General features: G+C 33.9%; 7 protein-coding genes and 7 long non-coding RNA genes across 54 annotated transcripts; 5 read left to right on the top strand and 9 right to left on the bottom strand.

Moving 5' to 3' along the window:
* Positions 1–10,648: 10,648 nt before the first annotated feature.
* LOC147520803 (uncharacterized) lies at positions 10,649–50,856 on the top strand. 16 transcript variants are annotated; one of them, XR_015212855.1, is made up of 11 exons: positions 10,649–11,953; positions 12,360–12,438; positions 15,844–15,984; positions 16,133–16,304; positions 16,827–16,920; positions 17,921–18,087; positions 18,892–18,960; positions 19,749–19,973; positions 20,386–20,481; positions 20,866–20,961; positions 22,424–22,695. It is a non-coding gene; the product is annotated as an uncharacterized LOC147520803 (long non-coding RNA). The 16 variants fall into 16 exon arrangements; XR_015212850.1 differs by lacking the exon at positions 16,133–16,304 and adding an exon at positions 14,436–14,623 and having other exon boundaries at positions 15,844–15,922; positions 22,424–22,694; XR_015212861.1 differs by lacking the exon at positions 16,133–16,304 and having other exon boundaries at positions 10,763–11,710; positions 11,818–11,953; positions 12,343–12,438; positions 15,844–15,922; positions 22,424–22,692.
* Positions 23,027–25,331, bottom strand: LOC147520807 (uncharacterized). Of its 3 annotated transcripts, none has more exons than XR_015214466.1 (5): positions 25,245–25,329; positions 25,042–25,122; positions 23,685–23,756; positions 23,359–23,466; positions 23,027–23,217 (listed from the first exon to the last, which is right to left on the bottom strand). It is a non-coding gene; the product is annotated as an uncharacterized LOC147520807 (long non-coding RNA). The 3 variants fall into 3 exon arrangements; XR_015214467.1 differs by having other exon boundaries at positions 25,281–25,315; XR_015214465.1 differs by having other exon boundaries at positions 23,031–23,217; positions 25,042–25,331.
* On the bottom strand, positions 27,603–28,499 carry LOC147520806 (uncharacterized). The gene is made up of 3 exons (XR_015214464.1): positions 28,210–28,499; positions 27,769–28,138; positions 27,603–27,688 (listed from the first exon to the last, which is right to left on the bottom strand). It is a non-coding gene; the product is annotated as an uncharacterized LOC147520806 (long non-coding RNA).
* LOC147520805 (uncharacterized) lies at positions 29,950–33,391 on the bottom strand. Its single transcript, XR_015214463.1, has 2 exons — positions 32,817–33,391; positions 29,950–32,636 (listed from the first exon to the last, which is right to left on the bottom strand). It is a non-coding gene; the product is annotated as an uncharacterized LOC147520805 (long non-coding RNA).
* On the bottom strand, positions 34,886–45,568 carry LOC147520804 (uncharacterized). Of its 14 annotated transcripts, none has more exons than XR_015212836.1 (11): positions 45,017–45,568; positions 43,761–44,667; positions 41,810–41,878; positions 41,685–41,709; positions 40,262–40,369; positions 40,028–40,145; positions 39,843–39,883; positions 39,048–39,214; positions 37,898–38,145; positions 35,782–35,976; positions 34,886–35,689 (listed from the first exon to the last, which is right to left on the bottom strand). It is a non-coding gene; the product is annotated as an uncharacterized LOC147520804 (long non-coding RNA). The 14 variants fall into 14 exon arrangements; XR_015212839.1 differs by having other exon boundaries at positions 40,262–40,344; XR_015212833.1 differs by having other exon boundaries at positions 34,886–35,126; positions 35,296–35,689; positions 40,262–41,878.
* Positions 50,857–54,557: 3,701 nt separating the features above from the next.
* On the top strand, positions 54,558–56,242 carry LOC147520802 (uncharacterized). The gene is made up of 3 exons (XR_015214462.1): positions 54,558–55,224; positions 55,343–55,731; positions 55,821–56,242. It is a non-coding gene; the product is annotated as an uncharacterized LOC147520802 (long non-coding RNA).
* A 9,782-nt stretch (positions 56,243–66,024) lies between these two features.
* LOC147520801 (uncharacterized) lies at positions 66,025–71,024 on the top strand. The gene is made up of 9 exons (XM_086594335.1): positions 66,025–66,178; positions 66,262–66,366; positions 66,441–66,502; positions 66,595–66,678; positions 66,763–66,794; positions 66,897–66,978; positions 69,411–69,441; positions 70,045–70,150; positions 70,870–71,024. The coding sequence occupies exons 1-9, from the start codon at positions 66,155–66,157 to the stop codon at positions 71,022–71,024; spliced, it is 681 nt and encodes a 226-aa protein (XP_086450461.1). The 5' UTR covers positions 66,025–66,154.
* A 1,911-nt stretch (positions 71,025–72,935) lies between these two features.
* LOC147520800 (small ribosomal subunit protein eS8-like) lies at positions 72,936–73,727 on the bottom strand. Its single transcript, XM_086594984.1, has 2 exons — positions 73,284–73,727; positions 72,936–73,182 (listed from the first exon to the last, which is right to left on the bottom strand). Exons 1-2 carry the CDS (start codon positions 73,487–73,489, stop codon positions 73,098–73,100), a joined length of 291 nt encoding a protein of 96 aa, XP_086451110.1. The 5' UTR covers positions 73,490–73,727; the 3' UTR covers positions 72,936–73,097.
* A 3,054-nt stretch (positions 73,728–76,781) lies between these two features.
* Positions 76,782–83,828, top strand: LOC147520798 (cuscuta receptor 1-like). 7 transcript variants are annotated; one of them, XR_015212830.1, is made up of 7 exons: positions 76,782–77,457; positions 77,743–77,766; positions 77,867–77,932; positions 78,037–78,177; positions 78,264–80,440; positions 80,907–82,427; positions 83,387–83,828. XR_015212830.1 is itself a non-coding variant. In XM_086592304.1 (5 exons), the coding sequence occupies exons 1-5, from the start codon at positions 77,049–77,051 to the stop codon at positions 80,384–80,386; spliced, it is 2,961 nt and encodes a 986-aa protein (XP_086448430.1). In that variant the 5' UTR covers positions 76,782–77,048; the 3' UTR covers positions 80,387–80,534. The 7 variants fall into 7 exon arrangements, 1 of the variants encoding a protein (XP_086448430.1); XR_015212828.1 differs by having other exon boundaries at positions 77,545–77,766; positions 80,907–81,023; XR_015212827.1 differs by having other exon boundaries at positions 77,545–77,766; positions 80,907–82,418.
* On the top strand, positions 80,873–81,220 carry LOC147520799 (protein arginine N-methyltransferase 2-like). Its single transcript, XM_086594334.1, has one exon. The coding sequence runs from the start codon at positions 80,873–80,875 to the stop codon at positions 81,218–81,220; it is 348 nt and encodes a 115-aa protein (XP_086450460.1).
* A 2,539-nt stretch (positions 83,829–86,367) lies between the features above and the next one.
* LOC147520797 (uncharacterized) lies at positions 86,368–88,431 on the bottom strand. The gene is made up of 4 exons (XR_015214461.1): positions 88,235–88,431; positions 87,723–87,820; positions 87,243–87,338; positions 86,368–86,569 (listed from the first exon to the last, which is right to left on the bottom strand). It is a non-coding gene; the product is annotated as an uncharacterized LOC147520797 (long non-coding RNA).
* Positions 88,432–109,676: 21,245 nt separating this feature from the next.
* On the bottom strand, positions 109,677–111,327 carry LOC147520796 (uncharacterized). Of its 3 annotated transcripts, XM_086592300.1 has the most exons (5): positions 111,266–111,327; positions 110,931–111,069; positions 110,665–110,823; positions 110,199–110,404; positions 109,677–110,106 (listed from the first exon to the last, which is right to left on the bottom strand). In XM_086592300.1, exons 2-4 carry the CDS (start codon positions 111,027–111,029, stop codon positions 110,300–110,302), a joined length of 363 nt encoding a protein of 120 aa, XP_086448426.1. In that variant the 5' UTR covers positions 111,030–111,069; positions 111,266–111,327; the 3' UTR covers positions 109,677–110,106; positions 110,199–110,299. The 3 variants fall into 3 exon arrangements, with proteins under 3 accessions (XP_086448426.1, XP_086448429.1, XP_086448428.1); XM_086592303.1 differs by having other exon boundaries at positions 110,199–110,401; positions 110,931–111,278; XM_086592302.1 differs by lacking the exon at positions 111,266–111,327 and having other exon boundaries at positions 110,188–110,404; positions 110,931–111,238.
* A 1,815-nt stretch (positions 111,328–113,142) lies between these two features.
* LOC147520795 (protein arginine N-methyltransferase 2-like) lies at positions 113,143–118,438 on the bottom strand. Of its 3 annotated transcripts, none has more exons than XM_086592297.1 (4): positions 117,277–118,437; positions 116,804–117,199; positions 115,948–116,064; positions 113,143–113,585 (listed from the first exon to the last, which is right to left on the bottom strand). In XM_086592297.1, the coding sequence occupies exons 1-4, from the start codon at positions 117,551–117,553 to the stop codon at positions 113,305–113,307; spliced, it is 1,071 nt and encodes a 356-aa protein (XP_086448423.1). In that variant the 5' UTR covers positions 117,554–118,437; the 3' UTR covers positions 113,143–113,304. The 3 variants fall into 3 exon arrangements, with proteins under 3 accessions (XP_086448423.1, XP_086448425.1, XP_086448424.1); XM_086592299.1 differs by lacking the exon at positions 113,143–113,585 and adding an exon at positions 113,868–114,187 and having other exon boundaries at positions 117,277–118,438; XM_086592298.1 differs by lacking the exon at positions 113,143–113,585 and having other exon boundaries at positions 115,643–116,064.
* A 243-nt stretch (positions 118,439–118,681) lies between these two features.
* On the bottom strand, positions 118,682–120,222 carry LOC147520794 (coniferyl alcohol acyltransferase-like). The gene has a single exon (XM_086592296.1). It carries the CDS (start codon positions 120,165–120,167, stop codon positions 119,043–119,045), a length of 1,125 nt encoding a protein of 374 aa, XP_086448422.1. The 5' UTR covers positions 120,168–120,222; the 3' UTR covers positions 118,682–119,042.
* Between the last annotated feature and the right edge of the window lie 2,381 nt (positions 120,223–122,603).

Genomic DNA, 122,603 nt, shown 5'->3' with positions numbered 1-122,603 from the left:
CAAATTTTGGGCTGTCTTTTAATTATCATTTTTTTAATGGGTTTTATGATAAATGTTGGCTTAATTCTTAGCCCATTAATTAGTATACTTAACACGTGGTCTCACTTTCACCACTTGTATCTCTAATTTCCACACGTGTATTCTCACTCACACTTTTTTAAGAAAGTAAATGGGTTAACCTATTTATCGAGTATCTATCTTCAGTTGACTTTAGCGAATAAGTAAATTCAGTCACTCTTAAAGGTACTTTTATTTTTCTCAATATCCCTTGAACTTGCTCTTGTTTTTTATAGTTTCCTAATTTTCTATCGTTTGTTCATTGCCAAGTTCATGATAAGCGTACTGATGTACATGTAATGTATAAAGTAAGGTTTTTTTTTCATCATCACGGAAAAGAAATCCAATGCTGAAATTTATAGGTTGTTGGTGGGTAAATTTATAGGTTTTTCACCTCTTGATTGATTTCTAAAGCATTTCTTGGGAATGGCTCTGTGAAGAGTTAAATCTGTCAAAGTATTGGCGTATTCGAGTGGTTTATGGTCGGTTTATCTGGTGATGTCCTTGAGTGGTTGTTTATTTTTACTATTCATTAATGATGTGTTCTCATACTTGGGCCGGGTGCCGTTAAATGAATATATATTTTTGTTAAAAGACTTGCAACTATTTGTAATTAAATGAATAACATTAGTTCTTTGTAGATGTCACGAAAATTGTTGTGTCAATTTTTTATCGTGTTCCAAGTGATGTGTTCTTGTGTCAAATTGTAGCAGCTCTAAGAACGATCTTTTTTCTTCTATTTATGGCTTGGATAGCTCTCTAAGAGTCTGAATATATATTCATTGCTAAGACAAATCTTCACCCCTTCTAGATTCCAAGTATTTCTACCATATCCCTGAGCAGTACAACTGATGTTGCATTATGTAACAAATTTCACGATACAAAAGAAGCCTCAGCTCCTATCCAAAAAACTGTCGATTCACAATTCAAAATAAGTGCACGTCTTAAGCTTTTTATTTATGGGGTCCTTTCTCATCCAATTCCTATTCTATTCCCATAATTAAAGATTTGGAACTCCTGAAATACATATTATTCAACCAAGAGGAAGCATGACTTCAACATAACGCCATATATATATATATAAAAGTTTCAATGAAATACGCATGTGATAAAAGACTACTTGATATCTTGGTTGGCCCACTTAGCATAAAGAAGGAAAAAAAAATTAGATCAAGATAAAATTATACAAACTTATAGTTCACGACTTCAAGTATCCACATTTAACCTCTTTTAACAAAATCAATATCATTACAGTTGCCTTTGATATAATATAATGGACTACAATATATACTATATATGCTACTATAATATTTAATTTTACTGATTCTGAAACTTGAAGCTAGGATTTTCTGATTGATTTTAAGCTCCGGCTACTTAATATTACGCCGAATACAACAATTCCGACCGGGATCAAATACTTCAAATAGAGTTACATGGCACGGTTACCATATCATAGATGCCATCGTCGGTCAAGTTCACTGTCTCATAACTTATAGTTGGGGACACATGGTTACCTCAATTTGACCGGTGTGCCTTATACTAATGGCTTTGTAATTTGAACTTCTAGAGGCCGATTAGGCGTTTACTCGATTGTTTTAGGTGCATTCTCACTTATTGCTTACGATATATATAAATCTTTGTCTTTACGCTTAAAACAAATAATAACAAACGCTTTCACATTAACAGAAGCCTTTATCTCTAGAGAATTTGATATCTAATTCATTACCTTTATATTATTGCCCATCAATGTCACCTATGTCGAAGTTTCTCTTGTGCTCATTATGTAATTCAATGTCCTTTCATCTCAAGTTTTGTTCTGCCCTTTTTAATGATTATTGTCGCTAAGTTCACTTAAATTGTTTTATACTCTTCTCTTCTTCTCATGCTTTCTTTTGCTTTCCAAATTCTATGCGTATTCTTAATTTTCTTAATGCAGCAAAAATTCTTAAAACTGCTATGTTTTGTGCAACCATTTCCTTCTTGTTCTTCTTTCCCTTAAAATGCATCAAAATTTGCTTGTGACTTCTTCACGCCTTTGACACAACCATATCAATAATTGCATGCCATGTAAACAATTCCAATTTTGTTTTTGAGATCATATATATACATGTAGCATTTAGAGCATTCCATGATTATCAGGAAAAAAAAATAGTGCACTCCGCATCTGGAAAACGCACTAAGATCTGTCAAGATACTATTGGCAAGTATATAGAATTCACAAAAATAAGTTCGGATAGTTATCACTTAAGAGGTCTCTAATCTGATAGAAGCCTTGTTGATAATTTACAATACAAGATAAGTACCCACCACTATTACCAACACTAAACAGATTAAAGTGTATCATAATACTATTAAGAATAGATTCACAACTCAAACTGCCTTCAAAAGTCTTGCTATTGGTCGCATTTATAAGCAATTTATAGTATCCTCTCACATCGTGGGTTGACATCACACACAACTATCACTAACTTTGCATCTTCATGGGCATAAAATCAGCTAGTTGCCAATCAGATTGCAAAGCCAGTTCCTTTGCTCCTACATCAAGTAATTGATAATAATAGAGTTAGCTTCCAGCTACACCTCAACTATTACAATGCATCGTGGAAGTGTATGTTGAGTCTTTCAATCTCCTTTTATGCAAAATTCCTTAGAATAATATCCTAAAAGACTATTGCAAGCTAAAAAAAACAGAGGACTCAAAGGAGTCTAAAGGAATTCAAACCCTCAGTCAATGGAGTATACATACAAATAAACACATTCATATCCATATGTAGAGATATAACATGCCCAACTTACCAACTTTTGTGTCTGACGCTAAAGATTGAAACACCGTAGCATCATGTACTTGAGAAGCAAAGCTGACCAACTCGTAAGACTTCCCTGCCATTATTCTCAAGTTAAAACCCACAAATTCAAGCAAAAAAAAAAAAAAAAAAAAACAACAACAAACGATATAATCTTACCTGATAAAGTCTCAAAGCTAGCAAAATTTCCATTCCTTTGCAACTTAAGTGTTATCTCTTGCCCATCAAGATCAGTATTCTGAAAAAACTGTACCAAAGCTCCTTATTCACATTAGTTTAAAAAAAAAAAGGAGAATTAATAAATGGGAAGACATAATTACTTGATTAACTGGCCATTGAATAAGCCAAAGCTCCTTATTATTAGTCATTGAAGATATATCTAAAAGTGGGTCCTTATCATCCTCTTCAAATTGTGGTGCATTCGGTTTTTTTGCCATTTGATCTACTTTGGACTGATAATTTACAATACAATATAAGTACCAGCCACTATTACCAACACTAAACAGATTGAAGTGTAGCACAATACTATTAAGAATAGATTCACAGCTAGTTGTCAATCGTATCTGCAATAGCAGTTCCTTTGCTCCCGTATCAAGTAATTAATAATAATAGAGTCAGCTTCAAGCTACACCTCAACTATTACAATGCATCGTGGAAGTCTATTTCAAGATGAGCACCAAGGTCATACAAAGTCTCAAGATGGGTCATTACAGCATATAGTTTATTGGCATACTTATCACATTGTGGAAGACCTTGAAAGAATGAAACACTCTAGACATTTCTATTTCATGACTCATGTACATTTTTTATTTATGCTTAGAAAACTGAATCAATGAACCAACAGCCTAAAAGTCATACATGAAAATCAATACTGACTACAATAAAGTTACAAATGCATTCTTGTGCACCTATAATGTTGAACATGAGCTAGTTTATGAAGGGTGAAAATGCATGATGTATACTTACCAATGCATACTTGTATAAGTGCTACTACGCTTGGTGCGTGTAAACCCACTCATAATGCAATGAAACACCCAAATATAAATAATTAATGCCATGAAACTACAATATTTTTTACCTCAAAATACAACTGTATGGAGACGTTCAAACTCATCTAATAGATTAAGACGTGTCTATTGAACAATCATCATGACCATAAAGTATTCAATATCGAATTTACAAAACTGTCAAACCCATTTCACATGAAAACTCTAAACCCATTTCATTGCATCATGATGAGTTGCACAAACATGATTCTATGGAATATGGACCCAATTTTTTGAGAATCAACTAATTATATACATTTACAATAATAGAAATGAAATAAAAACCTTGTAATCTTCTAGGCTATAGCATTAGCAACTTGAAATAAAAAATATAACGTAGAAAAACTATATAGATAATCACTAAAGAAATACAATCTGTGAGCATAATTACCATACCAACAGGATGATTGGTCACTCCAACTATTCTTCAATTTTGAATCCCTTGTGTGTTATGGTTCGCCTTCTTGGCTTTTGCCACCACAACCTTCATAACTTTCATATGGGGTTACTCAGTTCAACTTTCCCATTGCAAGGTGCATTGTTGTATTTCCTTAGGTTATCTCTAAAGAGTTTTAAGAAATATATCTAATAAAAAAATAAAAAAATAATTGACATAAGAAACCACTAATGCCTAGCACGCATAGAATGACTAAGACTAAGACTAAGACTAAGCAAAGTCAAATACATATAAAAGCGAGGACAAAAATGCTTTGGTACAGTACGATGCACAACTGCAAGCAAGTATTAAGTTTTAATATCCAAGTGTCTACTTAAAATTCAAAAATCTAAATACCCAATATAATATGGCCGGGCTTGTTAAATTTATTTGGAAACTTTATTTTCATAGCCTGGACATCATTATGTTACCGACAACAGGATCTCTTTTTTGCATGTTTCCAAATGTGTTGACTTAAGGAAAAAAAAATATAAAAGTAAAAGACTATGCATTCTACGCATATAACTATGTTAGAAATTTACAAATGACCACGAAACTATTATTGTGTAGCTTTGTTAAGCACAAACAATATCTTGCACAACACGCACTATCAACATAAATAGCGGACCAATGAATTGTGCATGATAATAATTAATAAGTTTGTCAAATCTCCTTTGTGTCATTCAATGTACACCCTAAATCTGACATGTTTACACCTTAGTATGTCTTAGATTATATATCTAAGAGACCTATTCATATATACGTCAGCCACATAACAATTATGTGAAAGACACCAATAACAACAAAACATAACTATATGATTTTATAACCTACAATATAGATGTGCTCTAACATCTTGCATAACCATTCATATCTATCCCGTTGATTATTTTAACTGGATCTAGATCCATTTAAAGTTCAATGATCTTGAAGTAATAAATACAATTTTCCACTCATCAAACAAATTCAAACGAAGATGGATGTACAGGTTTTAATGCACTTACAATGAAAAGATGAGCTGTGATATAGATTTTTGTCGGGGAAATATTTAAAACAAAGAACCAAGGGCAATATGGATTGCATATGCATTACTCCCAACTTATTCCCATTCTTTAAGTGTGAAACTCCGTTTGCTTCAGTTTTGGGATGTGGTTAAAAATATGTTTACGTGAAACATAATATAAAAAGCAAATCGCCAGACTCATTTACAGATCTTGTATTATAAAAAGCATCACGTGATAAAAACCAAATAAAATTTGATCTATATGAAAACTAAAGAAAGTATATATTAAGCGTGTACTACATATCAACGAGGCGTAATCAAATCAAAACCGAAGTCTACAAATCGACTTTTTAAGCTGCACAAAAGTAAAACTCATAGATGGCATGATTAATGAATTTAAGTGAGTGTGCACCTTTTATCTCGAGTATTTTGCCATGAAATCTGTTACAACTTGCATTGCAAGAATAGTATAGGTTCATATATGTATGTTTGGTTGAGTAATCTTGCCTTGGATAAAGATCTTATAGTGTTCAATTTAGTGAAAATCCTCTCTTGGCAAAATAACCTCTCAATACTTTCGAAGCTCTAGCACCGGTTTGTGGCACAAACAATTTAACTTTGAGCTTTCACTACCATGTTCCACTCCATCATTATTGAAATTGCTCCTCTTCTATCTAGACTTGACCATTCATTATTGAGATCAATCATATATTGGGCTTTAGGTGAAAATTAAGAATTAAATTCATGTGGTCTTAATAAAGAGAAAAGAAAAGTCTCCTAGACACAAAATATAAAATTTAAGTAGGATATATCATTCCACGTTGACACAAAAAGGAAAAATATAATAAGAAGAAGAATATTATTACAAAACAAATAAGGCATGGCATGAGAGTTTAGACTTTCAAAATGAGATCCACACAATCTATATGATGTGAAGCTCAACAATGAAACATTCTATCTTCAAAGCTATGATGAGTACAAAATTAGCTAGTTACCTAAAATTATTTGAATAGATTCATATGGAGATTATATAGGGCAAACTCGTTTAAATAAATACCTCTTATCCCTTACATAGTCAAAATAAATATGCATGTCAATAACAACATAGAACACCGTGAAACACAAAAGGTAGAACCTAACCTCATTTAGCTTATCTATTTACAACTTTAAGAAACAACCAATTAACGTGATGAAGTGTGTGGATGGCATAATCTCATAACAGTATGTCTAATTGGTTGAAAGGGACAATAGAAGTTGATAAGCCACGGTGAACTAATGAAGCTTATAAGTGGAGTATCATATATTTATTTGATTCCATGGTCTTTTTTTAAGACCCTCCTCAACTTCATTATCCGAACATTTTTATTGATTATTAGTGCTATTTTCAAGTCAATAAAAGTCTAAAACAACCACCAAAACAAAAGTCAATACCAATCTAAACAATACATGCTAGTTCAACATTGAAATTGTAAAAGTAACTGAATCAACTCAAAAATAAGAGACTTACATAACCGATTCAAATGGTGCTATAATCCACCAATGACAATTGGTACTCTGCCAGGTATACTGACAAATTAACCCGGTATAGAGAAGAAGGATGAGAAATAGAGCCACTGCAATAACACAGTAAAAAATTCATCAAAAAGGGTGGTCATGAACTTAAGTATATCCATAAGAAAGTGAAATACATAAGCGTATAATTGTATCCTTTAACATAATGTCCAATGGCCTACTGGTAAAGTAATCAAAGTCGGGTCAAATATCTTGCATTCGAAAGTCAAAGAGCAAGAATTCTCATAAAAATGATTTCAGGGGGGGGTAAAACACCTATATGCCAACTAAAATTTGATATAATCAAGAACCTCGACATATCCTATAACATATTAGTTCTTGAAGAATGACAAAAACACCTTAACCAAAATGGCAAAGTCCAATTACAGTAACAAAAATTGAAATAACTAAGGGATTCAGAGACCTCACTTTCTCAGCTCATGTACAACTTCAGTTCAATAACCTAGCTCAACAGAAAACTCAAAGGGAACTCATAATGAGAAGGATATACATCATTATGAGTATATATCCTAGGCGAGATCCTAAAATGGGGCCTATGTGGTAAAACAAATGAAAAAAATAATGGCTTTTACTATATCAAAGAATCAGCTTAATGACATTCATGACGGTTATACGTACTTCTAATGTCAAATGCATTGAGTACACAAAACAATCTATAAGCAAAAGAGATGCAGCCAATTCCAAGCCTCTCAAGACCTCTGACAATATGAAAATCCTCTTCCCATTCCAATTATTACAATCAAACTTCCCAAAACTTTTTTCCAACTCATTTCAAAGCGTGGGGTGGAAAATCGAGCCCCTTTAATCAAATCAAATATTGCCAATTTCTCTCTCTTTTTTTTTTTTTTTTTTTCTTTTTTTTTATAATACCCATTTTCCAACTTCAAAACAACCCGTCTCAATGGTTGTATACAAATAGTAGAGATAAGATAAACTGAAGTTCAAGTTTCATTATGATTATAAATTAGTATTTATTTCATACAAAAGAAGAAGGGGATACAATTAAGAATATGGTTACGAATGAAGTTACGAAAATATAATTATTTATAGAATACCCATTAATTATAATGATATAACAATATCTCACCCTCTTGGTTGAAATTCTCGGTCTGTGGAGGAGGTTGTACATTATCCCTCCGGTTGTTCGAAAGTTAGGTGTTGGAAGTGGCTGCGTCTCTACCCGAGAAATTATGGTTCGATTTGGGATCTTTGCATTGGTGCACTCCGGTGATTCCAAGTCTGATTTGGAGGTGGAACATTTCCATTATGATATCCTTGCCTCTCAATTGGTTCTTCGCATGTCCCGATTTTGAAATTCTCGAAGTCCGAGAATGTGATTGCGGATAACTATTTTGGAAAGTCCGATTGAATTGGAGGTGGATATATCTACGCCTCGATAACTTTGATTCGTAATGATGATTGTGGCATACCGGTGTTCGAAAGTTCGATTCGAATCGGGAGTCTTTGGCATGTCTCTATTTGGAGTTGGCGATGGTTTTGATTGGTTTTGGACACGTAGTAGTTGAAACCTACATAGTAGTTTTGATTTGATTTGATCGGCGTGTTTACTCCTTCTCCGCTCTCCAACTTTTTGTTTACTAAAAGGTAAATATATATTAAGTATCCATCACTCAACGAAGGTTTGAATCGGTTTTTGCTAGAAATTGTAACCGCAAGTTCTTTTTGTCTTGACTTCGGTTTGGTTCTAAATAATATCGTATGATTAGTTTTTCTCGAATGTCATTTGTTTTATGTTGTACCTTTTTTGTTTGTAGTAGTTTGGTTATTTGATGCTCCTGTTTTCTGAGAAGTCAATTGTTTTCTTTGGTCATTTTCTATTTGATTCAAATAGAAAATGTGTTGTCATGCTTGAAATCCATATTGAGCCTCTAAATATGAACAAAGTACCGAGATATGTGGTTATTGAAGTCCCTCCACTCAACACATCGGTTCTCTATTTGGAGTTGGCGATGGTTTTGATTGGTTTTGGACACGTAGTAGTTGAAACCTACATAGTAGTTTTGATTTGATTTGATCGACGTGTTTACTCCTTCTCCGCTCTCCAACTTTTTGTTTACTAAAAGGTAAATATATATTCGTATCCATCACTCCGACGAAGGTTTGAATCTGGTTTTTGCTAGAAATTGTAACTGCAAGTTCTTTTTGTGCTGACTCGGTTTGGTTCTAAATAATATCGTATGATTAGTTTTTCTCGAATGTCATTTGTTTTATGTTGTACCTTTTTTTGTTGTGTAGTTGCAGTTGGTATTTGATGCTCCTGTTTTCTGAGAAGTCAATTGTTTGCTGGTCATTTTCTGTTTGATTCAAATAGAAAATGTGTTGTCATGCTTGAAATCCATATTGAGCCTCTAAATATGAACAAAGTACCGAGATATGTGGTTATTGAAGTCCCTCCACTCAACACATCGGTCGTCCTCAATCAAGTGTAATACTTTGTGGGACATGAAGAAGATATTGTTTTCAGAAATAGATCTTGGGAAAGAGCAATGTCTTTTTAGAATCTTAAAACTTTGTTACCTGAATTCACATTGGCTACAAATGTCCTAAACCTTTAGCCAACTTTAATCTGTGACTATGGCATTTGAACAAAAGCGAAAAAAACATGGCAACCTGGCTTTTAAAGGATACCTATCTTCTTGCATGCTTTAGCAGTTTAGCTTATCATCAACAGCTAGAGTTGTTCTAGACATAAAGTTGTGTGCATGTTCTGAGAACTGGTTTCTGGTATCAAAGCTACTTGTAGAGTATTCTAACTTGTACTCTACGTATGAATACATTGCTTTATTCCTCATGTCTGGCTGTTGTGGTGTTCCATCATTACCAGTTATATGCTCATTCAATCTAAACCGTTGAATTGATAACTCTGGCCGGTTACGATGAATACAATTATTATACAGGCTTACTATGGTATTGATGTAGGCGTATAGCCTATGAAAGAGTTCTCTTACCAAGATGTGGGGGTAAATGGTGAATATAAATGAAGATGAGGATGTTCCATTCAGCTAGTTGTACGTTTAGTTTTACACTGGAATACACAAAACATTCCCCATTATTATCATGGTGATTTCCACAACAGAATTAACAGAGCTAAGATGCTTTATTTGTAATTAACTATTCGTTGTAGAGTCGAAATACAAAATGAGACTAAGATTTCATTTGTATAGGACTAATCAAAATAAAATTTCTGTTTGAAGATATGGAAGCAGAAGCATGCATAGCGACCTTATTATCAATGTTAATTAGCTTAGTTATTCAATTACCCACCCTTGTTTTATTTTTGTTATTATTATTATTATTATTGTTTGGCTACCTATAAGCAGCCTTCACCTGAATAATGTATCATACTATCGTGTATGTTTTAATGTCTGCATGTTTTTCTTCGTTTCAGTTCCTTAAAATATAATATGGGCATAGAAAACACCGACGATTGTACACATTTGAATCAAATAGATTAAATGTTCACCTTCATTTAATTTGTTATTTTTTTTTAATTTGAGGAGGTCATAATAATATAAAAATAGATTAGGGAGATTTAAACAAATATAGGGAGGTGTCACTAATTATTATTACATCCGATTTTGTAGGAGCCAATCATATTAGAGAGTCAAAATGGGCGATATGGTGAGGAGGGAGAGAGAATGTCTTGTGCTTTTATATATATATATAGATGTGTGTTCTCCTGTTTTTTTACTGTGCTATCTATATATATATATAAAAAAAGACATTATCTCTCCTCCTCACCATATCGCTCCATTTTGCACACCAAGCAATATTAGTGGTCCCTAAAAAAAAAGAGGCTCTAATAATTAGAAATACCTCCCTAAATTTGTTTAAATCTCCCTAATTTATTATTATATTATTATGACCTCCTCAAATTCTAATCTATACCCGTCTCTAGATTTGTTACTTTAACAAATCAAACAGAAAACCAATCGAAATATTTCTTCAACCCTAAACTCTTCTCACCTTCAAACCACAACAGACTTTCTTCGTATAAGAAAAAGAGAAGAGAGAAAAACAAGAGAACCAATGCAATTTAGAGAGAGGGAGAGAGAGCTTCTCCATCAATCTCTTCGGATAACCATGCCTTCTCGGCCAGATTTGTCCCCTTTAATGCTGATCCCTCTTGCAATCAGTCTTACTCACTCGATGACATCAAGTATAATATAGAAGCTTTGAAGAAGTTCGATGCCCAGTATTGGAAAACATTGTTTAACTCGCGTGGGAAGACTACTTGGCCTTACGGATCAAGTGTTTGGAAATACAAAGAATGGGTCTTGCCTGAAATTGATGCCGATGACATTGTTGGTTTGTATGAAGGCAATACTAATGCATTTTGGGCTGCCAGGTTTGGTAAAGAGAATTTAGGTATGAATGAAGTGTGGGTCAAGAATTGTGGGATTAGTCATACTTGCAGTTTTAAGGACTTGGGCATGACTGTATCACAAATGACATTGTCCATATATATTGGGTTTTGCTTTGCTTGGCATTGGCTGATTGACATTCTGAATGATTGATGCCCCGAATTCATTTGGTTTCAATGTTGTAGTGTCGGCATCAAAATAATTCCACTACTCTTTTCTGGTGATCTTCTTTATCTTGAATTCTTGATGTGTATTTTGTCACTGCAAAGTGCGTACACTCTTCAGTTCTTGGCTTGCCAATACATAGTATTTGGTCAAGTGCCATTCAATGACGCTGCTTGCTGAATGGGTTATCTCACAACTTTACTCGTATGGTGATATGGAGTTATGTACTGATTCATGGTCTGGTAAGACAGTAATTAACAGGCCTGTAAAAATTTAATCCAAAATTCCTTTAAGAAAGTAATTAGGGGCATACCATAATCTGTGTTCTTTTTGTGGGATTGACATCTAGATTGGCTAGGACAGTATGACTGCAGGTATTCCAGTTGGTTAAGGATAACTCAGCTCAGGTAGGGCAAAAATGCAAAATGTTATGCATTTAAGGAGCTAAAAATCTGACCAAAGTGGCACAGCAGAACAAAATATCGGTAAATATTGCAAACTATCACTTTATTTTGTGAAATTTTAGAAATTGGCTTCTGCACTATGAACTAGAATTGGAATAGAGTGATCCAGAAAACTCTTTCTGATTAGACTATACATGATGAATCTGAATAAATTAGATAATCAACTGAGGAGCCAACCTTGGACGAAGAAAAAATCTTACCAAGCCAGTTGCATATGTGCTAATACTCTTCAGCATATAGGAACATTTTGATTCCATTCTCAAGGAGCGAGGGGGATCCCGACTTCTAGATTCCTCTTCCTGTACATCATCATGGCTTCATAGTTTAAGTTTATACACAGTAGGGGTACAAGATATGAAATCCACTCCATTAGCATATATTGATGGATTTTTATTTGTTTGTTAATTAAGGTTTCTCGATTGTTCAGATTTGAAGAGGTTGATTTTCCTATACTTGAATCTGAGGCGCTTTTTATTCGCAAAGTCGGGGAAGAGATTAGAGACCAGGTATGCATTCTTCTTTTGTAGTAATATAATTTGTACTTATATATGTATATGAGTTATGGGGTTGAATTAAAGATATTGTAAATTCTTGATTGAATTAAAAAGATTGTGAACTCGCGAAGTGAGAAAGACCACTTTGTTATTTGGAAACATAATTATCTTAATAAGCTTTACCGATTATTGAGTTCTTCTCAACTGGTGGGGATCTCAGTATACTCTTAATTCATTTTGTTCTTCCAACTCTTTCATTTTAAAAAGTGTATTTAGCATCTGAAACTTTCAGACCTCCCAAGATCACGACTCATGGTTTCTTGGGCTGGGTTGAAAACTATCATGCATCATACCTCTTTTTTTAAGAAATAAGCAATGGTTAGACAGACCCCTACCTGTATTCATTAAGATAATTTTACATATTGAGTCCCAATTGCATCCTCCTCTATCAGTACATCGAGCTCACTATCTAGAAGAGGACCAAAAACCAACAAAGAAGGAACATAAGAAACAAAAATTCCTGCCAAAAAATCTACATGCTTATTACACTCTAAACAAAAGTAAACTCAGTCTTCAACTCAGAAATGTGATCCGTCATATATAGGTAATTAACTACGGTTTCTAGAGTTTTCTTTTCGCACCAAGTGATAGAATTCATTTCCTCATTTCCTCATTTCCTCCATTCTATTTTTTTTTTCTGTCTCCCTAGATTCTATCTGCATAGAAGTCGTCCTCCTGCCTTTGAGAGTATTTAGTCATGAAGGCATTGTTTGCGATGATTGTCAGATTGTGCACTTGCTTAGAGCTTTTAGCCTTACTTCTTTCAGTTTAATACTGTTTAGTATGACACATATTGGATCTGTTCCTTGAATCAAATGCAAACTTTGGTAATAATGATTGCAAGATTCATAAATGCCATCGCTTTACAGTATGGTACCACTGCTAAATGAAGCAAATCTGTTCAGATGGAAAGAATAATATCAATGAATGCTACTCAATACCTAGCTAGAGAAATTGACATGGTTAGGAATATGCTAGGCTTTGGTGGTGACGTACTTTCATAAGAAACCCCAATTCTATATAATATTTGTCAATTATTTAAACTCTTAGACTATTAACTGTATTTTGAATAGTTTTTTATTTTGTTTTTTTCCCTTCTAGACTTCTATAAGTTCAATTGATGTATTTGAAAAGGTTCAATTACTCTATAGACTGAAAAAGCATAGTCCTTGGACAATGAATTATTGAGATTTCTTTAAAAGCACTTAAATGGTGACTCATTGATGAAATATTTGACCATGCATCATATGCATTGTACACATAATTCCAAACTTAATTTCCCATTTATTTTTGAGAAATGGCACCAACATCCTCTTTTAATAAGTGGAATTAGGTATGAACTAAAGATATGTTCTCCTTTAATTTCCGTAGCATCATTTTTGTTTTTGTCAAGTAATGACTTAAAGTTCCATTTTTAGATTAATTACTGAAAAAAAAAGAAAGAAATGTAATTAGAATTTTTACATAGAATCAAACAAAAAAACACATCAAATTCATCATACCTCTTTCCTAAACCCTAATAAAACTCTTCCTCTCCATGGAGATTAATCTGTTAGATAACGATATGAAATAATCCAAGATTTTCATTTGCTTTTTTTGCTTGAGCATGTACTGTGATTCTTTTTGTTTTTTTGTTTGTTTGTTTGTTCAATATAAGATTTTAGTTTGTTTTTTTGTTAGTTATAATATTATAATATTGATGAAAAGACATATAATTATAATTATATGTCTTTTCATCCAAATTTGAATCATTACAATATTCTATAGCTAAATTTTTTTGGTATAGAATAATTCAAAAGGAATTAAAAATTACAATATCACGCCCAAAGTCCAAGTCTTTTTAAAGGTTATCATCTTCTTCCCAAAACCCAAATAAAATCTCGCCCCTTCTTTTTTCAGTTTTTTTTCCAATAATAATCTCTCCCCTTCTTCAAACCAAACTTCAACAGGTTTTTTTTTTAAGAAAATATTATGTTTGATTCCGCCTCCTCAAAGTAATTTGGGGCAATCCGATGTTTTCAAATCTAAATCCTTTATGGATCTGAAGAAACGCTTCTATCATAGTTCTCAACCTCAACCAGTTGCCGGATCTCGACAATTTTATTAATCCGGCCAAGCAGAATTCAATTTTCTTAAGGTATGTTCTAAATTTCTTTGAAAAAAATCAGCTTTCAGTGGTTTGGTTATGATTGTGGAATTCGAGTTGTTGAAGATGCTGAGAAGTTGAAACTGAAAATTGCTGTTGGTGAACAACTTAGGAATTTCTCACGTTTGTTTTCTTCGTATTATGATACTAAATCTGGTAATGTGATGGTACATAAATCTGTTTTAGGTGTCTTTTGGTTCAAAGGTATATTTGAGTCACTAAATTACTTTTAGGTTACTTTTGCTTCAACAGTAAATATGACATGATAATAGTACTAGCAACTTTTTATGCATTGCATAGGTAGGTTCGGATTCAAGACAAAGAAATGCTCAAGTCTTGAAAAGTGTATGCCAAAGTTTCATGCAGATTTGCTCTTGAAATTTGAAGTAATCAACAGCTTAACAGTGCATCAAATAGAATCTTAGAGCCATTATATACTATATAGTTTCAACTTTTTTTACTTTTGAAAATGCAAAACCATAAGTTTTAACACCAAGGTAGATTGAGTTGCTTGCTTTCATTAAATTATGAGAATGGGTTGGAGAAGCTTGAATTTAGTATGACACATAAATTATTTATATTACTTTAGAAGAAAAAAAAATGAATTTTTGAATGATAAGAGTTGATATGTGAGCATAGGTATTACATTTGTTGGAAGTTAGGCCATAATAGTTGGTCACTGAGATCATGCTTGGTAAGATACATTTCTTGATAATCTTTTCATAATAATATATGTTTTCTCGACTATACTCCTAATTAAATGCTATTAGTTTTATTTTACTTTTAATCAAGTAACAATAGATATGGATTCCACCACAACTTGAGCCTCAAAAGTGTAAGGAGATAGAAGTGAATGTGAAGATGGATTCAAAGATTGAGGGTACATGTGCTAAAGGCACTTTGCATCCTTATGTCCAAGTACTCTCACACTTTCTAAGCTCACTATAAACTTTCTCAAATCTTTTCAATGTCGGTAGGTTTTTCTCCCTCTTCAAAACCCACTAATTTTCACATCTATATGTCTTAGATAAACAAAAGTTTTGATTTTTATTATGATTATTATTTCTTTTTGTGACTGAACTTTGAGTACAATGGAAGTGCAATTGGAATATATTAACTTTTATACTTTATTCTCCTCCGATTATACTTTATTTTATTAATTTTCCTTTAACTAAATGTGTTATTAGTTAAGCAAGGGTATTTTGTGATAGGGGCAACACCAAAATCAGTTTTGGAGCTAATAATGAATGTGAAGGATCTAACAATAGCTCATTGAAGAGTCACTTATAGGTTAGGTTCTTCGAAGAAACCTTCTTTGATTTCAAATGGATATCTCATTCTTCTTTTGGGTGGTAAGTCTTTTATAAGTGGTTTTATAGAAAAACATATAATAAGTGAGGGAACGCATTACTACTTAGCGAATGAACTTATTGTATTTTTTATATATAAATATATGCTCATGGTAATTATCTAAGTAGTGCTTCTATATTTTATGTGAAGTGAGCGATCTTAAATATGAGATGATCGTAACACAATATATAAGATTCGCGATTCTGGCAATCCAATCTTCCGTGTGTAAGGTGGAAGCAAGTTATTTACTAGAGCAAATATGGTCTGGAGGTCAATCAGGGAAAGTGTTAGGATCAATTTTTCATGTTAAGCTATATGAATTGTGAGTGCTTTGTACGAAGTCCATAAATTATAGGGTCAAATTTTGTTACTATTGGTGTTTTTTATATCATTCTTATGTAGCTAATGTATATAAGAATAGCTAGCTCTCTTAGATATATTTTTTAAGACATACCAATAAGTTGTAAACCTGTCAGATTTAGGGAGGACATCCAATGATATATAATGGAGATGCAAGATATTGTTATTGCTTAACAATTAAATACAATAATAGCTTTGTGGCGTACTCTTACCTAGACCAATCTATCATGAGGCTTTTGGAGTCATGTTCTTATGGAAACGTGATGGCCTTTCTTCTTTGCTCTTTATTATAATTAGGCCACTCTTTACTTTGCCTCGGTCCACTAAGGAAATTAAGTTAACTAGATAAATGGCCGAGAACAAGGATTCAAACTAAAAGTAGTGCAACACACTCTTTGTAATATTCTTGATCGAATTTATGTAGTTTCACTGTACGATATTTTGATAGGAAGCTAACTGAGGTATTTATATTTTTCAATTGTAGTGATGTGCTCATTAAGAACTGGAAGGGTTCTCACTTTCAATGCTGCCAACACAAAGAGCTTTATTGCTACTGGCCTTAGGATATGGGTTTTCAGGTAACATGCCTCTAATAATGCATGTTCTATTTACTGATCAGTGCGTGTAGATGTGTAGTTTCTCATGGAGTACAATTTAATCTCACTAATGCCTAGAATATGTTCAATGTAGTATTGTAGTAAGATACTTAGGAATTATTCATTTGAATTTATTTTGCATTTTGAAAATTCATTGCTATTGCTTTTTATATGTAGTCAAAAATGCATTCCAAGTATTACACCTTTCAAAAAAACAATATCATGTAACAAAGTTATATAACATTCAGATTGCCTTGAGTGTAACTGATTGGTAACTTTTCAAGAGTGAACTACATTTTTTTGGAGTCTGTTTGTGAAGTTTTGGGGTCTTGAAGGTGTCTGGTGGCTCACTGGGCAAAGCGTTAGGGGATGGGCCAATTCCCATTTCTATCTAGGAAAGAGGGATTAAGGGGTTTGGGTTAAAAGGTAAGTTTTTAGGGTTGTAGGTCATAGCTTGAGTAGATTATATTTGACAGAAACTTTGCGCAATAACTCTAATATTAGTTACCAAAGAAAGTCAAGACATGGTGAAACTTCACGAATATTTTTATTCTTGGTCAATATAGATATGTTTTTCATTTGTAAATTTCTAATATAGTTATACGCGCAAAATGTATAGTCTTTTACTTTTACATTTTTTTTCCTTGAGTCAACACATTTGGAAACATACAAAGAAGAGACCCTATTGTCGCTAACATAATGACGTCCAATATGAAGATAAAGTTTCCAACTAAATTTAACAAGCCCGACCATATTATAATTGGTATTTAGATTTTTGAATTTTAAGCAGACCCTTGGATATTAAGACTTAATACTTGCTTGCAGTTGTGCATCGTACTGTACCAAAGCATTTTTGTCCTCGCTTTTACATGTATTTGACATTGCTAAGTCTTAGTCATTCTATGTGTGCTAGGTATTAGTGGTTTCTTATGTCAATTATTTATTTATTTTTTTATTACATATATTTCATAAAACTCTTTAGAGGATAACCTAAGGAAATACAACAATGCACCTGGCAATGGGAAAGTTGAACTGTGTAACCCCAAATGAAAGTTATGAAGGCTCTGGTGGCAAAGGTCAAGAAGACAAACCATAACACAGTAGGGATTCAAATTTGAAGAATAGTTGGAGTGACCAAGCTTCCCGCTGGTATGGTCATTATGCTCACTATTTGTATTTCTTTAGTGATTATTTATATAGTATTTCTACGTTATATTTTTTATTTCAAGTTGCTAATGCTATAGCCTAGAAAATTACAAGGTATTTCTTTAGTGATTCAAGTTGCTAATACTTTTCTTGGAGTGTAAACTTCAATGCTACAATGGTATTTTCCCCATTTGAAAAATAATTTGGACACAATGGTATGCTTGATGCCTCACCACATTAGTATACCCTTGCGGTTTTTATGATGTCAATTACTATGAAATTTTATTTGGCAACCATTGTATAGATTTGCTGACATAGTCATGGACCTCAAACAGATTGTTGTCACACCTGCACGGTGTTTTCATTTCTATTATTATAAATGTATATAATTAGTTGATTCTCGAAAAATTGGGTACATACTCCATAGAATCATGTTTGTGCAACTCTAACATTGAATCATGTTCACCAGCTTGAGGAAACATACATGCATTGAAAAATCTTATTGGATTTAGAGTACACATGGAATAGAGTGCAACATTAAATCTATATGCCAACATTAAATCTTTTGGTTAGGTTGCCAAATATTCCTAGAACTAGATAGATATTAGCATACAAACTGGCAGCGAGGAGCTAGGAGGTACTTATATTCCTTGACATAATCACTTTTGAGCTGGTAGATTGAATATTCATATATGTTTTGATTAAATATTTAAGCAATGGACTGCCATAGGCACAATTATTAAACTCTGAGTGTGCAGTTAGTTAGTTAGGTACTAATACATTACGTACATTCTATTCATTCTTTAGGATAAATGATTCCATATCTGAAGAAAGAGGAAGTGTTAAGCTTGCATACATGGAAGTTACAACACGAAGGTGAACATATTGTTGGTTTTAGGATAAATGAACTACTAGGTTTGGTACACTCTATTAATTCATTAGGATATATGATGCATGACTGAAAAAGAGGAAGTAATTGGTTTGCCTACATAGAAGTTACAGCACCAATATGAAGTTAAGTACCATGAGACGACTAGATTTTAGTAGAGAAGTATGAAGTTTGTTCAACATAATGAATTAATTACACTACATTTTGTTGAGTGGTGAATGTTTTAATCAACCTAAACCTTTTGAAGCCTTAATTGTCGAGTGGTGAAAATGTTAACTTTTGATGGTGATGAAGATACATATATGATGCATTTTGTATTATTTTTTTCTTACGGTGTTTGACAACTTCAGTGCTAATGATGTAGTCGTCGATGGGGGAAAGGTTAGGCTTGGATATGGGATAATGCATATGCATATATGCATCTTAAGTTACCTTAATGTGATGATTGTTTACATTACCATGTTCTTAACCTCGAATAGTGTCAAATTTTGGTGGTTTTAAGTAAGCTAATGTAGATTAATGTGATGGTTTCCCTATTATGTGGTTCAGTAATAGAACCAATGATGTTAAGTTTAGTTGGTACAAAGAAATAGATGATTAAGATTGTGGTAAAAAAACATGCATTGATTTAAACAAATAGCATATTAGTAAAACAAAATCCGTGCTCACTGGATGTGGTTGCATTGACATACTCTCCCCCATTAGGTTTGTAAGATATAAAAATAAATAAATAAATAAATAAAAAATTGATGTATTGTGTACGTGCTCTGTGCAGTCTGCCTGACATTTTTTGTACGAGCAACATACTTGGTTGTGGGTTGAAGAGATGCACATCATCACAAGGATTCTCTATTTCAGCATTTTTGTTAAGCCTTTAATAGTACAACAACACATCAACAATAAGTAAAGTGATTCTCATGACAATGGAATACGCTGTTTGAAAATATTGATGCATGCTACAAGGAGTGCTAATTGGAATGTTTTGGATCATGGGTTGAAGGTATGTCTATGAGGAGCTTTTTTTTTTATTTAATTTTCTATTTTAAATAAGACAAATGAAGTTGACAGGAAATTTCACCTCAAAAGTGTGGCATATTTACCCTATTTTCTTTATATTTGTGAGAAGTGCATACTACGTCAGTTCAACGATCAGGTAAGCTTACTCCTATAGCAATGCTTTAATTGCTGATTGGTTTACACAGTCAGGTAAGCTTACTCCTATAGCAATGCTTTAATTGTTGATTGGTTTACACACTAACGCCCACGCCCTCCCTTACCAGTTGGGCTAACCTGTTGGGTGTTTTTTTTTGGTATATCAATGGGGGTTGTAGATAAAAGACCCAAATAAATATAGTTTTGACTTTTTACTATAATTTCAGATACTTATTTTACATTTCTCCTAATTAATGTAGCAAGCCCAGCCAAGTTATAGTTACCGGATGATCAACAAAGATGGTGACAGGAAAAGAAAATTTCACCTAGCAAATTACAGGTGGTTATGAAATAAGGTATGCTTCAATATATAACTATTCTGTTAGAAGTATGTACTCATCTAAAGAGTTTCAGTTATGAATATATGTGGTGTTATTTGTCATGGCAATGGAGCATGGTACTTAACTTTGAAAGCGTGGATTAATTCTAATGACTATACGGAAAAGAGCATGCCAAAGCATTATAGATAGAATAAACACGGAGAGTGGGAGAAACTATAGAGCTGATTTTTTGGAGAGGGGTAAATTTTAGAGCTTATTCTACTGTATTTCATGTAATTTTTTAGTGTTAATAAGCCACTCATATTTCTAAAGATTATAGGGTTGAGGTCTTCCTTTTATTGTGTATTAATGTGGAAAACTACTGTCTATTGAATGTTGCTAATGGCTATAGTGATGTAGGTATGGTCATAAAGTATGGAAAGTATCTTGATGAGTAGGAAACATATCCAAGGGTCAACTGTGTTCTTGGCAGTACATGAGCAACACATTCAGCAGGTAAATACAATTAAGAAAGCTAATTTTCCTTTTTCAATTTTTTAATTTTAATTTTTTTTTTTTATCACTTCGATTCTCCTATTTAGCTCCTATAATTTTCCCTGAATTTTGTATATTGGACGTTGTATAAAATTTTATTAGCGTGACCAAACTTAGCTCCTATAATTTTCCCTGAATTTTGTATATTGGACGTTGTATAAAATTTTATTAGCGTGACCAAACTTGATATTAGAAAATTAATCCAAGCAGTATCCCAATTATTTATGAAGGGTTAAGTACATCCTTGCACCTCTAATATATATCACCTGTAAGCACACTTATATGCAAGGAAATTCATGTTACTATACAATTAATAGTATGGAATTGATACTAAAACCCTTCGCACTTATTTTCCTTTTTTCTGTCATTTTTTTTCTCCTTTACAAAAGGAATTAGAAAGAGATAAAATTGTAGAATTTAGTCTTCCTCCTCCTCTCACTCATCAGCCATTAATGTATTTTTTTCCTTATTGCAGCTCCTTGCTATCTTTCTCATTTTCCGCTTGAGAAATTTTCAATTTGATATATTTCTATTAAACTCCTTTAACCCTTCCACAATGATGAAGAAGAAATAATTGCAATAAGAAAAAAAAAATCAAATTTGAAGCAACTTCTAGAAGAGGAAAAAAACAATTTGTTTTTTGGGCATTCTTTTACCTTTATTAGAAGTTCTCTTATTATGTAGTGTGTTGTAGTAATACAAAGATTCTTCAAGGTCCAGAGTATTATTTTCAATTTTTTTTATTTGTTGTTTCCTTTTGGAATGAGTCTCTCTGTCTTTTTGTTTTTTCTCTTTCTTTACCCCTATTGGAAATGTCTCAAATTAATTTGGAAGATATTGTTGGATTGAAGCGGTTATTGGGGTATGGCAAAAACTGAGTTAGTTATGGGGTACGGGAGTATTTTTATGGGTATGTCCAAGATCACCCTTTCTAAAATCGCAAACTGTCAAAGATTTTTTTTTTTATAGTAAAACTGTCAAAGAATTAGAATTACGTACGATGCTTGAATTTGGAGAGGTGATATTAATTTGAGAATAGATAAAGGAGAATTAAACAAATATAGGGAGGTGTCACTAATTATTATTCCATCCGATCTTTTAGGAACCAATCATATTGCTGGAGGTGTAAAATGGAGCGATATGGTGAGGAGAGAGAATGTGCGTGTAATTCTTTTGGACCCGTTCAACGAACGGGAACCGTTTTTATATAATTTTTTTCATTTTATTATTATGTATAAAAAATCTTACTTCAAATTATATTGAAACTCATACAGTAAATTAAACCAATTATCGAAAATAAAAATGTGAATAAGATTATCCTTCTTCCGCAAAGTCATTATTTGGAAGGGAATGAATCTTTCCTTAATAATCAGCATTATTGTCTATTTTCCTTTGCTTGAACATACTCATGTCGTAACTGCAGTTAAACGCACGACATGGATTCTTAAGCAAGATCCGCAGCAAAGGCTTGCAACCAACATTGCACTCTTGCAAACTCATGGTGTACCCGATTCCAATATTATAAAACTATTACTTCAGAGATCTGGAGCACTTTTGAGGTCTGATCGGCTGAGAGAGATTGTCGAGAAAACTAAAAACATTAGAGCAGCTTTTCAAATCATGAGCTGTCTAAGTTATGAAGTTTGTTTATAATGGAGTTTCCTATTTCTATCTGAGTATCTAATTAATATATTGAATGTGGTGTTCCTTGCATACCTATATATATATATATATATATATACATAAATGGAAACAACCAAGCTTTAAATTGGAAAAGTGGTAATTAGATCCTTGGGACTCAACTTTTCATGATAGTTTAGGCAAAAATGACAGAATCGCTAAAAGTAACAATATCCTTATTATACGCTCATAAAGAATTTTTATTTTTATTTTGTTAATGTAGTTATCACTGCACCCAAGTAACTTCTGGGCTGCCTACGTAACTGGAGGGGGACATCAACCTTCACCTTGCTTAGGGATCAAGCGACATGTAGTTCTTTTTATTATTATTCAATTACAAATAATATGATTACAAAGTACATGTAATGTAATGGCTCCAATTCGTTAGTTCCATGTAGAAACTCTTATCTGAATCTGAGACAGCTCCCTATTCAACTTCTTCTAGTAATGCAGTTTGTGCATTTACACTTTGAAAGTGTCTTCACAAATGGGTCTATTGAACTTTTGTCGAGAAGAAATAGAATCTTTTATCACCATCTGTAAAATAACTTGAAAATCTGCACTTCAGAATAAGCTATATATGTAGAAGAGTATCATAATGTCATTTATAGGAAGCATGGAACATATACATATTGGGTTATGGGGTTGGTAAGATGACTAAAATCCAAAAAATATTACCTAATACTGTTTTTTGTTTCCGTCACATAAGCTTTGAGACAATTGTAGCAATAAGCGATAGTGTCAAAGTATTTCCAGAGTCATTGTTTGTTTGACATTCCTTAAGACCTGAATTCATATCCAAATGAGAGAATTAAATGAAATGGAAGACAAAATAATAAAAGATGAGTATATAACATGCATACGTGAAATGAGACCACTTATGCTCGATGACCAAATATATCAAAGCTAATTTGTTATTGTATTCACGAATTGAATGAGCAAGATCAATAAAGTCTAGCAAAATAGTTAAGGTATCTAATCCGGCAGAAAGTGCATTCAGTCACCATATTTATTGCAGACCGCTTGTCTTGAATGACAAATTTGAATTCTTTGGAGTTCCATGCATTAATCGCTAGCTGCATTAAATCAAAAATCAAGAAGTGACAATGAAATTCAGCATCATTGATTGATGGAATCAAGAATTATTCCACGCAGCAAGTCTCTCAAAGTTCTATCAACTGCCTCAAAAGAATTTTTATGGTTTAAAGGAGCTTCATCCCATATTATGAGGCTAGCTTTCTGTATTAGGCGAGATAATTGTGATTTAATTGGAATGTTGCAACATGAATCGTCATCAGCTATGACTGGAATTTTAAACCTTGAATGTGCAATTCTCCCCCCATGTAATAGAAGATAAGCTATCCCCGAGGACGCCACCACCAGAACTATTTTTCCTTCAAAACGTAACCTTGATATTATTGTCTTCCACAAATAAGTTTTTCCCGTTCCTCCACTCCCATAGACAAAAAAAATGTCTCCCTTTTTTTAATGAACAACTTCAACGACAGCATCGAAAACAATATTTTGTTGAATATTTAGCCTATTGTGCAATTGAGAAAATTCAGAAGCAAGAAGATCTTTGTCAAAACTTAGTTCCTCTCTCAACAATCTATTACGTGGTTGTTGATAGGATGAAGAATCCGGTGATGGCATGCAGAAGTCCTTGACTTTCTTCCATGGCATTTCGAATTCTCTCAATATCTATCAATGCTAAATTCTTAATTCAGCCTCACTAAGTTGCAAAGTAAGATCCCCCGATTCCCTCCATTCTCTATGCAAAATATCATCTAACAACAGCTCCCAATGCCTACTCCAAAGTTCAAGTGGATGCGTGACAAACAATTCACGCAAAGAACTTCCTGTAGACCAACCCGCTTTGACCAAAGTTTCATCCCATTCTTGAGCATCTTCTAACAATCCCAAAGCTAAGCAAGCCGGTTTAAAATCAGGATATGTGACACCACTTACTTTCCGAATATCTTCATAGCACCATGGACCTCTAACACAACAACATTTAATAACAAACTAAGATAATCTTTCTCCGAATGTTGGATGGGCATAATATAATCTTCCATTTTTCTCCCACATTCCCTTCTTGTCCATATTTTCTCATCCTTGTGCCAAACGCTACTATGATTTATTCTCATAAACTCAAGTGGGGTTAACGAATTTCTTATGAACCTCAATTTCACAATTACCATGTCATATGTTATTTCAATACTACAAACTCATAGTTTCAAATTCAATCACTTAATTTAGAAAACATCTTTTTAAAACCAAATATCTATGGAATGAGGGAAAGAGCCATAACAATTGTGCATGACGGAAGCCAAATAATTGGAAAAAATTATGGAAGCTTACCATAGTTCACTTGTCGTATCCTTAATCTCTTTGGCATATATGGATTGTCGCTCTGCTACATTTAATCACATGAAGCACAGCCTAAATCAATTCATTCCCCTTGTCAGGCCAAGTATTAAAAAACATTGATATCAAATAAAAAACGTTGTTCACATCAAACGAAAACGAAGATTAAGGAAAACAAAATGCAATTGACTACTCACCTGGAATATTTTCGTTCAAAATCTTTAAGAACTTACCTTTAGAATATTCACTGCTATCATTTATTTGACCTGCACAGATCAGAAAAATGGATCAAAAAGCAAACTTGGATACTGGAATTGATTAAGGGTATATTTAGATGATAAAATTATGGCACGCATTTTAAAATTTTAGAATCTGTTTTCTGATAACCAAAATAGATATAATTTTAAATTTGAATATGTGGAATCCATGATCATTATTAGAGCTTATTGGGAGTAGAAACTCTGCAAGTACACTATCAAGGGGTTACACAGGTAGGCACATGAACACTATATATCGAAATACAACTATACAATTAAGTATGAAAATATGGAACTCACAGAAACAACACAGCCCAATTTAACAAAATGCAAAATTTCTAAAGCCCAATATAGTGAAAGATGTAATTACGAAATATGCAATTGGAATTAAAGGGACACCCTTCATCGAATTGAATAAATGCATATGGGAATTGGTACACCACCTTCATTGCCTATTTGATTTCGGTTTGCCTGAGAATTACTTTTTTCTCAGAATGAAATCTCTTATGTTGAGGAAGCTCCTTAATTACCTATTTGATTTTGGTTTGCCTGATAATTACTTTTTTCAGAATGACAAATAGCATAAACTATTATTAACCACATTACACCAACAAACAAACACCCATCAAAATAATTCCTCAACACAAACCATAACAAACGGACAATAAGGAAAAGCTTTGATACATAACATACCCTTGCAATATAAAATCAAGTATCAACAACAGATAACTAATTTCAATGGGCAACAATATTTGTTAAAAACATGAAAAGTAGAAATAGTAAAAAATTACCGGAATGTGACAATCAAATTCTCAGAAGTTCAAATGCAATGACAAAAAGCGCAAAAGGAATTTAAAAGTAAAACTACTAAAATCCATTTAGTGGGTTTGCTGGCGTGCGTGTGTTAAGGACCAATCTATTGTACTCGGTATTTTCCAACAGTTGCAACTTAGCAACTCAACTGTTTTCAAATATAATTTGAAGTTTTATCTACTTAGAATGACCTAGAAACAATTTGTCATTCGCTCGTATACACCATCTACTTCTGCTAGAGTAATAATTCCTTTTATATTATTAGTGCCTTGAGAGTAAGTCATGTCTTTGACAACTCTGTAACAACTCTCCTACTCCATACCCTGCCCATATGAGGAAGACCCACTGCGCAATTAAAGAACCACCATTATATATTAAGGTAAAAATTACATAATTACGGGAGCATGAGGGTTTTATGTGTTGGTATTGATGAACAACCAAAAGAACGTCCCTTAAGTTTCTATGTCAGAGGTACTGATCAGAGGAGAATGAAGTCTTGATGTTGGAATATCATCTGAACACTGTTATTTGGAATCCTTAACAGGGGAAGCAGGTGTCATTGCACTACTACTACATGACCATACCTATATGAAACACATGTAGCAAATCAAAGAAAATAGTCATGGTACACAAACTGCTTGGTCTAAAGTTTTACCAAATAGTTAGTCTAAAGTTTGCATAGCCAGGAGGAAGTATTGATCTTGATGTCTGAAAGCTTTATATTCTTAACTGAGAATCAACTGTTGTAGCTTCTATTTGTTCATCGACTGCTGGATCCCCCCACCTTTAGTACTTTTGTTAATAGTTTCGGAAGAAAAAAACTTGCAATATCATTCACATAATGAAGAAAAACCAAATTAACTTGTAAAAGACATGTAAAAACATAATTTATAAGCAAATAAAAATGTCAAATTATTTTCTTCATTGTTCATTGAAGAAAATTATACATACGAAAACACTAAAATCCTATTACCCATCTGTTCATTGTGATTCTCGAGCTTTCCGGTTCTTTTTTGTTGGTGAGACCTCATCTGTAGGATTTTTGTTCTTATTTTTCTTTCTATTTGATCCATTTTCCTGTATTTTTGACATGTAAGTTTTTCTTATATATGAAAATAAAATTGAACAACGATTAAAGAAGAAAGTTAGTTTAAAAGATTATTACCCTTTCGATGATTGGGTCGGTCTGTTGGGTCAATATATTTTGTTTTTTTTTTTATCAGTTTCTTCTTCCAAGACATTGTTTACACTAAATGTTGATACATTTCATGCATCTTTGTACTTTCGTTTATCACAACTTTGAAGATGTATGTCTTTCCAAAGATTTTTCTCTAGTTCTCCTTTAATTTCATCCCAATCATTGCCCCTGCATTATAGAAATTGAAATGCATTAATATATATTTTCCAAAAATTATACTTGGTATCATTAAATAATTGTATATTTACTCACCTTTAAATTCATCTTTTTAATTTTGTCAAATGGTTGTTGCACTATGTATTCTGCTCTATTTCCAAAAACAACAAATGCTGTTTGATTTGTTTCATCTTGCACACAAAGTTTAAGATAGTACCTGTGCATAAAAAGAAAACATAATTAAGAAGATTAGTAATATATAAATTTTATGTGTTTTTGAAAATTTAATTTGTTTACCTCTCAGATGGTTCATTGTAAGTAGTTTTACATTCCTTGCAGTATGGTTCATCTCCGGTTTCCACATGTTTGACAGTACAGAATTTGCAAGATTTGTAGTTCCAACGATTTCCAAAAAGCTTTACGAATCTTGCTTTGCAAGTGAATGACTTTTTCTACAAATCAATATTTAAATAATGAAATAAATAACTTTTTTGCATGCGTCTTTGCGTAATTCTAACATTACAAACTAACCTGGTTGCATCTTTCCTTGCCTAATTTAATTAGGTCAATGATGGTGACTCTGTCCTTACTAAGTACTTCCAGAAGTGAAGTAGGTTCACCTTCTTTATGTTCCTCAAATTCTATTTGAATGTTTTCGGTCTCAAAGCTGCATTAGATTAGATTTATGTGTCAATATATATTAATTATTAAATAATAAACATATTAGATTATTTTTACCTCTTTCTCATTTCATTAGACTGAGGGATATCCAAATTGAAGTATACTTGTGTTGCTGATGTGACGGATGCTTTAAAGACAGCTATGGAGTCAAATTAGATAATAATAAAAATTAAGTTTTTTAAAATAATAAAATTAGACATATAAACATCAAGTATTATTGAATAATTTGCATACGTCCAATTTTTTTCATATAGAGTGACGTTAATATGACTATGACAATTCCATTAGAATTGTTTAGTCCAGCAATTTTTTCTGAATCTTCACCCCATAGAGCAATATTCAGTTCATAGTTCCTGCAAAAAGAGAAAAGAGATCAGAAATAAGAATTTATTTTGTAAATAAAATTGTCGAATTATTTATTTTCTTCGTATGTTACCTCTCATTCATTAGTGTAACATCTCTCAAAACCATATGGGCTTTGAGTGATACTTTTTAGAAGGCCTACAAAATCTGTTTAGTAGAAAATGTTATTACAAAAAAATACATGTACAAAACAAAACTTTAAGTAATTAATAACATACCAACTGTGTTGATCGCTTTGACATAATAATCTTTTTTCTCCATGAATTCTTCAAATTCAACAAATGAAAATTTGTGGTGCCTGAATATTGATGTGTCTTCCTTTGAAGTTGTCACGATTGTTTCTTTTTTGAATGATATTGTGAAGTTGAATCTCACAGGTTGAAATTTAAATGGGGCTGCCTTTACCTCAAAATTTTCAAAATAATAAACTTCTCCTTGTTTCAATTTTGTGTCAAAGTCCTTTTGCAAAACTTTATCGATTTTAGCATGAATTTGGTTTTCCTGTCAACAACCTTGAAAATCTCAGCAGTATAACAACTTTGTTTTTATCAAAATAGTGCTAATTATTTGTAGCAACAAAAACATTTAAAATTATCAAATAATGAAACTTGAATTTTAATATCAATAGCTTTGAACAAATAAATTTTACCTTTTCATCAATTAATATCATCTCGGCCCAAAGACTCTTTCCTTAAACCGTGATATCCATAGTCCGCTTACTCGTGCTCTTATTTTGCAAAATCCTCGAAGTTAAGGTTAGGTTAAGTCAAAAGTTTTGCACTTCCTTGCCATTTCGTCTGATCTGTAAACCATTAACAATATCAAAATATTGTTAAAAGCATGTAGTTCATGGAGTATAAATAGATTAGTTAAGATTTTACCTTTTTTTGTTTAGGAGTTAAGAATGACAATTGTATATTGGTATTGTATTTATAGGTTTAGTATTAGTATGAATTAGAGGTTGAATTAAACTATTGTTCTGAGAAACGTAGGTAATAGGAATTTAATGTTGAACAAAACACTTAAGTAAATCTTTCTTAAAGAAGATAAACTTTGACATTAATATATTCTTTATTTCATTGGCCGTAGTAGATAAACTTTGAACACAACGTTATTGTTGAGAAATCGTATGAAGATAAATATTAACCTTTATAGTAATCTAGTGGTAGATTCTATTGGTATGAAGATAAACATTAACCCTTATAGTACCGTACCTTGTCTTTTTTTCAGTCGTATCAAGTAAATATGATTGGAGTAAGTACCAATATGACTATGTCTTACACAATGAGCTGGGGATGCTTCCATTAAGATGGTTTGGTTATTTGATAGATCCAAAATATCGACGTTAGAGAAATCTAAGTAGGATAGTTGGGAAGAAAGGTTTTGAAACCAATTTGGTTTAGAGTCTGAAATGCTTGCATTGGGCATCGTTAATGCGGTGAATTGTGTTTGTGTTCGAAGCCATTCTGGAAATCTGAGTCCTACATTGCAAGAAGTCATTCCAATATATTGGAGTTGAAAGGGTGGAATCCAACCTGATGTATTCACAGTGAGAGAGTTCCAGCTCAATTCTAAAAAAACTAATTTGGGGAGTTTAGCAAAAATCGCGTCAGATATAACACCATTCAATAAGTGGAACGCATTGGTCCCATTCAATTGATTAGATCTGAGATTTAGTTGTGTCAGGTTTGACAGTCCTCCAAATGACACGGGAATTTTATCTGTGAGTTGGTTAAGGCTGAGGCATAATAGTTTCAGTCTCCATCTCAAGAATGTAGAGCTGGTTGCCGTAGTCAACCCTCTGTATGAGGTAGAGATGGTCTCTGGAAGCGCCGAGGTAGTCAACCCTCCTCTCTTCTCGTCCCACAGGTATTGGAGGCAGTGGCATTGTTCTGAATAGTTCTTTTTCTACATCAAAACAGAGACAGCAGTCCTCCGATGTTCGGAAGTGCAAGGCACCATTCCAGTATATTCCAGATAGGTAGATAAGACCAGATGCAGTGAAAGTTCCTCCAACAAATCTCCTGGAAGAGGTATTCGATGAGTAGATCGAAATCTGATGGTCTTCATCATCAGAACCAATGTTGTGCATGCAGACAACTTTGTAGTCTGGTGATTTCAGAGGATTGAAAGCTAAGCTAACACTACATATGAAACCTCTGTTGCTACCAGGTACGCTGCAAGCTTTGGGAAGAAGAGTGTATTGCTTTGTGTTGGGGTTGTAAATGTAATAGGTTTTTGAGTTTGTTCTGAAGCTGCCGCTACAACAAAGGAGACCATTGCAAGACTGAAGAATTTTAATACCTACTGGATCATTGACAAAAATGAGAGATTTGAATGGTGCAGATTTTGTGGTACTGTCGAGGGAGATGAACTCAAATTCTGGATTGCCAAGTATTGATGTTCTATGCAGAAAAACTCCAGAGATCGGGGGAGTGTTTCTAAGGTTGTAACTATGAACCATATAAGGATCAGAAATGAGAGAGGCAATGCTTTGAGACAGACTTGAATCTAAGAATAGACTTCACTGGCAAGCGGAAGAAAAACTGTCTTAAACAAATACTAAGAATCTCATTGCATATATCTTTTAATAGAACAATCCACATTTACTCGAAATCGAGAAAAACATTTACAGTAAGAAATAAAAAACGTACTATTTAAAAAGTACTTTGAGATGAAGTACTCTTCTTAAACTTTTGTACAGGTTACCCAAAAAATTAAATTCCACAGATGAACAATCACTTGAAACAGCTTCCTAGAAGAATCACCACATAAAATCTGTAGTTCATTATCCTTAAACAAATTAAATTCCACAGATGAACAATCACTTGAAATTTCACCCTGATTCAATGGCCTACATCTGTAGAATGTATGAACTGGTGTCTTGGGATTAAGTTCCATTGTTGGATAAATAATGTGTGAGTTGAGGGATCTTCTGAAATTATAGTAAACTCAAAGGTCATGGAGGAACCTCTTTTACAGATTGTCTAGCTGATGGCTGGTATATGATTACCCAGGTACCACCTCTAGCATAACCTGCTAGTGGGAGGGATAATTGATGTTCCTAAGACATTCGATTCCTTGTGTGTCATTCAAAGCAATGAGCTGAACTGAATTGGAAGTGGTCTGACATTCACAACTGATAAATACCAACAGTCAATGTGGTATTGTTGCTCTATAATTCATAACCTAGTCGCGAACCTGAAAGTAGTGTACTACATCCATTTCGTATGTAGCTTAAACAAATCTCTGGAATTGAATTTGCCAAATTAACACAGCCGCATTCAGATACAAACTTGATGTGACTCCGTTCACATTCAGAATTTCAGATGACAGACACACGGACACAGTCCTAAAATGAAACAACTCACACATCATAACATAAAGGTTCATCAAGTTTGGTCAGCCAAGCTTAAAATATAAATACAATACAACATGTAAATAAATAGGACAACATCAAATTCTGGCCAGGTTGATGACAATCAATCCCCTGTTCCAACCATCAAACTCTTTGAGTTTGAAAATAAAAAATCGAATCAGAGATGTGCAAGAGATGTGTGTGTGTGTATATATAAACTGATCGGAATTATGATCTCCTTAAACAATTATTCAAAGCTTACACCAAATGCAAGTATAGTTGCAGTTTGCTTAATTTGTGCGAATGTGCGTTACCGTAATATGGTATTGTCAGTTATAACTGGTCAACAACTCACCTTTTTCTTGGCGAGCTCAAGTTTGACCAGTTTAATACCTATATTCCCCTGTCAAAGTCGCATTAACCAGTACCTAGACAGGACTTGACAACCTTGCAATATCAATGAAAACAAAAGATAGGCATATTTTTTGTCAGAGGTAATAGGCATATTTTTATATCCTGATTTCTAAGATCGACCTTGGGCAAGAGTCAGATGTAAAGTTCCTACATTAGATCACACTGAATGATGTTGAGTGTCCAGTCAATATCAATAAAAAAAAGTGGAGACAGCATAAGGTTTTTTTCATAAATGTCATACGTAATAGGACAAAGAAAATTAGACAAAGTTGGTATGAAATAGACAAAGAAAAACGTCTTCTAATGCAGTATCATCAAATGACCATTCCAGCATTCACACATAGTATTTCTGCAAAAAAAACATGTATACGATTTTAGTGGTAAGTCCTTCACAGCAAAAATCAGATAGTAATGGAGCCTTACAATCACTTGCAAAGGAATTTCCAACGCAAACAAAAAATATTAATAATAATATTACAAAAAACATTAAGTATTATGATGTTGATAAGCTTAATCATAAGAACAATACCTTAATCAAATTGCTTGAAAAACCTCTTTATACACAATGTTCTGTGTATATCCTTTTGGCTCATCGTCTTCACTTTTTATTAGAAATTTTAGTCCCTGTCTAGATGTTGTTCTTGAAACAGCCACATATAATTGGCCATGTGTGAAAATTGGACGTGGTAAATAAACACCAACATGGTTGAAAGTTTGTCCTTGGCTCTTGTTTATAGTCATTGCATAGCACACTCTGATAGGAAATTGTTTTCTCTTGAAAACAAATGGCCACTTGGTGTCACTCGGAGACAGGATGATTCTTGGAATGTAGACTGGATCTCCTATATTACTACCTGTTATAATTTTTGCTTCAATAACTTTGGATCCCAACCTAGTCACAATCAACCTAGTTCCATTGCAAAGCCCTGCACTCTGGTTCAAATTCCGCATTAACATTATGGGAACACCAACTTTCAGCTCAATGTTATGGTTTGGCACTCCTGAAAATTGAAGAGTATTCAAAAATTCTATAGGATAGAGAACGTCTTGTTCAGCAGACTTTCCTACAAAATAATTAAATAATCTTATAAGAAATGTAAAAAACGTCTAAAGGAAAACAGTTTTTAATTTATTTATTTGATGTGCTAACCTTCTATGGGACAAAGTGAGTCTGCACTCAAGTAACTCTGTAAATCTCCGGTAGTGATGAAATAATGTATGAGTTAATTTCATCAACTGTTTTCATTCTTAGGGGCTAAGATGCTTCTTTCCTTGAGGTACTTAACCGAGTTATGATTTCTGGCAAAATCTGGATAAATAGTTGACACAATATCTTGGATAGAGTCATCGGATTCGGAATAAGGAGATCTTCCGAATTTGTATCCATGTTCGTTCAATATCATTCTCCATAGCAATTCTTTGGCAAGTTTCCATCTCCAAGATCTAAAACCCACTTGCTAAAGTCTTCTATAGAGCTAACTGTTTTTTAGGGTCTACTCTGTCATTTTGTAATCTCATGTTTTGAGTCGGATGAAATACTTTACATTCTTCCCAGATTTTGGACCTGTCAAATATAGATAAATATGGTTAAAAAATAAATTGTTCAAAGTTACTAAGTTTAATTATTTGATAAAATTGTGTTTTTGATATATCTAAAATCATTACCTATTTATTGAAGCGTCAACAATGTCACCTCTTTTACCCCTTGGAATAATCGGCAAAATTTGTCCAAGTCACCACCCATTAGAAATGTTTTGCCACCAAACGTTTGGTTTCTTCATCCATTATGTCTTTTTAAAGTTCTATCAACGACTTCAAAACCGTGCCTATGAGTCATTGGTGCTTCATCCCATAAAATAAGATCGGCTTTCTGTATGAGCTTGGCCAGTGCTTCATGTTTTGAGATGTTGCAAGTTGAATCTTCATTGGTAGGAATTTGAATATTAAACCTTGAATGTGCTGTTCGCCCTCCTGGTAAAAGGAGTGATGCTATTCCTGAAGAAGCAACTGCAAGTACAATTTTACCTTCTGATCTCAACTTTGAAATGATAGTCTTGTACAAATACGTTTTTCCAGTTCCACCGCTGCCATAAACAAAAAATACACCTCCATTCTGTATAATATATAATTTTTTTTTTCATTTTATTATTATGTATTAAAAAATTTATTTCAAAACTATATTAAAATTCATATAGTAAATTAAACCAATTATCGAAAATAAAAATGTGAATAAAATTATCCTTTTTCCGCAAAGTCATTATTTGGAAGGGAATGAATATTTTCTTAATAATTAGCATTATTGTCTATTTTCCTTTGCTTGAACATACTTAAAATTACCAACATGATAGATGATATTGTCATGTTGATGAATGATATGAAGCATTTCATTTTACTTAACATTTTAAGTTATTTGTCACGGTTGATAAGCTACTATGCATCGTATGCAATATCTTAATCTTGGAAATTAATGGAGGGAATAAATTTACTAACGACATTTTAAGTTACTTGTCACAGTTGATGAGCTAGTTTGCATCGTATGATAATATTTCACAGTGGAATGAATGTAAGAATTTTTTTAACAAAAAAATGTAACCAACATAACAGTAGAAATATTAGCTTGATTGCTGTAATAGAAAAATTCGGACAATGTAATAGATTTTAGCTCTTAGAGAAAACAAATTGCGAGTGACAAAAAAATATATATATAATTTCTTCATAAATCTATTGCAAGACTTCTTTGTGATGTCCTACTATTCATCCTACCGACTTTCTAAGTTTCTAGCATGACGCTTTATAGGGCAGCCACCTGCAAGCGATGAACTCCCTCAGTCCCACTTACCTGCATGAAGGATACAGATGAAAATGTTACCTTATGGACGTATTGCCAGCTTGCATATGCTACTGAATCACATATAAAACATATATGCCCAACTGTATGTGTATGAACTATCAACAAAGAAAAAAAATAAAATGTACGTTAAATCCAAGAAACTTATCAAGATAATCACCTTGGAGTGGTGTGATATGAAGGTGACCTTGGGAGGCTATTTTCAGTGAGTGTATTTCCTTGGGAGGCTATTTTCAGTGTGTGTCGTCCTTCAGAGACTATGTAGAGAGTGAATATGTAGTGTATCGTTTTCTATGTGAACATTTTCACTTGGCGTCCACCATTATTACTATATATATATATATATATATATAAAAATTTATGTTTATTCCTAACTCACTTGAATGGGGAATTTTGTTAAGATGTCCAAGATTGGTTATTGCTTGCCTTGCGTACTTAGTTAAACATTATGGTTTGTGGGGTGATAAAGCAAAAGTCGTCAATGAACACCCTTTATCTCTCTGAATTAGGACGACGACCACTGCAACAACTCGTTCGTTCAAAACTTTAGGACTCTGGAAAACATAATCTAAATTAGCATAGAACTTTGTAGCACATATTAAAAGCGAAGAAACCTACCAAACAAAACAGTGAAGAATCACCATACCACTAATATACTATTAGATGATAAAACCATGCCTTGCTCTCTTCATTTGACCCATTCGAATGTAGTCCACCAAAATATGATTAGGTTTGGTGTACCGAGAAGGGATATGAAGCTATTCATTTTTCCATGTCAGTTTACCACTTTAAGGTTAACATTGTCTTCTCTGTATGATACTGTCATTCCATTAAGATGGACCTGCAGAAAGGTACAACAGTTTGAACAAAACTAACAACATAATGTAGTTACTGAAAAGCAAAAGAAAATAGCAAATAGCATCATTGCAATTCTTACAAACCACGCACCAATCTATGCGAATATTTTTCATAAAAAAACGTAATAGGCTACGCATTTCTAAAGTGTTGTGTTAAGTTAATTGCTATAAATAGATCTATAAGGTAAAAGTGAGCAGTAACAGAGATGTGCAGTAATTAAAAATCTCATTGTAAAGCATTTCATATTTCCAAAAGATGAACAACCATTGAAATCAGAGGAAAATAAAAATCAAATTATTCACTGTTGCAATTTATAATATTGGTGTAGGTAATCTAAACGATGTTCCTAGCCTGAGCAAGTCCAAATTCCTAGCAAAATTCTAGCAAACCGGCCATGAAATTACTCCTCTCTATTTGGGCTTGTAGTGGTTGTCAAAAAAAAAAAAAAAAAACACTTCAAATTATGGCAGAATATAGTACATGATCAATCACTGGTTGATAAACAAACTTCAACCATGGGATCATAGAAATGGTCAAGGACATTCTAAACCATCCAAAATGGGTACTTCACATACTAATTAGTAATAAAAAGATTTAAAAAAAAAATAGTGCTGGTGCAATCCTTTATGTGAAAATCATTGTCATTGTCTTTCCTGCGTCCAACAATTCTATTAAGCAACTAATATGTGAGTTGCATACAAAACACCTCCTACTAACCACAAACTTTATACAATCCAACTCTAAAATATATTCTTTGGTTCTCGAAGACATCCAAGTGGATGTCTTACTGAAATTCAAAACAGAATTTCCTCTTACCATTCTTCCAGTGTCAAATAGGTGGTAGTGCCAAATAGACACAATTATTAGACCAATAAAACCTTCATGTTCGCAATCAAAACTATAGGTATAATCAGTTGGCAAACAAAACAGGTGACAGGAAGAAAATATAACATGTGATACAATGAACATTCAATAATCTTGATAGACTGCTTGCTAATTAGTTTTGTAATGCATATCAAATCGCCCATCAGTCCACTTCTTATTGAAAATTGATAACCCGAACACAACAGTTTTCCTATATTATAGAACTACATTACAAATATATGGCAGAAACAAAGTACAAAAAATCAACAATTTGGTCTAGGGCAAGTTTGGTTAATAAGGAACCATAAAATTGATCATTACCAAAAAATGAAGGAAAAAAATTAACAAAAAAATAATATTAATTTAAATAAGCACAATCGATATCATTGTGAAATAATTCTCAGTAGTATTTATCTCAATAGTATACATTCATACAACAATTAGGAATCATCTAAAATTAGAGACATCACAATAGGCAATTACTACACTACTTGAAAAGATGTCTATGGTTATGAATACCTAACATTTCATTTACTGCTTCTACAGGTACCTCCTTTCCCATTTTTTTAAACCGCTTTTCAACACAAATCTTCACCACATTTGGTTTTGGAAATACGACAACTACAATCTGATTTATTTCATGAAATAATATAAACAATCAGCAGAGACTTCTTCCTTTAATTCCGTTATAAAGGAACTATAAATTAAGGCAATAAAGCTACCTTGCGACATTGAAAAAATGCTCAGTTTACATTTACGGGCACTCTTGTAAACATTTGTTTGATCAGTAATGCTATTATGTGGTATATTAGCAACCCTAGTGAACAGTGTGTTCAAAATATCTGTTGCTCGGTCCCTTAAATGGTCAAAACGTTCACTATAGTTCTACTTTCTTAGGAGCCCTTGTAACTGCATTAAGCACAACCAATCATTCAGTAGTGTTAATCAACCATGATTTCATTGTAAAGAAAAAAATAACACGAAATATTAAAACTTAATTTTTGGTATTTACTTTTATGCAATAAATGAATACTACATACCTTCATTTGATCAAGAGCAAGGTTTGTTCCAAGCAAAAGATACCACTTTTCAAGATACTCCTTCACCCATTTTTTCTCGGCCCATATCATCTTTCCAGAAGCCAGCAATCCAACCATCATCATCAATTCGCAGTCCTTGGTATTGCCAAAAGCAGGTCCTACTACAACATTTCTATGCTCATATGCACAATATTAAACCTTAAACCCTTCATCAGGAAGAAATGAACCAAACCATATTCAACACCAAACTGCATCACAACGACAACATCAACAAAACATATGTCTATTTCTCCTAAACGCATAAAGACTCACTCCGGATGATCTAAACAAATCAATTAAACATATATAGTTCTACATATATATACAAAACTAAGAAGCCATATTTATGTTGGTGTTAGCTTTGAAAGACACAGTTGAATTTGTTTGCTGGCTTTAAGTTTTATGATGAAATGTCAACTCGCAGACCTATGAGAGCTAAGGAGGACTTAGGTGTCTCTTTTGTCTGGGTAAAACTTCCATAGAAAGTCTAAACTGTTAGGAATCACACGCAGACTTAATGTGCCATTATCGACATAAGTAACACGTACATTATTATAAATAAAAACATACATTGTCAATAATCGAAGGGGATCCAACAAATAATATATAACTCCATGTGTACTCTAAATTCAATCATATTTTTCAATGTATATGAGTTCCTCAAGCTGGTGAACATGATTTAATCTTAGAGTTGCACAAACATGATTCTATAGAATATGGACCCAATTTTTTGAGAATAAACTAATTATATACATTTACAATAATAGAAATGAAAATGTCGTGCAGGTGTGACAACAATCTGTTTTAGGTCCATGACTATGCCAGCAAATCTATACAATGGTTGCCAAATAAGGTTTCATAACAATTGACGTCATAAAAACCGCAAGGAATACTAATGTGGTGAGGCACCAAGCATGCCATTGTGTCCAAATCCTTTTCAAATGGGGAAAATACCATTGTAGCATTGAAATTTACACTCCAAGAAAAGCATTAAAAACCTTGTAATCTTCTAGGCTATATAGCATTAGCAACTTGAAATATAAAATATAACGTAAAAATAATATATAGATAATCACTAAAGAAATACAATCGGTGAGCATAATGACCATACCAATGGGATGCTTGGTCATTCCAACTATTCTTCAAATTTGAATCCCTGGTGTGTTATGGTTCGTCTTCTTGACCTTTGCCACCACAACCTTCATAACTTTCATTTGGGGTTACTCAGTTCAACTTTCCCATTGCCAGGTGCATTGTTGTATTTCCTTAGGTTATCATCTGAAGAGTTTTAAGAAATATATATATGTAATAAAAAAAAAAAAAAAAATTTGACATAAGGAACCACTAATGCCTAGCACGCATACAATGACTAAGACTTAGCAACGTCAAATACATGTAAAAGCAAGGACAAAAATGTTTTGGTACAGTACGATGCACAACTGCAAGCAAGTATTAAGTCTTAATATCCAAGTGTCTGCTTAAAATTCAAAAATCTAAATACCCAATATCATATGGTCGGGCTTGTTAAATTTAGTTGGAAACTTTATCTTCATAGCCTCGACATCATTATGTTAGCGACAACAGAATCTCTTCTTTGCATGTTTCCAAATGTGTTGACTCAAGGAAAAAAAAATGTAAAAGCAAAAAACTGTGCATTCTACGCGTATAACTATGTTAGAAATTTACAAATGAAAAACATATCTATATTGACCAAGAATAAAAATATTCGTGAAATTTCACCATGTCTTAACTTTCTTTGGTAACTAATATTACAGTTATTGTGCAAAGTCTCTGTCAAATATAATCTACTCAAGCTATGACCTACAACCCTAAAAATTCAGAAAAAAAAATCACAATGTCACTCGTCACAAAGTCACTCACCAACATAAAATTCCCAACAAATTACCTAGAACTGGAGTAGAGGTCTTGGCTGGGACACCATCTTCGCTGCAAGAGTGAATGGAAGAAATAAATAAAACTTTTTTATCCAAAAAAAGGATGAAACCATGAGAAGAAATCTGAGAGCAAACTGTAAGCATCAGTGACAAATAATATACGTAGTGACCTGGAAACACAATCCAACATACTTACCATTTGATTTCTAATTGTTATTTTCAACAGTACAATAGGAAGTCTAGTAAGCACTTTGAACACTACGTCCATACAGTCCTTCACAACACTCTTTGCAAGAGTGACTTGCACCTTGAATCTGGAACATCGTATCATTAGTGATTAGCCAGATTAATTTAACTTGTTATTGGCTAACTACTGTACTTGGAGCAACACTAATTAAGAATATGAGTATATGCCAATATATTTTCTAACCTGTACAATCTTCATTAGGGACTGCATCGTCGTCTCCGTTATTTTCTAGTTTGAAGTTGTGCCTTTGTCCCATCAAAGTAGTGCTTCAATAACACAATTGAAGGTCAACTGTACAGAAAACATAATATATACATACTATTAAGGTATGTTATTTGATTTCTTCTATGCACGCTACTTGTTAAATCCATTGTTGTGGCGAGGGAAATATATAATGTCCCCAAAAGACTGATCAATATGCTATTTCCACCTTTCTTTATCCTTGATAAGCCAGGCATATCCTCATCCATTGTGGATTTCAAGTAGTTTCATATGTACTCTAGAAATTGATAAAAACAAATTCAGCAAATATTTGAATTACCAACATGGTATTAACTATTAAGTAGTATAAATTTTTTGATTAACCATATTAACTTACTGCCCATGGTCACAATTGTGAACACCGGAGTCACTAAATTTATTACACATGAAATGATCATAACCGTCTGTTTGATCGTAGTTTCCACCAAAGGTTCGTTTATAAACAAATCCATTTCACTAAGTGCATAAATAGGAACAAATATATGAGATATTGTTGTCTCTCATCACTTTTAGGCGAACCTGCCCTATATTATTGTCACCATATGATAGGTTTATCTAAACAAAGGTAAACTTGAAAATTCAGTTTAGAGTAGCTCATAAGTACAGACCAAGTCGATTATACCAATACACCAAGTGGGTTCACTAATGCAGTCACTATCAGACCATGGGAGGTTAGTATGTCATAACTAAGGGATCAACAATTGGCAGGTATCCAGGGATTTGGATTGCAAGAAATCAAAATACAAAGATTATTCGCAATAAAACCAAAAAGTAACATTAATTGCAAGACCTCAAAGACGTGAAGAACAACATCGAGTTGTCCATACGTTATAAACCAAGACAAATGGTTTTCCAAAGTTTCAAAATATAAAAAAACACTACAATGCGATGCAACTAATGCGCCATAAATCCCATGAATTGTTTGGGGAGTGATGCAAGGAAATTTTAAGCCGTATTCTTAGCATGAAATTGGGGTTGTACTCATAGTGATCATTCCCTACAACTCATCTATATGCACTATTTAAGTAGAAATTTTGTTCTATTAAAAGATTTAATCTAACTTTTATACGAACAATTGGTGAAATGAGACTACCATTAGTCATAGTGATCATACCCTACAGTCCAATCTAAATCCGTTATTTATGTATCAGTTGATTTGCTTTATCCAATTTTCAATAAAAATGGACTGCAAAGACAGTGCCCAAAGAACATTGTGCTTGATTATTAATGCAATCAAACATCAATGGCATATACACAGTTACAAAGTTGCAAATTTGCAAATGTCCTCAACAATCTTATAGTATATAACTTGGAAATTCAAGGTAATTAAAAACATGGGCATTACCTGATGTCTATCATTCCAATACCCACTCCATCCAGCAATTAAAACAGAATCGTCAGCACCACCAAGAACCGAAGGCAACTTTAGCAAATTGAAAGTCACAAATATCAGCACTTTGGAATTGTTACCTTTGATTTAGAAAGTCGAATCCAATGAATTGAAGATAGAGCTTTTGGGTTGGGGAAATTGAAGATAACCTTGTCGAAATTGAAGATTAAAAAAATGCTTACTCGTTGTGATACACAGATTGTTGAAAAGAAAAAAAATAAAACTGAAGAGAAATTGGTAAAAGAATCACAAAAATGAAAAATATTAAAATGAAAAGGAGAAGACCATACCTGAAGCATAAGAAAATTTGGGAGATTGAGATTTATGTGTTTTTTTTTCTTCTTCGGTGGTTTGGGGTTTTCAAAGCTTTTTAGCTAATAAGAAAAGAATTTTAGTTTTATAGGCCTATGCTATTGTGAACGTTGTGAATGGAACTTTTAAACACTGACTTTTTTATTTGGATAGAACTCTGGCTCGGTTGGGAAGAAGATAAAAGTGAGATTTAGGATATGTAGGGGTTTTTGTTTTTTCCAAAAATTTCGGTGTTTTTAATATGATAGTTTCAAAATTGGGCGAAATTTCCGTATGATGGAGGAGGTGATTATAATTTGAGAATAAACGAAGGAGAATTAAACAACAAATGTAGGGAGGTGTTTCTAATTATTAACACCTCCTCTTTTTTAGGAGCCACTAATATTGCTCGGGGGTGCAAAATAGAGCGATATGGTGAGGAGAGAGAATGTGCGCGAACTTTAGTTTGTTGAACGGGTCCTAGTGAAAGAACCATACATTTTGTAATAAGTACATTTTCTTCATGAAAAGTGTTCGTCAAAGATTGGAACTTCAACCCCCAAGTTGGGTTGAAATGCGCGAGCGTGATGTTACACTACTCGCCTCGCACATCCAACCGGTCCAAGTAAGTTGAATCCCCAACTCACTCTTGGCAAGTAAACTTAAACCAAAAGACTAAACTTCCAAAACTTAAACTTTGTCCGAGTCTTATACATACTAAGAATCGCTATGAACAGAATAAGCTCTATAACAGCAAAGACTTTCTAATGGCACTAATGTGTAATCTTTAGTTTCTTTAAAACAAAAAATATATAATTTGTTAACCAGATAGATGAACGAAAAAGAAAATAGGCGAACTATCTGAATAATATTTGCATTGCATTAGTAAGCAAAGTAAAAACAATTACCAGCCATTCTCGGTGTCCTTGAAGACCTTCAAAGTCTAGAAGTTTTACAGCGACAGACTGAGCCTTTAATCCTTGTCGTAAGTTCTCAAATAACTTACTAATATATACTAAAAGTAACTTTGCTTGCACAGGTTAAGAGGTTAAAATATCACCTCTGCCTTCATGGGAGAATAATACTAATCATCAGTTTAGATATATTAGATGCCTCAAAGTATTAACCTAGTTATTCATATCTATTGACTCTGAACTTCTACAATTAGATTGGTGTTTCAACGGTAGTCCCTATATCTCTTGAACACACCCTTCTCAAATGCTTACCAAGTTAAATATTTAAACTCTTCAACTATGTATTATCAGTTCTAAGAGAGCGGATATTTGTTACTAATAATTTTTACACCCAGCACCTTATCAGTTTTCACAACCTTTCCATTTTCTTCTGTGTTCTTCATATACGTAACATTTTAAAACACACTTAAACTAATCAATAAAACAGGAAAAAGTAGAAACACCAATACAACATTGTGATTTGTTAGTTGTACAACATGGGAGCATAACTTTAAAAAAATTAAAAATGGAACATCGAGGTACATGCATTTCGATAGCAGAAGTGAGTGCTCGATGAGATGTTGAATAGATAACGACCAAAAGTGAGATGTTTAGTACCTGTACAGTAACATTAGGATTTTTGATTGTTAGTGAAAGGAGTGATAACAATATAAACCAATAAGAAAAAGAGGTGGAAAAAACATGGAACTGAATGTGGTATATCAATGTGCATCAAATAAGCAGGAATCAAAAGCCCTAAACTCCAATAGATAGCAAAGTAAACTACCATTATCTGAAGCCGAAGAGAGCTCTAGAACCCATGACAGTGCTATCATTTTCCCTCTCCTTTGAAACTCAGTAAAGTCAATAATATCACCAGCAAGTCAGCAACAGCCCAGCACCACCTTCATCACTAATTATCTTAACAATCAAACCAATAACAGGGAAAAAAAGTTGGATACAGAACAAAGAACTCAACCACATATGGTACAACATAGGGACAAAACTTCTCCAATAAGATAAAAGAATATCGGGGTGAATGCAAAATTAAGGATTATAAAGATCCACCGAATTTAACATGTAAACACAATACAAAGATTAGATAAGCATAAACAACATTTGGCACTTGGAGAGGGTCTGAATTTGAGTATATGACATTTTTGCATGAAAAGCCTTTAAAACATATCTGAAACAAAAAGAGGAGAAAACGTTCGCAAAAGCAAAAGAAAGTTTTAAAACCCACCTTTAGTACATCCTGGCCTTATATTTGCATTTCATGACTTGCCCCACTCTTAATTATACAAAATCAAGTTATATGCTTGCACTATGAGAAAGACATACTGGATTAACATAACCAACTGGGAAAATGAAAAATTAACTCAAAATATAGGCCATGACCACCAAAGGGAGACATTCCGATATGATCAATTACTATTGATAGTAGACACTGGTAATTTAGTGTGGCTACTCAATCTATCAAATAAAAGAAAGAAAGAAGAGAAAAACTTAAAGGAACAAAAAATAAAAGGAAACTAATCAAGGAGGTGAGGTTAGAGACACCTATGGCCAGTCGATGAAGATTTTATTGTCCTTGATGACTTACATTGTTGAATAGCTCCACAACAATCATCATCATCATCATCATCATCATCATCATCATCATCATCATCATCATCATCATCATCATCAGCCCCCTGCACCAGAGTTACCATAAACCAACACTCAACTAAAAGATATGAGAAGAACAGAAAGGTGTTTGCATCAATTATTTAAATGTATGTAGGCACTTGAGTATCTAACTATCCACGTAAGTGTGTATCTAATAAAAATCATGTTAATCGAACTATTCACCAACACAAATACTCTCTCAGTAGAAAGAGGAAGCCATCCAGTCATATTATTTGCTTGTATCTATCAATCTAATATTTATCAACATAATGACACATACACAACCTATATATATAATAGAGGAAGAACAAACATTGTGTGCCTTTATATTTGCATGTCTCTATCGATCTAATATTTATCAAAATAATGACTTACATAGTTGAAATACTTTAGAGGATTTGGCCATAACTCCTCCTTGATTATATCACCACCTGTAATAATAGAATAATTAATAGTAATAGTAGGCAGTTAAAAGGGTATAACTGGCGACTCAAGCAGCCTTTTACAAAATCATACATCTTGGTCAAGTAAATCATCCAGATAAAATAAGTAAGAAGTGAGTAAGCAATGCATAACCTCATCATGAAATACATCCTCAGTCGTATTTGGCTTTGTCTCACTGAACCAACAAAAGAAGCTTTCCCTAAAATGTAAACACAAAATTGGGTATAGCTATACAGACGCAAATATTTTAAGTTCATAGGAAATAACAAACTTTTTTTTTGTTTTTCCTCCATAAAAACTGAAATTTGACATCTGTCTCAAATTTCAGACTGATTTTTACAATTTTGACCTTTTTTATTAGTCCCAACTAAAAAAACAACTACCAACAAAAAAAATAAAGACTACGAACTAAATCAGTTACCAAAAAAGTAGTGGGTTAATTAAAATAACTAAAATTCATCCAAAATCTACAAAATTCCAATTAAATGTAGGGATGTCCAAACGGTACCCGACCCGGCCCGAACCCGATTTTTCGGGTTTTGAGCGGTATCGGGTACCCGGGGCCCGGCTCTATTCTTTTATGGTCGGGTTCGGGTTCGGTATTTGTTGGATACATGTGACCAAACCCTACCCTAACCCTATATTTTTCGGGGTTCGGGTTCGGGTTTCGAAAGTATGGTAAAACCCAGAAATATATGAAATAAAAGAATATTAAATCTCTTCATCAGGAACGTCATTTTCAGTTATTAGATCTCAAGAAAAAACCTCTTTTTCATCTAATTAATCAAAAGCCATCTTCTTTTATTGGATTTGATCTGTTTAACTTTAACATCGTAAAAGCCACCCAACATCATCAAAGATTCAAAACACAATGGATTGCATTTTTGAAAAGCAAAAGAAGAGAAAAGTAGACCAAGCAAAGCAAGCAATTCCAAGACAATAACTCAATAAGATTGATGGTTTTTTTGGGAGTTTCGACTTCTTGTGGTGGTGTGAATCTGACCTATTGATTTGACAATAAGATTAATGGCTTTTGGGAGTTCGGTTTCTTGTGGTGATGTGAATCCGACCGTTGATTTGCTTTCGGCCTTTGGTGACCACATTGAGAAAGAGATATTTGAGGAGGTCGCAAATTTTCTGAGTGAATGCAAACTTAGCAGCACCATCAAACCCACCAATCTCTTCATCATGAACGTGTGATTGGGTTGTCTTGTTCTTGGGGAGTTGTTGGAGGGAAGAGAGAGAAGAGTAGTAAGGGTACGGTCAAAGGTAATTTGTCTTGAAGACCAAAAGTAAATAGTAATGAGCAAAAGACTAAAAGTTTGTTGAAGATAAATAGATAATAAATGAAAATATAGTTGTTGGGAATTATGGTCTGGTTCGGGTTCGGGTTTTGGTCGGGCATTTTTACCCTATATAACTGGGTTTTGGGTTCGGGTTCGGTCTGGATATGGTTTCGGGCTTTTTAACCCTTTTAACGGGTTTAGGGCCAAATTATCGGTCGGGTTCGGTCGGTCGGGTTTAGATAGTGTGACCAAACCCGACCCTATGTATTTCGGTCTGGGTTCGGGTTCGGGTTTTGTCGGGCTCGAGGTGGTTCGGTCGGGTTTTTTTTCGGTTTTGGGCCGGGTTTGGGTTTTCGCGTAATGGACATCCCTAATTAAATGTGAGATGAATTTCTGGAGAGACCAAAACAATGTGAAAAACATCAACTTCAAAAACGGAAAAAATGTATGTTGATTACAACTAATTTCAATACAGCTTTAACAATTTAAAATGCATCTCTGATCATTTTGAATAACATATTTAAGTTTGATGTAATTCAAATTGTGAAATTGTGAATAACATATATAGTTTGATGCTATAGCCTAGAAGATTACAAGGTATTTCTTTAGTGATTCAAGTTGCTAATATTTTTCTTGGAGTGTAAACTTCAATGCTACAATGGTATTTTCCCCATTTGAAAAGTGATTTGGACACAATGGTATGCTTGATGCCTCACCACATTAGTATACCCTTGCGGTTTTTATGATGTCAATTACTATGAAACCTTATTTGGCAACCATTGTATAGATTTGCTGGCATAGTCATGGACCTCAAACAGATTGTTGTCACACCTGCACGGTGTTTTCATTTCTATTATTATAAATGTATATAATTAGTTGATTCTCGAAAAATTGGGTACATACTCCATAGAATCATGTTTGTGCAACTCTAACATTGAATCATGTTCACCAGCTTGAGGAACGCACATGCATTGAAAAATCTTATTGGATTTAGAGTACACATGGAATAGAGTGCAACATTAAATCTATATGCCAACATTAAATCTTTTGGTTAGGTTGCCAAATATTCCTAGAACTAGATAGATATTAGCATACAAACTGGCAGCTTCAGGAGCTAGGAGGTACTTATATTCCTTGACATAATCACTTTTGAGCTGGTAGATTGAATATTCATATATGTTTTGATTAAATATTTAAGCAATGGACTGCCATAGGCACAATTATTAAACTCTAAGTGTGCAGTTAGTTAGTTAGCTACTAATACATTACGTACATTCTATTCATTCTTTAGGATAAATGATTCCATATCTGAAGAAAGAGGAAGTGTTAAGCTTGCATACATGGAAGTTACAACACGAAGGTGAACATATTGTTGATTTTAGGATAAATGTACTACTAGGTTTGGTACACTCTATTAATTCATTAGGATATATGATGCATGACTGAAAAAAGAGGAAGTAATTGGTTTGCCTACATAGAAGTTACAGCACCAATATGAAGTTAAGTACCATGAGACGACTAGATTTTAGTAGAGAAGTATGAAGTTTGTTCAACATAATGAATTAATTACACTACATTTTGTTGAGTGGTGAATGTGTTAATCAACCTAAACCTTTTGAAGCCTTAATTGTCGAGTGGTGAAAATGTTAACTTTTGATGGTGATGAAGATACATATATGATGCATTTTGTATTATTTTTTTCTTACGGTGTTTGACAACTTCAGTGCTAATGATGTAGTCGTCGATGGGGGAAAGGTTAGGCTTGGATATGGGATAATGCATATGCATATATGCATCTTAAGTTACCTTAATGTGATGATTGTTTACATTACCATGTTCTTAACCTCGAATAGTGTCTGATGGTTTCCCTATTATGTGGTTCAGTAATAGAACCAATGATGTTAAGTTTAGTTGGTACAAAGAAATAGATGATTAAGATTGTGGTAAAAAAACATGCATTGATTTAAACAAATAGCATATTAGTAAAACAAAATCCGTGCTCACTGGATGTGGTTGCATTGACATACTCTCCCCCATTAGGTTTGTAAGATATAAAAATAAATAAATAAATAAATAAAAAATTGATGTATTGTGTACGTGCTCTGTGCAGTCTGCCTGACATTTTTTGTACGAGCAACATACTTGGTAGTGGGTTGAAGAGATGCACATCATCACAAGGATTCTCTATTTCAGCATTTTTGTTAAGCCTTTAATAGTACAACAACACATCAACAATAAGTAAAGTGATTCTCATGACAATGGAATACGCTGTTTGAAAATATTGATGCATGCTACAAGGAGTGCTAATTGGAATGTTTTGGATCATGGGTTGAAGGTATGTCTATGAGGAGCTTTTTTTTTTATTTAATTTTCTATTTTAAATAAGACAAATGAAGTTGACAGGAAATTTCACCTCAAAAGTGTGGCATATTTACCCTATTTTCTTTATATTTGTGAGAAGTGCATACTACGTCAGTTCAACGATCAGGTAAGCTTACTCCTATAGCAATGCTTTAATTGCTGATTGGTTTACACAGTCAGGTAAGCTTACTCCTATAGCAATGCTTTAATTGTTGATTGGTTTACACACTAACGTCCACGCCCTCCCTTACCAGTTGGGCTAACCTGTTGGGTGTATTTTTTTTGGTATATCAATGGGGGTTGTAGATAAAAAGACCCAAATAAATATAGTTTTTGACTTTTTACTATAATTTCAGATACTTATTTTACATTTCTCCTAATTAATGTAGCAAGCCCAGCCAAGTTATAGTTACCCGGATGATCAACAAAGATGGTGACAGGAAAGAGAAAATTTCACCTAGCAAATTACAGGTGGTTATGAAATAAGGTATGCTTCAATATATAACTATTCTGTTAGAAGTATGTACTCATCTAAAGAGTTTCAGTTATGAATATATGTGGTGTTATTTGTCATGGCAATGGAGCATGGTGCTTAACTTTGAAAGCGTGGATTAATTCTAATGACTATACGGAAAAGAGCATGCCAAAGCATTATAGATAGAATAAACACGGAGAGTGAGAGAAACTATAGAGCTGATTTTTTGGAGAGGGGTAAATTTTAGAGCTTATTCTACTGTATTTCATGTAATTTTTTAGTGTTAATAAGCCACTCATATTTCTAAAGATTATAGGGTTGAGGTCTTCCTTTTATTGTGTATTAATGTGGAAAACTACTGTCTATTGAATGTTGCTAATGGCTATAGTGATGTAGGTATGGTCATAAAGTATGGAAAGTATCTTGATGAGTAGGAAACATATCCAAGGGTCAAGTGTGTTCTTGGCAGTACGTGAGCAACACATTCAGCAGGTAAATACAATTAAGAAAGCTAATTTTCCTTTTTCAATTTTTTAATTTTTTTTTTTTTTTTATCACTTCGATTCTCCTATTTAGCTCCTATAATTTTCCCTGAATTTTGTATATTGGACGTTGTATAAAATTTTATTAGCGTGACCAAACTTGATATTAGAAAATTAATCCAAGCAGTATCCCAATTATTTATGAAGGGTTAAGTACGTCCTTGCACCTCTAATATATATCACCTGTAAGCACACTTATATGCAAGGAAATGCATGTTACTATACAATTAATAGTATGGAATTGATACTAATCATTGTGTTTGATAGTATGCATTTACTTGAAATACATGCATTCCCTTACTATAGTCAAATTATAAGGAGCCCTAATAAATAATAGTCTTTGCATGATATGCATGCATGTTAAACTTAATGATAGCATCTAAATCTGGGGGTGCAATTTGTATAGCATGTGCTTTTCAGTAATATTTGTGGAATACCAAAAGTTTGAATTTGAGTTCTTAGAAAATCAAAACCGTTTGGAAGGGCCCATATATATGGTTGATCATTGCGTCATTCATTTAAATAGAACTGAAGTATGAAGAGAATGCTTTAAGAGTACTTTTCTTAAATGGGAGCTAAGTATTCATGCTGATGAAAGTTTACGCCGATTTAGATTTTCATGTTTGATTGTTATAGAACTTCTTGGTAAACTTTAAATGGTCGTTGAGATTAAAACATCAGCGATGATCATATCCAGTACTCACCTGATAACTATATTATTTGATAAAATAGACTAAGTCTACTTCAAGCACCAACTTAAGAACAGACATTGGGATCTCTTGATACTGTCTTAGATTTTGACACTAGAAACATGCAGTGAAACATTTTAGCTTCATAGTGCAAATAGGAATATCTCTATCAACCAGTGAGCACTGAATATTAGGTTCATCTTTACCTCTTTCAAACTTCTTATTTGTTTCACAAATGTGTCTCAAGAGCCAATATTGATTATCCATTACGATGACAGTCAGCGCTGTACAAGCAAGTTTACTCATTCAACATGATATTCTCAAGTCTGCATATATGATTGTTGTCGATATACCACGTGTTGTTCCTTTTTATATGTTTTTTTTCGTGGTCTTATATTAGAAATTATGTACTGGAAGAATGAAGATGGAGGAAGCGCAGGGAACAACTTCTTGATAACGAGAAAGACTCCTTGACAATTATAAAGTTAAGTGATTTAGACTTCTTCTTTGCATATGCTCTATTAGGTAGTGGTGAAGTCGTCTACTCTTTGCTAAATAGATTACATATTGGAAGCTATTAGTAAAGTTGAGTCGTTAGTTGAGCAAGTGAGTGTGATAGGCTATTTAATTGAAATTTTGATTAAGAAACAAAGTGGATGGATGTAGACACATGTCATCTTTTTTTTCTTTAGCAATGGTCAAAGGGCAAGGGCCGTTTATTTCTCTGTAGCAATGTGTAGCACAGACTTTTATATAGTTCATTTCTTTATTGGCCCTAGAATGTATGCTATTTCTATGTAGGTTCACGAGGTCCTTTTTGAATGACATGACATATGCGACTGTGCAATGAATCTTTACGTACTTCTTTTAGTTGCTAACTTCATTTATTTTCTTACACGTGATATAGGATATGAAAATATGGAATATGGTAAATACTCTTAAGTTTTAATGACAAGTGCCAATTAGACGTGCTCAATATTAACTTTTGATACCTATTCACTGTAGGCATTGGTTGTGTTTGTTCTTTAGGGCATGGTTTAGACAAATGGTTCGAGTTTCATAGCATTTCACTGTAAACTTAGTCATAGAAAATAAAAGGTGTCTCATGTGTATTATCCAATAGTATTTAATGCTAGATATCAATTTTTTTTGGACTTTTCGTGTTTCTAAAAATAGTTTACTTGCTATGTAGAATGCATACTAGCTACCTTTATATCATTTTTCTAATTAGTCACTATTTTTTAGTATGACAACAAGAAGTGTGCACATTTAATTCTTTTAAGTTCATAGTAACTTACGCTATATTGAACATCTACTTATCAGCACTTGCTTCTTCTTTACAACACCCAAAGCGGCCAGTATGACAATATTTTAATCATCGACACCCCGTTAGGTATTTCAGACTTTATACTCTTTTCCTTTTTATATCAAGACAATACATAGATTTCTACTTATTATTATTTTGTTTTTTATGACTGAATTAAATATTTTGAATTCATAGTCATAGAGATTGCTTTTTTAAAAAGTAGTGTAAACTCTTTATAAACATGTGTAGACTCTGTGTTGTATCCAGTTTCAATTCATTGTAAAGATGATCAATGGTTTCTGAATTTGACTTCCATTCTTTCCACCGAGGTCAGAACACATTTCTCCCTTAGTTAATAAATATTCCAATAATATAGAGTAATTAAGTGCTCAATAGTTATAGTTGTCATGGCGTTTCTTATTATTTAAGCTCCTTATTCTTATAAGAATATAATAATTCATTGTTGTTTTTTCCTAAACAGGTCATCTCTTATATCTTCACCGTGAGAGGTCGTCGTGGAAATTGGGAATGATCAAAGCTACAGCAATTCAAAGGTAATTTCTTATAAGAATATAGCAATTCATTGTTTCTTCTCCCCTAAACAGGTCATCTCTTATATCTTCACCGTGAGAGATCGTGGAATTGGGAATGATCAAAGCTACAACAATTCAAAGGTAATTTCAGTGCATCTTTCTTCATTGACATTGGTCTTTCAAGTTTATTGTCTACTACCATAGACCATGAAAAATATGCAAATAGAGGTTTGATTGAGCATAATGTGTTATGGACCATTTATATTTGATCGAGCATGGTTACATGTTGCTTAGTTTTTTACTAGGTTTTCTTATATATGTTAGAGCCAAAATTTTTTTATGAGAAACTAATATAGACAAACGGACAAACTAAGTGGATATGATACCCAATTCGATGAATAGCGGTATCTATTGCAACCTAAAGAAACTTCATGAGACCATAGGTCGTAATATTACTTGGGCCAGTACAACTGATCAACATATAAATTGCTATGACAATCTTTTTGGGTATTATATACAGTATGGGTATTTGTTACTTTGGGCAATTTTTATGGTTTGTGGTATTGATTGCAACATATTCAGAATAGACGAGTCTTTGGCAGTAAGGTCAAAGACTAGAAAGACTACTGTCACTATAATTAAGTTATGTTACACCTATAATGAATTTACAAGTTACTGAAAGTCTGGAAAGTAACAACATGCACCTTTGCACTCATTGGTATTATATAGTAACAACAAACACTTGGTCTTATTTAATTTTATTATATTGGAACACATTCCTTATCCGTAGCTGATTATATAGTTTAAATTGTATGAGTGATAGGAAACACTTTGATACAGCCTAACCCAATGAAATGAATAAGAACAATAACTATAACCTTAAAAATATAACTATAAACCCTAATTGTCATGGGGACAATGAACTAACCTCAGAGAATAATTAACGGGACATATAACTTTGCATTTAAAATTGTGTTTATCATATATCTTTTGGCTATTAAAGTAGTTTCAATATGACTTTTGTCTCATTTGTCTCAATGGACATTTTCACAAAACTTCATTCAAACTTCCTATATCATAGCTATAGCTATTCATAATTGCAATTATTGTTTAGAATAGTAATTTAATATAACGGCATATTCAATTTCAATGCTGACCATCAGCCTTCAGGAAGCACGGTTCATGACTCCAATTATTCATCAATGTCCCTTTCTCTAGCCTTTGCTTTGGATTGTATCTCTTCTGCTGAGATAAGACTAAGATGATCCTCTTATACCGTTTTGGTCATCTGGTATCTGTATGCTTCATGCAGGCAAGTAGGACTGAGGGAGTTCATTGCTTGCAGGTGGCTGCCCTACAAATTGTCATGCTAGAAACTTAGAAAGTCGGTAGGATGGATAGTACGATAGTGCAAAGAAGTCTCGCAATAGATTTATGAAGAAATTATATCTTTTTTTTTGTCACTCACAATTTGTTTTCTCTAAGAGCTAAAGAAAGAAGATGACACTGTAATGTCGCATGTGTCACACGGAAAAACATAGATAGCCATTAAAGCATTAAGTGAGCCTTCAAGCAGCATCCATGGCACGCTCAAGGTTTGTCATACCTAAAGAAATTTATTACATTTAAAACCCCAAAAAAAGAGAAAAAGAAGCTTTCTTGATTCGCTCATAGATGATGATTACTATTCACAAATCAGTGGGTGTGAATCAGATGGTGATGAAGAAAGTAATTCATATAAAGAAAGGATGCTTGGAGAAAATGAACATACAAGTATGAATCTAAATATATGTTATTTTGATATTTATAATGTGAGAATAACTTAAAATATATGATAAAGTTGCTTATCGTAGACATAGAAATAGGTAAATTCTACTTCGTAATCAACTTAGTGCTAATTTCTTTTATGAACAAATGTCATTTGAATGAATAGTCTACTGCTCTTGAATTTTCCATAATGGGTCACAGGTGCAATGACGGAATTACAACTATATAGGAAGAACACGATGATGTTAAAAAATGGTTTTTGCTATCGGTGAAGGAGGGGATTAGCTTTCGATAGTGTTATGTATTTTAAAAAAAATACTTGGAGATGCTTGTGGAACATGCATATTCATTAAGATGCGCCTACACCTTTTCTTATTTGGTATGTTTAATAGCTTATTTTTGTTTCATCCATGTTCGAGGTTTTTAACAATTCTTTGTGCATTTAATTTTACTTCTTTGGATTATAATTGAGATATCAAGGCGTTGAAACAAAGTTGTTCGTGAATAAAGAATTTAAGGTAAGTAATAATGAAATCAAGCTTTATGTTGTGGATACTTAGTGAGTTAGTGGTTGAATTTAAGTATCTCTTTATGTATAGATATCCTTGAAGTGGAAAATGCAGAGTCATCTCCATAGACTCATAGTAGCATTGGTTTTCTATACAAAGATATTAGAATTAACCAAGGAGGCATGTCAGACTGTAAGACTGGACATATATTTGAAAATTGTTATCCAATAAATCCTAATAGTGCAACATTGCCATTAGTGGATTTTGGGGTACAACGTGTTCCTTAGCTAGCACTGCATATTGCAGAAAATAGCAGGATTGTGTTATGTATGCATGTCACTGTATTCCATGGAAAATAATGTTTTGGACTCATTTAAAGAAGTGAACTAATTCTTATCTCTCTATATGTTATACACAAATCCTTTGATGGTAACAACCCTTGAATTGGAACAATATATGAAGCCTTTTACCGTCTTCCAGGTAAGCATTATCAGGTAGTTGCATGTTCCAAGGATATTGATAGGAAATGGTTAGTTCTTTCACTGAACTTGGTTCAATGTGCTATTAACAAGGTCCTGTTGGCATCATGTGTATTATTATCTTTGCAAGTAGCATTGAAAGTTATTCAATCCAAGATGTCATTGTAGGAATATGTCTACTTTTTTGCCGTGGTAAATAACCAATGTTTAAGAAGGATTTAAGAAACAACGATTAAATTATTTCAAAAGTTTATTGTTTATTATATAGTCTCTTTGTGAGAATAATGTTCATATTTTCTTTCTTTTTCAGTGAGCGAGAGGTGAGCTTCTCAACAATTGTCAAGCATGTTATGTCATAGCCTTGCTGCAAGATAACAAGAATTTGATGTCAAACTTTGTCAAATACCTAGATGGTAATTTAAAGATTTGTTTTTCCCACTGAAGATGTGTTTAATCGGATGAACAATCAGTGGCCTGCAATAATAAGCATCTGTGTTCTTACTAAACAAATTCATTATGGTTATTGTACTTATTCTTACAGGCTCTTTTTGTGCCATGGTAACATTTGATTGAATAATGATCAAATGGGTTGATCTCCAGAGGATTTCCTGAACAAAAACGACTTAGATCATAGCACTGGTAAAACTGCCATTGTATAACTTTGGAGTTTGGACGCTCTTATTAGGTTGAACCTCCCATGTAAGAAACGTTTTTTTTCTTTTTTGTATCCAGCTGTGTCCAGTATGTGCGTGGTACATATTAAGCAAGTTTTTCTTGGTCTTTTGCAGAGACCATAGGAAGAACATGTCAGATGCAATGAATTGTGAAACTGAGATGAATATCCTCGGTAAACGTCCAATAATTGATAAAGGCGACTGTGATTAATAAAGGCGACAACACTCAGGGAGAATCTTAACCATCCCATCCAGTGCTACAAGAAGTTAATGTGAACGTAAGAGCAATATATGAAAAATTAATTTGAATCATTCAACCACTAAGCTAAGCTAAGCTAAAGGTGTATAGTTTTAGTGAGTCTTAGTGCTGTCATAGTATCATTGACTGCTATATTTCATTTCATATGTTATTGAGGGGCATTTTCTCATTTGTCGTGTTATATAATTGATATAATCTAAAGGGTGTCGTGTTATGACATAACATAAGGCGTGAACAATTTTTCAGGTGCATTTTTGGAAAGTTCAAGTTTTGAGCATTCTTTTTAGTACGAGGAAAAACTGAAAAAGTCATCAAATTCCTAACCAAACACCAACAATCAAAATGTTATTTAAGATGCCAATTGCAGCTATTATTCTAACAAGTCATACTGAACTTTTTGAGTTTTTATTTCAAATGAATTTTTCCCACTTCAATTTATTTTTACAAATTACATATCAATATTATATGCCAATATTACAAAACAAAATAATAAAGTACTTTCATATTACAACATATTACAAACGACACCACAATTTATTTAAAAAATGCAACTAGAAATCTTTAATGATCCCATATAGTGAATCATGTATAATTTTTTTTACACAATGTTTGCAAGGACACTACAAAAGGATCGATAAGAGTTAACACACCCTAAAATAATTAACGGCAAATTGGAAACTGGATACAAATGCATTGAACTAACCTCAAAGAATTATTAGCGGGAAATCGAAAACTAGATGCAAATCATTAACCTAACCTCAAAAACTAATTAACGAGAAATTGGAAATTGGACGCAACTGCGTTGAACCAACCTTAACCAAAGAATAATTAATTGAAAACTTGATGCAAATGCATCGAACTAACCTCAAAGAATAATTAACATGTTGCAAATGCATTGAGCTAACCGTAAAAAATAATTAACATGAAATCGGGAATTAGATGCAACTGCATTGATCTAACCTCAAAAAATAATTAACAAGAATCGAAAACTGGATGCAAATGCATCAAACTAATCTCAAAGAATAATTAACAGGGAAATCAACAACTGGATACAAATGCATTGAACTAATCTCAAAGAATAATTAAAGGGAAATCATAATTAGCATAAAATCAGAAAATGGCTAATAATCTTTGATATCCTGTATAGTTAATCATGTATAATTTATTTTTTTATTTTTTTTAATGTCATGTTTGTAAGGACAATGCAGAAGGATCAATAAAAGTGGGCATTGCACACCACCTTGGATAATTAACGGGGAATCGAAAACTAGATGAAAATACATTGAATTAATCTCAAAGAATAATTAACAATAAATTGTTTACTAGATAAAAATGCATTGAATTGAACTAATCTCCAAGAATAATTAACAAAAAATTGAAAATTGGATGCAACTGCATTAAACTAACCTCAAAAAATAATTAATGGAAATCGAAACTAGATGCAAATCAAACTAACTTTAAATAATAATTAACGAAAAATCAGAAACTGGATGCAACTGCATTGAACTAACCTCACAGAATAATTAACGGAAAATAAATAAATAAATAAATAAAAAAAACTAGGTGCAAATGCATTGAACTAACCTCAAAGAACATTTAACATGAAATCAGAAACTGAATACAATTACATTGAATTAACCTCAAAGAATAATTAATGATAAATTGAAAAACTGCATATAAATGCATTGAACCTCAAAAAATAAGTAACAGGAAATCGAAAATTTGATGCAAATGTATTAAACTAACCTCAAAGAATAATTAACAAGAAATGAAAAATTGGATGTAAATACATTGAACTAATCTCAAATAATAAGTAACGGGAAAGCAAAAACTGGATGCAAATGGTATGTATTGAACTAACATCAAAACATAGTTGTATTATATGTAGTGAGAATGTATTCACAAGTATAGTTTTGCATTTAAAATGGTGTTTATCTCATTTTGTATAATTGGGAATGTCTTGCTATTCAAGTATCTTCAATACGATCTTTAATTCATTAGGTATTCTCACAAAACTTCAATCGAACTTCTATTATTAAACAACAAAAAGAAGTCGAAGGGTTTTTATCAAAAGTAAGTTATTTCTTTTTATGTGAAGTGGGGTTTTCACGTTGCAAGAAATTTGGACAAGTGATCAATATAATTAATATTCATATCTCATAGCTATGCATAGTTGTTAATATTTTTAGATTTTTTTTTTGTATAACGGTCGAAGGGTTTTATCAAATGTAGGTTATTTCTTTTTATGGAAAGTGGGGTTTTTACGTTGCAAGAAATTTGGATAAGTAATCAATATAATATTCATATCTCATAGCTATGCATAGTTGTTAATATTTTTAAGAATAATTTTATGTAACAACACCCGTTCGTAAGATGGGTTCGAAACTCTAAAAACAAAAACCATTCATTCTCTCCATTTAAATCTTAATCTCTCTTTTCTCAAAATCAATTTTACGCCGTTGTTAGCTTTGTTCTCACCTGTTAAATAGAGTTTGTCGCGTTGGCAATTGATTGACAATATATTGTAGCTTTGGAGTTCTTTTGGGGTATTCTTATTCACTTTGCAAATTTTGATCGATTATTTGCTTAGCTTGAATTTCAGGGTAGTAGCAATCTTACACGTTTATTCTGCAATACTAAGTTCATATAGCCTTTAATGATCAATTGTTTGTACACTCTGGAATCACTAAAATGTACAATATTATACTAATTTTGAAACCAAGGAATATGCAATTGTACTAATTTTTCATGGGTTTATTATTATGCACCTTGAAATAGTTTTTTAAATTGAACCAAGTACTGGATGCAAAACAAGTTTGTTTGCAGTAGAAATTAATTTTCTATATAGGTTATTTAACGATAGTGGACCTTCATTAAATTATCTTGGTTTGCATTAGTTCAACAATTGACTTTAGAGTGGCTCTGATGCGACTCTCAGAATGCTAATTACTGCTCAACAACTTCTTAGTAAAAATTCTTATGCATCGACTCTAGAATTTAGTTTTGTTTTTGTGTACTTTAAATATCATGTGGTGGCAATGTCTAATAAATTTTTGGCTTCATCAATATATTATGTAATTATTGAGTATTGTACTATTGTGATCAAGGAATTTGGGTAAAAAAGAAGGAAAACGGACTAAAGTAAACCAAGCCAAACATGTTTAGGTATAATAATCCAGTTAACATGAACAAATGTATGATATAGCAATGACCATCAGAAGCTGAGTGCATATCATCCTAGACTATTCCTGAGAGATCATATTAAAAAACAAATGAGGAATGCTCTTGAGTCACCGTTTGCTTAACTTGCACTTCTTTGCATCTTATCTTAACTTCTCTTCCCTCTTCACTTCTTCGAGTTGAAGCTCTCTTTCCTCCTCCTCTTTGCACTTCTCCTTTCCTCCTTTCGGATTATATTAAAATTAGCTTCCATGTCCCTGTCGTCTTCATCAACGCTAACGTGCTTCTAAGGATCATATCCAATTTTTTTTTTTATAGATTATTGTTCAGGGATCCTCTTCATCATCTGCTTAATATATTATTGACTTGAAAAAGAGATAAGACATAAACGATCGTTGTGGTTTTGGCAGGGGTCATGGAGGTTTCGGTGGCCATGATTATTCCTCTTTGTTAGGTTCAATTTGGAAAATCTATATTAGCTTAGACCATATAACTATATTACATCATGAGCATCTTGGTATTCTAAATTCTTGGTAATCTAAATTTTGATGTTAGTGAGTACTTTCATTGGGTCGTCACATATTGATAACAAAGAATTTATTTTAAAATTATATAGTTTTAGCTATATATATATATATGATAGTGTTGGATACGTCGATGTGTTATGTGTTAGATTAGAATTTGGAACGTAGGATGAACTGTGAAAGACAATGGTTGGTAGTGCAATTTCAGGTCAACTAATTGGGTATGTAATTCTCGCAAATTTTAGAGTTAGTATTAACTACAGACCCAAGTAGATTGTAGCCACACTAACATTGTTTAGTTCATTATTTTCCAATTCAGTTAAATTAGTTGGTTAGGTTTTTGCTTTTCATTGTGCCACTTTGAACTCTTATATGAATTTGTGCATGATAGTATTTAGAGAAAATCTCGATCAATATCTTTAGTGGAATGTTTACGAGTTATGCAATTATTGCTTCAGTACATATCAAAATAGTCATAGGGGGAGCATTGTAGATTGAATGTGGCTTCTGAAGCTATTCAATGCAGGTTTTTGAATCTTGAAAAATCCAAGTTATGAACTTTCAGGGTTTGTGGGTTTGTTATACGTTTGATTTCTTTTCTTCTTCATCGTTCACTTTTATAGATTTTTGGCATCGTTCACTTTTCTTCTTCATCGTTCACTTTTAAAACTACGATTACGTATATTATCAAGGACAGATTCCAGACAAACAAAGGGACATGATGTGATGAGTTGGAAGCAAAGGAGGATCTTCTGAAATATCTTCATTTTCTGATCTCATTTAATTTTGTCTTCATGAAAATTGGTAATATCATAAGCGGAGTTATTTTGGCTCTTTGTAGCAAATATACTGCTTCGATTATTTTCCTAAGCTAAGACTGAGAATAGGTGGATTCCTTTCTAAAATATTAATAATTCAACATAACAATTATATTAAGTTACATAACTTTGAACTCAATTTATTTCGTAGTCAATGTTTGCTAACTTGATCTATGTTTTTGAATTATCATTCTTTTGTGTGGATTTTAGTCAATTAAAATTTAAGAAAGTATCAAACCTAACTGTAATAAACTATCGTGTTCTCTGTCTCTCTTGGGTTTTCAATATATTTTCTTACTTTCTATGTTTGTTAACTGAATTTCACAAAAGTTATGAAGAAAAAAGTGTTCGATGAACTGCAAGGTGGCTTTGATTATTTAAAGTAGTGTAGTTTTGATTATTTGTTAATTAATGGTGTTATATGTGTAGTCTTTTTTTTTTTAATTGTAGGGATAACTTTACGAAACAAGCACCACTTATGTGAATCAAGCTTGGGGGTTTTCAGAAAAGTAAGAGTTGCTATCACTCTTGATTCAAGTAACTTCTTCTAATTGTTTCTCTATATTCTCTAAGTTTTGATGGTATAATCAAAGCCACATCCATGCATGCATGTGTGCTCTTTTTCCCCTAAATTCTATTAAAACAATGTCCCCATGGATGGATGAAGAATTCTTCATCTTTTGCATATATAAATTGAATTAATGAAGGAGACTTTTTTATAGTTCTTGGACAGCTCTAATCTTAGCCCTCCATGGCATGCATATATGCGGCTGGAAGAGTTCATTCGAAATTAAATCATTTTGCATCAAGTTTAATCGGGTTGATTCTATTGTTGTTGTGCTTTTAGCCTGTAGACACAGTGGATTTCATCACTAGAAATGGACATCTTAAGGAGGCAGAGCAATTAACCGTACCAGTTGCTTGCCTATCCAATGAGCTCATTTTTATATATAGCCCTCCATCTTGACCAGAAGCCAGCCAGAGCAAGAACTAACTTGAGACACCAAGACATTGTAGTGAATAAATTCAAAAGGAGTAGAAGCATGGTGATCTATAGAAAGAAGAGAATGACAAGTGAGTACATCTCTCAAGGTTGTAAGAGTTGCAAAGTAAACTGAAAGAGGGGCTCAACGGGTTAGTGGACTTTGGAACCTCATCTTGCAACCGGCTAAAAGTAGAAGTGATTTGTTTTAGCTCTAGTCATTACGGATTTGAACCGAACCGCTTCTTGCTTTATACCTTACCTTATCTTATTTTTGATGATACAAGCTACAACAAAGAATTCAAAATACCGACTACTGAGAGGAGATGGAAAGTAAGGTTGCCATACAAAATGATAGTTGGCTACACAATGAGAAGTGATCTTTCAAGCCATGTGATTGCCGGTGACTTTTCGTGATGTCCGGATGATGACCCGGCTTGATCGGCTCACCATATCTCACTACAATCACAATGGTAGCAAATAAAATTATTAATGGCAACCTAGCTTGCAAAGGCGCCTCGACATTAACTTGAAACAACCAAAATTTGTCATTTGCCGCGAAATTGTACTGACTATCGCGAGGCCATTAGGCGATGGCCTTTATCCGGCAATTGTCAATCGACATAATTTTGCTTCATCCGCTTTGTACTTGAACAAGTAGGTTTCATTCATATTCATGTTCCCTATGCATGCTATTAGGGGATTGTGAATGCATATTGATAAAGGCACGATTAACTGCTATTTACGTTAATCTATCGATAAATGAAAAATCTAGCTAATGGTTGTTCATTGGTAAACTCAATGGAACCAACATCATCTAAATGGACTGAGTAGTGACTTACTAAAAATCAGATTATTTGTCAAGTGGTTAGTATTTGAAAAAACAGCTTGGACGATATGAGTATTTGATCAGTTTGTAGCATATCCTCTTCAGTGAATTAGATGTCAATTGCTATAAACATATGTATGCACATTGATTGATGCTATAATTCTATAGACACACCCATGCATCACGAGAATCCGAGAAGGAATAGTTACGCCCTGTTGGTTGCCAAAACTACCATTAAAACATTGCCCACACTTCCCTCCGAAAGTGGTATACCAAGTGCTCTTTTTTCAACAGCTCAATTAGAATACTTCAATTGCAGGTTTGCTTCCATTGCACACATTGAAAGACTTAAGTTTCTCCCGTATATGCACTCAAAGTTTTTGCACATTGAAGAAGGATGTCCCATACTTTTAAAATCACCTCAGTTCAATGGGGATGGCCAAATGCACGGATTTTTTAGATGCATCTCGGTGTCGTCACGGGGATGTGCGTTCCTCGCCACCATTGTAATTACTTGATCACTCAATATAGAGCGGGTTCTCAAGGCTAAATTGTGCAAGTTATAGTGAGTATGTATTTTTTTTATTTGTCAAGAAACACCGAACAATCTTGAGGGGTAGTAAAATGAATAACATCGTGACATCCGTGCGAAAAAAAAATCTTCATGTTAAGTCAATTGCAAAAAAAAAAAGAAAAGAAAAGGGCGGACAGATGTTGAGCACACCGCTACAAAGTTAATTGGTAATTCTCAAAAGGTTTCATCAAATTTTTTCCCCTATAGGTTTGGTTCTTTAGATTAAGTTTACTTCATTCCAACTTAGTGTACATGACAATCACTTATGACTTCTTTGGATTATAGGAGTTTGCTATTAACTTTTTAATTATTTTCGAATTCTTATAAAAAAAATGGGACTCAAGAACTATTGACCATTGGCGTGAGGGGCATTTGCTATTTGGTTTCTTGGTGTATTTGGTTTTTTAGTTGAGTAGTTTTGTTTCGAAAGATAAAATGTATGACTCTACAAGTATTAGCAAACTATTAAATACACAATTTTAGAGTAAGGATGGGGAGAGAAACTCAGCCACATTGTGACTGAGCGGAGCACATAATTTAAAAGCAATAGGTGAATAACAGTTTTAGAGGATGGTGTAACACTCTTTTCATTTTTCTAACATACATTTGCCTTAGTGTTTTAGGAGTGAACATGCATCCTACTACCCATTCTATTTTGTGGTTCAGATGCGTGTAGCTTTATGGTTTAGTTCAAGTAGAATTATATATATTTAAATTAACAAAAATTGAAAAATCAAATTGGATGTACTGGCTGACATGATTTTACCAATATTTTACTTTTCTAAAGAATTTGTTGAGTCGGAAGTCCCATATATGCGGAATTGCATAATCATCTTGGTGAATATGGCATATTTGGGATGTTTAAGAGTATAAATGAGTTTGTAATTAAATATTTGGAGAAGGAAAATTAGCATACATAGACACTTCAATTTCCTTTCAATTCCTAAGGTGCATGCATACCTAATATATGGAGGTCACCATTTGTAAGTAAGCAAAAGAAGAAAAAGGTTAAAAGTATGGCCAATAGGTCACCTAGCTTAGTGGTAATTCTAAGAGGCTTAAGAAAACATATCTAATGCGCAGGATAGTATAATATGGTTAAAGCAAAATTCCATAATTGGTTAATCAATTTGATAGTAGTAGTTGTACCCTCTTTATATATTCATAGATCCATAGGAATTGATAACATGTTTCCACTTCAATTGATTTTAATTTTAATCACATAGAATATAATAATTGAAAAAATTGGAGTTTGGTTCTCATTCAATTTTCCCAAAAGGATGTGAAGATGGAACGTTCGTTGATGTAAAATAATAAGTTCACACATACATTTATTTAGCTTAAGTTACTTATAATGACTCAAGTGGCTACATTAATTGCTTTCTTTAGTGGGTCAAAATGTTGCAGTTATTGGGGTTAGAAGCAACAAGTGCTATAATGAAATATCAGTGGAGCTCCTTCGTGTTAGTCTTCCCCTAACTGATGACCAACAACGCAAGTTTTTACTTTTTAATGGATTTTGCTCAATGCTCTATATTTGTAACTTTGTTTAATAGCCATAACAAATTATTGGCACTAGGAACTTTGATTAATTAATTTGCTGTATGAATTTCAATATAGTTTGGAAGTAAGATTTTTTATACATAATAATAAAATAAAAAAAAAATTATATAAAAACGGTCCCCGTTTGTTGAACGGGTCCAAAAATCTAGTATATATATATATACACGAGTAGTTTCCGTTTACCACATTTTTTATAGCATAGTTTATACCACACTTTCCTACAAAATGAGTTCAAGGGCTAATAATTTGTGGATATGATATACTAATCATAGATAGCATCTACACAAAAATTCATCTCATTTGGAAATCTATAACCTAGTTAAAAATCATTGTCAACTTAAATTTTTTTTTAACAGCTCAAATTATTCGATTTTGCAATCATAAAATATAATATTTTGAAAGGAATCGGGTATTATAGATTATTCATGACATAGTCCAGAAAAACGAAACAAAAAAGTAATGATGTGAAATCCAATTGAATTTTTTCATTTACGGATTAAAAAGTACTAAATTTATAGCCACAAAATTGCATACTAGATTACCAGTACAATGACCACATTAGTAATTGCTGAGACTGTTAAAGGGATTTGGGACATGATAAAATAAAAATTTCTCATTATGTAGAGCTGAGTTTAATTATGCCAATGTGGCACTCTGGACTTATGATTGTTTTTCTAACTTCAAAGCGTTTGAGTAATAGGGTTACATGGTTGGGCTAATTTTAATAGAACATAGTATTTCAATTTTTTAACTGAACTTGGTTACGTGGTTTGCCTAATTTTTTATCTGAAAATTTTGAATTTTTTTCAAAGTCTTTTAATTTTAGTCCTACTGTGACGATTAATTTTTTTTTAGAAAAAAATTATAATTAAATAATAATTAATTTAACGAGTGACATTTTTATAATTAATTCAATTAAAGAGTATAATTTATTTTTAACGAAATGCAAAGAGTATAATTTATTTTTAACGAAATGCTATGCTCCGCTCAAGCTCCCACTGCAATGCAGTATACTAATATAGACATGAGTAGTGGATATCTATCCCATTAGGACCCTAAATATCTCTACACTATATGATAGCCGGGTCTTTAGGAGTCAGATTTCTCAACCGAATAGTGTATTTCTAATCTCTCTATTTTAAGATTTTAGAACCACCTCCCTTAATTATTCTAATCAGGTCTTTTTTTTTAAACAATTTACAAAAGAACTCCTTCACTTTATTGAAATTAGAATTAACTTTATATTATTTAAAATAATTTAGAAAATCTCTTTTACGACACTGAAATTATATTCAACTCCTCCTAATGTTTTTATATTATTTTTTAGATTAGAACTATAATTCATAAAATCATACTACCCGAAAGATGTTAGAGTGAGCAACAGGTTTAAAGACTTAAAACAACACCCATACGTAGCACGATTCACATACTTGTATAGCAATAAGTGGGGCCTACGCGGTGGCCTATGCGGCCTACCCCTCAGAGCCGGCCGTCACTACATTAGTCATGACATTCTTCATTTTGCAAAGCACCTTGTCCATGGTCAACTAAAATTGTGCTCCTCCTACCAGTCAAAATATTTTGACCCGCAACCAAATTCCTCCACCTTCCAGTTTGACATTTCGACACATAAAATTTCATCTTCTCACTCCCGCGAAATATTGACTCTAATTTATCAATCTCTCAAAACTACTCACGTTTTTCAAAATTTCTTTATCCATGGCCTCAAATGCATCTTCTCCAGTAAGTTTTACATTAATAATTACAATTAAGCAATCATGTATTCAAAAAGTTTGTTAATTTATTATCAATTTGGTATTGGGCAGAGAGGTGGAGATAGTGAGAATAGCTTGGAGAAGATCAAACGACAGCTATCGTCAAATTCCGGAAGGAATTTCTTACAGGGCCCACTTCTAAAACGCTCCGAAACGGTAACAAATTCTCAATTGAACCAATTTGTTTTCTTTAAAGTTATTTACTTATTATTCTCTCGCCCCTTGAACAGCTAAGGAAATGGAACGAGCGGTGGGTGATTTTGGACCCAACCACTGGAAAAATGGAATACAAGTATGCTACTTTATTAATAATTTTGAAGAAGAACTATTGATATGTTCACATTGTGTTACATTTTTTTTTATTCATGTTAATTTTGTACTTAGGACGAGGAGAAATGAGTCAATTGTGAAGGGAACCATTACATTTGATGCAAATAGCACAATCAGCTTATCTCCTGTAAACTTCCAGTAAGTTTGGCATTCTGTCTTTTTGTTTTAAGGACCAGCTTTTATGAATTTTAAAGTGATTTCTTATCTCGGGTCGTTTTACAGTGGACTGCCCAAGTATGATGGTTGCTGTTTCTGTATCCTCATGAATTATTATTTCATTGGCAATATAGAGAGGGATTTTTCTTTTGTGGCTTACAGTTGGTTGTATTACTAAGGATTCTTAACTAACTTACTAAATATTGGAACCCCGCAAAAAAAGGATTATTTCTTATGTGCAGAAACTCCTGGTGCTGCGAAAGCATGGGTATCAACGCTACAGTAAGCTTACTTTTCTTTTTACTTGGTGCTGTATTGCGCTAAATATTGTATTGTCTGTTTTAGGTGGTGAATACATCTCTGACACTTTGCACTCATATTGGTGACTAGAGTTGAATACACTTGTCTGTATCTTTGCTACATATGTTACTTGGAACACACAAGCTACGGAACTATTTACAATTTTATTGTATATAATTTCACTTATGATGTTTATTTTATTGGTTGAACTTTGTCAAAGCATGTATGACACAATGCAATACGTTTCAGATCAAAGATTAAATTGTTCGTTACTTCAACTTTACTGGACACCCCCTCCCCCTGCGCGCACACACCACCACCCCTTTTTTTCTTTTTCAATTTCACGAGCATGTTCTTATTTGTTACTGTCTGCAAAACCTCCAAACAGGGCAACACAATTAGTGCTAAAGGCTCATAAAGAAGCTGTAGATTCATTAAGTGGGAATGGTTCTGCAAAACTGGGAACTGTTGCCGCGGTGGTTGCGGCTGCCAATTCGATGGCGTTGGAATCAACTAAAGAAATTGAAGCAGCAATGAAGATATCTATGAGAACTGCTCTAGGAATGGTGACCAATAGGACAACTGAAAGTCCAATGGATGACTTGGCAATTATGAAGGTACTTTAATTGATGGATACATCTTTTCTTTTCTTCTTTAATTGAAATCAGTTCCTGAATATCCTCAGAGACTCGAGACGGAGAACTCTTTCAGTGGATACCATATCCAATCTGAGGTTTCTGAAATGACTGGACAAAACTGGAAAATAGATTCAAAAAAAGAAAATTAGAAGGAAAAGCGGTTCCAGTAAACTCATTATACTTCTCCCTTTCAGTTGTGAACTTGTAATTTTGATTCTGCAGGAGACTATGAGAGTGAAGGATGAGGAATTACAACAATTGGCTTATAACATATGAGAAATGCCAGATGAGCCTTTAAATATTTTGGTAAGTTTATGTTCTTTTCAACTTGAGGTTTATGAAGAAGTCTAGAAAGAGCTTCACGAATAAAGAGATAGGGTGATAGAGGGTCACCCTGTATAAGTCCTCTATTTGGTTTAGAAGTTTGGAGAGGAAAACCATTAAGGAAGATTTCATAAGTTACTGTAGATATGCAAAATCAAATTACACTAATCCACTTATAAGAAAACCCCCAAGTATAGAGAAAATGATTAGTAAAGGAGCCCATTCAACCCTATCATAGGCCTTGGACATATCTAATTAAGAGCAATGAGGCCTTTCTTATTCATGTTTCTGACATGCTTAATTTTATGGATGATCTCATGAACCACATCGACATTATCACCTCTGGACCTATTTGGAGCAAAAGCTCCTTGGTTGGGTGAGATAGATTTCAGGAGTAAATTTATTGGCCAAAATCTTAGAAATTATTTTGTAAGAGACATTACAAAGACTATTGGCATATAATCTTTGACCTTAGAAGGAGCTTGAGACTTGGGTATTAAGCAAATTAAAGTGTGGTTGAGATATTCTTCAAAATGCAGTGTAAGAACTTTTGAACCATATATATATTCCTTGTCGTCTAACTATGTTCGTGAAAAGGGCAGGGATCTCATGCAGGCCAGCTGGCCAGGAGATTTATGACCGTTCGTACATTTTAGTACTTTTTATTTTTTTTTACTTGATAGACAAGTAGGGAAATCATTACTAGAAGGTGTAATACGACAATCAAATAAGTTAGATATATCCATTAGAGAGTCATCTGAGGCAGGAGACATAGTCTGAGTTGAGGAAGAATCGAAAGGGAGGAGAAAGAGTGACGAAGGTAATCAGCTATGTCTTCCCTTTTAAGAAGCCAATCACCTGAATCAGTTTGCAATTTATCATTTTTATTTCTACTCCTTCTAACATTAGCAGTAACATGGAAAGGTTGATCTGTAAGTATAATTAATCTAGAGTTCTGTCTCCATTAATCCTCTTCTTTTGCGTGTAAGGTATTAATAAAATTAGAAATAGACTTTACTTGAGACAGGGCTTCATTATCCGTAGGGAGGAACGGAGATGATTTAATTGATGTTTAAGAGTTGAAATTTGAGAGAAAAAATCCCAAAGGTTTCCTTGTTCCATTTTAAGAGATTTTTGAAGAGAAATGACTTTAATTAAGTGGAGTAAATGAGTAAGCAAACAAGGAATAAAGTATGATGTGTTTAACATTCTAAACAATTGTATTTATCTTCTGACTTGGTGCATTCAAAGCCATTTGAGTCCAATGTACGCATCTATGCACCTCCTTTATGTTCAGCACTCAATTTTAGTTCTTTTCTCTACTAAATTCTTTGTTGAAGGATGCCATTGTCAACTTTATCCTGCCAATCTTTTTAATTTCATCTTATTCAAATATATTATGAATGGAGCATTAGGTATTTGTATTTACATATGTCAGTTTTTGTTTTCCAGGAGAAGGCGGTCCAATTCTGAACAAGTTAAGGTATTAACGCTACTAATGTACAATGTCCCATATTTTGTTATGATGACATTATTTACTACTAAGTAACTATGCATACTTCATTGCTTCCAGTTTCAGATATTGTAAGGTAAGAGCGGAGAATTTAGGGTTACCGTCTTACCGAAACACATTGGTGCTTGTATCTAGTGAGTAATAAGACTAGATTCTATATTTGATATTAGAACAGTTAATCTGATTATACTCATTTCTCCCATGCTGTATATTTCTAGGCTGATTTTTCCAAGTTATATACATGTGTTTGGAATTTTCCAATAATGTTGTGAATACTTAGTCTCTTGGGCACAAAAGAGGGCACCCGGCCACGGATAAATCTGCATCTCGGTTAACGAGACAGAAGGGGGTGGATTTTAGAAATTGTCATGCTGTCCAAAGTCGGTGCAACCTGAAATGGATGAAGTATTTCGATCAAAAAAATAAACAAATAAAAGAAAGGATGAAGTATCTTTCTGTTGTGTCAAAGTTTGTAATATACTCCCCGTGCAGAAGCCCTGTCTTCATTGTTTGGATTAACTGAATGAATCCTCTGGTTTAATTTGAATGACTGTTTATGATTCTAAAATGTAGGATCAAGGTTTTCAAGGAGGAAGCAGGAATGGTGATACTTGGGAGAAGGTTGGCCGCATTCGGGATAAGTTTGAATATGACAAGGAGAGAAGAATGAGTGAGAAAGGTTGGTTTTGTGATGAATAATTAAAATTTTTGTTGTTGTTTTTGTGAACAATATGCATATGCATATGCATCATAACACTTTCTGTTTCCTCTTTATAATTCAGATTGCATCCAAGAGTAAGTGATAGACTTAAAATTTTGCTTAGTCTACCATAAATTCATTTCAAAATCGTCCACAAAAAATGGCCTGTGTTTCCATTTATGATATGATTTCAAAAGTTGTTTGTCTGTCTGATTTTCATAAACTTGGTATCTATATTTAAACTTCTAACATAAACTTGGCATCTAAATGTAAAGAGTGTACACTGCAAAATATATGCAATTTAAACACCATCATTCTTTGGGCTTTAAACTCTTCATCGTTATATGATTCCCTGTTAAAGTGAAGACCACCTCGAGTGATCAGGGGAGAGAAAAAATTGGAGAACCCTGCTTCAAACAATATGAATCACAACCATGCTTGTTGCTGAGATGTTTAGTATAGTCCCACATGGGAAGTTTAGAGCCTTGTAATATAGTATAAAAGTTCCTGGGCCTCTCCACTCATAGCCATTTGGTTTTGAGTTGGATGCTCATGATGCAGACACATTCTTTTCTATACACCCTCAATCCAAGCCAAACCCAAAGAATAGTTTGCCATCCCTGTAAAGACCTTTTCAATTAATTGTCTTAGTATCCATTTCACCATTTGTGCGCTTGACACAGTCACTGTCTTTGCAGCGTTTGATCCAATGAATCGGGGAGAGTCAGATTCCAGGATTCAGCCGTTTGATGCCCATAAATACTTTCCTGAGTCTGAAAGTGACCGAACAGAAACTACAGGTAAAAACGCAGAGAGTTCCTGGAGGCTGAAATCTGTTGTCGCACCACCATGAGGTTGTAAAGTGATAATAGTAATGCCAAGGGACTTCAAAGAATATTAGGTTCAAAACCGAGGAAGAGGCAAACAATGAATTCTAAATGAGATTTGTGGGGATATTCTAACTAGTCAGTACTTTCCATATCTGTAGTAATGCTGGGTATTTCTGTCTTCATCTGTAACTCTTACATGCTTACTGATAAATCAGATAGGCACAGACTACATACATTAAGCGGTTTAGTGTCTCAATTATCCTGTGAACCTCACATCAGTCCAGTCGTCATGTAGTTTTTCTTGGGATACTGTGTCCATTCATTTATGAGCTTTTAAAGGAGAATGTTCTTTATGATCGGATCGAGTACCTTATCTAAATTCAGTATAAGAATTGAAATTAATTTAGCAATGTTTTGGGATTGTTCATTACTGAACTGGAATAATTTTATGAGTCTACAGAATCTGCCAGAAGTGCCAGAAGGTATGATTCTTGATGAGAGATTTGATAGGCTCATTAGTAATTCCTGTCGAGGTGTGAGATAATGTTCTTTGAAAATATTTTGCTTGATACGGTTGATATTCTGGATCGACCTACTGCAGCCATTGTGTAGGTGGAATCTGATTTGATTGCAGGCGTTGTTGTGAGGCAATACAGGTGATGTCTGAGTTTGTAATGCACACTGCCAGTACATACGAATATCAATGGTGCATACCAACGAAGCTTAACTACATACTGCCGATGTACTATAATTAAGTGTATCTTGTAGAAGGAAATGAATTGGAAGAGAGACTCTCGGGCTAATAGAAAAAGCCTAGTCCTAGGAAAACGTCTGAGATTACTATGAAATTAGCAAATAAGTAAAATTAGTCAATTAAAGTTTAATGTGGTCCACAATCGGTCTCCAAGACCAATCGAAACTTCCATCTGGTTCTGCCAGAAGCTGCATCACTCTTTTTAATTCTCCATCAGATATAGCTACAGTTAATCCTTCATGCTTGGCTACACTCACTGCCAATTCAACTGCCAAAAGTTTTGCTTCCATCTTTTTTATTGGCTTCTCCACCTGAGCTGCTGCAGTTGCAATGTTGCCTTGAGAGGCCCTTGTCACAACAGAGACCTGTTTTTTTGTGGTTTTTATGAAGTACTCTGTAGAAATGTGATAGATTACGGTGCAACATCTCTTGTTAGGTCTCACAACTACTTAGTTTAACGACTAAAACCAGTATTGAGATCATCGCATATAAATCTGGTACATAAAAAGCAACGCTAGAAGGGATTTGGCTGTACTCATATTGAGACAAATGAATGTGACGCAGGTTGGAGCAAGAGAAGAGGCGGATATCTACAAATAGCATCTTTCAAAAACACAGCCTAACTGTTTAACTGAACCCTCTCATAAAAATGCCACTCATTGGACCTTTAATACAGACAACGGTCAAAAGACTTTTCCCCACTGAGCTCATTTTCTGGAATACATTCCGCAAACATCTATCACTTGCAAGATAATGAAAATACCACCAAGAAAAAAAATAGCAGGTCACAAAATTGGAGAAATAGGTAACCATTACAAGGCATCTAACAAAATGCAGGTCACAAAATTTGAAGCAAACACCTAGCGCCCTGCATTTCTCAGCCACATCTCCCTTGTAAAAGTAAAGCCAAATCCTTTACAGAACTACAGAATTATCTGATCAATTGTACAATGACGATTATAAGATAATGCCCTCATAAGATAATTTCACAACTGCTGACATATACCACAATGGGTAGTGTTATTTAATGTTTGTATTTTAAACATGATAAATGTAGTCTGTATAACTTGATCCACAATTCCACATAACATAATTCACATGAAAGTATCAGTGCCACCACAGATAAACTGAACCATGTAAACACATTCACAACTTAAATTAAATTCAAGAGTACACAAAATTAGCAATTAAATCAGAAGCAGAATGTTGAAAATATCCATAGAATGATTCTGTATCAGCCATAATATTCACTACGCAAAAGAAAAACAAAACCATTGTCTAAACATTAAGTTGCTGAAATCTCATAGGAAATTAAATGATAACAAAAAAAAAAATTCTCTGCTTATGCAGCACCAGCACTGCCCTTGCCCTTTTTCCTCTGGAGCTTTTTCATGTAGAACTCAAGCTCCTTTCCCTCCAAGATGTATCTACACAAAAGAAAATTATTAAGATATTAATCTATTTAAACAAGAGAGAAAAGCAATTAATACAATAAAACACATGAAAGCTAGTACGTTGTGCTACTCACCCATCAGTTCTGCCACACTGACCAGGGCGGGAAGAGATACAGGCCAGCAGCCTGCCACCACCAAACTGCTCTTCGATGTGAGAATCCAGTTTCTGCTCTTCCTTGCGCTTCTCCAGTTTCCTAAGCACATGCTGACTCTTCTTAACTTCTTCTACAGCAGCCTCACCCTCCCGAGCGTTTAAATAAGAAACACAATTAGCAACCATACCATGATTATACTAAAATTGTATCTGAAAGAGGAACATTCATGAATCAATCATAACCAACATGTACGAAGTGTGAAGGTTCGAATACCAGTAATATAAATGTAAAATCATTCCTAATTTAAGGTCACAATTAGAGAGCTCAAATATGAAGACATCGACACCAACAAATCTTGCAATTTGAAAATATTTTATAAAATCAGACAAAAAAATCGACAACTCCTCAAACACTCATCATTCTGACTACTCTAAAATGACGAAGGTGATACCTCAGAATTCTGACTACTCTAAAATGGTTTGCGTTTTCTTTCAGCGCTCAACTGATTACTCTGCAAGGCCCAAATCATGTGGAACATTTTCCAGTAGGTTGCCCAAGATTTTTGAGGGATCACAGTTACAGTCGGAAGGCTTGTACCTTCCAGGGGAAATTGCTTAGTTGGCATTGAAACTAATCTGCATACCAAATATATGGACACTTCAGAGTACTGTAGCGGGCCTAATTCCCCAGATTTTTGGCAGGTGTGGCGTTATTGTGTCATCTTATTTCATCTTCCCTTTGGTTCTTTCTGTTGATAGATTACCACTCGGCAATGGCCCCGAAGATGGTAGTGTGGAGTGTTTGCATTTGGTGTTGTATTAAATCTTGTTAACTGCACAGAATCTTCCATAGTCCATGGTATAATGTCGACCGATTGAAACCAAAACATATGCTGCAAAAGGAACGACGGTAAAATATAGCTCCTTCAAACTTTCCTAAATAATATTGCTGATTTCTATACTGATTTGAATTCCAATATTCCTATCCGAGAGAGTTTCAAGTACAGTCGCAAGCACATTCTTTCAGTACGCACATACAACTTACAAGTATATATATACAAAACAAGTGGAAACAATGTCTCTCTTGGTTTGTGAAAAGTGTAGCAACTCAATCAAACACGAGGCACAACCTAAAAACTCCTAATTCATGTAAACAGACGGATTCAACTCCCAAAGTGGTGTATTTTGCTTCTGATGCTTAAAAACGGAACAAAAGGCAGCTAATGGATAACGTAACTCGGGGGGAAAATATGTCTGTTATTAGTTTTTGGGTGAGGAGAGTAGGTCTATAATGGGCCGGGCTAAGTGGGCTATCCAATTATGACTCATGATCTAATGAGAAGGGGTTGCGGAGGATTTCTTCTTCGTAGAGTAAGTCATGTTCGGTTGTTGTCGTTCTAATGATTGACATAGACACAATTGCAAATTCCACAGGACTTGGAAAAATTGGACGTGATGTTGACAATAGGATGTGGCATCCAATAATTCACTTTTCAATTCTTATTTCCTTCCTCTTAATATCACTTTAACCAATTGTCAAGTTTGCATAGTCTCAACTCTTAGAGCATTTCCAATGCAAGTGAAAATGGAGGGTTTGTGAAAATAGTCATCTCTATTTTGTGGAAACTAGTGCCCAATGCAAAGGTGAATAACTGGTGTCTATTTTCCTAAGTTGAAACCAAGGTGAAACATTCAACTGAGATAGTGGCTGACTTGATATCTTCGGACGGGATGTTGGATTCCGTCTCATGTGTTTTTGTTTAAAAAAATCGGTTTTTTTTTCACGTAATGTTTTATTCTGTCTCGTGTGTATTTTTGATTTTTTCAGTTTTTTTTTTAACCTCAGACAAAATACCAAACGGGATGTTACATTCCGTCTCGATCAAAAAATCTCCAGACGAATCCAACATCCCGTCCGATATTTTTTTTTCCTTTACATTGCGCAACTTCACCTTGCTTTTCACCAAAACGGTGAAAAGAGGGGGATAAACTGCCTACGTGGAGGTGATAAGAAGGGGAAAAAATCCACTTGCATTGGGAATGCTATTATACGTTCTATGACTTCAAAGTCTCAAGTAATATCTTATATCGAGAGTCAAGAGTCAACACAAGTCATCTAACAAAACAGAGTCTAGCAATCACTTATAGTCATGAAAAATTTAGTATGTGGGGCAGGGCAAGTTTGAATAGTTTCAACTCTTAATAACCTCTTATACGTTCTAAGACTTCAAAATCTCAAGTAATATCTTATATCAAGAGTCAAGACAAGTCATTTAACAAAACAGAGTCTAGCAATCACTTATAGTCACGAAAAATTTAGTATGTGGGGCATAGAAAAGGCCCAATGCAAAGTCTGAAAAATTGGGTTTTTGTCTGGATTTCTAATACTATAGTGGGCTTTTAAGAACTTCCCAGGGCCTTTTTTTTTGTTTATATTGGGAGCCATATGCAAAGCCTTAGACAACATAGGCCTAGGCCCGGCCCTGATGTTGGGAGTTTTGTATGTGGGCATGTAGGTCTAATACATAGTGTATTGCCATGTGTCCATACATATTAATCATTGCTAATAAGAGATTTGTCTATAATAGGAAACTAAATAAAGTGAGTTTTATTTGCATGATTAACAATAAATTGAACAAAAATAAATATGAAACAAAAAGTGTGCCTGGGATTTAGTATTATTTTTATTTATTGGGCATCTTATTTTTCCTCTTTCAATTCTCCTCCATACTTTGTTTCATGGGTTCATTTGTTTAAACCCCTTGCATTTGTCACCAGTTTATAATAAACCTCCCATATTTGTAAACATCACGATTCCCCCCACCCCCAGCGCCGCCTGACTTCCATCCTAGTTCTGTTGGTATTTCATCTAATACCAAAATTACCCCTGAACCAAAGATATAACGGATATTTAATAATAATTTTTTTTCAAGTGTAAATAGGAAAAAGAGAAAATATAATAACGACTCTTTTTGAAGAATAATTTTGGAATACTAACGGAATTATGATGGAAGTCATACGACACAGGGGAGAGATAAGACGCCTAATAAATAAGAATAATACTAAATCCTACAAAACCACAAATAATATTTCTACAAAAATTCAACTTGTTTGACAATTTTTAACATTGGCAAAAGATGATTACAAAAACTGGACATTTCTAGACCATTAGATATTTTTTCAAAAGTGGACAACAATTTTTATCTAAGTTAGAGGATATCAAACGAATTGAATTTTTGTAGAGATGTTCTTTATGGTTAGTAGATCATATACACAAAAGATTAAGTTTTAAATCATTTTGTAGGTAAATTTGTGTGTTGTTTTAGATTTGGTACTTATTTAAAGTCATTTTAAGAGCCGGACTGTATATATATCATTTTTTTTTTTTTTTATCTTTTAATTTTCTCTTCATCCATCTCTTTTTAAGAGTTACAATTAAAGGTGAATTTCCAATCCTATTATTACACCAATTAACAGCTATCCTTGATACTCTCCAATAATGGAAGACTACAATAACTTTTGTATTACCAGATTTCAATACCGGCCCAAATCAAATTGCAATTAATCTCACATTTCTCTCTTAGATCTGACTTTTGAATTTGCCACGGCTGGTTCTCACTTAGTCATTGGATTGAAGGCCATCTTGCGTTTGAGTGAATTTGGATGTCAACTATATATATCCCCCGATCCCTCTTCCTTATCGCACAAGAGCTAGCTAAATCCTATTTTCTCCCTTCATACAATAATGAATTCATGGCCTTGGACTATTTGTATGTTTGTTTTCTTTGCAATATTTCATTACAATGGATGCTTGGGTTGTTTGGAAGAGGAAAGAGTTGCTCTATGGAAAATAAAAGCTTCAACCAAATGGAATCATACGGATTGTCTTCGTACGGATTGGCTTCGTACAGATCGATATATCCCCCCTGTTTGCACTTGGGTTGATGACAAAACAAGTGATTGTTGTACTTGGGAAAGAGTTAAGTGTAGCAATAGCACTGGTAGAGTGATCCAACTCTCTCTTGCTGGTACATACAACAGTGAAGATTACAAACATTTTCTAGAGCGCCTTCTAGATGTATCCTTATATACTCCTTTTGAAGAGCTGCAACATCTAGACTTATCAGACAATTTACTTAATTGGGAAATTGAAGGTAGATACTGACGACTCCTCATTTTAGCACTTAACAAACAACCATTTCCAACTAATTAATTTTTATTTCCCTATGCTCTACTTGTAGATCTTGAAAGATTATCCAAATTGAAAAAGCTGGAGGTCTTGGATTTAGGACATAACCAATTCGTCAACAAGAGCAATAATGCACCTTCAATTCCAACAAAAGTGATCTTTTCCAACAACAGTGAGAAGAGCACTGTTCCGTTTCTGGGTGAATTCAAATCTCTCAAGACTCTTTTTCTTAGTGGTAATGGATTAGCAGGGTCATTATCGGACTTTGCCAAAGGTATGTGATCGTACACTTTATTCATTCTTATTGTTTTGCTGCCACATGAATAAGCTTTCTGAATCGGGGATGCATCTATAATTGATTATTTTTGCTGCAGTGTTAACAAATTTGAGCAACTTGGAATTCCTAAATTTAAGCTGGAATAACCTAGATGACTTCCTTGGTAAATGGTTCAGAAATCTCCATAACTAAAATTTCATTTAGAGTACGTAATATTTGACAATTCTTTACTTTATTGCGTTCTAACCTTTCGAATCAATTTTTTAGATTTGAGAAATATGAGCAATTTGAAGATCTTAGATTTGACTTGGAACAACTTCTCAGGGAGGATTCCTCCATCAATATTGTCTTTGACTTTTCTTGAGAGTTTATCCTTGAGTCAAATGAATATCAAAGACTCCATATCAGGTAAATCTCCGTCAAGTCAATGACACTTTCTTTTTGGATAACATGGTTTATATTCTCTCATATAATCTCTCATATATTCTTTATAGGATTTTGTGAATTGACGAAGCTTCAGGAGCTCGTTCTTAGTCGGAACAAGTTTGAAGGGATCCTTCCTCCATGTCTCAATAATTTGACGTCTCTTAGAATGGTAGACTTCTCTGATAATCAACTTAGTGGAAACATTCCTTTATCTCTTACATCTAACCTGACATCCCTAGAATATATTTCACTTAGTCGAAACCAGTTTGATCAGAGTTCCCTATCTTTCATGGCTAATCAAAAAAATCAATTGAAGGTTCTCCGTTTATCAAACTGTAACCTTAACACGTCAACAAGTGACCTTCTAAACTTTCTCCATAACCAGTATGACTTGAGATCAGTAGACCTCTCCCATAACAACTTACATGGAAAGTTCCCCACCTGGTTATTTGAAAATAATTCACTGTTACGTGATTTAAATTTAGCAAACAACTCAATTAACGGTGATATTCTATTTCCATCAAGTCCTATGGTGAGCTTAACCTTGATTGATATCTCTAACAATCAAATTCATGGAAAACTTCCAACAAATATCGGTAACATATTTCCAAGCTCAGCGGCGACTCTAAATTTTTCTAAAAATAGCTTAGAAGGTAGAATTCCAAGCTCACTGGGTAACATTGACTTATTTATTTTAGATTTGTCAAATAATAACTTCTCAGGAAAAATGCCAGAGAGTTTGGCCATGATTAGTAACTTATCAGCATTGATACTATCAAATAATAGACTAGATGGTCAAATATCTCCTAATCTTTTTAACAATATTTCGTTGTGTACTCTACGTCTCAATGGTAATCAATTCACTGGAATTATCCCAAATCCTACTCTGCCCGAATTCTCTTCTCTACAAATATTGGACCTAAGCCGAAACCTTATATCGGGTGAAATACCTACTTGGATAGGTAACTTGACGTTCATATGGACGCTTGTCCTGCGCAATAATTCCTTTGATGGTCCCATTCCATTAGAGTTCTGCAACTTAGTTAATTTAGGTTTTTTAGACCTTTCTCAAAATAACCTTTCAGGTCCCATACCTTCTTGTCTGAACTTGACATCCTTGCAATATATGCATTTGCAAGGAAATAATCTCACAGGATTAATGCCAGAGGCATTACTTAAAAGCCCAAACTTAAAGACATTAAACCTTAAGCATAACAACTTATCTGGTAGCATCCCCTCTTGGCTTGCCTTACTTTCGAATCTGAGAATTATTCTTTTGAAAGGAAATCATTTGAGTGGTTCAATTCCACATGAATTTTGTCAGCTGAATAAGATACTTATACTGGATCTTTCCCATAACGCGTTTATTGGACCAATACCTCCGTGCTTCAGCAACATCACATTTGGAAAGAATGGAACTGTTGAACCTGCATTTGTCGATCAAATAGAAATTTCTTTTGGAGCAAGCGTGTATATGTACCCAAATCATTTTGAGAGAGGCGAGCACCTTCATTATAGAGACGACGATACTTTACTTGCACAATACGAAGAACAAGAAGAAGTCGACTTCGTGACAAAAAGTAGGTCTGATTCTTACAGGGGTGACATTCTTAATTACATGGCTGGAATGGACTTGTCATGCAACGAATTCACTGGTGACATACCGCCCGAACTAGGAGCTCTAATTGCAATCCGTGCTTTGAATTTGTCCAACAATCAGTTAACAGGATCAATACCGAAAAGCTTGTCAGATATAAAGCAATTAGAGAGCATGGATCTTTCTCACAACAAATTGAGTGGACAGATTCCATCAGAGCTTATTGGTATGAACTTTTTGGCTGTCTTCATTGTGGCCTACAACAATTTATCTGGTCGGGTTCCAGATAAAGCGCAGTTCAGCACATTTGATGTATCTAGTTACGAGGGCAACCCGTCTCTCTGTGGACTACCTTTGCAAAAGCAATGCAACACCTCAAAAGATTCAGTCATTTCAGTGACACTCAGACAAGCTGGACTCGCAGAGAAGTTTGGGATTGATCCTATCAGCTTCCTTTCAAGTTTTGCAGCTACTTATGTCGTGTTCTTGCTTGGATTTGTAATTGTTCTCTATGTCAACCCCAATTGGCGTGGATTGTGGTTCAATTTCATTGATGCATGCTTGAGCTTCATATTTCCATTTTGTTCAAAGTAATCCAATATATTTGAACGCAGAAAGTTGAAGGAGTGATCAACGCAGGAATAAGTTGTGGGTGATTACTTCAGCTCATTTTGTTTCTAATTAATGTTGCTACTTCTACTACTATTCATCACACGAAGAAAAAAAAGTTTACTTCAGTTCACTTCTACTGCTATAAATGATTATGGCATGCACCCAGTTCACTTCAAATTTTACAGAGAAACATAACATATATGTATGTAGTGAAAGCTAATAAGCTATCACATCTTCATGCACTCACTTCAGTTCTTACTTATTTTACATAAATGTGGCGCCTTAGATTACTAAATTCAATGTATAATTTTATTGATCATAGAAAGGGAACAGAGTCTCCCTGATGTTTTGTAGATTCGTTTACTGCTGTAAAACACCCACCCACCCATGCTTAAAAGAGAAAAAATCCCATCTATGATTTTTTTTTGTTTTTTTTTTTTTTTTTTTAATTGGTAAATCCCATCTATGATGTTGCAATCTAAAACTGTGTATCTCCATGCAGGGATATTCTTTGATACTTATGGGGAGTATTACGAAGATTTGAGGAAATTTCACCAGGAACTTCCGTCACTTCTGAAGCCTGGTGGAATCTACTCTTTCTTTAATGGTCTTTGCGGAGGTAATGCATTTTTCCATGTGGTTTACTGTCAGTTAGTTTCTTTAGAACTTGGGAATTTGGGTTACTCCACACAGTTTATTCCCTTACCAGTTAAAGGCTGTTTGGGCGAAGAAGTTTGGGAGGGTGTAAAACAGAAATATTGGCAGTTAGATACGTACTATCTCCCTGTTTGTCAGTCTTCAGAGGATTCTGAATGATGTTTAGTTTTTATTTTATTTTTCTTCCAGAATTCTGTATGAACCATTTTCCATGGTATGATAGGATTGATAGCAATGCTTAATGTGAAATTAGTTGGATGTCATAAATAGAATGGACTTCTACTTCACACACACACACACACACGAAAGAGGACTTGTAAACAATAACATTGTTTGCTGTTTGATGTCCTATCCGAAATTATTAAGTTGAAGGCCCAATTTACTTCCTACAGGAAACATAGCCTACATTGCTTTGAACTGTGTGGTCTTTGGTGTCTTTACCAAATACCTACAGTTGAGACTTTATGCATCCTTGCACCTGAAATGGTCCCTTATTGGATAGTACTTGATGATATACATGTATCTTACATTTAAGTTGATCTGGATTAGGCTTCTGGTTGAGCACATCCTTGTGAAGTTGTGAGGTTTGAAAGTGGTGACCAGTGGATTGTGGAAGGATGTCTGAGTGCATTGGTCGACATTTAGTATTCTCCAGAATCAGTTACGAGTTGGGATGACATGTGTGAATTGACAGATTATGCTAACCAGACTTGGGGAACTGTGGAGAGAACCTGCTAAAACGAGAAAAAGGATAGTCTTAGGTCCTAATATAACAATGTGACTTCTCTTTACATAAATCATATATTCCCAAATACTTAATATTGACCATTAGACTAAACAGTGGGGATTTCTTTTATCCCTCTTCGGTGGGTATCTGATAGTGAGGATAAGTAAGTGGTTAATCACCACAAAATGGAGGGCTGTCTCCACAAAATAATTATCAGGAGAAGCTATAGATACTTGGCCCTTTTATTTTTATCTTCTTTTTGCTTAAAAAGTTAGAGAGATCATAAATTAAGAATAATCTCACTTATCAAGTTCTAAAGTTAAAGGTGACTGCAACACAACACTTACTCAGTCCAGATCTGTCCTAGTGTACTTCAACACTTCGATGTACGGAGCACAACTGTGGAATCAGATTCTTTCTTTACTGAACCAAAGGTAGATTAGAGGTGGGCTATAAGTACAACTTATTACAACCTTTATCTAAGGTAGGTTACAACCTTAATCTTCCCCAGGCAGGGTGCATACATAAAAGATATTGCAGCTCAACCTTCTCTCTTAGACGTCAGTGAGTCGTAGTACGTCATTTCTCTCGTTGGATGATGGCCAGATTCAGGCTTGCTAAAACAAAGATGTTAGTTCGGTAACTATATTTCTTCTTGATCATGTTATTCCCTTAAATATGTGTAGCATTCCTTTGACTAGCAACATTGCCTACTTTGCAACGTTGTATTTTTGTCTTAAATCTAGCTTTACAAAAAAAAAGTCAGATAAATTTGTCTTGCTAGTTAATTATGACATGTATTACTTGGTCAAGACATCAACTCTACTTTGAATATGTACTTTTCCATATACCTAGTAGCTGCAATGTTACTGTGTGTGTGTCTTCCAGAGATATATTTGATGCCAGATTTTCCCCAGATACACAATAAGCCTTTTGTTCATGTTTTCGCTTACTAGTGTAAATAATTACTAAAATCATCTCTTTTCCAATTTAGCTGTAGTTCTAAGCTTCCAGATATTAGTCATTATGTAAGGCTCTTGGCACAGCGACTGTTAGCCAATACAGAGTGCATGTGTTTTGCTCCGACATGGTTTACAACTTCCTCAACTTCATTTGGTACCTGATGGCCACCCAACTTGTACTCGCTATACAGCCTATACTGATGATGGGAGGACACAACCAGAAAGTAATTCTTTGAATGTAAACCCTACAAATGAATCACAAAATTTAATAAGCGCTGGATTCTATTATCCACATTTACTCATCTTTCAAGTGTAAGAACTAAGAAGAATTAATGGAAGGAAATGACTTCTGCAAGTGAGTAGTCTCAACTATCAAAACTGAAACATATTTGCTCTTAGAAAGTTAAATGAGATATTTTACCACCAAGTCTACAATGTTTTGACGGAATGACAAAAGAGATCCTATGTTTCAAGAATTAATCCATCCCTCATTTTCTTGCATTCCCTGACATGTGAGGATACTGAGGATCATGTTAATTTTTCAAATAGTAATTAACCATAAAAAAACTAATCAACTATTAAATGTTTAAACTAATCAACTATTGCTTGGTGCTTTGCGTAATTCGGTTCTTGCAGGGGATTTTGGTGGGGCAACCGCTATGGTGGCAACCTTACTGCGCGGGATAAGACTGATGCCTTGAGAGACTCAGATGATGATGGTAATAAGGTCAATCTCCCTTATTGGATTCCTCATCCACGCACTGGAATATACTATCCAAAAGGCAGTGAACGGGTAATGGAAGATGTTCCTGATGGTGCTTCTGTGTTCATCCGAACTCATTGGTTGCGTAGTGATGAAGGAGTTGACAAACCAGCCCCACATGATGTCTACGTACCAATCTGTGCTGGTACTTAGAATGGAGTGCAGTTGCTGCATGTAGACCTTTTACTAGCAAAAGATGCTGCACAACTGTATTTATAATCATAATGACGATCTCTACGTCCCCGTGTTGCTTCCTCAGATAAAAGGGCGATGGTTGCCTGTTTCTACTTTATAGTCTTCACTCTTCATTTCCAATAGTCGACTTTTATTTCGGTTTTGCTTTTAAAATAGCCAATGCCCAATGAACAGTTCTCACGGAGGATGAGGGAATTTTCACTATTTTTTGGGTGTTCCAACAGTTTTAGACTTTTAGAGTTTTAGGTCCCGAGCTTCAGGCCTGTCTGATAAGCAGCTTTGAATGTTAATTGATATTAACTGAACTTCTCAATTAGACTTCCTTTACCTTGAATTTTCACGTTCTTTCTAAAGTTGATCATTTTTTTTTTTTTTTTTGGGGACCCATGAATAAATCATGGGCACTTTATTTATTCCTTACTTAAAAACTGGTTTAAGAAATTATTACATACATTTAGTACAGTAGTACAGATAAAGACTCTCAATATTACCCATTTTACCAGTTTATGAGCTGACATGTTGCATGTTCGAATATAAATATTGCACAGAGCTTGGTTCCAGGTCCATGAAGATCTTGAAATCATGTTTACACATGCTAAAATGACTGATTTAGCATCCCCTTCTACAATGATCTCTCTCCAACGTTGTTGGACTGCATAATTTACTGCCAGTTCTACTGCTAAGGCTTCTACTTCTCTAGGTGAAGTGGTTTTGACTCTACAAACTTTTTCTCCTAAGAATTCTCCTCGACTATCTGTGCCGATCACAGCTATATTTACATAATAACAATCCTTATGAAATATGATTGAGGTTCTATCATTCTCTATCTGTTCATCAATAACCTCTGCATCATTAGTAAAAGTTCTATTTCAATTCTGCAATATATTATAAGCATGTTAAAAAGTTGACTGCTGGTTAAATTTAGAGTCCTGAAATATTTTATTATTCCGAACTTGTCTTATTGCATTTATAACTAGATTTTTTGGACCCGTTCAATGAACGGGACCGCTTTTTATATAATTTTTTTCATTTTATTATTATATATCAAAAATCTTATTTCCAAACTATATAAAAACTCATACATTAAATTAATTGATCAAAGTTCCAGGGCCAATTATTTGCCAGATTTTGTTCTAGACTTCAAACAATAAAGAAAATGATAAGCAATAAATAATTATGCAAGACATTTATACTATAAGAGATGAAGCTCTTTAAGCGATCTATCCATATTCTCCTCGTCTTGAACTTAGCCATAATTTCTGCCGTTAAATGAAATAATTTTTTTGCTAGACATTTTGAATTTACTTAAAATTTTCTGCATAGCATGAATTAAAAAATTCAAACAACAAAAATTTAAACAATTTCATTCATGGGAGTAAGATTACCTTTCTTCGGCAATGAATCTCTTCTTAATAATCATTTTTTTTTTCTTTTCTCGATTGAACATACTCAAAAATAAATAATCGACATGAAGCCATAATAATACAATCATGGTTGCTGAATGTTCCGAAGTATTTCATCTTAATTAACGTTTGCAAAAAATTACCCATTAACAAATAATAATTTGGAACGTGGTCGGCCTGGTATACTTTCAAAATTTAATAAACAAATTATATCATAAACGGTAAATAAACTTTAGTTTATGTATCTACTCCAAACTATATATTATTTTGTAACATCCAAGAATTGCATTTTTTGTGCATGGTCACTTGGCCTTGAACTTTAGTTGGCTATTGTTTTTAAGAGTTCTATGTGCGTCGTATTTATACATCAATTATAGTTGGTAAAATCTTAGCACAATTGATGAAAGTCTACATCTAGATATGTGTTTACACTTGGTAGTGGAGCCCATGTATCATAAATTGTGTGACTGCTTCATATGCAACTTTATCTTCTGGGTTTGGAAGCTCTGCTGATATTAACTTATTGATCTGAGTAGGGGTCTTTGGCTTGGCACCATTATCCAAGAAAAGCAAGATATGAGCGTGTGGTAAACCCCTCTTCTGAAACTCTATTGTGTATATTGCTGCATAACAAAAGTTGGAAAGTATTATTTCTCTGGTATAGTCAAAACTTGGAAAAACAAATTGAGTAGAAACTTTGGTTTACAAAAGAATATTATTATTGCTTCGGAATAGATTATATGCGCGTCTATGTTATTTTTTCAGCTTTGAATTCTCTTGTAGAATTTAGAGAGACTATTACTGGCATGACTTAGTGATTATTGCAGCATCTTGGGTTGTCGCGCATAAGAGCGCTTTCCTTACTTATGAAGAAGGTGACAACTGACGCTCAAGAATAAGGGAAGATCTCTTAAGATAATAAAGCGAACTTTTTACTATAGTGAAATGCTTTATCTTATTATTGATTCCTTTTTGCATATAGGATTCCACCTCCTATGAGTATACGTCAATGAAGAATTTGAATGAATCCAAATATGGCTTTTGGGGAGTTCTTGCTAGAAAAGCTAAATCCATTCTTGACGATGAGAATGTGGCTCACCAGTTAAATAAACCTGCCCTCCATATACCTTCAGATGATATGGTCAGTTTACCACTTTTTATCGTTTCTTTACAGATTTTGCATTCTTCATCTGTCCATATATATATATATATATATATATATATAAATGATAAATTATAAAAGGTCTATAAGTTGTCCGCAACAGCCTCAACCAGGGTCTTCACAATGTTGGCATTGATGTTGAAAAGGTCATCACGGGTCATACCTGGTTTTCTTGGAACACCTGCGGGTATGACAACCACGTCTACACCTTTCAAACAGTTGCTCAATTCAGACGGGCCTGTAAATTCCAGGACTTCAGAGGGAGTGTTGCAGTGGCTAAGATCAGTGGCAACTCCCTTTACGTTCGCAACATCATAAAGATGCACTTCAAACAATATGATTGGCTCTAAAAAAAAATTGGATAGAATAATAATTAGTACCACCTCCCTAGATTTGTTTAAATCTCCCTAATCTATTTTTAATTTTCTATAGACTACAAATAGATTTAAAGAGATTTAAAGAATTGACAACCTATCAATTAAGTGTAACATGCATGCATATCATGCAAAGACTATTATTTATTAGGGCTCCTTATAATTTGACTATAGTAAGGGAATGCATGTATTTCAAGTAAATGCATACTATCAAACACAATGATTAGTATCAATTCCATACTATTAATTGTATAGTAACATGAATTTCCTTGCATATAAGTGTGCTTACAGGTGATATATATTAGAGGTGCAAGGACGTACTTAACCCTTCATAAATAATTGGGATACTGCTTGGATTAATTTTCTAATATCAAGTTTGGTCACGCTAATAAAATTTTATACAACGTCCAATATACAAAATTCAGGGAAAATTATAGGAGCTAAGTTTGGTCACGCTAATAAAATTTTATACAACGTCCAATATACAAAATTCAGGGAAAATTATAGGAGCTAAATAGGAGAATCGAAGTGATAAAAAAAAAAAAAAAAATTAAAAAATTGAAAAAGGAAAATTAGCTTTCTTAATTGTATTTACCTGCTGAATGTGTTGCTCATGTACTGCCAAGAACACAGTTGACCCTTGGATATGTTTCCTACTCATCAAGATACTTTCCATACTTTATGACCATACCTACATCACTATAGCCATTAGCAACATTCAATAGACAGTAGTTTTCCACATTAATACACAATAAAAGGAAGACCTCAACCCTATAATCTTTAGAAATATGAGTGGCTTATTAACACTAAAAAATTACATGAAATACAGTAGAATAAGCTCTAAAATTTACCCCTCTCCAAAAAATCAGCTCTATAGTTTCTCCCACTCTCCGTGTTTATTCTATCTATAATGCTTTGGCATGCTCTTTTCCGTATAGTCATTAGAATTAATCCACGCTTTCAAAGTTAAGTACCATGCTCCATTGCCATGACAAATAACACCACATATATTCATAACTGAAACTCTTTAGATGAGTACATACTTCTAACAGAATAGTTATATATTGAAGCATACCTTATTTCATAACCACCTGTAATTTGCTAGGTGAAATTTTCTCTTTCCTGTCACCATCTTTGTTGATCATCCGGGTAACTATAACTTGGCTGGGCTTGCTACATTAATTAGGAGAAATGTAAAATAAGTATCTGAAATTATAGTAAAAAGTCAAAAACTATATTTATTTGGGTCTTTTTATCTACAACCCCCATTGATATACCAAAAAAAAAACACCCAACAGGTTAGCCCAACTGGTAAGGGAGGGCGTGGACGTTAGTGTGTAAACCAATCAACAATTAAAGCATTGCTATAGGAGTAAGCTTACCTGACTGTGTAAACCAATCAGCAATTAAAGCATTGCTATAGGAGTAAGCTTACCTGATCGTTGAACTGACGTAGTATGCACTTCTCACAAATATAAAGAAAATAGGGTAAATATGCCACACTTTTGAGGTGAAATTTCCTGTCAACTTCATTTGTCTTATTTAAAATAGAAAATTAAATAAAAAAAAAGCTCCTCATAGACATACCTTCAACCCATGATCCAAAACATTCCAATTAGCACTCCTTGTAGCATGCATCAATATTTTCAAACAGCGTATTCCATTGTCATGAGAATCACTTTACTTATTGTTGATGTGTTGTTGTACTATTAAAGGCTTAACAAAAATGCTGAAATAGAGAATCCTTGTGATGATGTGCATCTCTTCAACCCACAACCAAGTATGTTGCTTTCGTACAAAAATGTCAGGCAGACTGCACAGAGCACGCATTACACAATACATCAATTTTTATTTATTTATTTATTTATTTTTATATCTTACAAACCTAATGGGGAGAGTATGTCAATGCAACCACATCCAGTGAGCACGGATTTTGTTTTTTACTAATATGCTATTTGTTTAAATCAATGCATGTTTTTTACCACAATCTTAATCATCTATTTCTTTGTACCAACTAAACTTAACATCATTGGTTCTATTCTTGAACCACATAATAGGGAAACCATCACATTAATCTACATTAGCTTACTTAAAACCACCAAAATTTGACACTATTCGAGGTTAAGAACATGGTAATGTAAACAATCATCACATTAAGGTAACTTAAGATGCATATATGCATATGCATTATCCCATATCAAGCCTAACCTTTCCCCATCGGCTGACTACATCATTAGCACTGAAGTTGTCAAACACCGTGAAGAAAAAAATAATACAAAATGCATCATATATGTATCTTCATCACCATCAAAAGTTAACATTTTCACCCTTTCGACAATTAAGGCTTCAAAAGGTTTAGGTTGATTAAAACATTCACCACTCAACAAAATGTAGTGTAATTAATTCATTATGTTGAACAAACTTCATACTTCTCTACTAAAATCTAGTCGCTCTCATGGTACTTAACTTCATATTGGTGTGTAACTTCTATGTAGGCAAACCAATTACTTCCTCTTTTTTCAGTCATGCATCATATATCCTAATGAATTAAATAGAGTGTACCAAACCTAGTAGTTCATTTATCCTAAAACCAACAATATGTTCACCTTCGGTGTTGTAACTTCCATGTATGCAAGCTTAACACTTCCTCTTTCTTCAGATATGGAATCATTTATCCTAAAGAATGAATAGAATGTATGCGTAATGTATTAGTACCTAACTAACTAACTGCACACTCGAGTTTAATAATTGTGCCTATGGCAGTCCATTGCTTAAATATTTAATCAAAACATATATGAATATTCAATCTACCAAACTCAAAAGTGATTATGTCAAGGAATATAAGTACCTCCTAGCTCCCTAAGCTGCCGGTTTGTATGCTAATATCTATCTAGTTCTAGGAATATTTGGCAACCTAACCAAAAGATTTAATGTTGGCATATAGATTTAATGTTGCACTCTATTCCATGTGTACTCTAAATCCAATAAGATTTTTCAATGCATGTCGTTTCCTCAATTTGGTGAACATGATTCAATGTTAGAGTTGCACAAACATGATTCTATGGAGTATGTACCCAATTTTTCGAGAATCAACTAATTATATACATTTATAATAATAGAAATGAAAACACCGTGCAGGTGTGACAACAATCTGTTTGAGGTCCATGACTATGTCAGCAAATCTATACAATGGTTGCCAAATAAAATTTCATAGTAATTGACATCATAAAAACCGCAAGGGTATACTAATGTGGTGAGGCATCAAGCATACCATTGTGTCCAAATTATTTTTCAAATGGGGAAAATACCATTGTAGCATTGAAGTTTACACTCCAAGAAAAGTATTAGCAACTTGAATCACTAAAGAAATACCTTGTAATTTTCTAGGCTATAGCATTAGCAACTTGAAATAAAAAATATAACGTAGAAATACTATATAAATAATCACTAAAAAGAAATACAAATAGTGAGCATAATGACCATACCAGCGGGAAGCTTGGTCACTCCAACTATTCTTCAAATTTGAATCCCCTTTTGTGTTATGGTTTGTCTTCTTGACCTTTGCCACGAGCCTTCATAACTTTCATTTGGGGTTACAGTTCAACTTTCCCATTGCCGGGTGCATTGTTGTATTTCCTTAGGTTATCCTCTAAAGAGTTTTATGAAATATATGTAATAAAAAATAAATAAATAATTGACATAAGAAACCACTAATACCTAGCACACATAGAATGACTAAGACTTAGCAATGTCAAATACATGTAAAAGCGAGGACAAAAATGCTTTGGTACAGTACGATGCACAACTGCAAGCAAGTATTAAGTCTTAATATCCAAGGGTCTGCTTAAAATTCAAAAATCTAAATACCAATTATAATATGGTCGGGCTTGTTAAATTTAGTTGGAAACTTTATCTTCATATTGGACATCATTATGTTAGCGACAATAGGGTCTCTTCTTTGTATGTTTCCAAATGTGTTGACTCAAGGAAAAAAAATGTAAAAGTAAAAGACTATACATTTTGCGCGTATAACTATATTAGAAATTTACAAATGAAAAACATATCTATATTGACCAAGAATAAAAATATTCGTGAAGTTTCACCATGTCTTGACTTTCTTTGGTAACTAATATTAGAGTTATTAGCAAAAAGTTTCGTCAAATATAATCTACTCAAGCTATGACCTACAACCCTAAAAACTTACCTTTTAACCTGAAACCCCTTAATCCCTCTTTCCTAGATAGAAATGGGAATTGGCCCATCCCCTAACGCTTTGCCCAGTGAGCCACCAGACACCTTCAAGACCCCAAAACTTCACAAACAGACTCCAAAAAAATGTAGTTCACTCTTGAAAAGTTACCAATCAGTTACACTCAAGGCAATCTGAATGTTATATAACTTTGTTACATGATATTGTTTTTTTGAAAGGTGTAATACTTGGAATGCATTTTTGACTACATATAAAAAGCAATAGCAATGAATTTTCAAAATGCAAAATAAATTCAAATGAATAATTCCTAAGTATCTTACTACAATACTACATTGAACATATTCTAGGCATTAGTGAGATTAAATTGTACTCCATGAGAAACTACACATCTACACGATCGATCAAGTAAATAGAACATGCATTATTAGAGGCATGTTACCTGAAAACCCATATCCTAAGGCCAAGTAGCAATAAAGCTCTTTGTGTTGGCAAAGCATTGAAAGTGAGAACCCTTCCGGTTCTTAATGAGCACATCACTACAATTGAAAAATATAAATACCTCGAGTTAGCTTCCTATCAAAATATCAGACGGTGAAACTACATAAATTCGATCAAGAATATTACAAAGAGTGTGTTGCACTACTTTTAGTTTGAATCCTTGTTCTCGCCATTTATCTAGTTAACTTAATTTCCTTAGTGGACCGAGGCAAAGTAAAGAGTGGCCTAATTATAATAAAGAGCAAAGAAGAAAGGCCATCACGTTTCCATAAGAACATGACTCCAAAAGCCTCATGATAGATTGGTCTAGGTAAGAGTACGCCACAAAGCTATTATTGTATTTAATTGTTAAGCAATAACAATATCTTGCATCTCCATTATATATCATTGGATGTCCTCCCTAAATGGATGACAGTTTACAACTTATTGGTATGTCTAAAAAAATATATCTAAGAGAGCTAGCTATTCTTATATACATTAGCTACATAAGAATGATATAAAAAACACCAATAGTAACAAAATTTGACCCTATAATTTATGGACTTCGTACAAAGCACTCACAATTCATATAGCTTAACATGAAAAATTGATCCGAACACTTTCCCCGGATTGACCTCCAGACCATATTTGCTCTAGTAAATAACTTGCTTCCACCTTACACACGGAAGATTGGATTGCCAGAATCGCGAATCTTATATATTGTGTTACGATCATCTCATATTTAAGATCGTTCACTTCACATAAAATATAGAAGCACTACTTAGATAATTACCATGAGCATATATTTATATATAAAAAAATACAATAAGTTCATTCGCTAAGTAGTACGTTCCCTCACTTATTATATGTTTTTCTATAAAACCACTTATAAAAGACTTACCACCCAAAGGAAGAATGAGATATCCATTTGAAATCAAAGAAGGTTTCTTCGAAGAACCTAACCTATAAGTGACTCTTCAATGAGCTATTGTTAGATCCTTCACATTCATTATTAGCTCCAAAACTGATTTTGGTGTTGCCCCTATCACAAAATACCCTTGCTTAACTAATAACACATTTAGTTAAAGGAAAATTAATAAAATAAAGTATAATCGGAGGAGAATAAAGTATAAAAGTTAATATATTCCAATTGCACTTCCATTGTACTCAAAGTTCAGTCACAAAAAGAAATAATAATCATAATAAAAATCAAAACTTTTGTTTATCTAAGACATATAGATGTGAAAATTAGTGGGTTTTGAAGAGGGAGAAAAAACCTACCGACATTGAAAAGATTTGAGAAAGTTTATAGTGAGCGAGAAAGTGTGAGAGTACTTGGACATAAGGATGCAGTGCCTTTAGCACATGTACCCTCAATCTTTGAATCCATCTTCACATTCACTTCTATCTCCTTACACTTTTTGAGGCTCAAGTTGTGGTGGAATCCATATCTATTGTTACTGATTAAAAGTAAAATAAAACTAATAGCATTTAATTAGGAGTATAGTCAGAGAAACATATATTATTATGAAAAGATTATCAAGAAATGTATCTTACCAGTGGCGTGATCTGTGACCAACTATTATGGCCTAACTTCCAACAGTCAGAATACCTATGCTCACATATCAACTCTTATCATTCAAAATTCATTTTTTTTCTTCTAAAGTAATATAAATAATTTATGTGTCATACTAAATTCAAGCTTCTCCAACCCATTCTCATAATTTAATCTGAGCAAGCAACTCAATCTACCTTGGTGTTAAAACTTATGGTTTTGCATTTTCAAAAGTAAAAAAAGTTGAAACTATATAGTATATAATGGCTCTAAGATTCTATTTGATGCACTGTTAAGCTGTTGATTACTTCAAATTTCAAGAGCAAATCTGCATGAAACTTTGGCATACACTTTTCAAGACTTGAGCATTTCTTTGTCTTGAATCCGAACCTACCTATGCAATGCATAAAAAGTTGCTAGTACTATTATCATGTCATATTTACTGTTGAAGCAAAAGTAACCTAAAAGTAATTTAGTGACTCAAATATACCTTTGAACCAAAAGACATATTAAGGTGTAAACATGTCAAATTTAGGGTGTACATTGAATGACACAGTGGAGATTTAACAAACTTATTAATTATTATCATGCACAATTCATTGGTCTGCTATTTATGTTGATAGTGCGTGTTGTGCAAGATATTGTTTGTGCTTAACAAAGCTACACAATAATAGTTTCGTGGTTATTTGTAAATTTCTAACATAGCTATATGCGTAGAATGCATAGTCTTTTACTTTTATATTTTTTTTCCTTAAGTCAACACATTTGGAAACATGCAAAAAAGAGATCCTGTTGTCGGTAACATAATGATGTCCAGGCTATGAAAATAAAGTTTCCAAATAAATTTAACAAGCCCGGCCATATTATATTGGGTATTTAGATTTTTGAATTTTAAGTAGACACTTGGATATTAAAACTTAATATTTGCTTGCTTGTTTGTGCATAAATCTTGTACCAAAGCATTTTTGTCCTCGCTTTTATATGTATTTGACTTTGCTTAGTCTTAGTCTTAGTCTTAGTCATTCTATGCGTGCTAGGCATTAGTGGTTTCTTATGTCAATTATTTTTTTATTTTTTTATTAGATATATTTCTTAAAACTCTTTAGAGATAACCTAAGGAAATACAACAATGCACCTTGCAATGGGAAAGTTGAACTGAGTAACCCCATGTGAAAGTTATGAAGGTTGTGGTGGCAAAAGCCAAGAAGGCGAACCATAACACACCAGGGATTCAAAATTGAAGAATAGTTGGAGTGACCAATCATCCTGTTGGTATGGTAATTATGCTCACAGATTGTATTTCTTTAGTGATTATCTATATAGTTTTTCTACGTTATATTTTTTATTTCAAGTTGCTAATGCTATAGCCTAGAAGATTACAGGGTTTTTATTTCATTTCTATTATTGTAAATGTATATAATTAGTTGATTCTCAAAAAATTGGGTCCATATTCCATAGAATCATGTTTGTGCAACTCATCATGATGCAATGAAATGGGTTTAGAGTTTTCATGTGAAATGGGTTTGACAGTTTTGTAAATTCGATATTGAATACTTTATGGTCATGATGATTGTTCAATAGACACGTCTTAATCTATTAGATGAGTTTGAACATCTCCATACAATTGTATTTTGAGGTAAAAAATATTGTAGTTTCATGGCATTAATTATTTATATTTGGGTGTTTCATTGCATTATGAGTGGGTTTACACGCACTGCCGTAGTAGCACTTATACAAGTATGCATTGGTAAGTATACATCATGCATTTTCACCCTTCAAAACTAGCTCATGTTCAACATTATAGGTGCACAAGAATGCATTTGTAACTTTATTGTAGTCAGTATTGATTTTCATGTATGACTTTTAGAAATTTGTTGGTTCATTGATTCAGTTTTCTGAGCATAAATAAAAAATGTACATGAGTCATGAAATAGAAATGTCTAGAGTGTTTCATTCTTTCAAGGTCTTCCACAATGTGATAAGTATGGCAATAAACTATATGCTTACTGTAATGACCCATCTTGAGACTTTATATGACCTTGGTGCTCATCTTGAAATAGACTTCCACGATGCATTGTAATAGTTGAGGTGTAGCTTGAAGCTGACTCTATTATTATTAATTACTTGATACGGGAGCAAAGGAACTGCTATTGCAGATACGATTGACAACTAGCTGTTAATCTATTCTTAATAGTATTGTGCTACACTTCAATCTGTTTAGTGTTGGTAATAGTGGCTGGTACTTATATTGTATTGTAAATTATCAGTCCGAAGTAGATCAAATGGCAAAAAAACTGAATGCACCACAATTTGAAGAGGATGATAAGGACCCACTTTTAGATATATCTTCAATGACTAATAATAAGGAGCTTTGGCTTATTCAATGGCCAGTTAATCAAGTAATTATGTCTTCCCATTTATTAATTCTCCATTTTTTTATTTTTTTTTTTTTTTTTAAACTAATGTGAATAAGGAGCTTTGGTACGGTTTTTTCAGAATATTGATCTTGATGGGCAAGAGATAACACTTAAGTTGCAAAGGAATGGAAATTTTGCTAGCTTTGAGACTTTATCAGGTAAGATTATATCGTTTGTTGTTGTTATTGTTTTTTTTTTTTTTTTTTTTTTTTTTTTTTTTTTTTTTTTTTGCTTGAATTTGTGGGTTTTAACTTGAGAATAATGGCAGGGAAGTCTTACGAGTTGGTCAGCTTTGCTTCTCAAGTACATGATGCTACGGTGTTTCAATCTTTAGCGTCGGACACAAAAGTTGGTAAGTTGGGCATGTTATATCTCTACATATGGATATGAATGTGTTTATTTGTATGTATACTCCATTGGTGAGGGTTTGAATTCCTTTAGACTCCTTTGAGTCCTCCGCTTTTTAGCTTGCAATAGTCTTTTAGGATATTATTCTAAGGAATTTTGCATAAAGGAGATTGAAAGACTCAACATACACTTCCACGATGCATTGTAATAGTTGAGGTGTAGCTTGAAGCTAACTATATTATTATCAATTACTTGATGTAGGAGCAAAGGCTGGCATTGCAGATAATGATTGGCAACTAGCTGATTTTATGCCCATGAAGATGCAAAGTTAGTGATAGTTGTTGTCTTTGCCAACCCACGATGTGAGAGGATACTATAAATTGCTTATAAATGCGACCAATAGCAAGACTTTTGAAGGCAGTTGGAGTTGTGAATCTATTCTTAATAGTATTCTCGATACACTTCAATCTGTTTAGTGTTGGTAATAGTAGGTCGGTACTTATAATTGTATTGTAAATTATCAACAAGGCTTCTATCGTATTAGAGACCTCTTAAGTGATAACTATCCGGAACTTATTTTTGTGAATTCTATATACTTGCCAATAGTATCTTGACAGATCTTAGTCGCGTTTTCCGATGATATGAGTGCACTATTTTTTTTTTTCCCCGATAATCATGGAATGCTCTAAATGCTACATGTATATATATGATCTCAAAACAAAATTGGAATTGTTTACATGGCATGCAATTATTGATATGTTTGTGTCAAAGGTGAAGAAGTCACAAGCAAATTTTGATGCATTTTAAGGGAAAGAAGAACAAGAAGGAAATGGTTGCACAAAACATAGCAGCTTTTAAGAATTTTTCTTTGCATTAAGAAAATTAAGAATACGATAGAATTTGGAAAGCAAAAGAAAGCATGAGAAGAAGAGAAGAGTATAAACAATTTAAGTGAACTTAGCGACAATAATCATTAAAAAGGGCAAGAACAAAACTTGAGATGAAAGGACATTCAATTACATAATGAGCACAAGAGAAACTTCGGACATAGGTGACATTGATGGGCAATAATATAAAGGTAATGGATTAGATATCAAATTCTCTAGAGATAAAGGCTTCGTTAATGTGAAAGCGTTTGTTATTATTTGTTTTAAGCGAAGACAAAGCATTTATATATATCGTAAGCAATAAGTGAGAATGCACCTAAAACAATCGAAAGTAAACGCCTAATCGGCCTCTAGAAGTTCAAATTACAAGGCCATTAGTATAAGGCACACCACCGAGGTAACCATGTGTCCCCAACTATAAGTTATGAGACGGTGAACTTGATCGCATTAGTGGCATCTATGATATGGTAACCAGGCCATGTAACTCTATTTGAAGTATTTGATCCTAGGTCGGAATTGTTGTATTCGGCGTAATATTAAGTAGCCAGAGCGAAATCAACTGTAAAATCCCTGTAAAATCCTAGCTTCAAGTTTCTGTAACTGTAAAATTAAATATTATAGTAGCATATATAGTATATATTGTAGTCCATTATATTATATCAAAGGCAACTGTAATGATATTGATTTTGTTAAAAGAGGTTAAATGTGGATACTTGAAGTCGTGAACTATAAGTTTGTATAATTTTATCTTGATCTAATTTTTTTTTCCTTCTTTATGCTAAGTGGGCCAACCAAGATATCAAGTAGTCCTTTATCACATGCGTATTTCATTGAAACTTTATATATATATATATATATATATGGCGTTATGTTGAAGTCATGCTTCCTCTTGGTTGAATAATATGTATTTCAGGAGTTCCAAATCTTTAATTATGGGAATAGAATAGGAATTGGATGAGAAAGGACCCCATAAATAAAAAGCTTAAGACGTGCACTTATTTTGAATTGTGAATCGACAATTTTTTTGATAGGAGCTGAGGCTTCTTTTGTATCGTGAAATTTGTTACATAATGCAACATCAGTTGTACTGCTCAGGGATATGGTAGAAATACTTGGAATCTAGAAGGGGTGAAGATTTGTCTTAGCAATGACTATATATTCAGACTCTTAGAGAGCTATCCAAGCCATAAATAGAAGAAAAAGATCGATTCTTAGAGCTGCTACAATTTGACACAATAACACATCACTTGGAACACGATAAAGAATTGACACAACAATTTTCAGACATCTACAAAGAACTAATGTTATTCATTTAATTACAAATAGTTGCAAGTCTTTTAACAAAAAAATATATATTCATTTAACGGCACCCGGCCCAAGTATGAGAACACATCATTAATGAATAGTAAAAAAAATAAACAACCACTCAAGGACATCGCCAGATAAACCGACCATAAACTACTTCGAATCGTCAATACTTTGACAGATTTAACTCTTCACAGAGCCATTCACAATAAATGCTTTAGAAATTAATCAAGAGATGAAAAACCTATAAATTTACCCACCAACAACCTATAAATTTCAGCATTGAATTTCTTTTCCATGACAGATGAAAAACCTTACTTTACACATTACATGTACATCAGTACGTTTATCATGAACTTGGCAATGAACAAACGATAGAAAATTAGGAAACTATAAAAAAACAAAAGCAAGTTCAAGGGATATTGAGAAAAATAAAAGTACCTTTAAGAGTGACTGAATTTACTTATTCGCTAAAGTCAATTGAAGATAGATACTCGATAAATAGGTTAACCCATTTACTTTCTTAAAAAAGTGAGAGTGAGAATACACGTGTGGAAATTAGAGATACAAGTGGTGAAAGTGAGACCACATGTTAAGTATACTAATTAATGGGCTAAGAATTAAGCCAACATTTATCATAAAACCCATTAAAAAAATGATAATTAAAAGACAGCCCAAAATTTGGATATGTAATACACTATAAGGCCCATTGATAAAAAAAAAAAAAAAAAAAATCCTTTTAGTCTAACAAATTATTAGGCGATGGGAAATTTGATCAATTAATTTACTTTCTGAATTTCAATATGGTTTGGAAGTAAGATTTTTGATACATAATAAAAAAAAAAAAAATTAAAAAAAATAATATAAAAACGGTCCCCGTTCGTTGAACGGGTCCAAAAATCTAGTGGAAACATATATGCCTATCAACCAAGTACAGAGTCTTGCTTACATATATGCAGAACATAAGATAATATGACATCAGCCTAACACAAGATTCACACTCACCTTGACAAGTTGACATCCTTGAGAGCCATTGAGATAAGGATTCCCAGTATACCCTGATAAACATTTGCAAAGATAGCTGGGTTTTTAAATAGATCTTTCGGGATAGTTGTTATTTCCGCACAAAGTCACTGGCATTAGTGCATTACCAAAATGATGTTCCTCTATAGCCCAGGTTAGTTTCATTGTAAATTTTGTTGTTCGGTTACTGAATTTAAATGCATCTTCTTTGTTAAAGATGTAACTTCCTTCTTCAACGACAAATCCATAACTGCAAGGACTAGAAACTGAGCGACTGTAGTTGTATTTAATGGTATAAAATTCGAGCTGCGAATTAACTGTTCTAGGAAGGGTTGCTTCACAACAACCTCGTCCTGTGCAGCCAACTGGGTCAAATATAATACCTCCAACATTGCAGCCAAGAACTATAAATTTGTTTTTCCGCCTTGAAATTCTGTAAGGACTTTGTATGAGCAAATTCATAAATTGGGTATCACTTGGATTTGTTTGAGCAAACAGTAGATAGGAATGGACTAGAGTCTACGAGTAGTTCTCCTTGAAGGATCTCTATGAGTTGAAGGTTTGGACCTGACAATAAGGGGACACTTTGATCTGTGCAAGTGATTCCGAAGCCTTCCAAGTAACAACCACCTCCAATCCCAAAAGGATAGCTGATTTCTGCTGCACCACATTTATTTGGGCAGCCAGGATGGGGAGAACCAATGCTGCTGGCGAGGACAAATACTGGATATAGATTTAGCACTGATGCAAGCACTAGTACCTTTAGTAGTAAATAGTAATGGAAGGACACGAGTATTGCAGCAGAAGTGAATACCATGACTGATTCATAATATCATGAGCACTCATGTAGTCATGTGTTGCTTATATATATATATACATCGATTATTACAAGTCACTTATCTGTATCACTTACATGAGCCTTGGAATTTCCTCAAATGACATGGTGGAATACTTTGAAAGAAGGTGTCACTTTTATATTAGTCTCCCTTTTTATTAGTTATTTTCTGCGATTCGAATGCTTTTAAGAACAACAAAGTAGTTTTAGCTAGTCATATATTCCTAAAAAATGAAGGCTGTAAACAACACATACGTGAGAATATTTCCAGCTGAGGAGAACCACTCATGGAACTAAGCCTGCCAAAGATATTCATCTTCCTCCAACATTTCTTAGTGTTGTTGATAATAGTATTAGATGGATTTTCTGTCTTTGTTCTCACTGGAAACCTTGCTGGTTCCTTAACAGGGTGCAGTGACAAGTGTGGCAACGTGGAAATCAGCTACCCTTTCGGAATTGGAGATGGGTGTTTCATTCAAGGCTTTGAAGTTAAATGAACTAATTGTTGGAATCTCTTGTGTATTTCTAAATACTAGTGTGTGTGCAAAGTGGAGGAGATGAACAAAGGGTGTTCTCTCTACTTTAGTGTATAGTAGATAGTCCCATATTGGTTATCCACCACATCAGGTCGGGTTCGGGCTTGGGCTTAGGCTTACTGTTGTGGGTAGTGGTTTGACCAATTGCCTAAACTTGTTTTGTTTTTTTCTTGAGCAGCAAGTTTCGGTTTTCTATTAGGAGTTGGTCTCTCTTCCTTATCTGTTTAGGAGACCGACCTAACCTCTATAAATAGGACTATGAGTCCATAGAGGGATGCACTTCAATAGAAACCCATCTCAGAGAAACAGAAACTCGCACCTGCCCTATTCTTCTTCTCTTCTTCCTGTAGCCACTAGAGAGTTATATTGTCGCTTTTTTAGAGTAGTTTGTTCTAGTGCAAAGTCAAACCGGCAGACACCATTAAATCCTGTGAGAAAGACGCCACTACTGCCTTTCTGCACCACTGAAAGGGGCAAAATCTTTCCTTAAGGACAGTTTAATTAATACGTGCTTTGGTGGTTCCCATTATCATTGCTTTGTCTTTGTTCATCGTTCCTACGCTCTACTCTAGTTCTTTGTTTATATACAACTAATCTAATAATCTTAAGGAAAGATTTTCGTAGTAGAACAAAGGAGAGTGCTTTAATACGGCAATCAAAAGATAAGTCTTTTACTTTGAGTTATTGTTTGTGTTATTGGGTTATGACTTTAGAAATTTTCTGATAAATTCGTTTTTGTTAGGGAAACCAATTAAAGATTGAATATTTATTAATCTTTTGTGGTTTATCAAACCCTATATGGTTGTAGACCTTTCTCCTACGTTTGTGGGAGTTAAATATAGGATTTCTATCAAGAAAAACGTCAAAGTTCGTTTTTTGACAGTTGCATCGCTCGTTACAGAAACTGCTGTAACTTTCAGCTCAGAGCTCGGTTTTGCAATCCGCTTTTTGTGCTGGATAGCTGATTCAAAGAGCTTTCCAGTGATATAAGGCTAGATACCCAATTCGTCCTGAACTGGTTCAAAATTACAGTTCTTTTGAACTATTTTTCTAGAAGAAGGAAAATATAGTAATCCAATTTTTCAATCAATTAGGTATCATATTCTTTCATTCTTTGCAATTCTTTTAGTTTGATTATATGGTGATATTCTTGTCTTGGGTTGCATGCTAGTTTTTCTTAGGAGGGAAATCCCTAAGCTTAAACTTCTTTAACAACCTAGTCAACAAATTATACGTGTTTATCACTAAGATACTAATTGGTTGGACTAGAAGTAGTTTGATATTAATTTTCTTTGTACATATGTAGATGTATGTAGATGGTCTAAGAGAGAATTTAAGATAATTAATATCAACCACACTCAAATCTTGAATAATAATTATAATGTATTCAATGCATAATTGCTTACCTCTATTGAGTGTAAGTGTTGTTAGACGATGATTATAATTGTACTGTTGTGAAAATACATATTAGATGAAGTAACTTGTAGCTTATATCCAATATAGCATATGTTAAAGTTGTGTAGCATGCTAGTTTGATATTAATCATTGTGGATTTATTTTGAACTTGATGATAGTTTATTGGTAAATTTTTCTAGTTGAAAATATTAATGGGTTGAGCCATTAGATGTTGTGGTAGTACTTGAGGTCTTGTTGATAAGGTATTCTATCTTACTTGGGCTCATGTAAAAAGAGGAGGTGAAGTCCTTAGTTGTTTTGCATATTCAGTGGCTAGATTTTCTTAAATATCGTATACTTTTTGTTGTGATCGGAGGGGTACAGTTAAATGTTACTTTTCCTGAACCTATAATATGATATTAACCATGTTTGACATGAATGCATTATTTAACATTGGCATAAAACTTAACCTTGTCATATATTATTAAGTAATGAGCATCGTTGTCTACGAGAGGAAACAATATGAGAAACAATTAATATCCTCCTAAACCTAATTTAGTCAAGGAGATGTAAGGTTATAGATTGTCTTCTTAGACAATATCCTCTAGTGACTATTTTAGACAAAGAGATGTAACGCTTGTAGATTGTCTTATTAGGCATTATCATCCTATGACTATGAATAAATAGGCAAGGTGATGTATAAGTACGTGGATTGTCTTACTATGTAAGTTGGAATATTGAATGATGAAAAGAAGAATGATAATGATATTATTTTGGGTAAAACCCTTTTCATCTAATTCTTCTATTCTTTAAAATTCATTTGAATCACTTGTGGATTTCTTTTCATATAGATAGTATGAACATAATATAACTATGTTTAATATGATCCATAATCATAGACTTGAGTAAAGTATATTCTTGTCATAAGAGTGTATATTATTGTTGGTGTTTCTTTTAGTGTTTGTAACGGTATAATGTGTTTTGCATGTAAGTTTGATTAGGTTGAGTAACCATTGAATTGTGGGAGGTGGTGACCCATATGCATGACACTATTTTACCATAGTTCATCTCACAAGATAATTGGAAAAACACTGAACTACAAAGTATGGAAAGGTCTTGGGCCTATCCAAAAATATTTCAAAATGTGGGGGGTGTCTTGCCAAGGCTATTGTGAATGATCTAAAAGAAATATTTTTGAGACCTAGAACTATCTAGTAGATGTTCATTGGTGAAACTCATAATAGTGATGTTTGTTTTAGTTGTCATGCGTGATAACAATCTTGTAGATAACACACTATTATTGAATGTCTTATATGCTAATTTTATTTTGAGGATGTGCTTTCTATAAAATTGGCATAGAGTGGTTGGATGTTCATAATGAACTACGTAAGAGGATCCCATAATTTCTGAACAAGAAATTTGGAAGACTATCAGTGAGTATATCCACCATTCACGGTGATGATGTTTATTTAACCTATCCAGAAGTTGTTTGTCTATGAGAAGTGTCCTTTTTTTAAGGATACAACTCCTCTAAACTAGACTCTTGTTTTATTGGGGGATCTATAGGTTGAATTGGATCTTCAAGAGAAAACTAAAACATGATAGTTGTATTGCAAAACACAAGGCTAATAATAATAGCCAAGGGGTAATCAGAGACAAGATTTATACTACTTTGAAACCTTGCTCATGTAACTAGAATTTCTTCTACAAAATTCTAAAAACTCTAGTTGAGTAGTTGTACGGAACTACAATACCAAGTAGTACCAGGTGATGAGCAGAAGATATACAATTTAGTTAAATCTTTGTATGAGTTGATTCAAGCGCCTATAAATGGCATGAGCAATTCAACAACATATTATTGTCATATGGATGTCAAAATACCGTTGTTGATAAAGAGGTGTACTTTCTTTAGAGTAAAGCAAGACATATGTGTTAATATCTCTTTGTTTAGATGATTTAATATCATGAGTGCTAGCATTGAGAATGTGTATGAGACAGAGAAATTTCTATTTGAAACATATAATATACCGTCATTGGAAAAGATAGTTCATTATGTTGTTAAACTCATTTCTGTAACTGCTATATTTAGTTGTCAAGATGTTGACATGTGAATATGGTTGAAGGCCACAACGTACCTTAAACCAAACCGGTCGGATGGTATAAGCGAATTTTGGGCACTACAGAATTGAATGATAGGTGAATATAGGAATTATAACTCATGTTGGTCTCATTATGTTGTTTTCGCACTTAGTAGAAATATTTTCATTAAAAAGTATAGGTATTACATTAGTTAGACTGTGTCAACACTTATTGTGGCAGATATCCATCTTATAAAAAATAATCTACTTGTGTTTTCTCATACTAAATATGTTAATATCATTGGTAGTCTATTGTACTTGATGGATTATATTTGTGACATGACATTGCCTACATTAATGGCATACTAAGTTGATAACCCATTGTTCTTAAAAGGAACATTAGATGTATATTGTCAAATTATCCAAGTACTATAGCAGATCGAGCCATTGATTATGGACTTATATTTAGTAGTTTTCCATCATTGTTGAAAGGGTAATGTGTTATAAGCTGAATCCAGTAATGTTTATGTGTTTACCCTTGGTGGAAATTAAGTGTCTTGGATATCATCCAAGCTAATCGCCTTAGAAAAGGCATGTGATGATGTTAAGTGGGTTAACAACCTCTTGGCAAATCTTCCTATTGTTTTTAAATAGTCTCCTGATGTGTATATGCTTTGCAACTGTCTTATTGCAATAGCTAAGACATAAATAAATATGTTCAATGGGAAAAGAATATATATAAGTTTGAGATATAACTTAATCAAGCAGCTGCGAGAGATTATGTTAGGTTGGACTTCGTTTGGCCACATGTCTGACCACACCACTTTTTGGAGGCAAGTGGTTACGTCGAGGGGGATAGGACTTATGCCCATATAGAGGGCGACACTGACGGCAACCCTACCTATGTGATTAGAGATCCCATGAAGTAAGTTCAAAGGGAAAAACAAGTCACTTTCATTCGCCCCCAAAGATTACTATCGTCTTATATATTTATGAGACGTCCCACCCTATGGCGAGATGGTACTATAGTATACTTTGTATAATTAGAATTGCAATGAGTAAGGATGACTTATGTTACTCTTATTGGAATCCATAGTCCATTTTATAATGAGATAGTGTATTTTAACTGCAATGTACACTTGATGGATATCCACCTACATGAATGTAGAACTGGGTCGGTTCTTATGAGTATACGGGCAAGTACTTTTAAAGCATTCATGGAACAGCAAATAAGGGCGAAAAAGTGCAACAACCGCATAAACAGGCATATAATGAAAGAGCAGTGTGAGTGCATGTGATTTATTTTACTATAAGGGAATGTTGGTTCAAAGATTTTTTAATCCACCACTTTCACGTATTATAAGACATGTTACCCTATGACTGGTTCAAGCCCATAAAGCACCAGTATCTTATGCATTGTTTTTTCGATTCTCTCTGGCTTTTAGTTAACCTATTTCTTTTGTAATATCATATTCCAAAATAGTGGGAGACTATTAGTATTTTGAAATAGTGGGGGATGGTTGGAATCTATTGTGTATTTCTAAATACTAGTGTGTGTGTACAAAGTGGAGGAGATGAACGAACAAAAGGTGTTCTCTCCACTTTAGTGCATAGTAGATAGTCCTATATTAGTTATCCACCATATCGGGTCGGGTTCGGACTTGGGTTTGGGCTTGCTGTTATGGGTAGTGGTTTGACCAATTGCCTAAACTTGTTGCTTTTTTCTTGAGCAGCAAATTTCGGTGTTCTATTAGGAGTTGGTCTCTCTTCCTTATCTGTTTAGGAGACCGACCTAACCTCTATAAAAAGTATTGTGAGTCCATAGAGGGATGCACTTCAATAGAAACCCATCTCAGAGAAACAGAAACTCGCACCCTGTAGCCGCCAGAGAGAGTTATATTGTTGTTCTAGAGAGTAGTTTGTTCTAGTGCAAAGTCAAACCGGCCAGACACCATTGAATCGCTGGAGGAAGACGCCATCGCCGCCTTTCTGCACCACTGGAAGGGGTGAAATCTTTCCTTAAAGACAGTCTAATACGCGCCTTGGTGGTTCCCTCTTACTGCTGTCATTGTCTACTGATCCTTCTGTTCTACTCTAGTTGATGTTTACATACAACTAATCTAACACTAATCAAAGCATCCCCTTCTTGGCTGGATCAAACTTTCAACTTATAGAGATCCTTCAAGGAAAAGTACGGGTCGACTCTACTCCATACTTATACTCTGATTGTACACCAAAAAGTAATGAGTTGGTCAAAGAGTTGAGTTTGCTCCCACAAAGTCCTTATACATTTTCTAGAACCTCAAACAAATTTATAGTAATTGGGTGCAACGTTGAAGGTGATATATGGGACGCAGCTAACCTTTGGATCTCAATGAAATGCAAGTCATTTTGTGATACTGAACTTCAAAAATGGTCCCTGCACCGGAAATGGTTGTTGTGAGGTACCCCTTCCTGAAGTGCCTAACTATAACAAGACTCTCAACTTTTATACGTTTAAAAACGATAGCCATAGTCGCGGAGAAACTAGTCCTTGTAGTCGTGGATTTATCGTTGAAAATGGAAGTTACAACTTCAATGCATCTGATGTGTATGAATTTGATAAGCAAAGAATAAACTTTGTAATGAAGCTCAGCTGGGCTATAGCAGACGTCTCTAGTGATGACAAAGTGAATTTGTGCGGTGAAAATAGCTATCGTGACAGATCAGTTGGCAAGTCTAGTTATCTCTGCACTCTGCAGATGTTTACCAGGGTATGAAGGGAACCCGTACCTCAATGGTACTCAGGGATGTCAATGTAAGTATAGGTTGCTGATTGACAATTAATCTCAAGTAAATTTCTAGTCATGTCCTTGAACTAATTTGCTTGGCTTTGGAGAATTACTATTTGCTTAGCTTATAGAAATTCCAAGTGTGAACCTGCAGATACTTCTGTGGACTTCAAATAGTTTACTGTCCCTGATTTTTCATCTATAACTCTACAGTACTATATTTACAAGAGTGGATTAGTGGAACTTATAGATAAACACGAGAAAAAAAATCAATTTCAAGTCTCGGAAAATAAGAGGCATAGAATTTATCTCTGAGAAGAAGATGCAATGATTGGGAGATAGAACAATATGCAATGAGTGGCAATCACGTGGTTTCAACACAACCCTATGGTTCGCTCACAACTGCTGTGGTGATGGAGATTTTCAGCAGACCCAGCAAGTAAACTAAGGCCGATTTGCTTAATTTAAGATAATTGGAAAATTAAAAAATCTTATCTAAGATATATACAAATCATGCCTTATCTCCTATATCTATACAAATCACGTAGTAATTGAAGCAACTCTAAAAAAAAGGAATGCTAAATAATTATAAATACCTCCCTAGATTTGGTTAATTCTCCATAATCTACTATTCACTTATACATTCAACCAAAACCTATTACCAAACTCAACCAAAAAACACCTCCTTACCGTCTTTATACTCAACCAATATCGTACATTGTTCACCAAATCAGGTACTCTTCTTATCTTTTATGTTATGTTTGATTCTTTTTTTTTTGCTTGGATTCGTATTTGAACTATACCAAGGTTGATTGTGCATCGAGATAGACAATAAACAAACAAACTAATTTTATGTCTTATGCAACTTACAGTTCTAATATGGTTGCAAGAGGGACAACAAAGCGTACTACAAATAGTGCTAGAGCAGCACATGGTACAACTAAACCTAGAGCTGCAAGAAGATCAAGAACAAACGATCGACCCCGAAAATTGTTTGGCAAAAAAAAAACCAATTCTTAGTACTCAATTACTAAGTAAAGGAAGAATGTAAATTTAATCGATCTAATCGGATGTCTTCTTTAGCAAAAAAGAGGAATAGACCTCTAGGTGTTGGTGATTTGCAAAATCAGTTAAAGAAGGATTTAATAAAAGAAATTCCCATAAAAAAAAACATACCTCAAAAGAAAAAGAAACTGTTTTGATTCGCTCAGAGATGATGATTACTATTCACAAATCAGTGGATGTGAATCAGATGTTGATGAAGAAAGCAATTCATATGAAGACATGATGCTTGGAGAAAGTGAACATACAAGTGAGAATTTAAAAATATGTTATTTTGATATTTAGAATGTAAAAATTTTAACTGTGTTATTTTGTTATTTTTTTACACAGGAAATTTTCAAGAAGCATGGAATTTTGGAGAACCAAACTGTGTGTGTTCTTTTTGTGGAGCAATATTATGGTATGAAGAAAGGGTTGGGCGAACAAGACAAACCAAAAAACCACAGTTTGGAATATGTTGCCTACATGGAAAAGTTCAACTTCCTGTTTTTGGCTAATGCACCTCCATTCCTAAACCAACTACTAGATCATGAAAGTGGTACAAGGTCGACCAAATTATAGAGAAAATATATGGCGTATAACTTCGATGTTTGCTTTCACATCAACCGGAGGAGTAGTTGATAAAAAAAATAAACAACGGAAAGGGGCCATATGTTTATAAGATAAGTGGGCGAATCATCACAAAATTGGAACCTTGCTACCAATTCGTGTTAGCTTTTAAATTTGGTCAGTTATACATATATACAGCAAATGAAGTGCAAAATATTATATTGTTTTGGTATGTATAATTTTCTTTAATGAACAATGCAGAAAATAATTTGACATTCGATTTTTCTTAATAATTTTGTGATTACATGTCATTTACGTTAATTTCGTTTTTGTCCTTTACGCCGTGGTCGATTCCTAAATTTGGCCGATTATAATGATATATGATACTGACCAATGAAGTGCAAAACAGATTGAACTCTTTTAGTAAAAAGATTGAAAAGAAAAAAAACCGTTAGATCCAAACATTATAGCGGGACTCATTGAAATGTTAAATGAAAACAACATAATAGCCGAGAGTTCTGAGAATGGCCGAGATAGATTTTACGAATCTGAAATTGCCGATGTTAGTATAAGACTCATTAGTACAAAGACATCGATGGAAGAGTATACAACATGCCAACTTCTAATGAGGTAGCCGGGTCTCATTGTTGGTAATGGAGATGAATCTCAAGGTCACCGTGACGTTGTTGTTGACAAGAAAGGATACGGCTTGAAGAGGATCGATGAGACTTTTCCAAGTTTTATGTCAATGCAATACCCTCTCTTATTTCCTGATGGAGCTGATGGGTATAGACCGAAATAAAATACAGAAATGGTAGTAAAGTTGGTAAGAGACAACATGTTACCATGAGAGAGTATTATGCTTTTAGAATGCAAATGAGAGCAAATGAAGGACTAACAATATTTAGAGGTGGTCGATTGAAGCAACAATTTTGGGTTGATGCATACACTTGCTGCTGAGGAAATGAGGCTTTCGTGGGTTAGAAATAACCAACATAACGATTTCGTCTTTGAACTATACCAAGGTATGGTTGATGTTTGTTGTTTTCGGGATACTAAACCTCAGATCTCGTTGGTAGGCGATTAGTTTTACCATCGCCTTTTCTGGTAAGTTCAATCAAATCCCAAATACTCACTTGCAACCTTTGAAAATGAATATATAATGACAAATGATTAATTTTACCATTGTTTTTTATAGGTGGTCCAAGATATATGGTTCAAAATTATCAGGATGCCATAGCCATTTCCATATGGGCTGGAACTCCTGATATTTTCACCACATTTACTTGCAACCCCAAATGGCCTGAAATTCAAATGGCATTGGACAAGGTTTCTAAGGGACTAAAACCTGAAGATGCCCCTGAAATTATTGCTCGGGTATTCGAAATAAAACTACACGAGTTAATGACTGATTTGCAACGGCGTAAACATTTTGGTAAAGCTTGGGCAGGTCAGACTTTATGTTTAATTCTTTTGCCTATAATTTATAAAATGCATAAGCGCCATCAGTTGCTTGCATAAATAAAGAAAACTTAGTACATACCTCTTGCTTGAACAACTGATCTGAACAAAAAATAAATATGAAAAACTAGGTAAAAATATTTCTGCATGTTACAGATAGTAATGTCAAGACAAGACTACTGAAGGATTACTTCTATCAAACGTTTAGAATGCTTTATATAATCAAAGTATTGTCTGCTTTACGTTTATATAATCAAAAGCAAAAATCAAATGTACTTTGATTATATCGCTCTATTCTAACAAATCTTCCACTAATTTTACGTTTAGAATGCTTTAGTAAACAAGCACCAATTACATGTTTGTCTGGAACCTTAAGAAACAGAAACTCAAAAGCATCTCAAGTACAAACCTGCGCTGCATCAGAAATTAGTAGTAAAACAAGATCGCTGCCTGACACAGTTTCCCAGATATCACCCAGGGTTCCATTCTCTTCGGTGAATCCAGCACCACGAGCTTCAGCAAAGGAACTGGAGCCTTTTCTCACGCCGATCTGCATTGCAGAAAATAAACTAATTAAAGAATCCAAATTGCAGTGATACTTTAGGACTAATAATATTTTACTACTGCTTACACAATATTCACCTTCACGACAATGTCTGACTTCACTTCTGCAAGTGAATCTCTCAGATTCTGAGCTTGGGCAGGACCCTACAAAGGCAAAAGTAAGGACTAATAATATTTTACTACTGCTTACAAAATATTGCAGTGATTGCATCTAAACCCTTCTGCAAGGAAGGATTATCCGTCTTTCGACTGCTCTCAGGGGACTGATTTGACTGGTGGAACTGCTATGTTAAAATGAACAGTGACAATACATTAGCACCTCAGTAGACTGAATAAACATAAGCTTATTAAAAAAGCACCTGTGATAATTTAAGATAAGTTATAAGATGATTAAATTTATAGACCTTTTATAATTTATCATTTATATATATAAGATGATTAAATTTATAGACCTTTTATAATTTATCATTTATATATATATATATATATGGACAGATGAAGAATGCAAAATCTGTAAAGAAACGATAAAAAGTGGTAAACTGACCATATCATCTGAAGGTATATGGAGGGCAGGTTTATTTAACTGGTGAGCCACATTCTCATCGTCAAGAATGGATTTAGCTTTTCTAGCAAGAACTCCCCAAAAGCCATATTTGGATTCATTCAAATTCTTCATTGACGTATACTCATAGGAGGTGGAATCCTATATGCAAAAAGGAATCAATAATAAGATAAAGCATTTCACTATAGTAAAAAGTTCGCTTTATTATCTTAAGAGATCTTCCCTTATTCTTGAGCGTCAGTTGTCACCTTCTTCATAAGTAAGGAAAGTGCTCTTATGCGCGACAACCCAAGATGCTGCAACCGGTGCTTATTCGTATCGCTGTACAGATTCAATCTTCGGGACATAATAATCACTAAGCCATGCCAGTAATAGTCTCTCTAAATTCTACAAGAGAATTCAAAGCTGAAAAAATAACATAGACGCGCATATAATCTATTCCGAAGCAATAATAATATTCTTTTGTAAACCAAAGTTTCTACTCAATTTGTTTTTCCAAGTTTTGACTATGCCAGAGAAATAATACTTTCCAACTTTTGTTATGCAGCAATATACACAATAGAGTTTCAGAAGAGGGGTTTACCACACGCTCATATCTTGCTTTTCTTGGATAATGGTGCCAAGCCAAAGACCCCTACTCAGATCAATAAGTTAATATCAGCAGAGCTTCCAGACCCAGAAGATAAAGTTGCATATGAAGCAGTCACACAGTTTATGATACATGGGCTCCACTACCAAGTGTAAACACATATCTAGATGTAGACTTTCATCAATTGTGCTAAGATTTTACCAACTATAATTGATGTATAAATACGACGCACATAGAACTCTTAAAAACAATAGCCAACTAAAGTTCAAGGCCAAGTGACCATGCACAAAAAATGCAATTCTTGGATGTTACAAAATAATATATAGTTTGGAGTAGATACATAAACTAAAGTTTATTTACCGTTTATGATATAATTTGTTTATTAAATTTTGAAAGTATACCAGGCCGACCACGTTCCAAATTATTATTTGTTAATGGGTAATTTTTTGCAAACGTTAATTAAGATGAAATACTTCGGAACATTCAGCAACCATGATTGTATTATTATGGCTTCATGTCGATTATTTATTTTGAGTATGTTCAATCGAGAAAAGAAAAAAAAAAAAAAAAAATGATTATTAAGAAGAGATTCATTGCCGAAGAAAGGTAATCTTACTCCCATGAATGAAATTGTTTAAATTTTTGTTGTTTGAATTTTTTAATTCATGCTATGCAGAAAATTTTAAGTAAATTCAAAATGTCTAGCAAAAAAAAATTATTTCATTTTACGCAGAAATTATGGCTAAGTTCAAGACGAGGAGAATATGGATAGATCAGTTAAAGAGCTTCATCTCTTATAGTATAAATGTCTTGCATAATTATTTATTGCTTATCATTTTCTTTATTGTTTGAAGTCTAGAACAAAATCTGGCAAATAATTGGCCCTGGAACTTTGATCAATTAATTTAATGTATGAGTTTTTATATAGTTTGGAAATAAGATTTTTGATATATAATAATAAAATGAAAAAAATTATATAAAAACGGTCCCCGTTCGTTGAACGGGTCCAAAAATCTAGTTATAAATGCAATAAGACAAGTTCGGAATAATAAAATATTTCAGGACTCTAAATTTAACCAGCAGTCAACTTTTTAACATGCTTATAATATATTGCAGAATTGAAATAGAACTTTTACTAATGATGCAGAGGTTATTGATGAACAGATAGAGAATGATAGAACCTCAATCATATTTCATAAGGATTGTTATTATGTAAATATAGCTGTGATCGGCACAGATAGTCGAGGAGAATTCTTAGGAGAAAAAGTTTGTAGAGTCAAAACCACTTCACCTAGAGAAGTAGAAGCCTTAGCAGTAGAACTGGCAGTAAATTATGCAGTCCAACAACGTTGGAGAGAGATCATTGTAGAAGGGGATGCTAAATCAGTCATTTTAGCATGTGTAAACATGATTTCAAGATCTTCATGGACCTGGAACCAAGCTCTGTGCAATATTTATATTCGAACATGCAACATGTCAGCTCATAAACTGGTAAAATGGGTAATATTGAGAGTCTTTATCTGTACTACTGTACTAAATGTATGTAATAATTTCTTAAACCAGTTTTTAAGTAAGGAATAAATAAAGTGCCCATGATTTATTCATGGGTCCCCAAAAAAAAAAAAAAAAGTGATCAACTTTAGAAAGAACGTGAAAATTCAAGGTAAAGGAAGTCTAATTGAGAAGTTCAGTTAATATCAATTAACATTCAAAGCTGCTTATCAGACAGGCCTGAAGCTCGGGACCTAAAACTCTAAAAGTCTAAAACTGTTGGAACACCCAAAAAATAGTGAAAATTCCCTCATCCTCCGTGAGAACTGTTCATTGGGCATTGGCTATTTTAAAAGCAAAACCGAAATAAAAGTCGACTATTGGAAATGAAGAGTGAAGACTATAAAGTAGAAACAGGCAACCATCGCCCTTTTATCTGAGGAAGCAACACGGGGACGTAGAGATCGTCATTATGATTATAAATACAGTTGTGCAGCATCTTTTGCTAGTAAAAGGTCTACATGCAGCAACTGCACTCCATTCTAAGTACCAGCACAGATTGGTACGTAGACATCATGTGGGGCTGGTTTGTCAACTCCTTCATCACTACGCAACCAATGAGTTCGGATGAACACAGAAGCACCATCAGGAACATCTTCCATTACCCGTTCACTGCCTTTTGGATAGTATATTCCAGTGCGTGGATGAGGAATCCAATAAGGGAGATTGACCTTATTACCATCATCATCTGAGTCTCTCAAGGCATCAGTCTTATCCAGCAAGAGTAAGGTTGCCACCATAGCGGTTGCCCCACCAAAATCCCCTGCAAGAACCGAATTACGCAAAGCACCAAGCAATAGTTGATTAGTTTAAACATTTAATAGTTGATTAGTTTTTTTATGGTTAATTACTATTTGAAAAATTAACATGATCCTCAGTATCCTCACATGTCAGGGAATGCAAGAAAATGAGGGATGGATTAATTCTTGAAACATAGGATCTCTTTGTCATTCCCGTCAAAACATTGTAGACTTGGTGGTAATATCTCATTTAACTTTCTAAGAGCAAATATGTTTCAGTTTTGATAGTTGAGACTACTCACTTGCAGAAGTCATTTCCTTCCATTAATTCTTCTTAGTTCTTACACTTGAAAGATGAGTAAATGTGGATAATAGAATCCAGCGCTTATTAAATTTTGTGATTCATTTGTAGGGTTTACATTCAAAGAATTACTTTCTGGTTGTGTCCTCCCATCATCAGTATAGGCTGTATAGCGAGTACAAGTTGGGTGGCCATCAGGTACCAAATGAAGTTGAGGAAGTTGTAAACCATGTAGGAGCAAAACACATGCACTCTGTATTGGCTAACAGTCGCTGTGCCAAGAGCCTTACATAATGACTAATATCTGGAAGCTTAGAACTACAGCTAAATTGGAAAAGAGATGATTTTAGTAATTATTTACACTAGTAAGCGAAAACATGAACAAAAGGCTTATTGTGTATCTGGGGAAAATCTGGCATCAAATATATCTCTGGAAGACACACACACAGTAACATTGCAGCTACTAGGTATATGGAAAAGTACATATTCAAAGTAGAGTTGATGTCTTGACCAAGTAATACATGTCATAATTAACTAGCAAGACAAATTTATCTGACTTTTTTTTTGTAAAGCTAGATTTAAGACAAAAATACAACGTTGCAAAGTAGGCAATGTTGCTAGTCAAAGGAATGCTACACATATTTAAGGGAATAACATGATCAAGAAGAAATATAGTTACCGAACTAACATCTTTGTTTTAGCAAGCCTGAATCTGGCCATCATCCAACGAGAGAAATGACGACTACCACTCACTGACGTCTAAGAGAGAAGGTTGAGCTGCAATATCTTTTATGTATGCACCCTGCCTGGGGAAGATTAAGGTTGTAACCTACCTTAGATAAAGGTTGTAATAAGTTGTACTTATAGCCCACCTCTAATCTACCTTTGGTTCAGTAAAGAAAGAATCTGATTCCACAGTTGTGCTCCATTACATCGAAGTGTTGAAGTACACTAGGACAGATCTGGACTGAGTAAGTGTTGTGTTGCAGTCACCTTTAACTTTAGAACTTGATAAGTGAGATTATTCTTAATTTATGATCTCTCTAACTTTTTAAGCAAAAAGAAGATAAAAATAAAAGGGCCAAGTATCTATAGCTTCTCCTGATAATTATTTTGTGGAGACAGCCCTCCATTTTGTGGTGATTAACCACTTACTTATCCTCACTATCAGATACCCAATCAAGAGGGATAAAAGAAATCCCCACTGTTTAGTCTAATGGTCAATATTAAGTATTTGGGAATATATGATTTATGTAAAGAGAAGTCACATTGTTATATTAGGGACCTAAGACTATCCTTTTCTCGTTTTAGCAGGTTCTCTCCACAGTTCCCCAAGTCTGGTTAGCATAATCTGTCAATTCACACATGTCATCCCAACTCAGAACTGATTCTGGAGAATACTAAATGTCGACCAATGCACTCAGACATCCTTCCACAATCCACTGGTCACCACTTTCAAACCTCACAACTTCACAAGGATGTGCTCAACCAGAAGCCTAATCCAGATCAACTTAAATGTAAGATACATGTATATCATCAAGTACTATCCAATAAGGGACCATTTCAGGTGCAAGGATGCATAAAGTCTCAACTGTAGGTATTTGGTAAAGACACCAAAGACCACACAGTTCAAAGCAATGTAGGCTATGTTTCCTGTAGGAAGTAAATTGGGCCTTCAACTTAATAATTTCGGATAGGACATCAAACAGCAAACAATGTTATTGTTTACAAGTCCTCTTTTTAGGTGTGTGTGTGTGTGTGAAGTAGAAGTCCATTCTATTTATGACATCCAACTAATTTCACATTAAGCATTGCTATCAATCCTATCATACCATGGAAAATGGTTCATACAGAATTCTGGAAGAAAAATAAAATAAAAACTAAACATCATTCAGAATCCTCTGAAGACTGACAAACAGGGAGATAGTACGTATCTAACTGCCAATATTTCTGTTTTACACCCTCCCAAACTTCTTCGCCCAAACAGCCTTTAACTGGTAAGGGAATAAACTGTGTGGAGTAACCCAAATTCCCAAGTTCTAAAGAAACTAACTGACAGTAAACCACATGGAAAAATGCATTACCTCCGCAAAGACCATTAAAGAAAGAGTAGATTCCACCAGGCTTCAGAAGTGACGGAAGTTCCTGGTGAAATTTCCTCAAATCTTCGTAATACTCCCCATATGTATCAAAGAATATCCCTGCATGGAGATACACAGTTTTAGATTGCAACATCATAGATGGGATTTACCAATTAAAAAAAAACCAAAACAAAAAAATCATAGATGGGATTTTTTCTCTTTTAAGCATGGGTGGGTGGGTGTTTTACAGCAGTAAACGAATCTACAAAACATCAGGGAGACTCTGTTCCCTTTCTATGATCAATAAAATTATACATTGAATTTAGTAATCTAAGGCTAGTACCCCTTGGCTGAGGGCAAGTTGTAGTGATGTTTAGCCAATGAGTGATCAATTTAAATATACAAGTCTCCATGTGCGAGTTTAAGCAGACACTAGCATTTGAACATGGGCTTGATTAATAAGACAGCAAACAAAAAAAATACTTCAAGCTGATGCAGTAGTCTTATAGGGAAAAAAAAATCATAACACGGCTTGCGGATTTAGCGATAAATGATGCAATTCCAATTCTGCGTGTCTGCCACTATCAATTTCAAGTTAAGCATAACATAGTACTATCTAAAGAGCCCTAAGGGAACTATCAGTTTACAAACATCATTACTATTCTCTTACCCCAACAACTGGGCTATTTGTCACTGGTTTTGTCAATTCACAATTATGATAACTTTGCCAGGGAGTAGTGCTTCAATTAAGAAATATTTTAACATATAACTAGATCATAAAGAATATACGTAAAATCATATTTCCGCAACTACAACACAAATGAATCATATTTCAATAGGCTGGTATGAAAAAATTTACCATCATAAGAGTCGAGTTGTGAAAGAACGTCTTGCCATTTACCAAATATTATCTTCACATTTTCCTTTTCTCCCCAGCCAGTACGTAGCATACGATTATAAACCTCAGGATGAGCCTCAATAATGGTATGAGTAGCAGGAGAATACTGCTGAATAGCCGTGTCGACAAGACCCATTCCAAAGCCAATGTTAAGAATGTGACCACCACCAGAGCAAACAGCTTTTGCATGAGCTTCCATCAATGGTTTCTCCCAAGCCATCATGACAGCCTTGCTACTCGAATCCATGATCTTATCCTCACTAAAAGTAACTCTGTCTTCCAAGTAATCCACATCAGACACATTGTTTTTATTTTCTGATCTTGCAATTGTTCCTAGAACTAACTCAGCCTGAATCCCTGCACAAGGAAACCCAAATAAGACCCTAACGTGTAAAATGCAAATTGTATTATTGAATCAGCAGCAACTTACATACCAGCATTGAGGAGTAGATCAAATGCTTCTTGGTGGCCAGCATCCATGGCAAAATCACCAGCAGAGAGGTTTGAAGGAGTGAGGGCATTCCAGGGGGCACCAGCTTCAAGCAGAGTTTTTACTACGTCAGCATGGCCATGCTTGGCGGCGTGCATTAATGGTGTGAAACCTTGTTGGTCGAAGTAAGTGACGTCTGTGCCACCACTGACTAGATTTTTAACCTTGGTGGAATCACCGGACCTTGCTGCCTCACAGACCACTTCCTCTCTTCCGTCCATATTTCGTCAGCCTTAAAATCAACAACACTCCTCACTGGTATTTAACTTATTTCGTTCAACAACCGAAATCAATTGAAATTCCAACCGGCATTTGTCGAAATAATAGTACATACATGTCAAAATTTATCGGAACAACTGATTCTCTTACCAGGAAAAGGCTGCAAGTGTTGATTAGTCTTTTTTTCTTTTTCTTATTTTTTTGGTTCTCACTAGAATCCCTAGATATTATTTTCTCAAGGTGGAATGTCCTCTTATTATTTCTCTCATGGGAATCCCTAGACATTATTTTCCCAAGGTGGAATGTCCTCTAAAACTTACGTCAAAAGCAAAGATAGACAATAAGATAAACGCATATTGAAAACTTTATGTGCCCTCTACATGATAGAATATAATTGAAAGTAAAACGAGCGTAAAAATAAAATTGTAATTGCCCGTCTTTCCTAATTCATAACTCCTTGCATAGATGTCAAAATAAAATGAAACTTGATTCATTTGAAAATTGACATATAACACTATTTTTTCTGTCTGGGTAACTAAAGCCTAAATTTGACTCTAACTATGTCAAAAGTGAGCTCGAAATCAGACCAGTGCAACTTCTTATGGCAGACTACAACATGTGTTTTCAACCTTCTAACAATCATACAAATAGAAAACCATGATGATGGATATATTTGAGTAACTACTTACTTGACCCTTGAACATCCATAGGCGTGAAAAAAACAAGAAAAGATCAAACCAATCCATACATGGTGGTGATTTCATTACAATAAATATGTGCAAGAAGTCAGGAAATTGAATTGGAACAGTCGACCTTTCAAAACACATAACTAGAACCTTCACTATTAGAAACTAGAAGGTATAACTGACAGAGCAGCTGTTAGATGGGGGGGGGTAATCTCAAAAAAAAACATTGAAAACAGGGAGTATCTCTAATTAACCCAAAAAAAAAAATGTAATTAATTAGTCTATAAATAATCCACATAAACACCAATATATATGAGTTACAAATAAACCAAATTTCAATTACAAACTAAAAGGCTAGATAATGAGTTATAGATTATAAATGTGTATTAATGATTTTTAATTATAATTAATATTCAAAAAAATATCTAACAAGAAGAAAGGATAGGAACTCTCAAAACTTAAAACTTAATTGCATATGAAATGGTGTGCATTTTCTGGTCTAGCTTAACAGTACCGGAACCATAAGCAAGAAACTTAATGGACAACATGGAAAGTGTTTTTTTTTATGGTGAACAACATTGAAAGTGTCAATCGAGTCATGTCCTATATGGTTGCAGAAATGGGCTTGAATATTTGATTTGGGTCGGACTCCAAGGCATCTGCTAATTTGGACCACACCATTGAAAAAACAACCCACGACCCATCTCCCCTTGAACTAGGCTGAGGGTTAAAATACGCAGCACATAGCCTTTGTAGGCTTGAGTAGTAAGTCCCAACCACAGGTGGACCAAAGCCCATATTTACCTCAAACAACGAATACTGACGACCAGATGTTACTATAACAGAAGGCCCACCAATACCGAGCAGTATCTTTGCTAAAAAACATCCCAGGCTTGTGACTCTCAATCCAATCAATTAAGTCCAGAAAATGTTCTTCGTTAGTCACCTCACAGATTGCTCTATGTGCAATAGTAGCTACCTTTGAGAGTGTACCTTGTCTCAAATCTTCCACACTTGCCTCTCCAACAGCCATTGACAAAACATTTCCGACCAAGTTTGAAACATCCTGTGACACTATCCGTGGTCTTCCGTCAACCAACCATCCCATATTACAATGTGTCTCCGACTCTTCCAATGTCGCTGCTACGACCTTCCAGATGTACGCAGACACGGCCTCAACTTTCGTTCTCTTTTCCCCATTTTCACTAGCTAGTTCTTGCAACTTAATGACATCCGATGCCTCAATGAAGTACATTCTTTTCACTGAAATGTCATAGGCGTTTGGTGTGTTTAAGAACATCTCTTCGGTGAACTTGCAAAATGTCCGGTCAAATATTGGACCATACTCAGGAGGTGACCGTGGCTTAAATATCGATCTTTGATGATTTGGGTAGTTAGAGATCGGCCTCTTTCGTGCAACTTCTGACCATGCTACAAGAAACGTGTTAGAGGACTTCGCGTCAACAAGAACATGGTCAAAACTCCAAAAGAGAGAAAACCCCCCACAGGTGAAACTAGTGACCTGCAAGGATAGTGGCATCTCAAGTGAAACTGGGATATAGATGTCCTTTACAGATTCGTTTAGATCATGGAAACTAGCTAGATCTATATTGGCATGGGATTCAGTAACTTCAACACCTTGGTTGTTACATAGAATCTCAGTTTCATTAGTTGCACTATTAGAAACTACTCTACCAGCAAATGGGAAGTAGTGATTAAGAGTTTCAGAAAGTGAGGTTTTGATTGTAGAAAGAATTGATGAGAAGTCTCCTACTGGAGGTTTCGTATAGGCAAATAGAACAATAATTGCAGATCTGCCTGAAAGGAGATCAAGATTGGAGATAGGGAGTGTGTAATGTTTGATTGATGTATTGTTTGCCATCACCAATGATTTTTGAGTAACATTGAGGATGGTTTCTGAACTAACCATTTTGAAGGATGAGGAGTTTGCTTTATTTTTCTTCAATCATATATGCAAGGTTTATATACGACCCTGTTTTGTATATGGAATTTATTTAGAAAGATTCCTAACTACTAAAATATGTTTTAGTACATATATATCAAACAAATTACAAGTTGGAGTAATTGAAGAATTGACAACTTGAAGATGCCATTTGTTTGTTTCTCAACCAACTTTAGTAGATGCTGTGCATGATTCCAGTTGATATCGTTTGTCTTCTTCTCCTAAGAAATTAAAAAATGATCCAGAAGTGTTTGTCCCTTACTAGTGAAAAAATTAGTGTGTTCGATAGCTCTTGACATCATGCATGAAAAAATGTTTATAAAAAAAAAAATTGAAATAAAAAATAGTTCTCAGCAGGGGTCTACTTGGTGGCCGGGGCAGCTAGTACTGAAGCATCTTTCATCACAGGTCTTGCCTAAAGTTCTCAAGCTAATGAACTTACTGGGTGAACTAGGAGTCGTGATCCACAATTTTTTGAGCTTGTGTAGGATTTTAATTTCCAACTTGTTTTCTATTCGCACTTGCTCACCATCTTATTTTAAGGAAGCAGCAAATCTTTTTGATAGATGCACGTCTCCTCAATATATGTTCTTCGGCAGTATTGTAGTCGTTGATGGGCCTGGCTTTGGTGATCTTCATTGGCGTTTGTCGATGCTCCCACTACGTCTTGGTGGTTTAGGAATTCATTGTGACCAACGTCTCCACATTTGCATTTGTTGCCTCAACATATTCAGACCAACGAGCTCCATAACCACATTCTTAGAAGTCGTGGTACTAAGCCTAGCAAGTGAACCACCAATATGAAACATTGGAGTGAATACTACCTGGTCGGCTGATCCTCCTTGCAATTCTAGACGTCTCCACTACAACATTTGATATGAAACTCCTATTTTTCCCGTTGCCACTCTTTACATCATTTATAAAAGTGATATGGTATATTTTGACATCACTTATAAAGTGACTTTAATTAATGTTTTTTCTGTTGTAGTAGAGTCCAACATCAAATTTTGGTACGGTACGTCGGTACTCACTAGAGTCAATTCAACTTCAATTATTCAAGTAAATAAAATCAGCCCGTATCTATTGAAGGTCCAACTTCAACAATCCATAATAGTCCTCAACGTCAAATTGAGATGCCAAGCATCAATGTTATTTCAAGTTGAGTTCGAGATCTCTACAACCGGTTACAGAGATCATCTCTGTAACCGTGTTATCTCACCGTTGATTCGAAATCGAGATGTGTGTGTGTGTCTCGCGAATTACTGTGTGTCATGACGCCTCCTAGAGATGTGTGTGTTCAATTATTCCGAGATAAAATCAGCCCGTATCTATTGAAGGTACAGAGATCAATCTCTCTGTACCCGGTTATAGAGGAACCGGACTCTTTCAAGTTTTCAACCTTTAAGCCTCCAATAGCCCATGTGCCGATAGGTCTTCTTCTTTTCCTTCCTTCCAATTAATATAAAATTCTCTCTCATTATTTTACCAACTATAGAATTTAATCAATAATCATACCTTTTGTAACCAAACCAGCTCATTACCAAAGAAATTTAAATCAAACCCCACTAATATATCAACTCCTCTTTCAAAATCAGATTCAAAATCAGATTGCATTAAAACCCCAAATCAACCACTTTGCAGAAACTTTTTAACAAGAATAATAAGTAGAAGAGTGTAAGTGTACTATGAGTCTATGAGGAATTCATGGCCTAATTAAATTATTTTAATTTCATCATCCATAAGTCCCTTTATGCCGTTTGTGGAGATGGAGAGAGAGGTTAAACTAAAAAAATTCAAGCTAGATAAGCATGGAACTTATCAGCTCTCGGCTTGTTTTCCCTCAAGCTAGCAGGTGGTGTCAAACGAACTTATCACCAAGTCTGCCAATCAAACATTACTTCAAGGGTTAAGGCCACCTCCTACTCCCACGCATACACCCGACCATCTCACAAGTATTTTCAATCAATTTAACACATTAATGACAAAAAAAAAAAAAGGTACGTGAACCAGATTGTACTTTAAGAGCATTTCCAATGCATATGAATATCAAGGGGATGTGACAATATTCACTTTTAAATGGTCAAAAACTTTTGCCCAATGCAAAGGTGAATATCAAGGTGATTATTTTCCCAAATCAAAACAAGAGTGAACATTCAACCGAGATAGTGGCCGAGTTGTAAACTTCGGACGAGATGTTGGATTCCGTCTCGTGTGTTTTTTTTTATAAAAAAATTGGTTTTTTTTTCGAACCGAATATTTCATTCCGTCTCGCGTGTTATTTCGACTTTTCTTCGGGTTTTTTTAAAATTTCAAATGGGATGTTTCATTCCGTCCGGCGTGTTTTTTTGATTTTTACATTCAAATGGAATCCAACATCCCATCCGAGATTAATATTCACTTTTA

Source organism: Coptis chinensis, chromosome 2 (assembly GCF_015680905.1).
Source record: "Coptis chinensis isolate HL-2020 chromosome 2, ASM1568090v1, whole genome shotgun sequence".
Lineage (NCBI taxonomy): Eukaryota > Viridiplantae > Streptophyta > Magnoliopsida > Ranunculales > Ranunculaceae > Coptis > Coptis chinensis.
Note: the sequence above shows the minus strand (reverse complement) of the source record. Positions and strands in the feature narration are given on the sequence as shown.

Excerpts from the sequence above, each read along its gene's own strand:
- LOC147520801 (XM_086594335.1), top strand. The coding sequence starts at position 66,155 with ATGGCCTCAAATGCATCTTCTCCA. Across the intron at positions 66,179-66,261 it reads CCTCAAATGCATCTTCTCCA|AGAGGTGGAGATAGTGAGAA; the intron begins GTAAGTTTTACA and ends GGTATTGGGCAG. Across the intron at positions 70,151-70,869 it reads GAGAAGAATGAGTGAGAAAG|CGTTTGATCCAATGAATCGG; the intron begins GTTGGTTTTGTG and ends CTGTCTTTGCAG.
- LOC147520800 (XM_086594984.1), bottom strand. The coding sequence starts at position 73,489 with ATGGTTGCTAATTGTGTTTCTTATTTAAACGCTCGGGAGGGTGAGGCT. Across the intron at positions 73,183-73,283 it reads CAGTGTGGCAGAACTGATGG|ATACATCTTGGAGGGAAAGG; the intron begins GTGAGTAGCACA and ends TCTTTTGTGTAG.
- LOC147520795 (XM_086592297.1), bottom strand. The coding sequence starts at position 117,553 with ATGGACGGAAGAGAGGAAGTGGTCTGTGAGGCAGCAAGGTCCGGTGAT. Across the intron at positions 117,200-117,276 it reads TGATCTACTCCTCAATGCTG|GGATTCAGGCTGAGTTAGTT; the intron begins GTATGTAAGTTG and ends TTCCTTGTGCAG. Across the intron at positions 113,586-115,947 it reads CTTTAATGGTCTTTGCGGAG|GGGATTTTGGTGGGGCAACC; the intron begins GTAATGCATTTT and ends CGGTTCTTGCAG.
- LOC147520799 (XM_086594334.1), top strand. The coding sequence starts at position 80,873 with ATGTTGCAATCTAAAACTGTGTATCTCCATGCAGGGATATTCTTTGAT.
- LOC147520798 (XM_086592304.1), top strand. The coding sequence starts at position 77,049 with ATGAATTCATGGCCTTGGACTATTTGTATGTTTGTTTTCTTTGCAATA. Across the intron at positions 77,933-78,036 it reads TAACCTAGATGACTTCCTTG|ATTTGAGAAATATGAGCAAT; the intron begins GTAAATGGTTCA and ends TCAATTTTTTAG. Across the intron at positions 78,178-78,263 it reads TATCAAAGACTCCATATCAG|GATTTTGTGAATTGACGAAG; the intron begins GTAAATCTCCGT and ends TATTCTTTATAG.
- LOC147520794 (XM_086592296.1), bottom strand. The coding sequence starts at position 120,167 with ATGGTTAGTTCAGAAACCATCCTCAATGTTACTCAAAAATCATTGGTG.
- LOC147520796 (XM_086592300.1), bottom strand. The coding sequence starts at position 111,029 with ATGTCCCGAAGATTGAATCTGTACAGCGATACGAATAAGCACCGGTTG. Across the intron at positions 110,824-110,930 it reads TTTCCTTACTTATGAAGAAG|GATTCCACCTCCTATGAGTA; the intron begins GTGACAACTGAC and ends TTTTGCATATAG. Across the intron at positions 110,405-110,664 it reads ATATACCTTCAGATGATATG|CAGTTCCACCAGTCAAATCA; the intron begins GTCAGTTTACCA and ends ATTTTAACATAG.